The sequence below is a fragment of the Epinephelus fuscoguttatus genome, linkage group LG3, assembly GCF_011397635.1.
Source record: "Epinephelus fuscoguttatus linkage group LG3, E.fuscoguttatus.final_Chr_v1".
Taxonomy (NCBI): domain Eukaryota; kingdom Metazoa; phylum Chordata; class Actinopteri; order Perciformes; family Serranidae; genus Epinephelus; species Epinephelus fuscoguttatus.
The window spans coordinates 37,342,794-37,455,551 of NC_064754.1; the positions used below are offsets into that span (position 1 = coordinate 37,342,794).

At 41.9% G+C, this 112,758-nt stretch overlaps 3 protein-coding genes across 7 annotated transcripts; 1 reads left to right on the forward strand and 2 right to left on the reverse strand.

Annotated features, from left to right (window-relative positions):
* The first annotated feature begins 20,407 nt into the window (after positions 1-20,407).
* Positions 20,408-84,514, forward strand: tnrc6c2 (trinucleotide repeat containing adaptor 6C2). Of its 4 annotated transcripts, none has more exons than XM_049568457.1 (22): positions 20,408-21,202; positions 33,661-33,761; positions 34,110-34,131; positions 48,499-48,903; positions 58,869-61,352; positions 62,480-62,680; positions 63,384-63,550; positions 63,657-63,731; positions 64,465-64,522; positions 64,913-65,055; positions 65,423-65,569; positions 67,420-67,560; positions 68,025-68,144; positions 68,421-68,504; positions 69,174-69,456; positions 69,897-70,082; positions 72,007-72,198; positions 72,591-72,740; positions 73,961-74,176; positions 75,971-76,044; positions 76,422-76,561; positions 77,217-84,514. In XM_049568457.1, the coding sequence occupies exons 2-22, from the start codon at positions 33,699-33,701 to the stop codon at positions 77,566-77,568; spliced, it is 5,703 nt and encodes a 1,900-aa protein (XP_049424414.1). In that variant the 5' UTR covers positions 20,408-21,202; positions 33,661-33,698; the 3' UTR covers positions 77,569-84,514. The 4 variants fall into 4 exon arrangements, with proteins under 4 accessions (XP_049424414.1, XP_049424422.1, XP_049424430.1 ...); XM_049568465.1 differs by having other exon boundaries at positions 20,409-21,202; positions 69,897-70,061; XM_049568473.1 differs by lacking the exon at positions 48,499-48,903 and having other exon boundaries at positions 20,409-21,202.
* Positions 84,515-89,216: 4,702 nt separating this feature from the next.
* Positions 89,217-94,193, reverse strand: cd7al (cd7 antigen-like). Its single transcript, XM_049572468.1, has 5 exons — positions 94,011-94,193; positions 93,169-93,522; positions 91,631-92,005; positions 90,127-90,233; positions 89,217-89,692 (listed from the first exon to the last, which is right to left on the reverse strand). The coding sequence occupies exons 1-5, from the start codon at positions 94,069-94,071 to the stop codon at positions 89,495-89,497; spliced, it is 1,095 nt and encodes a 364-aa protein (XP_049428425.1). The 5' UTR covers positions 94,072-94,193; the 3' UTR covers positions 89,217-89,494.
* A 10,640-nt stretch (positions 94,194-104,833) lies between these two features.
* Positions 104,834-112,222, reverse strand: znf207b (zinc finger protein 207, b). Of its 2 annotated transcripts, XM_049571541.1 has the most exons (11): positions 112,060-112,222; positions 111,381-111,507; positions 111,109-111,247; positions 110,578-110,763; positions 109,275-109,350; positions 109,045-109,106; positions 108,761-108,900; positions 108,267-108,365; positions 107,120-107,374; positions 106,564-106,720; positions 104,834-105,635 (listed from the first exon to the last, which is right to left on the reverse strand). In XM_049571541.1, the coding sequence occupies exons 1-11, from the start codon at positions 112,098-112,100 to the stop codon at positions 105,484-105,486; spliced, it is 1,434 nt and encodes a 477-aa protein (XP_049427498.1). In that variant the 5' UTR covers positions 112,101-112,222; the 3' UTR covers positions 104,834-105,483. The 2 variants fall into 2 exon arrangements, with proteins under 2 accessions (XP_049427498.1, XP_049427499.1); XM_049571542.1 differs by lacking the exon at positions 108,267-108,365.
* Between the last annotated feature and the right edge of the window lie 536 nt (positions 112,223-112,758).

Consider the following 112,758-nt stretch of genomic DNA (forward strand, 5'->3'; position numbering starts at 1 on the left):
TTTATAGAGACAGAAGTGGGCTTTCGCTGGTGATGGGTGGTTTGCTGTGAAGTACAATGAGGGAGTCTGAAGGCTTTGGCTGTAACACCGGCAATTGGTATTCTGTGGCGTAACACACACACACACACACACACACACACACACACACACACACTGAAAATGTACAGACAGCTCCTGTAACACACAGGCTTCAGCGCGGATGCACGCAATTTAAATGCAGATGCACGCAGACAAGCATGCAGGCCCACAAAACTATACACACACTTCTCTCTCTGCCCAAACTCCTCTCACCCAGCTCATCTAAACGGAGGAGAAAATGAACCTGCCGCACTTCAGCGTTTCCTTTTTCCTCCCATTCTTCCTCCCAGTCCACTGTATGCATCCTAATCAGGGCCAGCAGAAAGCCGAGTGCTGTATGTCTGTCAGTTGTAACACCACACGCTGGCCGACTGGCTGGCATCAGGCCTGGAGGTGTGAAATGAGCCCACTGGGGGCTATAGTCTGGGCTTGAGCACTAGTCGAACAGCTCCGGACATCATGAGAGAGGGAGAGAGATGGGGTGGTGGGGGCGGCAAGTGAGTGCAGTGAGGTGGAGGTGAAAGAAAGAAACACATGATATGAAAGATTGTGAGTGAGAGGAGGAGGCAGAACAAAGGAGTGAGGGAGAGCGAAGGCCAACTCATCTGGAGAACGAGGAACAGAGGAAAAGAAGGGAGGAAGATGAATAGAGAGAGGGGATGAGGGATGGAGAGACATGGCTCATCTGCCGCTGCTTTCTGGCTGCCGCGAGATTGCAGGATTTCCTAGATCAGCCAACTGTGGAAGTGAATTTTTCCCCTGCTTGTCTCCTCTCACTCGCTCTCTTCCTTCACCTCTCTGGTGCACTTTCTCCCTCTCCCTCATCTTCTCTGCCCCTCACGTCTCTTCCCTGTCACTGAGCAATGGATTATATTCCTATTTCCTTTCCAATGGTGTTGTGATGTCAGATAATACTCTCTTATCCTCTGTCTGTGGTACCTGTCTGTCTTCTTATGTCTGCAATGCCTCTCCATTGTCACTATATTCCTTGCTTCTAAAGTTAAAGCCCTTTGGTATCCTATAAAGACAAGACAGATGCATGAAGGACAGAATTAAATCCAGATATGCTGTACCGTTGTAAAATATTTAAAGGCATACTTCACCCCTCCAAATAACTATTTGTGTATCAGTTACTCACCCTGTGTTACGCTAAATTCATGAGGAAGACTTTGCTTTTCTCTGCGTCCATAGTGAACAAAGAGTCCAAAAACATCCGTTTACAAACTCTCACACAACTTGTTCAGTATCAACCAAGTCTCATTTATCCAGTTATATGGTCAGTACTTCCCAAACAAATCTATTTTCGCTAAAATGTTACTATTGAAAACACGTCTGCATAAACAGTCACGCATGGACAAGTTGCGAGCCTGCACTGCTTATGCTTAAGTGTTCTGAATCGCAAGGATTTAATGAAAATACATGTTGGGAAGTACTGTACGAATTGTGTAAGATAAACAAACTACATCAAAACATCTGTAAACAGATGTTTTGATGTAGTTTTGCTGTTGTTTCACACGCTCCCCTCTACTCCAATTCATCAAAAGTTTTCTCTGTTTTTGGATTCTTCGTTCACAATGGAGGTGTGTGAGAAGTTTCCTTCCTGAATTCACAGGGTGGGTAACTGATATACAAATGATCATTTTGGGAGTGTATTCCTTTAAGGTGGAAAATCTATTGATCCATAACCTTTGCTCTGTGATCAATGAAATGTAAAGAGATGGGGCCTAAGGATGGTAATAGAGTGCTCCAGGAATGAGTTCTAAAACCCAATGAGTTAGCATTTACCACTCTCAGTTTCCTTGTCTTGAAGTCAATGGGTTTTTTGAATGGGTTTTTGGTTAGATGCCTAAAATAAGGTCTGTGATTAACACAAGCTTAAGAGACTTTTGAAACTTTAATGTGTCTTAAAAAGTGGCTAATTGAGACTATAGAAGACCATTGCGCTGAACATGGCTTGTTGTGGTAGAGATGTTAAGTCATGTGACCATGGTGTAGTTTGTTTATTGCTTACTGTAAGCTTTGTACTTCTGGCAGTTGCATTTAGACTTCAAAAATCATGAAAGTGATGTAAATGTTTGTTTGCCGCAGATCTTATTTTCTGCAATAATCCAAAATCCAGTGGAAAAAATTCAATTTTTTGACGAGGAACGAGGGCAACACTAATTTCTGCATCAGCCTACAGACAAACATCGTCCCTGGAACACTCTGTAATGGTCAGTTGGATAGTCAGTTCAGTGGTTAATGCATCTATCCACCCATACAACACTTTGGGACAGAACTATATATGTTGACAGTTAATGGCCAGAAGAAAATTAAAGTTGATTATTATAGGAAACAAACTTTGTTTACACACAGTTTTTTGTAAGTTTATTCCTTTGGCAAATACAGCCACAAATGTATTACTTTTTTACAAGTACTTGTTGCTGGTTTGATGTGTAGGAACATGTTGAATATCTTTAATAGGTTTTTTAGTAGAATGGAGTATTTCAGGTCTCACAAAATAGATTTATAAAACTGGACGTGCAAGTGGTCTGGAAAATACTGGAAATATAACAGGGCTCACTCTCAAATACTGAGAATTCAACATATTGTTTCTTCTTTCATGTTTCATCAAATGTTATTCGCACATACCATGCATGCAACTCTGACTTGAACTCTAATGAACCCTGGTTAATAAAGTCCCTCCAAAACTTTTTTCTCTGAGAGAGTGCTTCAGAGAGGAATGACAAAAACCAAGTATGTCTCTGAATATTGAAGTATCATGCAAGTTATGCTGTACCTTTGGAGAAAGTAGTTCTCTGCTTTTCACTCATTTGAATCTTGAAGCAGTAGGTCACAGCTCACAAGGGATGTAAGGTCACTGCTTTCAATCCTAACCCTTACAGGCTACAGCAGTAGTAGCTCTAATACCCAACAGGTTTGGAAACCAGAGTACCCCAAGGACACATATACCACATTTTCACTTATGCCACATGATACAACACAGCTTGACTCGATTGAAAGTGTTGGGTTCTCCATTGGCAAAATTCATGGCTATTACCTGGTCACTTGTACTTTTTTTGGTACCACCTCCGTTGAGGTTCCAAGCAAGCTGAGTTGATCCAAGAGGATGGAGTTAAAACACTGCACACCACTGACTGGTCAGAGAGAACCATCACTAGAATAATCACTTGTGCAAAACGAGACATCCTCCACAAATCCGCCATTTTTTTAACAGCCAATCAACTGTCAATAGCGACAGCAAATTTTTTTAATTCACTCAACCAGATTATAAGTAAATGGCAGTTAGCAAAACCACGCTGTGGTCAATTCACTAAGTGCAGACATTGCTCTGTTTGGCTGCCAATGAACAGATTCAATGAGGAAACACACTGTGTTTGTGTCACGTTGACAATGATGTCCCAGCAGTTTCACATGGTGTTGCTATGATGCCTTCACCTACATCAAGGCATTATAGACTGAATCACTGTGACGTCACTCTAATGACAAATATCACTTCAGGGTAGACAACTGACAATTGATTTCAATTGTGACAATGATCTGCTAACTAGTTTATTACTGTTGTTATTTTCAGCCGTTATTGTAACATTCAAAGATGGAGGCAGTACGCAACTCCACAACTAAAGGCCCAAATCGCATTTGATCCAAGGACCTTCTTGCTGTGAGGTGACAGTGCTCCCTCTCACCATCATACCACTCAGCCCAGTAGGGCCGTATATTGGTAATGACATAATAAACAATATTGCTTTAAATTTCGTAAAAAATGCTTATCTGTACTCATAAAAAATATAATGGGAAGTACCCCAAGAGCCTGCTGAGTAAAGCTGTAAGCTAGTGACAAGTGGTTAGCCTCAGCCATTTCATATCTGGCTAGCTGTCAGAAACCAAAGCCAGCTCCCCATCTAGATTACAGTTTGCCAGCCTGCCTCCATCCATCTCTCTCTTCCTCTGGACGGATGGACAGCAGATTAGGCCTGCTTCCACTGCGGTATGTTATACCCCATACTGCGCTAAGTGACCTATGATTAATTGCACATTATTAACTTAACTGAGATTGTTCTCCAGATACGTAGGCGTCGATAATGTCTGATTCCTCTTTAATAGGCCACTTCTGACAGTATTCATAATGTGCCATTTGCCCTGATCCCTCCCTAATGTATTCTCGCTTTGTGAAAATTTCACTAATTTAGGGGTGGGGGGAAATGGGCCAAAGGGAATGGCGGATCAGGAGTGGGATGATTCTTCCATCGGTTAGTTAGCCCACAGGCACAGGCTGATGCCTTTGGGGATGGAGGAAAAAAGCAAAGTTTGTTCATGTGTGAAATCCCCATCTTGGGTTTTTTCTTAGGGAGAAGATAGACAGTGTTCAGTTATCCTTTAGGTTTACAGGATACAGTCTCACCAGATATTTGAGGGGTTACACTGTGTATATATAGATCACTGCAGGTATTCCATTTCCCTATTGTGCACTGTTTATTTTTCTGAATGAGGGCTTTTATGCTGTTAATTACTTGGGGTGATATTCACACATTCAGTGAAGCAGAACAGGTAGGAACAGCAGCTCTACTTTAAATGGAACAAATCCAGCATATCACTCTTAATTAAAGTAAAATTTAAACTATTTCCCTTTTTCGTATCATGCATACTAATCACACAAGTTGATGAGCAGTTGCTGATGTGTGCGCTGTTACTGAAATCTACTTGTAAGTACTTGACAACTTTTCCACTGTCAGATTTTTCCTCACCTTCTGAGTGATCAATCTTCCCCTCTCCAACTTCTAATCTCAGCCCGACCACCTACACACTGTATCTCCAAACTGATGTGCTCACTGCTGTCAAACACACTCCAGTTGACCACTTTCTTCTCCACTTTTGTTAATCTGCCTCTCTCCAATCTGCTGCGGTCATAAACCCGTACACAGTGTATCTCCAAATGAGGTGTCCACACAAGACTGCGTTCATCTCATGTCTCATAGAACACCCAAGCCCCCGCATACACACACACACACACACATGCGCCTGCTTTCCCATCTGTCCACCAGCAGCTCTCTAATCCCCCTTCTCTCTCTGTCAGGTGTGTTTGAGTTTGTGTGCCTCTGCGTATCTGTCTGCGGGATTTTGTGCATACACGTGTATCTGTGTGTGATGTGAAAAGCAGCAGGGTTTATCTTCTGTCTCTGTGTGATGCGGCACAAACAAAGGCACCGTCCATGCGGCCCCAGCCTGTGCTGCAGCAGGACTGTAAACATGGTGCCACTACAAAGGGAAAACCCTCACCGCCTGCCTGCCTGTGTAAATCCCACTGCTTTCACCAATTAACACTAGGGAAGAAACTCATCGCTTGTATGCCGTCTGCTGGTGTTTACCAGTACAGAGAGACTGTCAGAGAGAGAGGGACAGAGAGGGAAAACATATTGCTTAGTCGTATAGCAACTGTGGTACAATATGCCGGAGCTGACGTTTATGACTGTTTAGATAGCCATAACCACAGCAGGCGGTGATGGTAATAATGCTGTGTTGACATTAGCCCAGGTGGGAATATGTCAGCATTTGCGTCGCCACCGCCAAATTGCCACTTCTATTGTTGAGTAATTAATGCTTAATTAGGAAGCTTGCTTCAATCAGCGGTGGGGTCGTTAAGAGAGGTGTCGCACGCACTATAAACAAATGTTACCTTTGCGAATGCAAATCGAGCTGTTATTTTTTTTTTCCCCATGCCCTCTTTTTGTCCTTGTGCCGCCAAGCATAAGGAGTAAGCGCACCAACGCATCCATCTTGAGCTGGATGTGGGTGCTAAAGGATTGAACGGGGACAAGGTTTCTCACATACTGCTGCTGAGTTGCTTATTTTGTCTTTTTGTCTGTCTTTTTTTCTTTCCAAGGCAGCTCCGATGTGGTTTATTATGTGCTCTGGGTTGTTATTTGGAGATGGATCCCCCCATGCCACTGTGCTGTCACACTCCAACCTATGGATGGAGGCTGGGAGGGGTGAGGAGGTATGGATGGGGTGGTGGGTGGGGGTTACAGTCGTTGAAGAAAGGGCTGTGTGTGTGTGTGTGTGTGTGTGTGTGTGTGTGTGTGTGTGTGTGTGTGTGTGTGTGTGTGTGTGTGCGCGCACATGTGTATGGGGGGGTGAAGCTTAGCTAGGGGAGGAGAGCCAGAGAGAAGAGGAGAGCATGCAGCGTGCAGCTGGAAGAGGCAGAGATGAGCGGAGGCGTGAAATTGGCACTGCACCGTCCACCACCCACAACCCCCCCTTCAATCTAAACCTAACGCCTGCTTGCCCCCTCCATTCCGTTCCACAGAGGAAGAGACCACGTCTGCACTGACTAAAGCACTTGTGTGTGTGTGTGTGTGTGTGTGTGTGTGTGTGTGTGTGTGTGTGTGCGTGTGCGTGTGTCTGTACCCCACTAAGCTACGTATGACACTTCTGTTTGCCATGCCCAAGTGATGCATTCTCTTGCTCCCTCCCCTTGTATATATCTCTTCGTTAACGCACACACCCGCCCACACACACACACACACACACACACACACACATACACATACACATACACATACATAAGCACACTTCACCCCACCTTCCCTGCCCCTTCTATGGAGTGGTCATAACTCACCTTAATTGTATTTCGTAGGTGGTGCTCAGACGTAGAGTGCATGGTGAAATGTAGCTAAGACCGTGAGAGAGCAGTAATGGGAGTGAGGGCAAGGTAGTGGAAGGAGGGAAACGACCGACCTATTGGCCCCTGAAAACACACATTATGCATTTAGGGTGGACACACACACACACGCGCACACACACTCACGTAAACATGCTCACCTTCAGCAAACATGAAAACACTCTACACTAATGCAGACGTGGGCATTTAAGGTAGCACGCATACAAAAACACTGTAGGGAAACGTGCACTCTTGCAAAGTCAAACACACATACATAGAGTAACTGCACAAATTATTAGTTCATGAATGCACATGTGCATGAAGGAGTTATTGCACCCCTTCTCCTTTGTTCACCCTTTTCCTGGACTGTTAGTGTATGCGAGGGGACCTTGAGATGTCTCAGTCTGGACTATGTAGATCTCTATGTGCTCAATAAAAGTGTTAAGAACATTCTGCTCCTCACATGCATTTCAGACATAGCCACAGTGATATGGAACAAAAACCAAGGAGGTCTTGCTGTTTGTAAAAAATGCAGACAACCAAGGAAAAAAATAAATAAATAGCCACAGTGATATCTTCAAACATGTCTGCACGTGCACTTCATTGTTAATCAGTGTCACAGTAAATTAGAGGCTTTGGGCGTGAGGTTGGGTGGCATAATAAGCTCATATGGTCAGTGAAAAGGTTCTCCCTGCTGCTGTGTTGACTGGTCTCAGGTAATTAAAGCAGCAGCTACAACTGTGCCGTCCTGTCCCCGCCGAGTCCTCCATTGTCACTCCATAAGCAACTAACCTGGACAACCTGCATTCAGGTTGACACACACCAAAGAAAGACAGTATGATGTTAATCAACTGCGCTGGGAGTCTATTGGGGGAACTATTATGTGGTATATAACTGAACATGTCCGAGGGAGAAAGATGAAAAGGGATGGCATACAACAGGGAGTTCATGATTCACCTTGATAAAGGTAGACTGATGCAAAGGACACAATACTTGAACTGTCCATCATCCCGTTTGTTGAAGTAAATGAATCAAGTGTCATATTATATGTCATAAGCATACTGTTGTTTGTTGAAGTATGAAGGCAGCAAGTGGGGAATTTATTGGTATTAATCAAATGTTTTTATATTACTATTGAATCAATATACTTAATGTGTATGAAGGAGGTTTCTCAAAGTGATCAATTATCACACAGCTCTGCCATGACATGGAGGTTTTTAGCCTCTTTTGCTCATTGTTTTGGTGTGATGTCCCACACATTTATTGTATGGTTGTGTCCAGAGTATGTATAAAATTATGGACGTAGCCAACGTGATGTCATCCATTGGTTTGTAGACTCCCACTGTTGCGGCATCTCCAAAAGCCACTTGAGATACCCTGTAGATATAGACATTTGCAGTGCATTATCTTTTAGGTAATTTAGCTTGCTTTACTCATGGTTATAATGACTTGTTTGGCTCATCGGGCTGGCTTGAGGTCCAATGGTTTGTGCAGTTAATCAGTACAAATCAATGTTGTTCCAACACATATCCAACAAAGAAAAATAGGCCTCACCAATAATAAAAACCAAATAAAGTCCAAGGAGGTAAACTCAATAAAATGATAAGAAACATTTGAGAACTGTCTTTCATCTGTGTCTTCCAGCTTCAAACTGTGCCTGTCTCTGTTAACTGGTTGGATTAGGAACTATAGTCCTATAATTTTTTATGTTGTACAGAGAACCACTAGGTGGCACTATGCTTTACTATTTACACAAACAGGCTCTCATATAATTTGAAGCCTCCAGTTTGGCATTTTGGCTCTAGCCATTTTGTTTTTTTTGGAGCCAGAAGTGACCATAGTTGGATGAGAGGGTTGAACTAACCCTAATGCTAGCTGCTAGCTTGGTTAGCACAGTGCATATACAGCTATGGTTAACTGATGCTAATGCTAATTTTCACAAATAGAAAACAAGCTTAAAACCATTAAAACAAAATCCTGAATATCTGACCGCAGAGAGAGTCAATCTAGCACAATCTATGGGGGCCTATGGTCTATGGGACTGTACGGACTGTTGTACGGATACCAATACCAGTATCGGAAATGCCTCCGATACTGCCTAAAATGCAGTATCGGGTATCGCCGAGTACAGCCTATGACCAATCCGATACCAGGTAATGCCTCATGTCATTACACATATGCATGCTACAGGCAAACGGAAACGGAGCGGAGTTTAAAAAGCATTCTGCTGTAGCCTTTAAAATGTCTTTTTTACCAAATTGTGTGGCTGCACTTTAACCTGTGTCTTGATCTGTGTCAACACTTGATAATAATAATAATAATAATAATAAAAAGTTTTATGGCATTCATTCTACTATTATGTATTTAATTCTTAATATTTTACATAGAGTTTTAGGAGTTGAGACATACAATTCATATCCCATCCATTTTTATTTTACGCGCTGGTATCGGATCAGTACTCGGTATCAGCAGATAGCCTACCTAAGGTTCAGGGATCGGAATTGGTATCGGGAAGGAAAAAGTGGTATCGGTACATCTCTAATTATTACGTTATTAGACATCATCAAATCAAGTCTTTAGCTACATTTTCATCCAACATTTCTGCAAATTTCAAGCAAATCCTCCTCCTTTTCTTCTCTTCATTGATTCCCTGACTTACCCTCAGTCAATTTTTTTTTTAAGTCAGAGATTTAAGTGGTTTCTGGCATTGTGTGTTCAGGTTTTCTTAAGTGCACATTCAGTGTGCTTATAAAAAGAGGTGGGTGGAAACATATCACACTGTCATCCAAAGTCACTAGACTCCAGTATTTCTCCCATTGTTAATTAGGGGGGTTGGACAAGGTGTTTAGCGTGCTTCCATCTGACAAGGTCCAATAATGAGAAGCAAATTGTCTTTCCACTGCAGCCTTCAGCAGCCAAGAAGAAAAGGAACAAACCTTTCCATTGTTATCTCTTCTTTCTCCTCTTTCATCCCTCCCTCAATGGTCAAAAGAAAGAAGGTAATTCCAGCCAGGTCCTACTTCACACCTTCAATTTGTCTTTTGCAGCTCCCACCCCCTCCCTCCCTCCTCCTCTTTTTCCACTGCCTCCCCCCTCCTTCCCTCTGCATGTCTCTCTCTCTCCATCTATCTTTCTGTCTCTCTCTGTCACTTGCCCTCTCTCTCTTCCTCTCTCTCTCTCTCTCTTTCCCTCTCTCCTAGTGCAAGGTGATGGAGGCGGGTGTGTGTGGGTCTCAGAGAGCACGCCTCAGGGATTATACAGCCCGCTCGCATGAAAGATTCATGATGCTCGGGAGTGTGTGTGTGTGTGTGTGTGTGTCCCTCACGCTCAGGCACTGACTGGAAAAAGGGAACAGGGAGAGACAGAGAGAAAAGAAAGGGGGGGTACAGAGTGTGAGACAAATTGGCGGTGCACAGCAGGGCTAACTCTCCAGGCTGCGATTATACTACTGGCTTTTTTGCACACACTTTCAGACGCCATCTTGGTCGGGCTGGCCTTACAGAAATGACCAGTTGCCAAAGTTTGGATCACAAATGTCTGAATTTTTCAGTACTTTTTTCAAATAAACTGTAGCCTTGACATTTTGGAGAAAAATGGTAAAGGTCATTTGGATCCAATCTGTTACTGACCTGTGAAAAATTTGGTTGGCAAGCATAAATCATTTTTCAAAAAAGAGAGACCCGATCCAAAGAAGACCCAAGGATAATTGGACCCGATCCATAATGCTATGGACCCAATCACACCCTAAGGCCTTGTTACCACCAAGCAGTCCGGTTCAGTTCTGTTCATTACACATAGAATGGTTATTTTTGCTTTTCCATTTTCAAAAGTTGTGGATGGCACCAATAGAACCGTTCAATTCCACCATGTTTTCTTCACCCCTTTGTTGAGTTACCTAACACACTAATCCAATACTAAGAGGTGAAGCTAAAAACACTGCAGTGGTCAATAGGGAATCGACACTCTTGCTTTACAAGGACTCGATGCACCAACCATTAAGCCACTATTTTTATATATCCCATTGATTACAACAGAGACTCTAAACATTCCAGCCTCTTCTTTTTTGTTCTGAAAATAATGTGCAACCCCATTCTGTTGACAATCAGCGACACGGCTATTACCATCTGGTAACATCCCCACCTACGTTTAAGAGTACTGTCCACAGTGGAAACGCAAAACAGATCTACAGTTTAGGTACATGTCCTTTTAGCTAACATACGGTTCTAAGGGTACTATACTGAAAGTGTTTGGTGGAAACTTAATAGAGAGAGAATGCCGACACTGCCAGCAGTATGATACATTATCAGTTAAAAAGCAGATGTGGTCAAAAAAGCTGGAATATAATAACAATGTCTTAAAAATGAATGTTATTAAAACTAGTTAAATTAGTGTGATAGTGCTATAGATACTGTCTGCAGAATACAATCATTTTCTAACCTGTAAAAGTGTCATTCAGTGGCATAAATCTTTCACACGGTCAATGATTTCCTAAAATATTTTCTCCCATGGTGATTATGACATGATCAGAGCTGATACTGAGTGAGCTCACATCCATTTAGATCCACTCAGGTATTAGACATAATGGCACATAAAACATTTTGGACCAAACAGTTCTGGGGACTGAGAACTGCCCACTGGGGAGCTCCCCTGAGTACTACAGTACTACAGTACATACCTTCAAGGGAATTTTGTCGGTATGCATTCGCACCGCCAATAGGAATGCTGTTATACTACTGTCACTTTGGCTTTGACGAGTCAAAATTGAGTTGTATTCCACCATTTCATATATGCTTAGTAAAGTCTTGACTTCATTGTTAGCCCATTTGTCTGTGTTTTCTTTCATTTATTTTTCATTATTAGCTGTTGTTTGTGTTTTCTGTTGTCTGTTGTTTACATAGCTAATGTTTTTTTTTTGTTTGTTTTTGTTTTTTTTTTAAAAAGCCATTGGCGATGCTGCATTGGCTGTGGTTGACCAGTCACCATACACTTCCATCACTTATGGTTCCTCTCGTGCTACAACAGTACCTACTCTATAATAGGAGCTAAAAAAGTGCCTCCATACGATATTTGAAGTACTAGAATCGTTCCTAGTTCTTAGGGTCCAGACACATCAAAAAGGGGGATTCTTAGAACTATGAAAAGGTTCCTCAAGTCTGACAATGCCAATAGACACAAGACACATGGCAGTTAAACAAGATCCTACCCAACCCATATATACTGATATAATTTGGACCCTGTCCAACTGGGATCTCTTGTCAAATCTCAGTGACGCAAGATCCCTCCAATACATATTTTTTTACAGGCCAGTGACAGTACAGCTGCCATTTAGTGCAAGTATACAAATAAACCAACTTGTGCAAATCCAAACTTGAGTTACTTTTCATAGAACTAAAAGGGCGTTCAGACTGAAAATAGGACTGGGATAAAAATCGCAAGAGGCTGTGTTGGTGTGGGCGTATCGCTCCAGGTACTCACAAGATGAGATACAGTTCAGAAGTTCACTTCAGTTTGAGTGATATACTTCCATGAGTTTTAACACTTATCATACACACGAACAGAAACACAGCGGTTAGTAATACTACAAAACAAGAACCAGGAAACACCTGCCAGAGCCCTGCGCATCAGCACCCCCACTGTGCCAACTCCCTGACACAACTGAGGAGACTGTGTTTTTCAATGCAGTAACGCTGGTCTGGACACAGCTTAACGAGTAGAGGTAAACACACAAATACACACGCTTTGTGTCTCTCTCGGTAAATAGATTTTTGTGCTGTCAATTACTGTTCACAAACCTATACTGTGTGGAGCGAGGCCAGCCACAGACAGACGCAAGTGTTTAACTATTTGCAGTGTGCAGGAGATAACTAAGTTCAATGTCAACGCAAAGCACAGTCAGTATGATGATATAGCAAAAATAATCATTTCTTAATAGTTTTGAAAATGGTTTGTAGTTAGAGAAAGTTGTAGATCCCCAATACACAATTCTAATAATGGATAGATTTAAGGAGTTTGGCACACGCCAAACTCTTCCAATGTCCTTATGTCCCCTCTCACACTCTCTGTATGTAACTCGCTTCTTGCCAGGTCCATGCCAGGAAAGACCGTCTGGCACAAGAATTTGCTACGAGCTTCTCAGCCAGAGGAAGTGTGCCATTGCCAAGTATCTATTGGTGTAGGACAACTCTATTCATGTGCCTTCACCTTGGCAGCCTGTTTGTGAAACAGAGGGAGGGGAGGAAGAGCGGTGGCGGTTGTGGTTGTGTGTAATGCGTATGTGTTTATCTAAACCTCACCGCGTGCTCTAATAGCCGCTCGCAGGCCTGTTCCCCCTTACTCTCTCCAGCATCTTCAAACACATTACATTATTGCCGCTTTTGATTGCATTTCAGATTAGAGAGCGCTGGTGGAGAAGAGAGCAGAAGAGTCAGACAGACAGGGTTGGAGAGAAAGAGGAATGATGGCTGAGAGAAAGAGATGGATGAGTGCGAGAGATATAGGGAGAGAGGAAGGGCAGATCAAGGGGAGGCATGAACAGACAGACAGACAGACCGGGCGGATGAGAGGGAGAGTTTAAATGAGAGACAGACGGAAAGTAAAGGGGAAACAGAAAAAACAGAGAGGAAGAGCCTCTGGGGGAGCGTATTATACGGCCGTTACCCCCCTCCGGAGCGGCAGCGAATGGGAGAGGCTGAGTACCCACTATTCCAGTGACCTTGGAGGTCAGTTGGAGGAAAGCAGCATTAATCAAACTGACGCCCAGGCTGAGGCGGATGATAGCAGGCAGCAATGCTCACAACAAACCCCCCCTCCCCAAACACTCACCCACCCATCAACACCAGCACCCCTCCAACCATCCACACATCTACCACATTTATTTGCATTCTTCCTCTGCTTTCTTATATTTCCTCTTTCTTTTTCTGTTGTCTTGCTTTTCACACATCACCCTCTGTCCTTTTTATTCTTTCTTTCCCCCTCTCCCCTCCTCCCTCCTCTTTGCATGCCCTAAACCCTCTCTGGATCTCCAGCTACAAACAGTGAATTAACCCATCTCCACCCTGTGTTAATGGACTTCTAAATATCAGCCCTTGCCTGTGGATACGCCACCAACATTTACATTGGATGTGGGATTGAGTTAGATGCCTTTTGGCCACTCGCAGACGTGCAGACATCGATTTGCTTGTTTCACTCTCTGCATATTTTGTAGAAACGGCTTGTGGGGGGTCAGATTGGGATGTTTGCTTGAAATGTATGTGTGCATGTAGTGAATGTGCAAAGGTTTGTGAAAAATGCAGTGCCAGACCTCTGATATCGGCCTATTCACATGGCCTTTATCATGCCCTTTTCTCTAATGTCAAACACACATGTAAATACAGAGGCAATCATTATTTGTACAACAGTGCAGTTTGACCTTAAAGTCAGGTGGAAGTATAAAAGATATTAATTTAGAAACTTTATTAAACAATTACTAAAATAATTTGCCATCGGCTCACTGGAAGACGAAGACGTACACATCCGCCTTTCCTGTTTCTACAGCTGGGGATCCATACAGATACTGTGGCAGCTGTTCACACCATGCGCACTGAGATTGAAAGTAGGCAAAGGCAGTGGAGACTGGGCTTTGAAGCCAATTTTATATAGTGGCCAAAAGTGGAATTGCACCTAATGGGTCCATCACGTGTTTGATCCATTCAGTCCGATAAGATTTAGAAAGTCTAGAAGAGCTGCACGATAAATCATTTTTTAAAAACAACAGCCAACAGCTAACAGTTGGCAAAAAAGGTTGTTGTACTATTGACTTTCACTAGGAGGCGTTAAACTTATCAGGTGGTGGCGGTAAAACATAGTCATGGTCAAGGTAAGGGGCAGTAGCTGCACCTGCCGAGGTGACATCCTTCCGAGACCCAGCCCTGACATCAACACCAAGTCATTCTTTGACCCTCTCATATGCCATCTGCCATTTTTGGCTAGTTGCTCCAGACACACCTCGACTGAACAAACCTCTTCTTAAGACTTCTTACACCCTTTGGAGTTGAGTAGATATCCTCCTCATAAAATGAAGACTGCAGACGTAAGTGCCCTCGTCTCTTCTGATTGCTGTAACTCAGCAAGTCCACAGTCCATCATCTGTTGGAAAGTTGTGGAAACTTCAATAAGGATGTCTTGGCTTGTTGTTGGAACAAGACGGGACAATATAGTGACTTTTGCACCTCAATTGTGCCATGGTTTAGGTCAATTTCTCAATGGTAGCGTTCAACAACTGGAAGTAAGTCTCCACTGCTTTTGCCTACTTTCTTTCTCAGAACGCACAGTGTGAAAATCCCAAGCCACCAGGAACCACACAGGGCCTTGATTTGGCATAGAAGCCAAATGGTGGCTTTATAACTTCTAGGTCCGTCACATAATGCCATTTGGCCCAATAATACTTTTTCCCATAGACTTACATTGTGAAAGAGAAGTTTGTCAATTACTAGATACATTTTTTTGAGCATCACAACCCCACGAAATGACCAATTTCACTGTCAAGATTTTATCCTTTTGGTCCGATAACATGTCAAAAATTTAAAAGAGCCCCACAATGCAATCATTTTGTCCCATTCCAGTTTGCAAAGGGCTAAACCGAAAGCCGCTCAGCTGGCGGAAGTCTCTACTGTGCTTGCTTTATGGGGGTTACAATGCAGAAGATCATGGTAATTTTATACCCGGGAAGTCAAACTTTTTTGGCTTCATGAGCTACTGAGCAACCTTCATAGGAATAAATGGGACCCCGCCTTCAACACTGTCTCAGCTCTCTTTTTATATTCATGGATAAGCCCCTATAGGGCTTCCCTGACCCAAATATACAGCTTAAATCCTCCACCCTCCCCAATATGCGCCAGCCAGCCAGACAGACAGAGAAAAATAAAGTCAACAAGCAAGTGTGTACATGTGGTGGTTCTGTGTGTCAGTCAATACAACCCAATCAATACACCCAGGGCCCTTACTGAATCAGGTGTGTGTGTAAAAGAAAGTGAGAGTGAGTGTGTGTTTGGGTTGGGGGTGGTTATAGGAGGCTGGGTTAATCTGCGACCGCTCGTCTGCGCTGATGATAGTATTGATCTGGTGAAGATCATCTGAAGGTCAGGATATGTTGTCTCAGTCTGTACCGCCTTGATCTTAATACACTGCCTGTCCTTTCACTGCCGGTATATAACAGCATATACCACTTCATTTCTAATAGAAACATCAAATATAACAGCAGAGGGCCCATAAGAGCAAAGCAGCGGACAGAAAAATAAATCTCTGGATTTAGGTTTTACAAGTATGAATTTGAAGATAAGCTGGACGATGTGTTTGCGTCAGTGTTTTGAGTGATAGTAAAGTAGAACTATTCATGCATGGCATTGTTATAATCAGCCTCTATAGTAAACAGGGGACCAGGAAGAAAAAGTGTATCCTGTGATGTTTGCATTTTTTGATTGACACTTCTACCACCTTCCCTCTCTGTGGGTCATTATCATCATTTCAGAATGATGAAACAGAAACTAGGCTTGTTAGCACTTAATTATTCATTTGAATCCATAAAGGCAATCAATTAAGCTTAAGTGTGCAATAAATCTGATTAACCAGTCAGTTCCCAAAACACCATAAAATCCACGCAGGTCTTATACCCTGGTAATGAGTTTGCAAGTAGGGAGGGGGAAGGGGCTAATAAGTGAGGGTGTTCACCCACAAACACACACACACACAAACCCCCGGTATACAAACCAGTATTGTGGTTGATGCTTTTTTTTTTTTTGCTGGGTGATAATTTGACGTATTAGCAATTGGGGATGAAAGATAAGCAGGGCTTAATGTATGCTAATATTAAGGTCTTGCAGCTTGTAACAAAATAAAGCAAGGTCATCAGGAAAAGGCGCACTTGTAATTAATAGATGAATTCATTACAAAAACAATGACTCAGTTCAAAAACACTCATTAACAAGATAAGGCATTTGAAATGAAAATAGAAACGTTAATGTGTTGACAACGAGAGAGCGACTACATTCAACCTTGAGATGCTGTTAATGCAGTGTGTCTGTGCATTTGATTGGGCGAATCTGCCCAGCCTCTTTTTTTTCCGCCACCGCTGTATCATTCCTCATTATTCTCTGACACACTCGCTCGCTGCCTCTCTGCCATCCTCCCTCCTCCTATCCCTCTCTCCCTCCCTCCCTCTCTCGCTGGCCTTTACCTGCTCGCTCGCCTCAGGGGAAATTACCACAGCTCAGAAACGCTGTCCTACTGCACTGCAACGCTCCGCTCCGCTCTGCCCTGCCTCCCTCCCTTTACCCATACAGCACACACATATGGACACACAAGCATGCATGCACACAAAAACACCCCCACATACACACAGAGGCTGCATAACCCCTTCCCCACCCCTTGCATTGCCCCTTTACCAGCCTGTTTCTTCTTACTATTGTCCCCCCCAATATATTATGTACTCTACAGAGGCACAGCAGTAGATGGAGGATTTGAAGCATTTGGTTGCCAAGGTCTGCGCTATATTTGTATGCAAGAGTGTAATAGTGCATCTGTGTGCGTCCCCATGTTTGTATGTACATGTATGCAAGTGTGTTTTAGTGCAGAGGAGTGAGTGTGTGTATATATTTCCCCACCTAATGGCTTTTATGTGTCGGACCTCTTCTGTTCAGGGTAATTCACTCTTTAGTCTTAATGAAAGTTAATGAAAAGAATCCCTCCTCCTCTCATGGACTTCCATGCCTTCAGCTACTTGCAGTCTGTCTTATCTCTCATTGCAACGCTGCAGACCTTGGAGATGAGCAATGAGCAACTCAGCAGGGTTTTACCACTCTTCACTATTATTTAATGGATAGGCACTTCAATCACATTGCTAATCAGAGTGATAAAAAAAACTCCCAATGAATGTTTCAGCCTCAATCGCACAGCTACCACTTGCAAATTTTGCCTTGAAGTAGCAGAACTGGGAGACTCGCTGCGCAACACTCTTCTTTTATGTGCAGTTAGGAGACGGTTTCATTTGGCACCGTCCTCCGTCAGAATTATCATCATGACGGTTTTGCATATGTCAAGTCATGCCTTTGGAAATGTCACTTTGAGCGAAGCAGCAGTAGCTCGCCGTCTGCATTTTGATTGCTCACATGCATAAAGTCCAGACTGTGGAGGAAGGGCTGAGTATTCATAATCAATACCAAAATACTGCCCCCCCCCGGACTCATCAGTCATTCAGCATCACACAACAAACTATGAATGTCTTCTTCTGGAAGGCAGCGTCTGGGGAATGACGATTTCAAACCCAAGATCTGCTTTTGGATTCAGTGCTGTCATGAAATGTTTGGCTACCCCTCAGATCATGTTTGTCTGGTTAATTCCACAAGATTAGATGTTAAGCATTTGGATACGGGCTTTGTATTTAAGAGTAAAGCAAAAAAATAGATTTTGAGTGCTGTGGAATTCATTTGATGATCCTATAAATTCAGCCAGTCTTTCATAAACTATGGAGTATATTTTGACTTCCAAAGCAGAAAAAACTGCCTGTTGGGATTCTTTTATGTAATTTGTCTGCTGATGCGTCTGTGTTTTATGAATGTGTGTGATTATTCATGTTTCTGGATGGAGTTACTTTCTCTCATGGGAAACATGTTTAAATGATAAAATGTAGCCACCGAGCACATGCATTAAATATGCATGTAGCCACGTAACACACAAGTATTTGTGATGTGAGAGTAAAGACAGTGTGTGTACGGTATGCATATGAATCTTTGGCTTGGTGTATGCACGTGCATTCTTGTGTGAATTTGTGCATGTGTGCGTGCGAGTCTGGCAGACTCCGGCGGCAGGCTTGAAATTAAAACCTTATGCGGAACGCGGCTCATGATTGGAATTAAAACAAAAGGCAGAAGAGCGCACTGAAAAATCGGAGAGAGGAGAGAAGGAGAACAGCGAGAGCAGGAGCAGGAGGAGGAGGAGGAGAAGTGTATTGTCTGAGAGGGGAAGGAGTGAGCGATTGCCTCTGCTGCAGTCCTACAGCTTGTGTCTGGGCTGTTTCCTATCAGAATGTCAGGCGGACCTTTCCCATTGGCTCGCTTCTGTCAGCAGTCTGCTTAAATGTGAAAGCAATTGGGGAAATTGGTAGAGTCAGAGAAACATCTCAGAATAGCTGGAGAGTGGATGTGCAGGAGGAAGGATGTGCACACACACATACATACAGTACATGCACACATCTGCACACACACACACACACACACACACACACACACACACACTCTCCCTGTCTTTTTTCTTCTCACACACACACCTGAGTAGCTCTTGCCTTTGATGGCTAAGATCGTGTCAAACCACTATCGTTTCAAGTCTCAGTTGTCCTTTGTGCTCTACAGATTTCCATCTCTCATCTTTGATAACTCATGTGAGTCTACATGAAGGACATTTACGTTACAAGTAATGCAGGCACTTTAGCTTGCCTGATGTAATAAATCACTGCATACATGCCTCGAGTAGGCACATTCGATAAACTCTGAGACAAAATGTTTACACGGAACACAATTTATTTAAGTGCCACGAATAAACAAATATCTACAGTTTAATAGTCTGTGATCCGCGGTGAACTACACATCCCTTCAGGCGTTTCTGTAGGCATTAGACCTCTGCTCTCACCTCTCTTAACCCTGTGTATGGAACATCTGCTTTCTCCATTCAGTTGGAGCTTGCTATTTTAATAGCTCTGGGCATCTTGCCTTGAAAAGGAGGGGAAAAAAAGTTTTGGACGGGGCCCCTGGCTTTCTCATTAGCAGTCTCTCCCAGTGATGTATAGGAGCCCAGAGCTTTGCTGAGAGAGTTCTCACTGGTCAGCCTTCCCCTTTGTGGACTGCAGCCTTGACCTGTTCCCACCTCACACTGTGTGTGTGTGTGTGTGTGTGTGTGTGTGTGTGTGTGAGTGTGAGTGAGTCCGTCTGTGTGTTTGTCTGGGCACGGAACGGTCATTTCCATGAGAAAGGAGCGCAGAGAATGGACAGGGGCCGCATTTTCTTTTCTCTGAGGCGGCTGCAGACGCGGTTCAGGGGGCACAAGGGCGACCTCATCCATCATGTTGTGAATAGCCTGGAATTATCGCCCCATGTTTCTGGACATCATGTGATCAAGAGATTCTTGACAAAAGGTCATCCTGGGTAGAGAGACCCGGGGTGGGCCCTTTAAGAGGCATTTGAGCCTGTTAAATAAAGTTCATGATGCAAGTTCCAAACTGCTTGTAGACTTTTACGACTCATCCATTTCTGTTTCTCTTATGCACTATTTTAGTCATGAGTCACATGAAGTATGGTGTCGTATTTCTGTACTATAAAGTATTATGTAACAGTGTCACTAGGAGCCAGTTGAATTTGTATAGGTACGTTCTATCTTTATAATATCATCCTCCCAAAATCTATAACAGCGTTGCATTTGTTGCTTTTTTAAGCACACAGCACTGACTGCATGCTTGAGCAATTACCTTGGAAATATGAGCTGCCTGCCTGTCCATCCTCTGTGGCCGCTTGGAGGTTTTGGTGAACAGGGGGGAGGGCGGGCCGGAGGGCGGCGGGCGGAGCTGGCGTCTGCAGCTTTGGTTGGTCGGGAGTGACGTATCTGGAGCCACTTCCTGGTCTGTCTGCTCTCTGGGAGGAGGAGAGCCAGACTGCAGTGTTGTTAGTTTGAACAAAATGGCTGCGAGACCACTGTCAACGAGAGCTCACTGAACGCCTACCATGACTGTCCGCTCCGCTGTCTGGATCCACACAGAATGTATTTCCCCGGAGTCGTTTCTCACTTTGCATTCGCGGTAGCCAGCCCGTCGCTAGTCGTCCAGCTGGCGACCTAAACTAAATAACAAACAAAAAAAACATTTCTTTTGCACTTTAAAACAAGTTGGCTGGCTGGCTGGCTGACGGCCGTCGGCTTGCTCTTATACGGCGAGAACTCAACGGCGATTTTTTAACGAAAACTGCCTAATTCGCAACGGTCGACGACGTACTACGCCAACCAGCTAGCGTTAGCTTGCATTATTTAGCTGCTTTTCAAAGTCATTTTATCTGTGTTGGTTTTTTTTGTTTTTGTTGTTAGTGGTGCTTCGTCCCCCTCCCCGCCCCCATTATATCGTGACGTTTTTCTAACAAACTGTTTTTCGGCTAGTGTAATTTCACGGCATATTTTGTTTTTTTTGGTTTTTTTGCTCAAAGCATAAATTACCGTACTTGCTGTGTGTATATCTTTGGCTGAGTAGCCGTTGTTTACCTCGGTATCTTGTCACCAAGCTGCTTCAGCAGCAGTCGGCTTATCTGCCAAGTCTGACTTTAATTGCGACTGAATCTCTGCTCCATCTCTTTTTACGGGTAACTTTAGAAAAGACATCGGAGAATGCTTTTCTTCATGTGTTTTTCTGCCATGCACCGACTCTTCACTGAAAGCTGCCAAAGCTGTGGTTAACGCAAGGTAAGTTTCTAATGAATGGCGTTTCTCTCATGAAATATTGATGAATGTTATTGCTGATCACTGTGTTTTAAAATCAAAATCTCAGCGGCTGGACAAAAGTGGACAGGAGCTCTAATAAATAATATCGCAGTGTTACTTTCAGAGCATTATTTCATAACTCCGTTCATCCTATTTACAACTGCGACGTTAACACTGGGCTATGGCAAGCAATGTGAAGTGCTACATAATAAATACAGCCATCAACAACTATCTCTGTTTATTTATGATGTAGTTTAACATTTTATTTACAATATTAATGTTGCATATCCCCAGAAACAAGACTGAGTTGTATGAATTTTAAACAGTCTTCCCTAGAGCACCCAAACACCCAAGGGATTTTTGAAGGGGGTCCCCTTCAAAAATTAGTAATAGCGCTTAATGTGATGTTGGATCGATTAGAAAACCCTCCAAAAACGACTGACAGATCAGAGATACTCTCCCATGTGCTGCTTTTGGATATTCATTAAGAGGTTACTGATTGAATTTAGTATGTGTGTTGAAATGTTGGGAACTTTTGTGTTATATCATAGGTCTTTCATGATTGGTTGAGTGGACTGGAACACACTCAGTACATGTGAGCATGTAATGTGATGGTTTCTTGAACTGACTGAGAGAATCGCCATGCCTTTATCAATGTTTCTGTAGTTATTAGAAGGTCATGGTGTGGTAGCAGGCTTTTTTTAGTCACACAGGACTATCTATAGGTTGATTGTTGACAGAATAGAGCTGTATTATGACAGCAGGATTGTCTTGTTTTGTGGCTGCACATGAAGCTGCAGTGTTTTCTCAGCGTGACACATCCTGACATTGTATGCCAATTGTTCCGTTGTCACTCCTCTTTAGCCTTTGGTTCATTCTGTATCACATCCTGTATCTTCCACACCATTGTACATTCCAATACACTAATTCCAATGACATTATTAAACATAGCTGTCCTGTCTCTCTTCCCTCCTTTCCTCCACCCCTCCCGGCATGGTGAGAAAGCCGGAGATACTGATTGAACTGTCGCCTTCCATTGCATCCCCCCTTCCTGCATCCTGTCCCCAGGCACTGGAGTATAGCTTTTAATATCTCCTCCGCGTGTCTTAATTGAAGTACATAATTTCCCGTTCAATTTCAAACCCCCTTTTCATTCCCCCCCTCTGACATCTCTGTCACAACTGTCTTATCTCTATCGTCACACACCAGTGAGGTGATGAAATGAAAAATGTGCGCAAGCAGCAGTGGCACACATACATGTGTACATTTGCAATCGGATGGGGAGACTGTAAGGGCGTTTGTTTGTATGTGAGGCACATACACATTTGCGTGTATGCCTTGGAGCCTGTTTATGTGCATATCTTTGCCATGTTTTGAAATGTAAGTGTGTTCAAGATTCAAGATTACTTTATTTCTCCCTAGGGAAATTTGTCCTGGACATAAAGGCTGCCACATAAAATATATACAGTTATAGTGCAATAACAGACATAAAGTGCATAGTGCAGACATAAAGTGCATTCAAATACGTGCATCACAGCCCCTCATTTTACACCCTCCTTATGTCCTGAGTTTAGGAGATTCGCTGGTAGAGGGATGAAGGAGGTTTTTAAACCAATCAAGGCATCCTCACTTGTGTTTTATTGGAACCCTATATCATCTACCTGATAGGAAAAGTTCATTTTTGTGCTGTCGCAGGTGTTGTATGTTTGTGTCTGCATCAGCCAGTGAATACACTCATGGAATGCCTGTCGTTTTTGCCATGGGAGTGTGTGACCGTTTAAGTCAAGCTCAAAGCCCCCGGCAGTTGGTTTATGCCCTGCAGTTGTTCAGGTTGTGAGCTGCCTCCTGCATGCCCCAGACACCCATCTGACTCACACACACACACACACACACACAGAGCCCTGTTCTTACCCAGGGTCAAGGGTCCTCCTCCCTTCCATGCGCACGCCCGTCTTTCCAAAAGGCCGAAGTGCACGCAGTAAGGGGGTGGCTGTGAAAAGATGTTGCAGGGGCCCCTCCTGTGTGTATGTAAAACGAATGAATAGGGAGAAAAGACAGACCTAAAGCCTGGTAAGAAGAAGAGGAGGGAGGCTGCTAGTTTTCTTAAATACCATACAGTTAGGCTTACCCTGCCCAGACATAACCGCTTAAGCACCATAGCTACCACGATAGCCACAGCGGGTGGCTCATCTGGAGGGCACTAGGGCCAGTAGGGAGTGTGTGTAGGCATTAGGTCACCAGCACTGCAGTTAACTTCAAGGCAAGACGTGTTGTGTTGTGATGAAGATGTCAACAGAGCTTCTGTTATTGAATCTTCGTACAGATGTTATGTCTATGGAATAGTATTAAAAGTTTGGCTTTGTTCCTTTTGATTCAAAGGGAATGCATCAGTTATCTGCTGGGAGAACATGGATTGCACCGATGGTCTATTGAGAGCATGGATAGTCTATCAATGCATGCCAACATCTGCAAATCCAGACACAGAAATTGTAGAACTCTAAATTATCACAATCTTGAGGTGTATAATTGGTTCTTTCCCAGTGCAACAAGACCCAAAATGAGAAATCCAGTCTCTCACTGGGGCCCAGACTCACTGAATTATATTACTACTTTTGCTGTTTTGGCAGCGCACTTGGAGGAAACCCATAACCCATGTTGGCTCCGGATCCAACCAGGCTGTAGGCTGTTGGCATCTAGACATTGTTTTGATTAGAGTGTATTATAACAAAGCCATGAGGACAAACCCTGGCAGTAAGTCCATCTGCCGCTCCTTATCACCGAGGAGACCAGGGACATTTGTTTAAACTCAAAGCTTGCTTCCCCTTGTCTGACCTTTTACTGACAAAACATGAACACTGGTCCAGTTTTCAGGTTGCAATCTGTAGCTTGATTCCCCTAAAGGGCCAAATGTATCTGGAATGGGCCAGCTTGTTCTATGTCACTGTTTTGGTTGTTCTGCTTTGATTTTTAATTTCTGTACAGAAGTTCGTCTTTTTGCCCGGGAGGCTGCACAAAAAGTTCTTTCTGTCCCTCAGTCAGACATTTTGTGTTTGCTCTAGTAAATCCCACTTAGTTGTGCTTTGGAAAAGTAGCTTGTGTTGTCTATCCCTTTTCCCCGTCATTGACCTTAGCCCAGGTCTGTCCGTGGTAGTTACTGAGCCAGTGATTATGAGGCTTTTCAAACAACTGGCACAGTCCTGATAGATAACGCGCTTAACACTGCCGCAGGGTGCTGCTGCAGTAGGGAGGCGTTGACAGTAGAATCAGCTGGATTCAATGGGAGGCTGCCAAAAGCCATTACCCTCTTCCTCTGCTCTATTTTGAAGTCGAGGGGGGCAGTATAAAGACTTGCCAGGCAGTTGTGCTTGGTGCGGCCATTGTACTAAATGAGGAGTGTTTGTGTATATGTTGTGGGAGCCAGCGAGGGGGGAGTGTATGTTGACTGTGGTGTTGGCAGTAGTAACGATAGGAAGCCAGGAATAGTTGTTGTATCCTCCTTTGGATGGACATAACCCTGAAAATAAATGGTATCAGTGGGTCCTTAACACTTCCAAGTGCCCAGACTGACATTTTCTGTGAGTGGTGTTTTATGTTTTGTTTTAGTAGGTCTGTCTGTCCATTTATGCAACACGGGTTTGCATGTTCTCAGACAGAGTTCACTTTAGGTCTGACACTAATCTGCTTTGGTGCGAGACAGTGATCTCATGTTATGATAGTCATGATCTTATCTTCGAGTACTCCCAACCCTAAATTCGCCTCTTCCTGATAACAAGTGTGTTAAAGTGTGAGCTGCATTCACTTCTTATATGGTAAAAGAATGCATTGTTTTTCAGAGGAAGGTTTAAAGAATAGTTTCAGTCCTGCCACCAGGTATGTTTTTGTGACCAGTTGTCCCACGTACAAAGACGAACATGGGTTGATCTCCTTTACACTATGTCATACATGTGGCTTTTGCATTAAAAACGTATAGGGTAGTTGTAACCAAAGAGTCCTATGGGTGTTGGGATGGTTTGGGTGTCTGTGTAACCCCCGCCTTCTTGTCCAACTTGTGCGCCAATGGAGGGGGCAGGGGATTAGGGGGCCCACCAGGGGTAAGCCAGGCTGGAATAGAAGCAGGGGGATGGGAGAAGCGAAGCTGAGACCGGCGAGCTGCTGCCTGTGAGTCTTGGCAGGGGTCCAGGGGAATGTTCAGTGTGTGGAGGTTCGGTGGGGGCCTCCATCCCTCCCTCTGTTCCATGTCGGCTAATTGGAGAGACGTGGAGAGAAGGAGAGGGCCATCACATGGTAGCTGACAGAGAATATGCAGGACATCCAGCCTACAGTGTTCCCCTTTTTCCTGCTCCAACCAGACATTAGACAGCCTCACTCAATATGTAAAAGGACTTAGTTCCTACAGAGCTTCCAAAGCTCTCAGTTACGGCTATGTAAATAGCACTAGCATGCTCTACTCTCCCCCTATGCTAAGACCGTGGCTTAATCTAGTAAGCTCAGGTCATTTGTTTGGTGTTTGGACTGTTTTATCGCCTTAATCAACTTGAGTACAATCAATGAAGTTCAAGTGTTTACTTTTACTTTGTGTATTTTGATTGTTGGAGCACATTTTAAGGACTTAGTGTGATTAAACAGAATTGTCGGAAGTTGAGACCCTGTTAAATCACAAAATAGAATTTCTTCTGGGCAGATTAAATTTTAACAACAGTTTGGCATAGCCTAATTCTTATTAATTAAGGCACTGGGGATCTGAGGATACTTTAGAATTTGGGCTAATAAACTGTTAGCCCAACACATCATATTGTACTTTCTTTACTAATGTTTGATACTGAGATTCCTGCAGTAATTTGTTGTATTTTCAGTGTTTTGTCAGGAGCTATAATGCATATATACCAGATATAACTAAAGATATTGAAAGTGCAGATCTCAGGATGCCCATTCTTAATAGTTTAATAAAACTAAGCTAGTTAATATTTACTCAAGATAGAAACACATCCATGCCACTGCTCTGCTTTCCCTGGTATTTCTACATCTCCACCGTCATCATGACAGCTTTACAGTGGGGTTTGTCACTTCCATCTCTTTCCCTGCTTTTTCTTGTCCTCATCTATGTCCTCCTTACATCAGAGCAGACTTTGTTCCCACAACTAAGCACAGCATGTATTTTCTGTCTGTGTTATTGCTTACACTGCTGACTGCCAGGGAATTCTACTGGCATTTTGTATGTGTGAATGTACAGAGGGGGTCAAAGTAACCTTGACGGGACCACAGCCCAACTGGATAGCTCATTTGTTTTAGCATGCATCATGTGTAGGTATGTGTCCTTTTTTTCTTCTGATTTTGATGGTGAAGACAGGCTGTGTAGTATTTGAAAAGATCATTCTTAGTCCTTATTTATATCCCAAACATTAAATAAGAGATGCATAAATGACAGCTTAAGGCCTGTCACAACAATTACATTCTCGACTTATCAAGGCCAGCAAAAATGACCGAGTTCATGTCCGTATATCGGACGATATTGTTCCTGTGTTTAAATTTGTGTTTGTTTACATACGTATGTCATCAACATTTTTTGCCAGCATGGTGCCAGAATAAACAGCAGGGTTAGCCATACCATTATGAGACTAAGCTAAATGAACAGAAAAAAGCTATGCTGAGATACATTTTACTGTCATCCCTGGTCGAATTAAAAATGAATTCCTCTTTGTAAGGGTGTGCTTGCATTATAATATTATTATATTATAATATTAGTGGCATAAAATTTTATTAAAATGACAATTTTATTGTTTATCCACATAATTTCTGGGGCAATATATCGTCCAACAAAAGAAGTTATCATGACAGTTCTAGACAGTAGTCACACTCAGTTGTGAGCCCTGTTTTGCCTGGTTCTTGAGCTCTCCTCACTGCAATGTCTTAGTAACATCTTGACGTCAACAGAACGCCATCAATGTGTTTTAAGAATGGGGAATCTAGATAGGTCAATTTAAGAATATATAGAAAATATGAGATTTGCTGTTTGATTGATCTAAATCGCAGATGAGGATCTGCATTGGTCTACTGCTAGTGTGCATTTTTTTTTTTTTTTTTTGCAGTTGTGTTGAATTGCAAACAGCCAGCCAGTGTTTTTGTGGCCATGGTAAAATGCTTAATTAATGAATGCCAGTGTAATTCTAGAGGTGCTCAGTTTTGGTCAGTGGTTAAAAAAAAGTTTGAGGAACTCCTGCTTAAGGTTAATCATGAGAGGTCAGGCATTTGTATTAATGTTAATAGCACCTCATAACTATCCAGACCTTTTAGACAGGGAGTCACCTCACAGGCTCTTAAACTGCCAGGCGGGCACACAGATTAAAACAAATGCACAAAATATGCAGGCGTATGCAAACCATGCACAACCACTTATTCTCATAAACACAAAGCAGTCATAAGTAAAGACAAATGCACACACGAACACACTCGACTTGACAGTTTCTTCTTGAATTCAATAAGCTTTAGCGGTGGTGCTGGCAGGGAGCAGGCCTGCTTGGTCTTGTGCATTGTGCTGTTTTCCTATTTAATGAGCTGCCATCGTGTTAAAGTTTCATATCGACTTGGCAGAGGAAGCAGCCAAGACACTGAGAGCTAATTTTCTGGAGGCAAACCTCAAAGCTGTTATTTATAACGCAGGTCTGCCTCTCTCACTATCCGTTTCTTTGACTTTCTTTCTCCATCTCGCGTCGCCCTTCATCGCCACTCTCCACCCACCTGCTCACCCTCAATCAGTCCCTCGTCTACAGATTCCAACAAACAAGAATATTTCCGCCACAGTTCATTGAGCAAGTCCAGTCTAGTAGCAATAAAGTGTGCTGTGTATCCTCACAAGCCACTCTCTCCACCTGCTGAAAGCAAAGCTGGTATACAGTGAATGCTTACAAACCAAGCAGCCAGTGAAACTCAGTGTGACTGAGGGATGGAAACACACACACCTTGTTATTGCTGCTTATCAACTGTGGAATTTACAGGCTTGTTTTCCTCAAGCCATTCAGGTCAAGTAAACAGAAATGCACACCCACACGCATTTGTGGAGAGAAGTCGAGGTCTATAACAGCAGTAGCAGGTTTTAAGGAATTATTTCCCAGGTAAGGGCTGTCCATGATAATGTTCCATGTAATAAGACTCAGGAGAGCCCTGTGGCTTCTTTAATGCCACAGGAATGGGTGGCTGGCCAAATGGTAATGTTGGTGGAGAGTGGATTTACCACATTCTGTAGCCACGACCTGACCATATTACTTTTTTGCTGAGAGAGGAAAGTCTCCACTTCTTCCTCCTCCCTTCTCTTCCCCTCCTTTGTGATTGGTGTTGTGTCTGCGGTCGATCTGACAGCGTTTCAGAACACGTGAAGCTGCATGTTTTCCTCGCAGCTCGTCCCCTTTTCAAGTTCTACCTCGCTGTCTCTCTTCCTTTGTCTCGCCCGGTCTTCACATGAGCGCGGCTCTTTTTACTCCCCTTTTATTCTCTTTTTCTATCACCCTTGCATGGTTTTCCCCCTCATTCTTCGCTTTCCTCCCTGCATCTCTAGATACTAGCGATCAAGGGGCATGGATATTTTGGTTCCTCTTTCTCCCCTCCTCCTCCTTGTCCCCCCAGTCTCTCCTTGTCTGTCAGCCTCAATAGTGCTCCGTTCAGATTTTTTTTTCCCAACTCCTCCATTTCTCCAGTGAGGATTCTTTCTGTCTTTTCCCTCTCCCAGCCTCGTCTCTCTTCTTTCTCTCTGTGCCCTGTCTGGTTCTCCGGCGGCTGTCGTTCTTAATTGGTGTTGCTCTGCGTCTGCTTTCATCCTCCGCCTGTTTTTTCCCTTCCTCTCACCCCCCCCCCCAATCCTCGGCTCTCCTTCTCCTCCTCCCACCTCTCTCTCCTCTGCATCCCTGCCGGAAAACGACAGGCATCAGACAGACTGCCTCCTGCCTGTGTACATCAAGCTTCCCTGTGTGAGCCTGTGTGTTTTTATGGGATTGGGTTTGTGTGTGTTTGTGTGTGTGTGTGTGTGTGTGTGTGTGTGTGTGTGTGTATTGTGAGTTTCTAGCCTGTTCATTCCTGTACAGTGTGTTCCTGTTGTCATGCCTCCTTCTCCATGGCTTAGCCCTATAGTCCCAGGATATGGAACTGTTTTGTGGGGCACAGGAAGAGAGGATACTGCCTCATTGTGCAATTTCTTCACAATTTCCCTGCGGCCCTAGTTTGCTTAGACTCAGGATGTTTTCCTACTTATTTCTGTATTCTTAAGGAAAGCCATGAAGTCAGTGTAGGATCACCGGTCAGGTCAGGGTTTCAGATAGAGGAGGGGGTAAAGATGGGGTCCTCATATGTTGTATTTGCTTACTTAAATGGTACTTAAATGTGAGGGAATGGTGGTAATTTTGTCTAAAACAGATCCTAACATGCCCATGTGCCTTTCCTAGCATCAGCTCCAATAGAGATTTGCATTTATATTGTATTACTGAGAGTTGGATGAGAATATAAATATCGTTTTTTACAATCTATGCATCCAATACAAAGGTAGCTTTATGCTTTGCCTAGCTTAGCTTGAACAGGTAGCTTAACCCCAGCAGAGGTCCATTCCAACAACTCAAAGTTACGTAAATGTTATGTTGTATCCAATACATGTAGAAACAGAAAAAGATGTTGGAGCTGTTTGTGCACTGTTTGTGCAGCAAGTTTTTTGACCAACAGACTTAATGCATCTGCCGGCTTTGCATACATTTGCAATTTTGGACAACACACAACTGCCTCTTGGACATATTGGTGAACAGCTTGCTAGCTGACATGATACAACATGTAAATAAAACAATTTTGCATTTTGTGGGAAGCATTATATTTTCTCTTCATTGAGGACTTTGGTTTTAGTATTTGTTCTGTTAGGCTAAACGAACCACAAAGCCATGTTTGTATTAATATTTTTCCTCTGATCTAACTTTTCATAAGGTGCCAAATGAGCAAATTCTCCAAAATGCACATTTCTTTTACCAGTTTATTTGATTATTTTTTAAATCAAGTTTTGTTTTTAAGAGCAAGAGTGAAATAATTATCATTGTAGTTACTGCCTATGTCATGTTGACTATGGTGATCTGAGCCCTTCTAATGTCAGAGACTACTGAATGACACTAATGTGGCCGTGTAGGTCAGTAACCTCAAAACAGGACATATTTTGCCTAATTGCAATGTCATACTGCCAGCGAGGGTAAACCTGATGCTGGAAGGCAGCACAGAGACACCTCAGGGTCATTGCTGAGGAGGTGCTGGTGTCAGCAGTACTGAGCGAGAGGGAGAGAGATGGGGAGAGGCAGGTAGGCAAACGAGGTCAAGAGGGAAGCTAACTTTGGCATCAACTACGTCAGCTCAAAAGACAACCGGCCGCTCTCACGTTTCACGTCACATGTTTTTTTTTTCTAACCAGACTGCCTCCAGCATAACAGTTCTAACCAAAAAACAATAAGCCTTTCGTAGTTCACTGATATATATGAATTTAAATACGTAATAAATATATCATTGTGGTGACAGCAGCAGTTGTAACCACATAGGGTAGGTCCACTATTATCTGGGGGGTGAAAGGTGAGACTACCAGGATGACATGGTCAGCTGTAGTGGAGAGGCCCTGTCACTAGCTGGTAAAAGAAAAATCTAGCACACAGTGTAATGGCAGAAGCCAGTTTCTTCCCACTTACATCCCCCACCCCTTTCTTTGCTGGCATGCTGTCTCCGCTCAGAGGAGACCGAGATAGACTACTGCACATATACTGCACATACTGCATATAATTATTTGAATGCTCCTAAACAACTATACATAATTTGAGCTCCTATTTATTACCTGAGGGCTGCCTTCCCCCCTAGCTGCTGATATAGCACAATGACACACACACACACACACACACACACACACTCACACACTCACAGACTCCTCAGTTTGAAAAAATAGGACTATGTGAATGTAAGAGGGAGAGAGAGCACTAGAGAGCAGTGAAACAGGGAATGAAGGAGAGAGAATCCAGATGGAGGTGGAAAAAAAGTAATGTAAGGATATCTCTTTTCTTTCATTTTACCCTGCTGCCATGGCCACTTGTCTGGCAGTCTTCCCCAGGGTTTGGCTCTAAAATCACTGTTGACAAGTGTTCAATGTCTCTCTTCCTCCATCTCTCCATCTCTCTGCCCATCTGTATGTCTGTCTAACCCTGTCTACTTTCTCTTCCTTACTGCCATAGAGACATTACCCCTCCATCAGACAGCCTCTGTGAGGCCTCTCCTGTGTTTTTGATTGACAGCTTCCTCCCCCTGCCAGTGGGCAGCACAGTGGGAGGCAGGCCTTTCATTAATCTCCTGTTATGAGTGTTATGATTCATTCATACAATCAGATTTTGATTCATTTCCAGGCCCCGTGTTGTTGGCAAGTTTGGTATTTTGTGTTTGTGTGCTTGTCATGGACTGTCTTCAACTAATGATTTACATTATCAGTTAATCTGTCAGGGTTTTTTTTTTCAGTTAATCAAATAAAAGTTTGTTCTTCAAGATGTCAGAAAGAGTGAAAAATAGCTTCTTTTGTCTGATGAACAGTCTAAAATCACAATAATATGTAACTTGATCTAGCAAATGTTTTGCTTGATAAATGACTTTTAATGATGAATTGTTAGGCTGCATTCAGATGTCATCTTGTAGCTATTACTTTAAACGCAGTACAAAGTTATTATGATGATCAAGTCAAAGGCTGCAACTAAAGATTAAAGATTTTTTTCTCAAATCGATTAGTTGTTTGGTCTATGAAATGTCAGAAAATTATGAAAAATGTCAAGTCAGCGTTTCCGAAAGTCCAAGGTGATGTCCTCAGATGTTTTGTCCACAACCCAAAGTTATTCAGTTTACTGTGATAGAGGAGTAAATAAACCAGAAAATATTCATATTTAAGGAAGCTGGAATTAGAGAATTTTGACTCTTTTTGCTTAAAAAGTTCTCAAGCCCATGAATCGATTATCACATTAGTTGGGGATTGATTTAATAGTTGACAACTAATCGATTAATCGCTGCGGCTCTAATCAAGTCACAGTTTCTTGAACTGATTCTCTGAATCAAGTTCTGTTGTCGGGAGTGTTACACGTGTTAGGAGCCAGAACACTGTGCATACAATCCAAAGACTTTGTCCATGTTGTTACAGACTCTAACACATAAATTAAGGGTTTTGAGTTCTCCAGTATTTGCTGGCGTATTGGTCCATTCCTCTGTGGCTTCAATACAAAAGGCAGACTGACTGAAAGTAGCTACTTTTTGCAGTATGACGTTGGTGATTATTTTTATGAAACTCTGTTCTCATGTTTGCAGCGAATCCAACATGTCTCTCGAGCAGCGGTACAGTCTGAAAGAAAGTTCTTCGAGTTCATGAGGATGAATCACAATAGCCCATTGTAGAAGGCAGGCGTGCGTGTGCATGTACACGTGCACTCTTATCAGGATGGCCAGCAAATAGGAATAGACCATAATTTTAGATTGACGTGAAGATGATCGATTGTATTTGCACATTTTTACAGAGCGGCGTCATTGATTTGATATGACATAGTGCTGTATAATAGATTAGTGTCCATTGCACTTAGTGAAGACTAAACACACACACATTTGATCCCTATGGCCCAGGTCATGCCTCTAATAGTTTCCAGGAGCTTCCACTAAAGCTGAGCCAAAGGAAATACAGGCTGAAAAGAAGCACTTAGTTTCCCTGGCCCTGGGGCAAGCTATCTAGCTGGTTTGACTCACGCCCACTGGAAACAGATCTTTGTTAAAAAAAAAAAAAAAAAAACGGCCTTGTGTCTTATTCTGTCAGTCTGTTGGCCTTTACGTTGTCTTCCTCTCAGTCCTTTTAATCCCTTGCCTTTTTATCTTCTTGCCATTTCCTGCCGTCTTCACTCCTACTGTTCTCTCTCTCTCTACTTCTCTGTATTTATCTCTCTCTTACTCACACGTGTGCCTTTTTTCCTTTTCCTTTTTATAACCCCTCCATTCCACCTTCTCCTTTTACAGTTTTTGACCATGAGGGAAAGTGTTTCTCAGAAGTGCCTGACATGATTTTCGTATGAGGTGATGATTGTAGATGGAAAAGTTTTTCCAGACACTGAGTGCACTTTGGCTCCAGCTTACACACAGATCAGAAGGAAAGGGGTTGAGAGTGTATTATTCACTCTGTGTGTGCGTGTGTGTGTGTGTGTGTGTGTGTGTGTGTGTGTGTGTGTGTGTGTGCATTTTTGTGTGGAATACTTCTTTGTGCAGACAATATAAATGTGCCTGAGTCTCAAGCAAGTGTAAAGTGTATGATGCACATGAGTCTACATAATTGTAATTGCAAAAAATTGATGGACACTTGGCATTTTGAGCTGAATCCCAGCTTTTCTCCTTCACGTGTTACTCATTGCCCTTTTCCTTTTCTTCTTGGACAGCTGAGAGAAGCTCGCAACAGGAGAAAGAGAACCATTTGATGGAAGAAAAGAAAAAGAAAAAACAAGACGAAAAGACCAAGACGGACGTTGCTCAGAAAAAGGTGAGGGTGAAAGTGATGCACACGTTCACAAAAACACACCCATCAAATTGCAAGTCTGCTAGCAAACAGAGGGATATGCAGAGTTCTATAAAACCTTCAGTCTTTTTTAATCAATGGCCTTTGATTAAATCAATAGCTTTGGCTGATTTGTAGGCAGCAAAAATCCAGTGAACCACCAACAACTGACTTCTTCTGTTTATTACCTGCTGCCATTCAACAGAAAAAGTTACTATCATCACTATATCATTAGAAAAGATTGGACGACTTTGCTAAGTAGCACAAGCCCATTTCCGGTTGAATAAAGTCTATGTTTTGTTCTTAAGTCCATTTCTCATTCTTTCTCTGCAGGCTGCTGATCAGAAACCCAAAGGTGAGTGTCATGATCAAGTAAACTGCACCCTCTCATCTACCTCATTTTCTAAACGTACACTCCAACCACTGATATTCTGATTAAAGGGGACCAATTATGCTTTTCCTTATTTTCTGTCAGATATACAATATTACAATGATAAATGTTATTATTTAACATGGCCAAAGTTTCATATAATGAGGTAAACATATCTAAAAAACCCTGTGGGGAAAAACCTCAGGCTTCAGACTGTTCTGAATGTTCTGTTTCCAAATGGGGTTTTTCTACTATCAAGACAATCTGACGTCAGCTTGATTTCTTTCTATGGTCATCTACTCCAGGCACGCTGCTGCCAGAGTTTACATCTAGCTACAAGCTAATTTCAGGGAAACATGTAATTTTGGTTCCAGATGTTGATTTCTCACTGACTTTGGATCATATTCCTGCTGGAACATGTTAAATTGTGTTTAGAAACTTTGATGGTTGATTTTTCAACAGGCTAAAGTGTCAATATAAATAGTTGTTCCTTTGCAGCAAGTACACTGCTGGCGTACGTGGGGCTAAATGCTAACATCAGGGAAATGTAAACCAGGCTGGAAGTGTTGTCATTTCTCCCTGATTTCAGACAGGGTTTCTTCAGGAACATGTCTGGTTGTGTTTAGAGGCTGCAGTGAAGGTGCAGAGACCCCAAGATGGGGAATTCCTGGGGAGAGCTGACCATTCAGAGCACACTTTTTTGGGAGGGGGCCTAAAAGAGACAGGCACTAAAATGGAGCATTTCAGACAGTGGGTATATATAGCACAGACAGTATGAGGGAACTTCATTTTTTTTTTTTTTTACCATTTAAGCAGGTAAATACATTCTAGTAGAAACCCAAAGTACAAGTATGAACCTGAAAATGAGCATAATAGGTCCCCTTTAATCAGCTCTGATTAACACACACTGACCCGTTAAGGTACACACACACACACATTATTCACGCATAACACACATATAGCATTTAGCATTCTAATACACAGATGGACACACACATTTTGCACATGCATGCACAATTGTGCTGTTTGAATCTCAAACACACACACGCACACAGCAGAGCAAATACAGTGGAGTCTAATGCAGAGTGATGCAGAATGACACCCAGTACGCCCGCAGCACCAGGCAGTGAAGCGTGAGGGCACCCAGACAGCACACTGAGTGTGGTGTAGGCAGAGGGATGGGGGTAGGGGATGGGTAAGAGAGGGAGACAGAGGAAGAGTGGAATAAAAGAAGGGCATGGAGTCCAGCTGACATGCATAGAGAGTGGGACTGAAAGAACAGTGTCCTCACATGCCCCTGGTGTCCTCTTAAGATGCTAAAATAGATCCTAAGAGGACATTGCTGTGAAAATGTTCTTTTGAAATGTGTTCAAAGTACTAGGAGTTGCCTCTGAGATTCTTCAGAATACAGAAAAGGTTGTACCCATGATCCTTCTGAGGAAATATATAATAATACATTGTAATAAATGAATGACTGTGTGAGAGAGTGAGCCAGGTCCTAAGTAGAAGATTTATGAGCCCCTGTCTCCTCCATCTTTGGCCCTTTCCTCATCCTGTTGTCTTGCATTATGTTGTCTGCTTTTACATCGGGATATCCATGCGTCTTGGCCAGTACTAATTGTGATGCATAGTATTCTGCTTTTTGTCTTTTTACCTAACACCACTCTGAGGTTATTCTTGCATTTACAGTTGGATATGATGTAATTAATGCCAAATGCTTGAAATAGGTTTTGTTAGTGCATGATTGGGTTTGGGCGAAGGCGGAACAGAATTGTAAATCCTCCTCAATGTGTCTGTTAGCGCCCATGCCTATCCTCCCACAGTTTGAGCAGCAGCTTGGCCATCTGGGTGTAACTGTTGGGCTTTAACAAAGGTCAGCGCAGCTTGCCTTGGACTGTGACCTCTCTATTTAATTGCCCTCCCTGTGTTTCACTGCCCTGACTGTGAGCTTGGCCTATTATCCAAGTTTTAAAGCCTCCACACAAAGCTAGCTGCCTCTAATTTGAATACGCATTTAATGCTACTTGTTCTTGAGTGATTGAGATGGAAATACTTTCAGCAGAGAAAAAAATTCAGACCTCTCCAAGCATTATTATATATCTGTATCCATCTACATACATATACACTATAGTACCCTGCTCTAATAGTATTTATAGAACAACAGAGAACTCATACTTTATAGTGTGCAGTGCCTGTTTTTTTTACCACTATTCACACTGAGCACAAATGCTCCTTTTCAGGAACAACCTGCTTCACACTCACATAGTTTACATTCACACCTGGAAGCTGTCTTTTATAACCACAGTCTATCTTTTGGCCGCTAAACAGCTTTACTTGAACAGTTGCGGTTTAAATGCCCTGCTCAGAGGAATGGAAATGGTGGTGATGAGGAAGGCTCGAGTGCTGCTTTTTATTGGTCTACCTAGAATGTTGACCGAGTAATGGCTGGTGAGGTTTTTTGTGGAGAGGAGAGGTTCCTGGTTGTTAGATGGTGGCATTCCACATGCCCCAAAGGATTATGTGGGCAACAATAAATGTCACACACTCTGAGTTTGGACCTCTGCTTGCACTACTGTGTCTGTTTCTGTGTACTGTACGTTTCTGTCTGCTTGTCCTCACATACCTTTGAAAGTTCAGTTGTATTACAACAGTTTTTTTTCTTTGTCTTGGCTCTGTACTGCAGCTCGTTAGATTTAAATTGAAACTACCTTGAGTTTAAAGTGAGCCAACACTTGGTTTCTTTCCTGGTGGTGCTCTGACAGGCCTGTGTTGCAGCTGTATTGCACTGTATTGCTAAATGGCTTTTATTTGGATGGAGGTCAGGTTATAACCTCATCCGTTGTTGTATTTGTTGATGATCTATGTGCCTCTGCATTGTAACTCATATTCATTATTTCATTTCAAATCCAATGTGCCAGATTAGAGCCAAAACAATGAAAGCAAATCTCAGCCTTAATACTTTATGACTACAGTGTAAGAGCTGTGTATTTGGGTGTTACTGACAGGAAATGCAGAGTCAGAGAGGAAATATTGAAAACTCTGCCTGTGTAAGAGGCCTATGGACAGGGGCAAGAGAAGCTAAGATCGAGAAGGAGGGAGGAGGAAAGGAGAGTAAGAAAGAGGAAGTGTAACAGGGCGTTCTGGGGCCAGATAAAAGCGAAAAAATCAGGAAGGAAAGGGAGGAAAGAAAGTAATGAAGCAGTGAGCACTTTAGACGAGTGCCAAAAATGACCGTCGGGAGTCAATGACGGTGCTAATAGAGAAGAGGACTAATGACATGGACATTTGTTTTATGGTATGTTTAATGAGAGATAGAGAGAAAGGGACGTGGAATGAGAAGCTGATTGTGTGTATGTAGTGGGTGCTCATGCAGACAGAAAGATAAAGAAAGTACGGGAAAGAGGGCCTGTTTGAAGACTAATTGTTCAGTGAGCCATCAGGACCTCTGAGTTTGCTCATAACCTCCCATCTGCAATATGTCTTAAAAGGAAGGTGGCATCAACTGGAATGAGTTGAGTTTTCATGCGTGACTCTAAATAATGGAGGTGTGTGTATATGCAGGCGGGGAGAAAATCAGTATGCGGTAGTGATTTGTGTCTTTCCATCCATATCAGTGAATTCTGCCTTCCTTATGCACTCTCAGAAATTCATAGACACATACACATGCACGCCACCTCCCCCATCCACGATGCCTTTTTCTGCTTTCCTCTCTGCAGGCCTCCTTGGTCCCAGGCATTTCAATTTGTTTGCGGTAATCGATCTCGGCCCGGCGCGTTCATATGTATGAAAATGAGATAAAGCTTCGGCGCAGTGGAATTAACTTCTCTGCCCCCCATTAGGCATGGAGCTTCACCGAACGCAGGGTTCCAGGAGGTAGCGTCCCACTGCCCCAACCCACCTCCCCCAACCCACACAGGCTGGACCTCTGAGGCCGGACCCCTCCCTAAACCACCCTTCCTCCTGGTCCCCATTACCTCAGAGGGATGCTGATTATTCACCCCCAGCACACACGCAGCTTCATCACAATCTCTGCCACCGCTGCAATCACAATCACTCAGTTTGACTGCTGCACATACTTGACAAAAACATGCACATGCCAAGACACACACATAGAGGACTGCGTGACAAGTATCTGAAAAGAGAGTATCTGTCAACCTGCAGATTTGTGTTCCTAGATGCCCATAGTCATATTAAAAGACATGCACATCCCTCCCTGCAGTGACTTCGCGCCTTTCAATCTCTGTGACTGAAGCAAGTGCTTACATTGTGGAATTGCAAAGCAGCAAAGGAAGTAATATACTAGCCATGGTGGCTTTTAGTATACACACACACGCGCACAAATGTTATTGAAGTTAGCAGGAAGTTACACAAATGCAATTCATGAAACAGGTGGCTAGACGCAGGCACAGAAAGCCACAGTAATACCACACTGTGTCTGACGCTTTACCACACCCAGATAATCAGAAAATCTGCAATCTCCATTTTTGCTGCTCGTGCACTTTTCACTGCCGAAAGGTTACAGAACAAATGTGATGCCTGTTGCTGCCTCGTCCCTCACTTCCCTCCATACACACGCTGTTTCCTCCGCCTGTTTCATTTCACCCACGATATGCTCGACCACATCTGAGGAGAAACATATTTACACGGTGTCACCACGGTGATAACAGCATTATGTTTTTCAAAGTGTCAAGAGGCGCACATAAACACAAGTGCGTCGTATAATTCTGCATTGCATTAATTTGCAATTTCACATGCTATTAATTGCGTCAACACTTTCGAAAGGGAATTTCATGAATCGCAATCTAATTAGAGGCTAATTTACTTTAGCATTCGGGCTGCTTTTCTCTTCTGTTAACCACATTTATAAACACTCAATGAATTAATAGCGAATAGCTTGTGAATTACATCCTGTGGATTTATGACTGCCAAGCATAATTGTTTTTCCTCTACCCCCCGTGTGCTCGCCCTGCATGCATGTCAAGTGCTAGAGGAGAGTGAGGGAGAGAGAGACAGGGGGCAGAGAGGAAACGAGGGCTGCACAAACGCAAACAATGCTCTCCTCTCTGTATATTCATATTGTATGATCACTCACAAACTGCTGACAAGAGAGCCCTTTGGGTGCATCTTGCCCCTCCCCCATCACCTCCTCCCTCTCCCAACAGCGAGCTGCTTTATGTCAGATATCAGGCAGATTAATGGGATGTAGCTCAGCTGATATGAATGACAGTTCAAACTGTGCTTTGAGGCAAAGGTGTTCACATTTGTACAATACATAGCGCAAAAACCCACTAACATTTGGCTTTTGGTGGGAAAGGTTAGAATTGGGATTCATTCCCTGGGACAAATGACTTTGCAGTAGTCATGAGTAATAATCAGCTCCAGTCATCGGTGATGGAAACATGACACCTGGGCAGAAGTGCAAATTTTTGTCTCTTTTCTGGTGGGATGCAATAATGCACCGCCACAGATTCCATCCACCTCCCTCCAGCAGCGCTCAAATATATACAGATAGTCAGAACAAAGTTTGAAGCTGAGATTGAATAAGTAACAGATATAATAAAGTAAAAGCCATATTCATCTCCTTCAGAGCTGCATACACAGCTCTGGTCTGCTGACTGCGGTCTGTGGCATATTTTAGTGGGTTTCCCCGTTTTTAAAAAAGCCGCTCGTGTGCTAATTTTGGTGGTGAGGGGCTATATGTGTCCAAAAGGTTTAAAGACTGCCAGTATGCCTGCATAAGTGGCTCCTTTCGTCCTTCCCTTCAGCCATTGTCAAACAGCAGTTAGAAAAGAAAATGTCCAGACCTCATATTATTTTACCAGGTGAATTTGACTTGGTGAGATTGTTTCTGTTAATTGAATATATTGCATGGTTATAATGCCTTGAAATATGTCATATTATAAGACATGTATGAACAGCTCACATTGAGACTGCAGAAGGGCGCTGCTCCATTTACCTGCTGCGTTCCCTATGCTTTACTAACCCTGGGGCTCTGACTGTTGGAGGCCACCATCCTTGATTTGGATGTCAGCCTTAAAATGTTGAAGATGCTATGCATCATGCTTCATATCAATGAAATCCAAAACACACCTGTCCTCAGGCAGTTGTTGGCCTCAGGCACTGACCGCGGATACAGGTGTAGCATGATCCTGTTAAAGCTCTTAACCCAGACAGCGAGTTTGCTACTATTAGGGCTAAAAGGCATAAAGGGATTTCTTTGGGCATCTTGTTCATAATCTGAACAGGTCAGAGAGGAACAGCTGAGATGAACAACCAAGACTTGAGAGAGAGGAAGGAGCTTGGCATTGAGAGTAGGGGGCGGGGGCACTAATTAGAGAGAAAGGGTAGAAGGGGCGTAGTATGGGAAGGGGTCACAGGAGGCACAGGAGGTCACAAGAGGCAAATGGAGGTGCGTTAGGCAACTGTCAGTCTCTATAGCAACAGCCCGTTATAGGAAGGGTGAGGGGTGAGAAATTTTGCCTTTTATTTTGTATGTGAGTGAGGGTGTTTCTCTCCACTAATACTGACAGATGGGACCTCATAGAGACACACCCACTTGACCCTCCCTTATGTGCATAAACATAGGCACATACATTTGCTTTCTGCAGTGAAAAGGTCCTCTTGGTAACTGCATCAAATCAACCAAGTGTTGTTGTAAAAGAGGATGTAGACACATTTGTGGATTGTAAACCCAAAGTATTGAGAAGGGAAATGACTAACTAGTTCCATAGCAGCGGAGGCAGTCATATTGCTGTTGAAATATAACAAGTGTAAGATGGTTTGCAGAAGGAAATGAGAGGTGCGATATAGAGGAGGTCATGAACTTAGTCCAAACTCAAATTGCTTTCAGTGTGCGCACTTCGTGCACTCTGCAAACTCCTCTATTTGTGCCTCTGCCTCCATATTGTTTTGAGACAGTTTCTTGAACCAAACTGATTTGTCGCAAAGGCACGCTTCTTTTCATTAGCTTGTTTTGATGAGCGAAAAGAAAACATTGACTGTACACAGATATAAAACCACTTGGACAAAAGCAGCATGTGTACAATTGTTATACAGAGATGTAAAACCACTTAAAAACATCCTGCATTTTCCTTCTCTTCCCTCCGTCTGAGCTCTTATTGGATTAAGAAACGCACCATTGTGCATGGCATATAGGCCTGTGTGTTGTGATCAGCCCTCCCCCTTCTATAAACATGGCTGCATAATAAAGTGGCTGTGCAGACAATAGGCAGAAGAGATGTGGGAACCTGCGCTGCCTGGCACTAGGCTCAGGGAACCAACCACAATTGCTCTTTACAATAACAGATCCCCTACCTTCTTGCCCATTATGCCTTGTTCATGGATTTTCAACTCCATATCTGATTCCTTTATGCATTTCCTTCCGCCTTTTATGCCTATTTTACCCCCTTCATCTATGCTCACTTGTTCTCTGTTCCTATGCACTTTCTCTTTCTCTCGCTCTCTCTCATTGTGTGTAATTAACCATTTAGTGTGAAGAAGGGCTGTAATTAAAAGTTTGACGTAAGGTTGCAGAGAGCGCCTCAGCTAGAGGGTTTAATGGAATTTACAGTGCACTTGATACAAATGCTAATTTAATTGGCTCTCCTTTTCTACTTCAATTAGAGGTACTGAGGCCACCACCACATTAAAGTCTATATTTGGTTTCCACAACACACCCCTGTAACCTAAATATTTCTGTATATACCTCTCTGTCTCTGCAGCATGCATTGGTTTTTTATTAAGATGATATCTAAAAGTTATCATTATCCACTGTTAATCAAACAGCTCACAGTCTGTCTGTTCATCACTTTTGTGGTCAGAAGATGATCACTGATGATCAATGTTGTGCACATTAAGAATTCACAAGAGCTCAAAACTCATTTCACTCAGATTAAAGTGAAGTAATTAACATTCATAGTTCACAATCTGAATTTTGAAAAAAGTTCACAGTCCCAAAAAATGAACTAGTTTACATTCAAGCCTTCCATTTTTGTTTGTTTGTTTTTTAAATAAGATCTTGTGATCATTATTCACGCACAGATATTTCTGAAGACTGGTCGGATGCTTTAACTCGATGTGTTGTTGAAAATTTGTTGGAGATGTGGCTGACGTACAAACTTGTTTTTTAGATCTGGCAGGCACACTTGGAATAAAAATGTGAGATTTTTTCCCGTTAGGATCTGTACTGATTTGTTCATAAAACACCTTCAATGATTCATGTGAGCTGGCTTCAGCAGTAACATCACTGTTGCGTTGTCTGAATTGGCATTTGTACTAGCAATGCAGGTGTTGGCTAGTGTGTCAAGCAGTGTTTTCCCCTTGTTGAAATTCGTAGCCCTAGCCCTCTGTGGATAAGTGAAGGAAAAGGTTTAGTTCAGATTTTCTTAGGGGAAACACATGTCGATGGGGAAACAATCTTTGACAGAGCACCGGCATGCTGGGTGCTTAATCCTCAGGTGTAAAACATGAGAGAGCAACGCTTGCATTAACGTGCATTAGTTGCAAACAGAGACGTTCAGTTCACAGTTCACCAGAAAACAGCGGCATGTTCAATGAGTGCACTCCTCAAGTGTGTTAATGCGAAACACTGATTACTGATCTTGTAAGAAAGTCCCTGACCATCTTTAAGTCAAAATGTCTGGTGTCAAAGGTCATCTAGGAGCACAGTAAAAATGTCCGGTTGTAGATGTCCTGAAAAGCTTACTGTTAATCGATATTTCAAAATTATGTTTTTGCCATTAGAAGCTGTCAGTCAGTAGTTATAGAAGGAAACTTCACCTACATTTAAGACTTACTAAGCTGAGAAACCCAGTTTCTGCAAAGCTGTTAGTCATCCAGTTGAGTTCAATTGCAATACGCTTGTAACGCCACTAATTTCATGTGTGGATTTCATTGCTTTTCACTGGAAGTGAGTGTCACCATCATACCCTTCACTTTCCTCATTTAGTCTTTCACAGACACTCATCTGACGGCTTTCCCCAGTTTTTTTTATTAGTGTTTTTCTATAGCCCCTAACTCTCCAAAAGCACTTAACCCATCAATCATGGATTAAGAAAAGATCTCTCCTCCTCAAAGTGGAAGATGTGTCTCAGTAGATGTATTTATGTTCATTCAGGGCAGAGAGGAGCTGTGTCTGACACAGACTATTCTTCTCACCTCTAACACATTCAGACTGCCGTTTTTACCGTCTCATTTGTGTGTGTATGTCTGCATACGTACACACACTCGGGAGAACATTAATTCTCACTGATACACTTGTTAAATACAGATTACACCATAGATGGCTACACATTACCTAGCGGGATGGTGTTATAGCAGCACTTTTCTTGAAAAATTTGTCTTTTTTTTTTAATCTGTTTTTTTTTTTTTTCCTTTTTCTTGCGAGCATAGAATAATGTAATTGAACAGGTTTGTGACTATGTATACTGTATCATGACTATTTTAGAGGAGAAATACGTCACTGCTTGTGCAGGAGATGTGGTCATCTGCAACACAAGGGAGCTGCAGCATGGATACGCCCTTGTTGCTACAACAACACAAACACAGACTGTGTGAAGCAGGGTGTGTGCGAGGCACGCTGGAGCTGGGACTTGTGTGTCTATCTTCTTAGTTTGCCTGCTTCCTGTATCAGACTGGCAACAGACAAACAGTAAGCTGACTGAGTAACATCCTTATGTGTCTTTCTGACCAAATTGTTGAGGAAACTTAAGACTAACTCTTTGGAGCTCTGGCAGTTTCTTTAGAGTGTTTAATCCATGTATGAATTGCATAGATTTGGCAAATTAGATAACAGATTAAAAAGGAAATCCGTCACTGAGAAAGCAAACTGTTGCGTGACTATGCTGTCAGTAAGGAGATGTGCACAGGTGGAGACTGAGATCAAACGAGGCAGATAGCCAGAACTCCTATTTTTGAAGTAGGTCACCTGCTGAATGTTTTAGTGGCTCATTTTTCTGCTCATATTCATAATCACACAAAAAAAATGTAAATACAGTCAACTTTCTATTTTGTTTCTTGCTTGTCAACTATTTGGGACTTAGTTACAATAATTGTCATTTAAATTTAATGTACATTAAGTGAAATTTTGTACTGCTGTGAAAACCAACAAATTTCTACTTCAGTCAACCTTATTTGTTCGTAGTTTCTCGACAAAAACCAAATTTTACAAGATTACAAAGGAACACATCAAGCGAACACTATAATATACCTCAGCCCAATAATCATTTTTACTAAACAGAGCTTGAATGCATCATAATGTAACTCGTGTTGTTCTGGCTGCTAACTGCTAACATTAAATAGCTCTCCTTCTGCCAATGTCAACACAAATTTGTTTTTCCCAATGTAGCATTATCAGGGAAAAGACAAGGTGCATCCCCTGATGCCTCAATTGTCTGTTAACTGTTTCCTTTTGTCCCAAAGGTGTCGTGGGAAAGATTCGTCCCTAACAGGTTTTCTGTTGTACCAGGGATGACAGGACGCTGTTAGTTTAGAGCCCTGCTTTTAGCCTGTGCAAAACTGATGTGGCATAATAGAAAAACATCGGCCACTGCCATCGCTGAAGGTTGTCTTATTTGCCGATAGGTCGATGGCAATCAACCAGGTGAATGTAGGCCAGTACTGATGTTCGACTGATAAATTAGTGCATTCCTAGTTGCCAGGCTTCTGTTTGAGCAGTGAGCAACACCCATTAGTGCAGACTGCATCCTGGTAGTTCCTGGATCGTAGAAGAGTACAGCCTGGAACCAAAACTAGAACTAAGTTTAAACTTCCTGAGGTCTTTAACAGGTTACTGGGTTTGTTAAAAAGTTCTGTCACAACCTTCAAGTAACACCTCACAGCAAGGGAAAAAGAAAGAGATGTCAGGACAGGGGCTGGGGGCACAAAATGTGCACTAGGTAGAAAAATTGGTTGGAGTTGGAGGAGATGAAAGAAATGGAAAAGAAAGCAGAGAGAGGTCGGGAGGAGGGGAGACATTTGGAGTGCGGAGATGGAGGACTAGAAACAGGGAAATGGCAAGGTAAGGAGACAGAAACAAGACAGGGTAGAAAAGAGACAGGAGCACAAGAGATGAGGGATCAAGATGGATAAAGGCCCAGAGGGAGAATAACATAGTGAGCAGAGAACACCAGGCTGAGAGACAGGTAGACACAGGGGGGAAAAAGGGAGATGGAGACGGAGAGAGAGAGCAGTGGTGTTATGGAGCAACCCGCTGATGGAAAGACAGAGAAGGGAGGGGAGGTGATTGGAAACGGAGTGGGGAGGACAGCAAGGAAAGGGGGCAGGGCAGCGTGTGTTCACTGTCCTGCTGTCTGATTGGTCGAGGCAGTGTCAGGCGGGCCGGGATGAATTTAATCAGAGATGTGCGTCACCAGCTGCAGTTCCAAGCCAACAGCAAGCCAGCCAGATACTGCTGGAGGGGGGCAGGCTCTCTCCCTCTCTGTCTCCCTCCCCCTCTCTGCATGCGCATTTGACTAAAATCTCATCGGTGGAAGGGGCTGAAAACAACTGTGAAAGTCTCTTTTTAAGTGTATGTGTGATACGTTGGTATATTTTCAAGAAACATGTAGAAGCGTTTGTGCCTGTCGACGTGCGTGTGTAAAGGGCATCAATAGAAGAAAGACGACGACAACAATGTTTTGCCTACAAATACCTCACCATATATGCACAGTAGTTCTCTTCCTGTGGAGGAGTTGTGTTTTGGATGTGTCTGTGTAACTGCAAATTCAAGTTCCTTGCATATCCGTGCTGTTTCTGCGTGTCAGCAGGTAGGCAGCCATTTGGATTAGTGTTGCGCTCACTGAGAGGGCCTCTGTTTTTAGCTTTTAGACAAGCTCTTGGCAGGCACAGTGAATACCTCTGCTCTCTGAATTTACTTTAACCTCCACTGTGGCAGCTTTGGCCCGTGTGTGTGTGTGTGTGTGTGTGTGTGTGTGTGTGCGTGTGCGTGTGCGTGCGTGCGAGTGTGTGCATGTGTGTGCGTGTCACTGTGTGGTTAATTGCCTGCAGGAGTAGTTCTCACACTAGACAGAGTGAAGCTTTAATTGACAAATTATTTCTATGCCATCAATTTCCCACTATTTCATGGTTTAAAAAAAACCATCCCCTTCCCTCCACACACACTCGCACAACCTTTGTCTTTGTCGTTACTCTCTCTCCTCCCTTGAGTGAAGGCAGACTCAGCTGTTGTTTAGAACAGCCATATCTATCTTGGGACTATAGAAGACAACATCATCAACTCTATTCATCATGCATTTACCCACGGACCAAGAAACTGTAATTCACAGCAGCTCTTAGGTCACTAGCAATTGGCAGTCATTATGAAGGCAGCTGTTTGTGAGTGGCAGGGAGCTCTCAGGTAAAGTAGTGCCATACCAGATCTAGTTGAGTTTCCTCATAGGTGCATACAGCCACAGACTCGCACCAACATCCTCCACAGCTTCCTCAGTAAGAATTATTCAGTGTATAGGTCAGGCAGTCTTTTTCTCCTCAGCCTTGCAGCACCCCAGAGAGGAAACTTTAGCCAGGCCAATCTGTTTGGTTGGTAGCTGTCCAGGCTCTACTAATAATAACACCTTTCAGGCTAACGCTCAATTAGATGGCTGGCTGGTCACTGCAACCAGCAGGGAAAGGGTCAGGCCGAGGCCAAAGCAGCAGGGAAAGGTGTGTGTGAGTGTTTGTGTGTGTGGGGAGGGGGCAAGTGAACAGAGTGTAATGAAGAGGAAAGGATGTGTCTCCGTGTGTTCGTGTGTATGTGTATTTGTGTGTGTGTGTGTGTGTGTGTCGGTGTTCAGTCAGCAGAAAAAATATGACCTTTTCATAGAGTGCGTCTGGGCCAGTAACATATGTTCGACAAAAGGCTGCATGAGGCAGTTAACTTAAAGGGACATGCCACACCAACATACAGTGCAGACAAACACACTCAATTATCAACACCTGCTGTGTACTACACATAAGATTCAATAGACGAAATTAACTTTTCAGAGACTGCATGATCAGGTGTTGAAAATAAAACATGTCTGTTGTACATTCTTTAAAGATTTTCCCCATAAATGGGACCGCTCCATCACATACTGCTTGAATATAACATCATTAGACGGCTTTTTTCTGTTTTATCTCCACATGTACAGTTCATACACACCGTAGCCCATTTTCGCCAGCGTGATGAAAAAAGGATCATGCTAAGTAATTATAATGAGAAACTATCTGAAAATGACTTAGTGCCCCAAGATGACTAAGTATCCAAAAATAAGGAGGTGGTATCTCAAAATAAAGACCAAGTATCCCAAAATAAGGAGTTAGTATCTCAAAAGAATGACCAAGTATCCCCTAAATGATGAGTTTGCATCTTAAAATATTGACCATGTATCCCAAAATAAGGAGTTAGTAATTCAAAATAAAGACCAAGTATCCCAAAATAAGGAGTTAGTATCTCAAAAGAATGACCAAGTATCCCCTAAATGAGTTTGCATCTTAAAATATTGACTATGTATCCCAAAATAAGGAGTTAGTAACTCAAAATAAAGACCAAGTATTCCAGAATAAGGGGTTAGTATGTCAAAAGAAAGACCAAGTTTCCCAAAATAAGTAGTTAGTATCTCAAAATAAACACTAAGTGTCCCAAAATAATGAGTTAGCATCTTAAAATATTGACTATGTATTCCAAAATAATGAGTCAGCATCCCAAAATAAGGAGTTAGGATATCAAAATAAACACTAAGTATCTCAAAATAAGGAGTTAGTATCTCAAAATAATGACTTAGTATCCCAAAATAAGGAGTTAGTATCTCAAAATATTGACTATGTATCCCAAAATTATAAGTTAGTATCCCAAAAATAATTAGTTAATTAAAATGATAATGATAATTAAGATAGAATAATGATGTAGTATCCCAACATAATTAGTTAAAATCACAAAATAGTGACTTAGTATCTCAAGATAATGAGAAGCTTTCTTAAAGTATTGACTTAATATCTGAACTTAGTGAGAAACTATGTTAAGTCTTTATTTTGAGAAAGTTTATTCTTATAATGACCTAGCAGGATCTTTTTTATGACACTGGCAGAAATGGACTTCCATACATATAGATATTGTAACATTAAGGAAGGGCTTAAACTGGACTAATGCTCAGAAAATTTCAGCCATCCTTTTTTGGGTCACCAGCTGTCAAATGTCAGCACCACACAGCCAGATATCATTTCTGTTATTTAAGGGACTAATAGTGAGTTAACCCAGACGTTAATACCTTGCTACCTGCATGTGTCTTTCTGTGTGTGTGTGTGTGTGTGTGTGTGTGTGTGTGTGTGTGTGTGTGTGTGTGCGTGCCTGTGTGCCTGTGTATTGTATCCATCCAGTGCCAGAGCCTGCTCCCACTAAGCCCAGTCCCGGCCCACCCCACCACCTCCACCCCGCCAGCCCTACGCTGCCCCTCTCCTCCTCCTCTTCTTCTGGCAATGGCAAGCGCGCCTCCTCCAGTAGCCAACTCCCGACTCAGACTCCCCCTCAGCAGCAGTGCCAGTTGTCCTCTGCCAGTGCTCGCTACCCGCCCAGAGAGGTGCCCCCACGCTTCCGCCAGCAGGAGCACAAGCAGCTACTGAAGAGAGGCCAGCCACTGCCTGCAGGAGCCCTCAGCGCTCTCACCCTCTCCTCCTCCTCTTCCTCCTCCTCTTCGCCCTCATCATCTTACTCTTCTTGTTCTACGACTACCAGCAGCACTTCCCCAAACTCTGCCACGTCCACTGCGAGCAAACGTCACCCAGGTTTGTGTCAATACAGTCAACAAAATTGCCCCGGAATAGATTTATTTATTTATTTATTTATTTCATTTCAATGCTTTTGTGGTGGCTGTGTGCAATTTTTTTTCACTCTTTAAACTTCATTCAGTCTGAGATTGTTTTTAATTTTTGTGCATGTCGGCTGTATTTTGGCTGCATATTTAGTGACATTTCACTCAGTGAGCTTTAAATCTAACATTCTGCTTCGACCTTTGTTTCTCTCACTTTGATTTTCCCACATTTTGTGAGACAAATGTAACATGCTGGGAATTATAAATAGTTTTTTAGTATCCTACATTACGCTTCATTTCAGAGTTTGTATTCAGTTTGCCTTGGCGCAGACACAGCAGTTTGCAAAGCAGCATTGACAGATTTACTGCGTTCTAGGTATAATAAATTATGCCGATTATAATTGTAGTTTAACGACACACCTTCACGTTCTGTCAGAGTAAAATAATGACGACATACAGCTCCTATATTACGTGGGTAGGCAGACGAATTTAAAGCCAAATTAAAATTTAAGACTTCAGCCTAAGCTGTTTTCAGTTGAAAGGATTCTGATAGGTTTGTGCTATTAGAGTGTGCAAGTCTGGATCCTGGTGCAGATATCACTGGCAGTAATTACGCCAACTTCTTTCAGAGCCTTGAAAAATCTTGTTTAGACATTTTAGTGTTAGTCAGAAGAACACGGTTTAGTTGTTTAAGCCTCTGCATGCTCTTTTGCTCGACTCACAGGACCACACACTCGTACACACACACTCGCACTCTCAGACCTCTGTAGCCAGCGGTAATCTTTTAATGAACTCACCGGTGGCCTCTAAGATCACTAATACTGAACCTGCCTTAAGGTGCTCATTGTGCGGCAGCTTGTGTGTATTCGTATGCAAGTAATGTGTTGATAAAGGATGGTCATGATTTATTTATAGCATTGTTACAGCTATTTTTCTCTCCATTTATGGATATCACGGTATTTCTTTTTCACATGCACACTCAAGATTTTCTCAGTTTTTTCAATCATTATTTCTGCTTATTGTGTGTGCATTCTTCTGAAAGGCTTTTTCTGTGTGAAGCAATCACAACCATCTGCTAATGTACACAGACACACCTCACATCTTCTAATGCAGCACACACGGACATAGATGCAAGGATATCTCTGTAGCACGCCACGCAGTGTTTTCATGTTCAAGTTAGCTAGAGCTTTCTTGAGTATCTGCTCACATCTTCGTTGAGTTTCTCTTCTCTCAGTCTCTTTTTCCCCTCTTTCTTTCTTTCTTTCTTTCTTTCTTTCTCTCTTTCTTTTCATCAGTGCTCCTTTGCTGCTCTGTGCTGCCTTTCATTACTGACTCAACATTTGCTGGGACAACACCAGGCACTCAGTAAACAAATCTGCAGCAGCTGTGTGGTGCAAGGCTAGCTAGTGAGCAAACTACAGCCCTCTGCATCACAGAGGCAACTGGTACTTGAATGCCCTGTTTAGTCGCCGTTGTTTTTGTACTTGGGCCTATGCCACTGATAACAGCTTTAAACAAAAGCTTAAAGTTTGTGTAGCCAGTCAGTTGATGTCTGTTTTTTGCAAGCTGTGCCTTATTTAATAGTTCATTTAAAGAGTAAGTTTAGTATTTCAACCTGGACTTAAATATCTCACATTTTTTGTGTCAGATTGTTATTCATTTTAGTGTCTGGCAACTTATAGAAAGCATCCCTACAGAGCTCAGTCTTTTTGTTAGGATAAGATCTTTTTTTTAAAAAAAAATCAGAAAAAGCCCCGAAAATCGCCAACGCCAATTCCACCAGAATCCATTTAAATAAACAGTAATTAGGGTGTACAGAGCCAGCATATTTTCACATCTAGCTGGGTGAATTGAGGGTTTATTTTAACCAAACCAGAGTTGGTGTGTTTCAGTGAAGTGTGCTGTACGGTGATAAAATTACTGTTTATTTAAATGGAGTCTGGTGGGTTTGGCGATAGCAATTTCAGGGCTGTTTCTGGTTAAACAAAAAGGATCTTGAGGTTTGTCTCTGTAGGGATACTTTCCATAAGTTGTCAGACACTTGAAATAATAATACCAGTATGTCCATAGCAAAAGCACTTTTAGTGGATGTAAATTGACGGTGCATAATTGCCCCAAGTGGTTACATTGCAGCCTGTTTTGCTGTTGCCATCTGCAGCCCTCTTGCTCAGTAGAGGACAGTTTCAAAGATTTTTGTTCCCATTAGTCATCTAGACATAAAACATGGAAAAATAGGGTCCAGCTTGAAAAATACAGAATTTATCCATAAATGAAAATGTTATAAATCAATCTGCTTTTTTTCAGGATTTTACAAACAATATTTAAATATTGATAGTTGTATTTTTTCTCTATTTATTATCAGTTCAGAGGCTAAGACTTTCTATTATGATATTTATTTTCTGTGCTCAGCTGTTTAGTGCAGGGTTTCCTCAGCTGTGGGCCAGGATCTAAATTTGGCTGCAGGCTTAACTCACTCAAGAGAAGCAGCACCTCTAAGCCTTTAGATTTAAAAGAATATATTTCTTCTTTTGGCTTCAGACAAGTTAAGCTCCCCTGGTTCAGTGTATTAACCTATAATGTCCTTAATATTGTCCTAGTCCAGCGGTTGTTGTCCTTTTTGGCCTTTACCTCGCCCCGGTTTTCCCAGGGGTCCCTCAGTACAACACAGCCTGTGGCATAGTAGCCACTGGCTCTGCTTCCACCCCGTTTCCCTCTCGTTCCTGTCCCAAGGGCTTCCCCTTCACAGCCTGTTCTGTCCTGTCCTGTCTGCTCAGCTAATAGCCTTGAGCTAGTGGCCCTGTTGTTGCAATGATTCTGGCATACATAATTTAGAGAGTGGACGTTGTAGTTAAACTTACTACCCTGCACTTGAAGATTTAAGTCCAAGCCTCTGCTTTCTTCACCCAAAACATCACTACTTTTGAAGTGGAGTTTGAGAAACAACATAAATTTGCACAAAAAGTACTGTATCAGGTTCTGCTCTTGTAGTCCCAGCTGCAGTGGTTGTGTTTGCAGCAATATGAAGAATCTGAAATGGAGTTCCAACAGATTATTTTATTTATGCATGACTTCTATTTTTGCAAGACAACACATTTGCAATGCTGTGTTTTGAATTTACCCAACCGTGTAAACAAAGTACATGGATTAATTCAATAAGTTAACCATCAAGTCACCAATCATGTACATCATTATCATAGGTAAGAGAATCATTTGTAGCTTTTTCTAAATCTGAATTTGTACAGCTTTTATCAAAATGACAGTATCATGTCAGGTTCATGCAATATTTTATGTACCCGGTCTACATGCACAGACACTAAGTTTTCTTCGTCAGTGTAACTGTAAGGAACGGATGAACTCTGTTTTGAGGACATGTTTTTCTGACCTCACTGGTGAGGTTACTGTCGCCCAAAGGGATGTGATGATGTTCCTCCACACACTTTTTCACTTGTGTGCACATGCAAACACAAACACATGTGCATAGATGTAGTGTCTGTGCAGCAGTAAAAAACACACTAGTGACCTAGTTGTGTCCTCTCAGATCTGTGTCTGCCTTGCAGGCCAGCTGGCTCAGAGTTTAAAGGGGTACACACATACACACACACACACACACACACACACACACACACACACACACATACATGCACGCACAACCACACATGCGTGTTGGTTTATAAGCCAGCAAAACTGCAGTATTATTGAGTAGATATCCTAAGGTGGTTAAATGCATTCCTTTTGACCTACTTTTGTTTACTTTCCTCACATTTGGTTCAGAAAAATCAACCTGATTTCATTTAGATGCTATACTAAGTTTAAGTACATGTGATTTGTAACATTCCAGCAGGCTACCCACACACACCGCCCCATCCTTAAAGTCTGAAAGGCAACCCCCTCTAAAGTCAAGGGCATTCACACCACTCCCACGTAACCTCCGCTCTCTGAAACCCATTTAATTGTCCCAAACACCAGACAGAGACCCCCTGTCCCCTCTCCCTCCCTCCCGTCACCCCATCCCCGTCTCTCCAGCTGACTGGGGACCATTAAGTAGTCCTGAGCAGCCAGCAGCCGTCCAGACAGGCTCCCCAGTAGCAGGTGCTGGAGTGGGGGGGGGGTCTCTTAAGACTGTGGGAACTGCAGCCCAACAGCTGTTTGCTGGTCACCCAGTTAGAGTATGTAGCCAGAAGGCACTCTGCTGGGTGCTGTTAAAACACTCAGCCCTTTCATTTGTGCCCTTTTAATTTTCAGGTGAAGCAGTTGGGCTTGTGAACATATCTTGTATATGTTAAATGCATATTGTGTACGTGGAACAGAGTGGGGTTTTCTTTTAAAAATGCTTAAAGGGGTTCTATGCAAAATTCAAAGTGAGTGAGTTGTCTGGACACAGTTCCCAACATGGAGGTGGCTGATCCAGTGGCTAGCTCCATAAACAGTGCTGACAGAGCCAACGGTTTTAACCTGGAAGGTGGGCGCTACGCTTGCGCGACAGAAGTCCAGATATCAGCAGTAACTGGAGTATGAGCGCTGTGCAGTGCAGCGATGAGGTAGCCAGTGGGATACACATATGCACTAATATGCACATGCAGCCAGACCAGTTTACCATAACAAACCACATAGAAGCTCAGACTACATCAGAGGTAGCGTGACTTTATTCTCTGCTAAGGATGCCATTATTCCTTCATATCTTTAAACAGCAAAGAGTGGTTTGCTGCTATTTTTATACTCTGAATGTCTCGTATAGAACCTTTAACAATTTTCTTTTTTAAAACATGTTCCTCAAGTACCTTCTCATGGTACCCTCTCATGTTAATGTGAGTGTGCTTCTTCAAACATGGTACCATTTAGATATAAAAATAACTACCACTTAGATCTTGTATGTTTTAAAACCATAATCACAAGACTACTTGGCCCTAATGAAGCCAGGGAGGTATAGATCGCCCCATGTGCTCAGGCTGTGACACGTACACACACACACACACACACACACACACACACACATACGCACACAAGTGATGGAACCCCCTAGTGGCTTCATTAATCCAGCCTCTGTCAGGGAAACCAGAGAAGTCACCATGGTCTCGCACTCCTATTTTTTCTCTTTTCTCAGCAGAGGTAAACAGACATGAATAATGAGCTTTTTAAACCCTCCTGTGACCATTTCCTCAGTCTTTCTTTCCCTCCCTGCTTCCGGAAAAACAAGTACATGCCGTCTTTGATCCTAGTAGGCGTAAAAGCACTCCTCAAAGAGAGATGGAGAGGGTCTATTTGAGGACAAAAGACTACTAAACGTCCCCTCCTGCTCTGGTTCTGGTGTTATGTCACCCCACGGTTTGCTCTGAGAAAACCAAGCGTAGTGTTCAGCACACAGTTAAACTAAGGATTTCATTTATTGTCACACCATCTCTCTGAGTCTGTTCATGCTTTCTCTCTCACCGTCTCCCTTTCTTTTCCCTTGCCACTGCAAGTGCCAACCCCTCCCCCCAGACTTTCCTCCATCTCTCCCTACCACCCTCTCCCTCTCTCTTTCTGTCACCCTGCCTTTCATTTCATTCAAAGGGGAGGGGAGGCATTTAATTCTTGGCTACCTGCCCATTTCTATGATGGCAGCTAGTCTCATTATCAGAAGCTCATCTCTCGCTTATTTCTGCCTCAACTCTGGCAAGCTGGCATCACAGCTTTAATGTGTTGTCGCTGTTGTTTAATGTCACTTTTTCAGCACAAGCACTCCTGGTGTGCTCATCATCAGGAATTGTTTTGTTGTTATTTAGCTCCAGTCCAGGTTCTTTGCAGAGAGCAGGCATGCATCTACATGCATGGACTTGTACATACATGCGCACAAAAAGGCAGCTATGCCTCCTGTTGGAAGCATGAGGAGCCATAAAGGGCCCCTGGCTTTTTATTTTTGACCCTTTTCATTCACAGAGCGTAATAAGAGTCTGCCCTCCTAATTGCAACCAGAATGAAAGCAGCACCACATTACTGACACATGATTGCAAATGGTGGATGGAAATAATTGTCCCCTTTTCTTTGTTTTTCATGTTCAGCTTGCTTTCGACTCTCCCCCCCTGCCAAATCACAGCTTTGCCAAGAACCAGCAAGATCTTTCTATTGGAATGTCTGGGGAGGGAGTCGAAAGGGGAACAACAGGGGCATGTTGAGGTGAAAGAGAAGAGACTTCGTTAAGCATTAGTCCACACATGTATGCATGTATCTACAGAGGTAGACAGAGTAGTATTAGCACCTATACAGTATATTGTAATCCAATCCAGTAGTCCAGCAATAAATACTCCTAATGCAGAGCTCCTAATGTTCCATTTTGGTTCCCACATTTGCCATTTATGTTGTACATAATGCCTGTGCATTCTGCACATACTATTGGTCCAAAATATAACTCACACCCAGTAGCAGCAGTGCATTGCTGGTATCCATATTGTTTTTGAGCAGGTAGCTTGCCACAGACATACTGAGAGGATGTCTGCTGTTTCCCCATCCTTGCACAGATCTGTGTAAGCACTCTGAGAGTGGCGCTGGTGCACCTCTCCTCAGGTATTTTTCCACTCTCTCTCGCTCTCTCCCCTCGACTGACCCCTTTTTTCCACCGCAGGCAACACACAGTCCTTTTTCTTTCCTTTTTTGTTTTATGTGGATTTTTTTGTTTGAAATTTGGTTCGTTCACAGTGTCTGTGACAGAAGTGATAAAAAAGACGGCTGCTTTCCAGGCTTTGATTAACTTATCATGTAACCTTTTTTTTATACTCTTCAGGAAACAAAATGTGCAAATGAGACCGAGACAAAGAGAGAGAGAAAGAGACACCGGGTGGGTGAGGGGTCGACTGAACCAAATTTTCCCGAGGCTGCAGCCTCTGAGCTTTTTGGCTATGTTTCAGGTCTGATAAAACGACGCTTCTCTTTTTGCTCGCAAAACTAGCATTGGCAGAGCACGGACAAAACAGAAAGAGAGTAACATCAGTGACCTTTAATGATGCTGTCATATTTCTTTCTCTGCGTTTAGAAAACAAAATCGCTACAAGCCACTGAGAGCTTGCAGTGGTAACTGAAAGGACCAGCTGTTTGGCTTTTGTTCTTTTCTTTACAAATTGACTGGGTGGCAAGCAGGCATGCGCCAAACCAATAGATCTGACATTGTGCCAAACAAGCCTCTTATGAAACAGAGACACTTTACACACAATTTTGGGGAAACTCTAACCTCATGAAAACCTACACTTAGGTGCATTAAACATGTTTTATTCTAACTAAGATAAATGTAGTTTGCTCATTTGCTAGACAAACATATCTCAGTATTCAATATGTGTCAATACCAAGTCCCAAAAAATGTTTCTTAATGCTCTTATTAGTTTGCTGTCTTATGAGCACCAGACAATTTCTATCTTACTGTTTTTTGAGTCCACTTTTTAAGAATGAAAGTTTGACTGGACAGGTTTGTGTGCAGGCATTGCTTTTGTGGTCTGTATTACTTTAGACATCTATAATGTCAAGACCAAGGTATTATGAGATGGCTGAGAAAATAAAATGTATAACTGTAACATTTGTTCCCTGGACACCATATGTGTTTTACTGAGTGAATCGACTAAAAGGGAACTCATAAAAAGTCCAATTAAAGGTTTTCTAATTGAAAGCTCACATCTGGCTTGTTTTTAAGTTTGAACAAACTCCCTTCAAAACAATTGGCACTGTCACAGCAGCTGTGAGGGATCACTTTTGATGTGATGTTTAAGTAGTTTTATTTCTATGATCAACTGATTGCAAACTGCAGACTAGTTTGTGTTTGTACGTGCGTGTCATCAGTCTGACGACCCCGTGCGATAAAGCTGCCTGGGGAGTGGAGATAAGTGTGTTCAGGCAAAAATTGTATTCACAACCACTCTGTGGCGTGTTGCGCAGTATCTTAAAGCCACATAACTGCCAGCGTTTGTGTGTCCACACACAACTCAAACAAATGGACTTTTCCCTCATCTCAGCGGATTGTTTTGACCACTGGGTCTTTATCTCATGATGGATAACTTATAGCTATTATGGAAATCACTGCAACCATCTGATGGAAACTAATGGCAGAGTAATGGAAGGTAAAACAGCTTAATTACCGAACGAGGCAAATATTTTACAAACACAGCCTGGGTCTTATAATTAAGGGTTAGTGAGCCACGCTTACTGCAGCTGCTCAGGAGGGTAGCCAGAAATATATTATTGTCTAGTGGGCTTCTAATGCTTGTTGAAAAGGACTGCTTCTGTTACATATGGTTTGGTATCACAATTTGTTCATGTTTAATGCATTGCAGCCATCTGAAGAAAAAAAACGTATTAAGCATGTGTAATAGTCACAAGGCATGTAATGTTTGCATAAGAATACCATTTTTACATGCAGTACTGACGGTTCACGGAAACATTGACATTTGCTGAATGTTGGAAAACACCCAAACTCTAAAATAGATAAATCTAGTTTATATATCTAGTTTTCATCTACACATTTTGATTGTTTTATAATACACATTCATTTTCCTCTCTCCTCGTAAGAGTGAATGGATGAATTTCTCCCTTCGTATCCCTGGTTGGCATGTGTGCTTTTGAGATTCCTTGCAGTTCTCATTGGTTTTTAGCCCATTACATGAGGCCGGCCTAGTGGTTAGGATGTTTGCATGCTGGATCGATAGCCTCCCTGCTCTCACCCACTAGCATTAATAACATTATTGATTAGCTGCCTCCCACTGATTGATTACCCCTTTACAGCATCGAATCAGTCTATTATTAGTCCCCCCTCTGATGGGATGCTTTTGAGCCTAATGAAATTGGTTGTGTGCGATACCATGTTGGTAAGAGAATCATTAAAAATGCTGTTTTTTGGTAGAGTGGTACTGAATTTGTGAAGTAAGTAGTAGGACACGATTTACATGCAGTCCTTAGCTCCTGGATCGTGATACACGCATGCACATGCAGTATTATGTACATGTAGGTAGTGAGAAGCCACCAGAGACACGCATATATTCACACAAGCTTGGAGGAAGTGTTTTGTGGTTTCTTAGTGCAGTGCAGTCGGAGGAGGAGTAGGCCCGGCGGAGCGTAGGGAGTGATGGATGAGAAGCCGTCCTGGTTTCATTCCAATAAATGAGCGGCGTTCCACTTGGGCTTCCCTTCACAGCCCCAGCCAGTGAAGCCACGATGGAGACGGATGGGCCTCTCACTGCTGGGTCTTAGAGGAGAGCAGAGGGGAGAGAGGGAGGAATTAAAGGCTGTAGGAAGAGACGGGGGCAAAAAGTGAGAGAGGAGACATGGACAGAGAGAGAAAAGGGGGAGGAGGGGGCTTGTAATAGATAAGGGAAGCTTGATAGCAAGAAGTAAGTAAGGGGCAAAATAAAACTGCTAGGAAACAGGAAACGAGTCAGAAAGGAAAGTGGAAGAGGACGTTAAGTGAAAAGTGAAGAGAAACAAAGGAAAGAATGGTGGATTAAAAAAAACAAAGAAAGCGGGGTTCCATCTCCCTCTTTGTGTTTAGCCAACTGCACCAGGCCAAGGATGTATGGATATGCCGTAGCTGATATGACATGTAGCACGCTTGGCTGTGCATTCTGATTATGTGTTGGATTGTGAAACGTGCAAGTGTGACCATCTCCTGCCAAGAAGTCTGATAGCTAGTATTAACCAGCCAAGAAGATAAAATTGGTCCAGGGGACATACAGGGTGCTGCATTACATGATGCTCTGTAGTCTAAACTAATGTATCCTCCCAGTTTTGTTTTCTCTTTTTCTTTGTTTGTCTCTACTCCTGTTACTCTAAATCTTCTTTATTTCTTGCATCTCTGCATCTTCTGTCATTTAAATCTTATTTTGTTTCCTTCTGGCTGACTCATCATCTCCACCTATTTCCTGTGTTGGATTCCTCTGTTACGCTTTGTCTTAACCTCTCTTTCCTCTCTCCCTCTTTTCTCGACAGACATATCTCTCCAGAGTGGCTCCATTGCCCAGTATGAGACCTCTCATTGGGGAGCCTCTTTGCCAGTTGACAGCTCCTCCAGTGCCAGCAGCTGGGACAAAGTGATTATTGACGGAAGTGACACAGAAGCTTGGCCCTCCATCAGCCGCAGCAGTGACCCCAGCCACCCTGCAGCACCAGAATGCCCCTTGGGCTCAGCTAGCTCTAACGCAGACACCAGTGCTGTCACTACCACCAGTAGTAGTAGTTTTCTGAGTATGGCCACAGGTGCCGCAGGCCAGCAGGCCCACTACCCCTCTCTCAAAGCTAACAATAACATGATGACGGGACCTGGGTCAGCCAGCACATGCGGTAATAGAGGCTGGGGCTCCGATGGGAAACAGGATGGTATGAATGGCGGCCGAGTAGGGGCACCCAATAACTGGGGCTCTCCCAATTTTAACTTGAACCTCAATCCCAATGCCAACCCATCAGCCTGGCCTGTTCTGGGCCATGAGGGTGGTGGAGGTTGTGGTATTGGCGCCAATGGCGTGTCAAACTCCCCATCCCTCCCACCAGGTATTAATGGCAATGGAAACATGGGAAATGGGAGCCTTGGAGGAGCAGATAATGGTGGGGGAGGTTGGGTTGGCATGATAAGTGCTAACGAAAATGATCAACAGCACTCTTCAGCCACCACAAGCTTGTCTTTTAAAATGGAACCTTCTAACCTTAACACTGACGGACCAAACCACACTAAGCAGCAGCAGCAAGCTCAGGAGCCTATGAGTCCTATCCATGGGATAACTGGCTGGGGAGGCCAGTCACCCACTGAATCATCCCAGCTCAATGGGGACACAACAGGCAGCTCTGTATGGGGTAGTGGAGAAACCAAGGCAGCTGACTCTCCCAAGGACTCAGGCTGGGACTCAACTCCCTCTGGAAACCTTTCTGCCTGGGGCCGCCAAGGCAGTGGTGGAGGAAGTAGTGGAAGTGGTGGCTGGGGGGACTGGGGAAAATCCTCTGGTGGTGGAGAAACATCTAAAGGTTGGGACTCTGTAGATGCTGGTAGTACTGGATCAGGCCAAGAGCAGCAACTTGGCTCATGGGGACAGCAGCCTAGAACAGCCCCAGCAAGTGAGGGTAGTGGGGATAGCAGTGAAAGTCAATCTGGCCACAGAGACAGGTCCTCCAGCACGGATTTTACCCCCATGTTACCCCGGCAGGACCTGGACCCTAGGGTGCTGAGTAACACTGGCTGGGGACAAACCCCCATCCGGCAGCACACTGTATGGGAGATGGAAGAAGCAAACTCTGATGATGGGAAGAGCAAAAGCAGCTCAGACACCATGGGAGGCTCCAGCTCTAATGGTGGACCCTCATCCATCAATGGAGGTACCATCAACCCGAAAATTGGCCCCAGTCAGAGGCCTGGGTCTGGAGAAAAAAGTGACAGTGAAGGATCATCATCCTCTGGCTGGGGAGCCCCTCCACCTCAGCCTATCCAGACTGGATCAGGATGGGGAGACCCCCCACAGTCACACAGCAAAGCGCCAAATGGCACTACCAGTGGCTGGGGTGACCCTTTACCTACCAGTGGTCCTAGAAATGGAGGCACACCATCCTGGGGCTCTGAGGACAAGTCAACCAGTTGGGACGATGGCCTGACGAAAAGTCAGCCTACTAGCTGGGGAGAGGGTCCCAAAAGCTCCCATGGATGGGGCAACAGTAATGGGGGCTCTAATGGTTCCAGCACAGGGGATTGGGGAGAGGCGGAGGTCAAGAACAATGGATCCTCCAGCAGCATGTGGGAAGGAGAAGGAGGGAATGGAGAAGGTGGTGGATGGAAGGACAGCCCAAGGGGAGGAAATAGAGGAGGAGGCTGGGGTAAACCCGCTCCTACTGTGAGTAACAGCAGCTGGGGGGAGACCTCACGTGCCAATGGCCCAGTGCAGGGAGGCTGGGGCTCTTCCAAGCCTCAGGAAAGCAGCAACAGCAGCACTGGCAGCGGAGGAGGTGGCGGCATGGGTTCATGGGGTGGTCCCGGTACTGTTAAGCAGAACACATCTAGCTGGGGCAATGGCAGCAAACAGGACCAGGGCATGGAGCCCACTGGCTGGGAAGAGCCCTCCCCTCCCTCCATCCGCAGGAAGATGGAGATTGACGACGGAACGTCCACCTGGGGCGATCCTGGCACCTACAACAAGACTGTCAACATGTGGGATCGCAACAATCCCAATAATAACCCAGGCAACAGCGGCCCACCTCCCACTAAGAATGGTGGAGTGATTATCCCCAACAATAACAACAACAATCACTCTGTCGGCCCTGGCAACAACAATCACCATCACACTCACCACATGCACCACCATCCCCATCCCCATCCCCATCATGGCCAGCCCCCAACTCACCTGCAACACCATGGTAACAACAATGGGTCACCCAGCAATGGCACCCCACATCCAGGCGCGGGCCCCCAGGGTAGACCCCCCCTCGCCAACCCAGGTAACACACTGTGGCTAATTTTTATATTACTTAAAATTTAAGTTTGAAAATGTTTAAAAAGTTCATAATCTCTTTAAAACTAATACAAAAGACACAGGAATGTAAAAATAGTGTGCGTGTATCAAGCAGATTTGATAAAAACAAAACAAAAGGAGAAAAAAAGGGTTTCAAAGTTTTTATCTGACAGCATAAATGTCTGTCTAGAGAGTTGGTCTTGATAATAAACTAAAGTATGGGACAACGCCTAAATACAGAGTTGTTTTCAGTCAAAGTGACTTAATTACCAATAAGCAAACTTAATTACCAAAGCAGTGTTGGCAATAATAGATATTCCCCTTAAATATTATTCCTTTAAAGGATTCTCTCACAGTTATTATTAAGCAGATAGTCTTAGAGGTATTGAAGGCCTCTTAATGGTCATGCATACATAATTAAGACTTTGTACAGCAAGCTTAAGTTAGCTCTGCAGCCAGTTCAAATAAGTCTTTGTGAAGACAAAGGCCGTGCATATATAGACATGGCACAGCTTTAATGCACAACATTCTCCTCTCCTTTTGATTGTGAATGAGACCATTGCCCCCTGCTGTTTACCAGTCGCACTGCAGCTACCACAGAGCATCCTGGCCACCATAAGAAACACTTGTGCTGATCACACTTATACCTCATTACCCACCTCTGCTGTAGCCAGTACAGATAGAGCAAAGATGCTGCCGCTTTCATCCGTCTCCTCCTCCTACACATTCATAGACACACACCACCTGACGAGACAGACTGAGCTGGTCAAGGGCCTGCTGCTGTCGGGGGGAGGCTGACTGAAAGGCCTCTATATATAGACAGCGTGGCACTATCTCAACAGACAATCTTACTGCCAGTCTCTCTTATTAAGATGCCTCTACAGTACTGTGGCTTTCAGTTGCTTTGATTATCATGATATAGTTTTTGGTAAAAGAGTGAAAGACCTGACTTGTGTATGACTGTAATGCAGATTTCAAGGCCTTATATACCGTCTTAAAATCAAACTCTTACTACTTAGGAATTATGTGTAACTGCAAGTAAATGTTGCTAGTGGATGAAGATTTCATTGCAGTGAAACTCATTTTTTGTTCTAATTCACCCCTTTCTTCCAGGTTGGGGAGAGCTTCCCAATGTTCAACCCAAGTCGGAGCCTGCTTGGGGAGAGCCAGCAGTTCCAACATCAGTGGACAATGGTACCTCTGCCTGGGGCAAGCCCCCAGGTGGAGTTGGAGGATGGGGAGACGGTGGCCACGAGCCCTCTGGACCCTATGGCAGGGCCAACGGACCCACAGGTTCTGCACCCTGCAAGCCAGGTAATACCTACATATTTATTATATTTACATAGATGCGTTATGTCAAAGCTGGGGAATCAGCATGTACCAGGATGCAAGACTATGGTGCCATCTGTTATTAATAACCTTACACACCCCTTTTGGCTGCTATACAACCGTAGAAAACTAACAGAGAACAGATTATACAGTATGTGTCTCATGTGCTGATGTACGACAAATTCACACACTAGACAATACCACACATTGTCACCTTTACAATTACGGCATTTGAGATTTGGGTTGTGTCCAGTGGTACTACACCTTTTGTGAAAGACTGATTGATGGTAACTCCCAGTATGTGTGTACCACCACGCTTCAGTTAAGAGAACAAAAACAGGAAGTTTCTTCAGATCTGTACCATTTGTGCCAATTCTGAAGGTGTTTGTTAGTGCTACTGGAGTGTTGCTGGGATTAAAGCAATTCCATGCTTCAGTAGGTCTTGGTTATTTGTACTGTTGGTTTGAAATGTTGGAGATGGTAGAGAGAGGTGTAGGGAGAAAAATGCAGCATGTCAAATGGCAACAGTGACACCAAGTGGTCAGGTTGAAAATTACCTGCTTCTCACCCTCTGAACAGACTTGTGTATTATTCTCAGTGCGAGTGTAGGATATGTCACAGATATAAAAACACTGTAACAGATTACTAACTAAATGTTTATTGTCATGTTATTTCATTGCTTTCTCAGGCCCCAAACCTATGCAAGATGGCTGGGGAAATGGAGGAGAGGAGATGGGCATGTCTACCGGCCAGTGGGACGCTGAGGATGGGGACATGTGGAACAGCCCCACCTCCCAGGAGAGCAGCTCCTCCTGCAACTCCTGGGGCAATGGACCCAAGAAGGGCCCGAGCAAGGTCAGAGAACACTCAACACTCATATATGTTATAAATATACTGGCAGATATTAATGGTGGGAATTATTGTCATTCAAATTTTAATTTCATATTTTTATACCTATCAGGGGAAGATGGGCAAGCCAGATGAGGCTTGGATCATGAACCGTCTCATCAAACAGCTCACTGACATGGGCTTTCCGGTAAGTTCTCACTCTGACACACAGCACTGACATGCTTTCTTTTTTTTCTTCTTCTTCTTTTTTTTTTTTTTTTTTTTTAACTCATCAAGGCCAACCCACCTGTACCATGTTCTTTTAAAAACTTGATCAAATGAAGGGTGTCTGAACTCTAAGTAAACTGTTAAAACTGTTAAAAAGGGAAAATCCAACCTTTTTTGCAATTAAAGTAGAAGACGTCAGCTTTTCAACTTCTCCCCTCTAGTGGTATTAGTGTTGGCGCTGCTGTCGCAAAGACAACTGGATTGCTTTCGGTTTTCCTCAGAGCCTAGCAACTGGGCTCTTTTTCTTCTGGCGGATAGAGTTTCCACAGTTACTTCGGTTGTTCCACTGTCCACTATTTCTGTTAGTAGGGATAGCAACTGTAAAGAACTTACACTGATACTCTTTGGTAAATGGGGGTCGCTGCTGACAACTACCAGGAAGATACACGGGCTATCCTATTCCTGTTTTGGTTGCGCAGTGGACGCCTTTCTTTTGTGCCATAAATTGAGCCTCCATTCTCTTGGAAGATCATACATGATGGCAGACAGAATTAATATAGGGAATGTGAGGCCACAGGGAACCAGTTTGAATGCAGATAGTATCATTATTCTATAGCCACTGTATTGTTATATTGTAATGTTATATTAAAGCAAAACTTTTCTATTTCCTCTTTAAACCATGCTCACTGACAGGCTTATATTGTGTTTTACAGAGAGATCCTGCTGAGGAGGCTTTGAAGAGCAACAACATGAACCTTGACCAGGCCATGAGTAAGTTTACAACAGAAGTGTTCTTGTGTGTGTATTGCAGATGTTAACATGAGATGTGTTTACTTAATGCTACAACACAGATATGCAGTTGTCTTACTTTTAAGGAATTGAGATCAAAATTCGTTCTTTTGCCAAAATTCTACTTCAGTTAAACGGAATAATACCAAGCCACACTGTCTTCATTAGTGTAGTATTTAATCTCAGTGAATGCAAGATTTTGTTTACTGTAAAATACCAACATACCCAAAGTGTATATAGTAAGTAATACAGGAAAAAAAAGCAATTCAAATTACATCACTCAGATCAAATGCATAAAAACATTATGTGTTAAATAGCATGTTTCATTGTCAAGACTTAAAATAAATTTACCTTTCTCCTTTCTGCTCCCAGGCGCTCTGTTGGAGAAGAAGACAGACCTGGACAAGCGGGGCATGGGCATGTCTGATTATAACAACGGCATGAACAAGCCCATGGTGTGTCGGCCCTCTGCACTCTCCAAAGACCCCTCCGACCGCACCTCCTTTCTTGACAAGGTCAGACATTAAGCAGCTGAACAGCCATCAGGCCTTTTCCAATCATCTGTTGGACATGATTAGTGTAGTAGAAACATGAAGGCACAGTGCTTTTACTCAGACCTTGATCTGTACTTTGTTTTGGCACTTTTTTTTTTTATCTTTTTCCTTTTTTTAGTTTGAAATTGTCACTATTTTGATGTGCTACAGAGAAAGGTCAAAGGATTGTTATGACTTTCATTATCTGATCATTGCTGTTGTCACTATAAATCTAAATCTAATCCTCACTCAGTCATTCTTGCTGTAATGTGAGATGATAAATGTTTTGTTTTTGTTTTTTTTTTAATCTGTTTGTTCCTCCATTAACCATTTTTTTAATCTGTTCCAGGATGGTGTTCTGTCAGATGATGCCCCCCCATCACCGTTTCTGCCTTCCCCCAGCCTGAAGCTCCCCCTGGCCAACAGTAGCCTTCCTGGGCAGGGTCTGGGACAGGGCAACCCGGGGCTGGCCATGCAAAACTTGAACAATAGACAGGTAACACATCGAGCACACACATATACACTACACACTTAGGCAAAAACAAAACAGAAGAAACTGACACTACTACACAGTCCAGATAATAGACCTGCAGTAAAAACTGTCTGTGGGAAGCCTGTGCGTATTACATCGTTGACATTTTGGGAATTTTGTGATAATATATAGGACAGCAGTATTTTGTGAAGTGGTTATCTTCCCCTCTTTTAATTTATAGCGAAAAACAGAGTTTATTATTTCAAAATTAATAGCAGATAGGCAAAAAGAAATGGAGATTAACACACCATTTGTGGTCCAAAATTTATATTAGTATTTGAGGACTTGAGTACATTAGCGCAAAACAGTCTGATCAACAGTCTGTGTATCACACTACAAATGCATAAGCATCATTTTAAAATTTAATGTCTTGTGCAAGATTTAAGTTCATATTACGCAGTTATGGAGATAGCTGATAGACAGAATTTGTTTTACACACACCTCTCTACTGACATGCTCTCCCAAATCTCCGCTTTTCTGTTGCTCACTTGTGTGTGTATGACCTTGCCTGAAGTGCCCATTGAAATCAGATAGTTATGCTCTATCAAATATCACCCCCAGAGGCAGCCATGGCCCAGAAAAACTACAGTGTGTCCTTGAAGCCCAAACAAAGGCACTGTAAGCGGGCCTTTTTTTGCACAGATTAGAAAGACCTCTCTAAAAACATGGGATCGGGAATGGAGATGAAGATGCCTTTTATAGGCTAGTTTTTTGGCCGATTTGACATATTGATGAATTGACATTTAATGAGGGTGCTACAAGTAAGATTTTTTCATCAGTCGCTGGAAGCAGTATCGTCTAATACCGATCACAGGGTTTATTTCAGGGGTCTCCAATCTTTTCTGAATGAGGGGCAGAGTAGATAATGTGAAAATACCTGAGGGCCAGCTGCTTCTAGTATCATATGAATTATTTAAAAAAAAACCTCACATACAAATGAGACAAACACAACTGTTTCATCTTTCGACACAAGAGCATTCAAAATTCCACTGCTACTGAAAGCAGCAGTCCTGGCTGTCAATTTGACACTTTACTTGCTGTGGCCATGTCTGTTACCTAGAAGGAAATGTCTGCTGTCAGGTTACAGTTTGTTTGCTTGTTTAATGTCTGTTTATGATAACACATTAGCTCCGCCTGTGTTGTTCCTACTTTGTGCATGTCTACAAACTGTATGACATTCCTACCATCGTGAGGTGAACAGCAAAATACAAAGTGATTTTGTTTGACTGACCGGGCGGACTGCATATAGTATAATTTGTAAGACAAACTGCATCCTGTTATGTCAAATTTTAGTTGACTGATAGTTTGGTCATTTTAGTTTTAACTTGGTCAAAGAAAACCTTAACTTTTTTAGTATAGTTTGAGTCAGTGAAAACTGCTGACAGCCTTTAGTAGTCATCAGATTATATTGAACATTTCGGTCAGTCTAGTTTAGCCAAAACCAATAATTTAGGAGTTTTGGTCAAACTTATTTCACATAAGATTTTAACTTATCATGCTACAGTTTCACATCGACATCTCCCTGCATGTAACCAACGCTTGTGACACCGACCAACACAGCGCCTACACACACACACAATTGTATTTGGCCACCGGACTATGATACTTTGTCTGCATTTTAGTGGCGCATAGAGAAAATGTTTTGCATCATTTGATCGACTCTCCTTATCAGCCTTCATAGAGACCACCGATCAAACTATGTAGAACGAATATCAGCCAAAATAAACGGGGCAAACTTTATATTTATCAAATTGAATAAGCATGGAGGTTTTGAAGAATTTGACTCATTGAACGTTCGTCACCTCTGTTTCTAGATACCCAGTGGAATGTTTGGCAGTAGTGGAGCAGCACAAACCCGGGCCATGCAGCAGCAGCCTCCTCAGCCACCAGTGCCACCTCTCAGCTCCTCCCAGCCTAGTCTACGTGCTCAAGTGCCTCAGTTTCTCTCCCCTCAGGTAGATACACACACATAATCATGAACATATTTGATGTGTAAAATAGAGCTATATCGGGTCATAAAATACAGAAGCAGGTAAAGGTTAGCTGGCAGATTGTGCTGGATGACCCATAACCAGGGAACACAGTTAGACTGACACACTTATGAGTGATATGCTCGACAAGAAGACGAAACTGGTAGTATCATTTCATCATATGCCTTGAAAATTCAAAATTTTTGAAGTTAACCTGCAGAAACATTGCAAAGACTTGAAAAAAACATCACAAGTTATTTTCTGCGAATCATACTAATGCCTGTTACAACTCCTCTGCCAGACCCTTTCTCCTCTCTCCTCCTTGCACGCATGTAGTTGTGACTAGTTTCACCTTGCCAGAAGCTGCTTCTCTACAGTTGTTGTGATTTGCAGTGACTAACTTGTCATCTCTCCTCTCTGTTGTCCCATTCTTCCCTTCCTGCCCCCAGGTCCAAGCACAGCTCTTGCAGTTTGCAGCAAAAAACATTGGTCTGAACCCTGCACTTTTAACCTCACCAATAAACCCTCAACAAATGACCCTCTTGTACCAACTTCAGCAACTGCAAATGGTGAGTCTGAGTCCCGCTTTCCATCCGTAAGTGCTGTGCAGCGTGTACTTAAAGGTCTGAGTGAGGGAATGTGTCTCATAGGCTTTTATTTGTATTATCTAAATGGAAAGGAGAGTAACAAACATCCAATGAAATGTTAAGAATGTGTCCGTTTGAAAACGCATAACACAAACAGATTTTTAAGATGGAGACAGTTGACCCTCTCTTCTGCTTTGTTGTATTTTCACCTCAATTTCTATATTTTGTAATCATTATGCTTTTGTTCCCCTCATTCAGGCGTACCAGCGTTTACAAATCCAGCAGCAGATGATGCAGGCGCAACGCAATGTTTCCGGCCCCATTAGACAACAAGAGCAGCAAGTGAGTCAACAAGTGCATGATTACACCCACAGGATAAAAAAAAAAAAAAAACGAAGATCGTGGTCATTCATTTTATGTGCCTAACCCCATGTGAGTGCTGACTCAATACACAGCTACAGCTTCATATCTTTCTCAACAAATATTGTGGTTCTCACATGATAACCATAATAAAGAACAATGAGGGAAGCGTCATGCATTGTTGCAACAGACATTGCTCAAACTTTAAGATATCAGCATGAGAACAGGTTACTTCTCGTTGAGCATGAGCCAAGAAATCTTTCTTGAGAAAGGAGGAAGAGTTTGTTCTCCTTTTTGAAATTTTGGGGCTTCTCTTAGAAAGATAACAGCAGCATGCTGCAAGATAGGGCCTGTTGAAAGAGGGGATGCTTGTGAACAAGTTGCTGTTTCCCCCACTGTTGTTCCTCCACTTTCCATACTACCTCTCCTTTGACTTTGCCCAACAGTCTTTCATCCATATCCTTGTCCTTCTTATCTCCACCGCTCTGCCTCCTCCTCCTCCTCCTTCCTCTTTTCTCTGTCTTTCTTAATATGTCCATCGATTTTGCTTTTGCCACCAGATAATTCGATTTAATCTCCTTTTCTTCCCCCTCATTGCCCAAAGTGCTTTTTGTGATATATTGTTTTGACACTTCTTCTCCTCTCCCCCAGGTTGCACGTACAATCACCAACATGCAGCAGCAGATCCAGCAGCACCAGCGTCAGCTGTACCAAGCGCTGCTGATGAAGCAGCAGCAACTTCCCTCTCATTCCTCCTCTTCTTCCTCCTCCTCCGCTGGTCTGCATCCCCCCGGTGGCCCCGCCGGAGGCCATGGTTCCGGCAAATCAACCCTGGACCCCTTCACAGGCCCACACCAGGCTCCGGGCCTCGCCGACACACTGCACACCAAAGAGCCGCCGTCTTCGCCCAACGCCTACAGCACCTACCCTCTCTGTGAGTCTGGGATGGGGACAACACAAAGTTGAAAATATTTCTTTTGGCTGTCACTTTGGCTCAAATAATGTGAATCTGACTAAATGTAGCTTGTCTGTTGAGGGTAGCAATTTTCATCTGCAGCCCTTGAGGTACCAGTCTTGTCATACACACATCTGTACTCATTGCATACTGTGTGGCCACCCACAAATCATTCAGTGAATTCACCCAAATAAGAACAGTAGGTCCTTAGCCATTTTTCTTTGAGACAAACGTGCAGATTCACATTCCTCCATCTGACATCTTTCAATGTATTAATACCTACATCAGTATACAGTTAAAATGCAGGCTTTTCCTGTTTTGTTTTGAGCAGTTTTACTACAATTTAAAAAAAATCTTTGACCACTGACTTACGTATTCTGAACAAATTTAAGATTCTTTTTTTGTGTGTTTGTGTGCAGCTGGACTGAATCCAAACATGAATGTAAACTGCATGGAGGTTGGGGGTTTGTCCGTGAAGGAGCCCCTTCAGCCCCAATCCCGCCTGTCCCAGTGGACACACTCCAACTCCATGGACAGCCTCTCTGGCAACTCCTCAAACATGGAGAACAACCTCAATAAGCACGGTACGTGCAAGAGAAACACAGGTAGGCACAGATGCACATATACATAGTGTTTAAGAAAAAATACAAATGAAACGACCTTTACTATGTCCTGTGGCATTATTTATCATATAGAAAAATTCCCATGCCATCTTCAATAAATGTACACATTATTCTGTACAGGCCCTCTGCACACATGTTGCATTGTGAAGTACCACCAGACAGCTAATATGTTGAACAATAGCCACTATAATTCAACAGGGATTTTAATTTTGAGAATAATGTCATTCCTTTTAGTGGATGCAATAGTTCTCTTCTGTACGGCAGAGATCAATGGACTTTTGGGATTGTTAGAGATACTTGAAAATTTGCTTGTGCAGTGGTGCTATGATTCATAGCCAAGACTTATATTTAAAACAGCGTTTGTGGTAAAAGGTGGGTAACTTGATAATAACTGAGACTATCTCAAATGCTGTTAAACATGATCATAATTGATTCTGACAGCAGCCCGCCCTTACACATTTGAGCCTGATGAGAAACTCAAAAGCTGACACCTTTCATCACAGCACTTGAGGTGTCAGCAGCCTTTTGTTTTTCACACATTCTGACTGCAAGCTCATTTTCAGCTAAGACAGAAGCTCTGCACGCTTTTTTCGGTTGGTCGTTCACGTACGGCTCAGGTGCACAGCTTGTTAAACCTCTCCTCACCTTAAACGGAGCCCTGACACCACTTTTTTTTAGACTGGGAACAAGGAAATGTTAGGTCCTCTTGAGTATAACATAAGATAGATATTATTCTTATATTTGAGCTAGTATAACACCACTAAGGTACACATTCAGACACACAGAACACACATGAATAATGTTAACCACCTGCCAAAACACACTTGGCTTGTATATTGTTTGGAGATGAGAAACTAGCTAACACTGACACCAACTTGTTGACTCCTACGCTTTCCATTTTCACATTTGAGATATCATCAGCTTCTGCTCTGGGCATTTTTGTTCCCACACATTCTGCCACTGATACCAAGATGAGAATCTATCACACTTTTTTTTAAAAGTGTTATTCATTTGTTCTGTCCATCTTCTGTGGAAAGATGTATTTACGTCCTTAAAAGACACTCAAGCCTGGTCAACATGGACACAGGTGCCTTTCAAAAACAGGGTTTTCCCCCTCCTTCGTTCACCAAAAAAAGTTCTGTTCACACAAGCTCTGTTAAAAACAATTGAAGCACTGTCAAGAGCCACACCAACAGGTGGCGATATAACTGTAACCTTAAAGCCATGCAAAGTACAAGAGGAGTAAGATGTTGGCCAATCAGAAGCCTGAGATAAAGCTGTTACGGGAAAGCTACCTGGAGCAGTGACCTCCGTAGCACATTCTGACATCTCTGTTTCTCAATATATAGTGGAAGAGTAGTTCTACATGTATGTGTTCACATGTAAAGAGTCCTGTTAGCAAGGTTAGAAGCAGCACTATTTTGGTCACGTTCACCATGGCATGAAATATCATTTCTGATTTCTGATCATTTCTCATTTGTGATACCTCATGAAGAAGATAACGATGCAAACTCTGATGTCAAATGCTAAAAACTGAGTATTCTCAGTCTTCTACACATCAACACTGAAAACAGAGTTTCTGAATGTCTTTACCCTGAACAGAGCTTTCAGTGAACTAAAAGAAGTTTGTTTGTGGACGAAAGGTCAAACCACATTGAAAAGCCACATTTTCAAGTATACCTGCATGTATACCTGTGTGGCGAGGCCTCAGAGCATCAGAACACAAATAGATAAACTCACTGCAAACATCACACTAATGACATATCATTCTGACAATGCTTTGAATGTCTATCTGTGGTATTGATGTTGAAGCTGATTTTATGAAGAGTATTTTCATAAATCATGTCCTCATTATAAAGTAAAACTAGATTCAGTTTAATCTCTTGTTTTTCTTTGCATGTACTAGGTGCCATATCTGCTGCCTCTACCCTGGGCCCCCCTGGGAAGCCCCCCCAGATGGAGGACTCATACAGCCCTTACAATCTAATGTCCAGCTCTGAGTCCCCCACCAGCCCCCTGGTGCCCCCAGACAGCTGGGGTCAGGGCAAGAGCCCTAATGAAAAGATCTCCAATGGGACCAACATTAACTGGCCCCCAGGTGAAGACTAGATGCAAATACATAACCATTAAAGCCCCTGCACATCCATGGTCAGCCCAGACAGATGTTTGCACTTATGTTTCCTGATTAGATCTTCTCTCACAACTCACTCTCTTGTTAGTTTTGTTGCTAAGACGATATCTAGTCTAATATCACACTATCGACATAATATACTGCCCAACCCTACTGTAATGTAGCAAAGGGGACTTACTGTCTAGTTTAAGATTTTCTGCAGCAGGTACATCATTCTAAGAATCAGTCTTAAGAAAGCAGTGGCTTTGAGGCTTGTGTGAATTGGTTAAACTGTGAGGAAGTCATGAGATGGCGTAAATTTCCTCGAGATCCTGTTGCTTTCAAAACCCTTGATTAAGCTCTTTATTTTGCTCTGTTAGAGTTCTGCCCAGGTGTGCCATGGAAGGGCCTTCAGAACATCGACCCTGAGAATGACCCCAACATGACCCCTGGCAGCGTCCCCAGCGGTCCCACCATCAATACCAACATCCACGACGTCAATCGATACCTGCTACGGGACAGGAATGGAGGTATGATGGCCACTAACGTTTTAAGACAACCAGAAGTCCCAAACCAATGACATGCTGTGGAAAGCCAATCAGATGTAGATTAAAAGTCGACCCATGTTAGTATCTCTACTTCACCACTGGCACCGATATCATGTCCTTGTGCTGATGCATACATGAAGTTACTTGTTTTTTTCTCTCTCTCTGTCTCTGGTCACAACACTGTACGACTGTATAGCCACTTCCCCAGCTCCACCACTTCAGAATGGCTCTCTGCCTCCAACCAGCAGTGACTGGCCAGTCAGTGGTTATTCTAGCTCTTTCAGTCTGTCGTCCTCTGATGGAGACAGCTCAGGTACACATCCAGAGTATCCTCCCTCCTCCTCTGTGTGGACCTGCCAGACCTCCCCTCATCCAAATGAGAGCCCTGACACAATGCTGTCTTAGGCTCCCTACTTATCCTAAACCTTACCTAACCTCTGACCCGTTGTTTATGACCCTTTTCCTACTCCAAGCCACGCCTAAACTTGTGCCCCTGGTGCCTTTAGACAACACCTTTACCACTACTAAGACAGCAACCTCGCCTAAATGTGACCTTCAACCATCTGTGCCTCTGTGACCCAGCCCACAAAAAAAACAAGCCTCACCCCTGCTGCTCATGACATCAGTACACACCCTGTGTTTGAGTGTTTGTGTGTGTGCTTTATGATGAAAAGAAAAAAAAATATCAGAGATAAATCAGCTCTGTACTTTGTGACTGTGTGTCATCTGGGACATGATTCTGTCCAAAAGCTGTTGTAGACAGACTTTTTTTTCTTTTCTTTTTTTTTTGCATTTACAAAAATGCAGAAGGAAGGCAGAGATTCCACATAAGTCCAGAAAAGCAGTACTTGAAACTGAAATTAACCGTGAAAATATTAATGTTAGTTAGTCACATAGTTCCTACTTTCAGTTTAGCATGCATTTATGTCTGCTTTAATATTATGATAAAGTTCTCTTTTACAGCACAAAGATTCAGTGATTCATTTCCCTTCTTTTGCATGTTGTGCTGTAAAAACTTTGGTGAATTTAATTACATTAAGTAAATATTAAGACCCACTGAAGCTATCAGGGCATTAGCTGAACGAGTTAGTGGTGCAGGAAAATAAATGCCTTGTTGGGAGCCTGTAATCAACTTAGTTGTAACACTAAATCTTCGTCTGTAACTGATTGTCTTGATCTTCACGTCCTCTCTCCATCTAAAGGGAAACTGTCTGACATGAAGTCCACCTGGTCCCCAGGGCCCATCTCCCAGAGCCAAGCCTCTCTGTCCCATGAGCTGTGGAAAGTCCCTCAGGGGCCACGCAGTAATGCAGCCCCCTCCCGGCCCCCACCAGGCCTCACCAACAACAAGCCCTCTTCTACCTGGGGCGGCAACTCACTGGGCCTGGCCCAAGGCTGGAGCGGCTCCTACTCCTCTGGTGAGCACTCTCATCTGAGCTGCAGTGCACTTATTTAATTTCTATTAGCAGCAGCGTTGGGTGTCATTTACATTTGAAACAGTACTGGAACCCAACGATACCTTTTAGAGTATTTTGTCAGAATATTTTACACACCACCATACCTCCCTCCCCCCTTCCAAACCCATCCCGACAACCTCCAGCCTGTCAGTCTGTCAGCAGGGCATAGTGTGAGAACGCTGTCTTGTGTGTCTCAGGGGAAGCAAAGTTTAATATAGTAATAGTAGTAGTAATGTTTTCTGGAGCATTATTTTTGCATTTGCACATGTATTGTCAGCAAAATAGCTTTGAAGCGTAAATAAATGCATCAGGTCGCAATTACGCCTCTGAGACGCAGGCAAGACACGAGCCTAAGCATCTGTTGCATGAGACCTGCGTGTGAAAAAACGTGTCGGACACACCTGTGGTCTACACACGGGACGTTTTGTCCTAGCCAGCTTTGCATTTCACATTACAGATACTACTGTGGGCATTATCTGCGTCCAGTTTTGAAATGGTTACCACACTTATGACAGCTTTCTGCTCGTCACTCTCTCACCTGATTTATCGTGAAACAGTGCTTGACAGTGCCGATCAGTCAGTCGGTCAGTACCCTCAAAAGTCCTGTGTTTGGTACCTAATCTTAATTATTGTTTGGTACCTAATCTTAATTATTGGAACCAACTAGAATGGATCTCAGTCACAAACCCATGCACTGTTCCTCCAGAGTTTATAACCAACTTGCATTTGAACTGCATTTCAAAGCATAATATTGAATGACAGAAAGATTTGATAAAGAAACAAAAACATCTTTCTATGTTGGTTGGCCACATAAATTCTATACATGGGAAACGCTGCTAAATTTATTAACACTTCTGAGTCTCAGGTTTCACTTTGACATGTTCCTTACCAGGACTAGATCTCTTCAATATATCAGCATCATTACAATCTCTAGTCCATTCACATATGAAGAAACAAACATGTTGCTGCTGAGACTGTTTCTGAGATTGCAGAACTAAGGGTCATTTACAAAATCTGTGATTTACAGTAAGAGTAATTGAAGAAGTCTCAATACAGCCTGAAATTGGAGACAGCTTTCATCAAAGTGAAATCAACACATATCAATCTTTATGATGTATTTCACACCCAGCAAAACACAGACATGACTGAAGATGTGTAGGTGTGCCGAAGTTCACAGCTGCGACCCTGCGCTGACAGCACTCGCTGTGTAAAGGCTGGGTGAACACGCCCTGCTAAACTGACATCTTGAGGTTTACCAGCTCTGCAAGAAGCCTCATTTAAACAACATACACGTGACCTTGTTTTGACACGACAAGTATAAGTTCATGTAGATTGAAGAGAAAAGAGGACTTGTAGTAGTGTAGGCAAGAATCATGTGTGTGGAAATAGCTAACAGTCAGTGGAAAGTGTGTCTGAAAAGTTTGACCTAGAGCCCAGAGCGCCAGGGCACTCTTAAAAAGAAGTATTCTAGTGGCTAAAAAAAAAACAAAAAAACACACACAAATTGACACAAATTATTTCACAGGAAATTACATGTGAACCGTTTCCCTTCTAGAGCTCTATTATAAGAGTACTGACACTTAAATGTATTTGTCACATACTTCATGCTCACACCTTGCCTATATGGGTGTAATGTGAAAGGAACAAGGACAAATGCACTGATATTTTATCATGACAAACTCTGCAGCTATACTACTTCCCTCTGTTTTTCTTACACCTAATACTAAAACATTATATTTGACATGTCTGTTACAGAGGGAACCACCTGGAGTACTGACAGCTCCAACAGGACCAGCAGCTGGCTCGTGCTGAGGAATCTCACCCCACAAGTACGTACACTGCTGCTAATTCTTGCTTAATTGAAGCCACAGTGTTTTATTAGTAAAGCTAGCATGTAAATGTTAGGAATCATTACAATGTCTCAACTCAAATGATGGCTTTGGGGGAGGATACTCAAAATGTATTCTGCGCTCCCAGCAAGTTTGATACAAAACAGTTGCATTGTATTAATTTATTTGCAATCTAAAGAAAAATAAAAAAATATATATACAAAAAGAACATTCTTGGGCAGATGAAATATCAGCTCAATTGTACTAAAACAATAAATGGAAAAAGAGATCAATAGTGACTGAACATACAGTGTAAAATTCATGAATCAGCTCAGATATTAGCTGTAACTGTAACTTTGCTTTCTGTCGTGCTCCAGATTGATGGTTCGACTCTGCGGACCCTGTGCATGCAGCACGGCCCCCTGATCACATTCCACCTCAACCTGACGCAGGGGAATGCTGTGGTGCGCTACAGCTCCAAGGACGAGGCCGCAAAGGCCCAGAAGTCTCTGCACATGTAAGCCTCTGCAAAGTCTCTTGCATCAGAAATTAAGGAAACGTTTTCTTTCTCAACTTCTGCTGCCTTTTTGTGTTCAAGTGAAGCAGCAATTACGGAGGAAGAAAATGGGGAACACTTGGGGTAAACCAAATGTTTCTGGCGTCTTAATGGTGTTTTCCCATGCTGGGAACAGTTCAGCTTTTTGGATGAGTACAGACGATGATATTTTTGTATCTGGACAGTCACATGGAAGAGGAGGCAGAGAGTCATGCTGCATTGTCAGTCAGCTGTATTGTAATGTTACAGCGGTTACTGTAATAACCAAAGTGAACAGGAAACACCGGTGAGGCCCATTCCGGGGCCAGATTAGCTGGTTTTTTTTTAATCTCTCTTTTTTTCAGGTTTGTCCCTAATTTTGCTTTGCCAAGAGTGGCAGCCACTGTAGCTGGTTGTCATGGAAACATGTGTGACCTATTTCTTTACTGTCAGCAGCAGGAAATGTGGTTATTGCAGGGCAGAAAAAAGCATAGTAGCATGGTAAAAAACAGTATGAAAACAGCAACATTTGGTTGAAAAGTATCTCAGCCATGTGTTGTCCCATTTTAACTTGTAAAGCACATTTAACATGAAACATTAAACTGCTAGTTCCTCATTGCTAGTTCTTCTCTTTAAGGTGTGTGCTTGGAAACACCACCATCCTGGCGGAGTTTGCCGGCGAGGAGGAGGTGAACCGCTTCTTTGCACAAGGCCAGTCGCTGGGGGCTAACACCACTAGCTGGCAGGCCAACCCGGGAACCAATCAAAACCGGATGGGCGGGGCAGCACAGTCCCACTCTATGGGCCAGTGGAGCAGCAGCGGCGGCGGTGGAGGCAAGGCCAGCGGAGGCGACCTGCTGTGGGGTGGTGTGCCCCAGTACTCCAGCCTGTGGGGACCGCCGAGCGGAGAGGATGCCCGCGTGATTGGGAGCCCCACTCCCATTAACACCCTGCTGCCTGGAGATCTGCTGAGTGGGGAGTCCATGTAGGATGATGCCACGACACACTAACCGACCAACCCACCACCACCATGTCATGTAAGCCATCGGTGGAGGGTGGGGTGGGAAAAAAAAATACAAAACAAACAAAAAAAAAATTCAATATGAACAGGAGCAAAACCCAAGCAAATCATGTGGCGATAATCAGTATCAATTTGAACTGTTTGAACTGTGAATTGTGAATCAGAAGGCCGGGGTCCCAACCACACAGACTGCAGACTCCAGTCCTTCTGTTTTACTTTTGTCCTTTTTCGTTTGGTTTACCTTTTTGGGGGGAAAGAAAAGCAAGTTTTTTTTCCCCCCCTTTCGGTATTTTTTGAAATGCATCGTATAAACAAACTGAAACAAGACACAACACAAAGAACCTTTTAAGTGTTTTTTTTTTTTTTTTAAGTTTTTCCATGAGTATACATGACATTCTGTGTGAAGTGTTTATAGGAGAAGCAATCAAAGCTGCCATCTAAGACTTTCCTTTTCCCTCCAAAAGAAAAAAAAATCATCCCAAAATAAGACTTAAAACGACCATTCCCAGCATGTCCATGGCCAATGATGTGGTTCAAAGATCTTTACTAGTTATGTTCATGTTTGTTTCTCAGCACTAATATTAGCCTTAAGTGCTCTCTGGCCCAGGTCCTTCCCAAGCCGCCTTTTTTTAGTTTGTTTTGTAACTGAAGAAATAGCTGAAATCTTGCACAGTTTCACCTCTGAGCCAGCAAGTGGTACAGGACATGACTGGTGACCAACTCTGTCACTGGGCAGTAAGAAGGCCTGGCCACATGACTGGCCCTACCAATCATCAGCTTGATTATTTTTGATTCAAAGGGATTGACACAGCTGTTAAATGTTCCTCTTTTTTTGACCCAAGCGCATTTTTTAAAAAATATCTATCACAACATATAAGCTGAGAGAAGATTATTTGTCAACCTCGCTGCGTGTCTCCATTTACGTACATGTCTACGTATGTCCGGCGGCACCTAATCATTGACGTCTGCAAGCCCAGATCCTTCTGGTCACCTTCAACCCAGTCGCTTACTGGTGTTTTGTCGTATTTTCTATTGTCTGATTTGTTATGAAGCCCAGCGGTCTGTATGGTCAGCCAGTTTTCGGAGGAAAAAAAGAACACAATTTCACCTTCATGTGACAGTTACATTGTGCAATATACACCATAGACCTTTCTTCCGTCCATACTCTGTGTCCACCGGAGCTGGTTTCTCTTTTTTGTTTTTTGTTTTCATTGTTGCTGATTGCAGCAAAAGACTTTGGAACTTCACAAACCTTACCCCCCTTTTCAAAACTTGGATTCCCTCCAGGCCGCCAATCCCCCTGAAAACTGTTGGGAAAACTCTGCAAAGAGGAAGAAGCAGCTGTTGAACTGTGCATGCAGCAAACTGTACTAAAGAGTGACACTGAGTACACAATAATGCACACTTCCTCTCTGCGTGCCACAGCCACACCCAACAGAGACTGAATCCACAGCGGGATTGGATGGTTCTGGGTATCTGGCACAATACCAAATAAGAGGGGTTTCTCCTAATGCAGTAGACCTACGAGTGTTCCTTGCGTTTGGTACTGTACAAACAGAAGAGACTAAGACTTTTATAAATTCAAAGGGTTTTATCATAGCACTTATGAAGAGCAAATCGCTTCAACTGCAATCCAATAAATCAAAAAAAGAGCAGCATAAACATAGAAAACAACAACAAAAAAATCCTGCTCTTTTATGTACTATATCTATTCCTTGGAAATGTGTCTGGCGTTGTTCCTCTGGTAGCAGGATGAAGGGAAACAAAACTGAAATGTACCATTGGACTTTGGGGGGGAAAAACTGCAGTCTGATTTTTTTCCTTCTTTGAAAAATATCAAAGTGAATATCACTGTTACTCCAAATGTTTAGCCTTGTTCTGTTTGGAGGCACTAGACTTGCAACGTCAGCTATCTCTGACGCCCACCGGCCGGTCAGTCGGCAGGCGAGTCGGAGCGGGGTGGGTGAGGGGGAGTGTCCACTGAGTGCCTCTCTGCTGTGGTCCTCTGGGTGTCAAGCGGCAGCCCCACAGCGCAGCACTTCCTCCCGGGCTCCACTTGACCCTCCCTCAGTCTGGCAACGGAAAGCGGCTCCTCCAAGACCGGCCAATCACGGCTCTCCGCCGCACACGGCATCTCCAATGGGGGGGCCCGCCACCACTCGACCCTGCTGTCGTCCCGCTCTCTCCCCCCATCTCTCAGTTCTTTGACACAAAGATCACTTTAGCTGGAAGATGTAATAGTCATATTTCTGGAATTTTTGCCAGTGTACTTTTTAATTTTTTTTTCTTGGAAAAGATCATTTTGACTTTTTTTTTTTTTTTTTTTTTTCAATGTGTTATATTGTTATTTTTGTCTACATGCAGTGGTCTACAAAAATACTGGCTGCTGAACTAGCCCTTCACTGTTCATATGCAGAAACACTTTGGTCAGAGGTGCCTCTGTATGTTCATCCTGTGTATTGAATGCAAAACGAGGATCAATACTACAGAGCGTTATTGATTGTCTATTTGTTTTTAACTGATCATGCTTTTGTGTTCGACAGTATTCTGTAGTACTTCCAGGTAGTATCTTGAGATGTGTAAAACTAGGGTGTCTCAGACAGGGGGGTGCAGGTGTTTGTCGCTCCAGCTGCTCCGCCTGCCCGCAGGCTGTCCCCCCTTGCCCTTTGCCTAGCTGCTACGCTATGACCTCCTCTCCTCCCTCACCTCAACCAGACCCAGTAGCCCTCCCCTGACCAGGCACCAACAGGCCCTCCTATCTGTTTCTATGCAAAAGACTAGAGGCTGGGGCCCTTTACAGCACGCCAAACCTGACTCGGGAATGAGCACTCCTCCCAGAGCTTGGCGAACCCTAACACTCGTCCCCCCCGTGCGCTTCTGTCAGCACTTCAGAATGGCCGCCGTTTCTGTAAAGTCAGGCTAAAGCCACCAGAACACTGTCATATACTAAAGTCCGCTTTATCAAAGGTCAGCCTTTCTCTCTGCGCTGAAGACACTTCTGTCCAGCTTGATCTCAGGGTAGGGGAGTAGATGATACCAAGTATGAGATGCAGCTCTCCGTATCTGTCCTTTCTACTGTGAGAGCAAAGTCTTAAATTTAAAGGCCATCTGCGCAACAATATGTACGGACCTCATGCCTCGAACTTAATCCTAATTGGAAGGGGAAAGGCTGGTATTGTATCCTTTTCTCAAAAGGTGGCCTATCGTACTGTTTCGGGGCCCATTATTGCGCGTAAAAGTTGCCAACGTAATGTGCCAATATAAATTTGCTGTGTCATACTGTATCTTTATAGAGAGCACTTCTGTTCCCTGTTTGGAGGAGCTTTGATAAACTTTGCAGAGGGTGCAGTGGGGGACAGGAGGGATCAAACAAATGGGCGGCAGCATCACACCCTGAAACGACTGAGATTTTTTTTTTTTTTTTTTTTTTTTCTTTTTTTTCTATGCTTTTGTGGGGAATGCCCCACGCTAAGGAGAAAATCTTTACTCAGTTGGGGGTTCCAGTTTGCTACAGTGCACAGTTGATGATGGGTAATCCCGGGTACATATTTTTTTAAAACCAAAAATGAAATCGCATTTTAACGTCATTTTTATGAAGTTTGACATAAAAATCTTAAAAATGCTAAAAAATCTAAGTGAAAAAAAAAATCTATAATATGTTAAAGCTCTGCACTTCTAGCTGAAACGTCTCCGGTCATCAGCCTCTACTACCACCATCTAAAGGAGTAGACTGGCGGCCGGGGTGCCTTTTTGTGGATGCTGTATTTATCTCGTTTTTATGTTTGTGTCCTGCTCAAAGCGGGCCCACTGAACTGTACATTTCCACAGACCCAGATGGCTTGGGCCCACTGTATCAGCCTCACTCTCCTCACTCTGCATCAGCAGGAGGGGAGGGGCACATTTCAAGAGGTACAAAGTCTTAAAAACATTTTAGAAAAAAGTCAAAAAAAAAAAAAATCTAAAAAAATTAATAAATAAACAAGAAAACGGGAAAAGGCTACCTTTCAGGACTTGCAGTCCTGCAGCACACAAGCAAAAATCACTATTGCCTGTTTCTGTAACTGCCTTGATCCAAGCTCAGACAGACCCAATAGCCGAGGACCTCCCAGCATCCTGTACTAACTGGAGAACCCTGACAGTGAAGGGGGTTTCCCATGCTGCACCAGCATCGAGAGGTTCTCCTCTCTACAGCTCTGTTCAAGATAACAGTATATATGTATACTACACTACATATATATATATATATATATATATATATATATATATATATATATATATATATATATATATATACTGTGAGTTCGGTGTGTGGTATCACCTCTTCAGACTTCTTGGATCGTAACCTCTGAAACTTTTCATTTTTTTTTGAAAGGTCTTGGTTTAATACAACTGAAAAATGAGCAATATGTATTTTCCCCGCAAATAAGTGATACGAAGGAAAGAATTCGGGTCGGGTGTAAACTGATACTTGATTGATTGAAAGCTGCGTCTTTCGTATATATGGAGTTGGATATGCACGTTTCTGGTTTATGATGACATATTACAGTACTTTGAAGTGCTTGTACTGTATATATGTGTATTTGTTTGTTAATTAGCCTGTCTAAAAGCCCAACCCAACCAGTTGATTAAAAAAAAAAAAAAAAATCACAAACATATCAAAACAAGACAAAATATTGAACACAAATACTTGAATCATGGAGCGCCAATAATGTAATGTGAAGTCAGTAATTTTTTTTTGTTCTCTCCATCTGACAGGTACACTTAGGGGCTTTTAGAGAATATTAAAAATGTATTGCATTAAGTTACAAATACGAAATCTTTTGAAAAAAATGCAAAAGTCATCTTAGATGTGTGCTTGAACGTCAGATGTTTGTATGAATGTGTGCGCAAGAAACTGTGTGTGTACCAGGCACATGGCCTGCTGTTATGTTCCACTCAGTATGTTATATTTTGTGTCTGTTTTTTTATCTTTTTTTTTTTTTGTTGTTGTTATTGTTGTTGTTCTGTCAAAAACTATTCTGATAGACATTGTTATTATCTTCTAACGTTGCACTGAGTGTCTTCTACCCCTCACTCAGCTAATCGTAGATAAACGAGTCTAAGTACGGAGGGGAGATGGTGACAATTCATGTGTACATGTTTACTCAAGGACTTAATGGATTTTTTTCATTCTATCTGTAAAAAGTTTATCTACCTTATAGTGGCTTTTATTGTGGAATAATCCAATACAAGGATTATCATTGAGTATTGCACCATTTTGTTCCAATTATACAAAAAAAAAAGGAGAAAAAAAAGACAAAAAATATAAAAAAAAGTACAAAAAAACTACAAAACAAAAAAGGGGAAAAAAAACAAAGAATTGTGGCCATAGATAGCTGTAGAAGGACTAGTAATCCCTATGTTAACTTCATGGAGAAATGGAAAGGGATAAAGTGTGGGAGGTGAGTTTGTTACAAGACTCATTTCAGAGGTGCCTATCTTTTCTGTTTGTTTTTTTGCAAAAGCCACCTGTCGTTTACAAGCATTTCATTTGTCTGAAGTTCAAGGAAATAGGAATTTATAACAGGAATGTTGTTTAAAAAAAAAGACAAATTTCATCTTCCATCAAATATGGACATGAAAATCTTGCAAAATGAAGATTTATGCTACTTTAAGAACTCTGGGATTGATCAGTGTTGTGTCATATTTCAATTTTTAAGTTCTCTTTCAGTGTCGACAGACTATCTCTGTATGTATTGAGTTGTGATTTTTATGTTACCTGTAAGCGACGCAGTTTGCTCACTATCTTGCACACTCATAAAAAGATGTGGATTTTGTCTCAGGAAGGCCAGGGTTCCAGATACCAACTCCATCATTTCTAGGTTTAATGTTCGTGTGGAAAAACAAAAAAAGCAACTGAAAACAATTAAACTCCGAGCAAGCACTGAAGGTCATGAGTTTAACAGAATATAGAAGAGTGCCATTGTTTCTTTAAAGCAACAACAAAAACGTTCGTAGCAAGTTATATATTTACCAAATAAGACTGAGAATCAACTTTGAAAAAAGTGGAGTGCTTTACATGTGAAATCTAAGTAGAATTGCTTTACATTTAAACTGATCAATGGTTTGATTGTCAAAATGACAGTGACAGAAAAATGCATTTGTATGTTTTGACTTTAAAGTTTCCATCCTGTAGTCCAGGAGCGTTGTGCAAGAAGTTTTTATGTTGTTTGTTTTTAATCATCTCTCCTGTCTGTTAACATGTCTGTTCCTGTGACAGGTATTTCAATAGTTGAGAGATTTCTTAACATGTAACAGATGGTTTTCAGAGGCAGGTTTGAAGTGGAGGAATAAAGCTGGTTTTTAAAGGATCATGATCTATGCACAAGTGGGAGGGAAGAGTCCAAACCCAGCTGCTGTACTGCGGGCGTTTGTCGACTCAGACTCTGGGGTTCAGGGTTTGATGTAGGGTTGTTCTTGTTTTGTCTCTTGCTCAAATTTCCTCCACTCAACGTCCCCCTACCCTCCTCCTCCTTATCATCATCATCATCTAATGTTTTAGCAAAACTTTACATTGCGTCACCATGCTGTGTAATCCTTAACCAATGAGCGCTTATCCTTCTGCTGAAGCACTGTGGGTTGTACTGAAAAAAAAAAAGCCCATGACTTTTAAGGCTGTCAGTTTTTTAAAGGGGAGGAGGGTGGGTGGGGGAATGAGGGTACTTTGCCTTTGCCTTTCTCTTTACTTTGAAAAAAAAAAAAAACATTAAGGAAAAATGTCTGTAACTGAAATACAAAGTTGTGGCTTTTAATGTTGTTCTTTTTATCCTCATAGAATGTGATTGTTAAGGACATGCACCGGAAAAAAATGTTTCCATGGATTATGGAGCTTATTTCGGACTATATTAATAAATTACAAATTTTCTTGGCTGTTACTGGCTGTCGTGTCACTTTCTTTAAAAATGGTTTCCTGGTTTCACTTCAGATGTAGAGTGATCTGAAGTAATTTTATTATTTCACTGCATACTGAATTGCTGTAGAGAGGGAAAAGTCAATATTAAACAGTTTATTACAGTTTGGCAATATGACTGTACTTAAGTGAAATGACAGATTGCCAAAAACAACTCTGGATAGTATGTCAGAAAAATGTCAAAATAGAATGCAATGAAATAATCAATTTGTAACTCGCAACAAATATTGTATAAAGATGTCATAAAAATGTCCTACATAAAGTCTTAGTATAGTGTGTCATAACAGTGTCAGTACAGTAGTATGTAGTACAGATGTCAGTTTTGTATGTGATGAAAAAAATGTACCCCCAAAAATGTCATAGCAGGATATGTCATAAATATAATTGTTTCATTAAAAAAAAAAAAAAAAAAAGTTATAAAAAGTCATTAAAAAAAAGTCACAATAAGTTGTTTTAGTGTCATACTATAGTATACTGTACAATGAAAAAGTTAGTATGTTAGTATGCCATAAAAATGTCATGGTATAGTATGTCCTAGTATAGTGTCATACTATAGTATGTCATGAGAAGTTCTAGTATGCTATTAAAATGTCTTGAAAAAATGTCAGTATGTCAAAAAAAGTCATAGTTTACTATGTCCTAGTAAAGTGTCATACCTAAGTATGTCAAAAAATGTTATAGTATGGTATGTCATAATACAGCATATAGGTTAATAAGTCATGAAAAATGTTGTGGTATAGTATGCCATAAAAAGTTTTAAAAAGTTTAGTATGTCCTAGTAAAGTGTCATAAAGTTTTAGTGTGCTATGAAAATGTCATGACAAACGTCAGTATAGTGTCATTTAGTATAGTGTGCAATAAAGAATGCCATAGTATAGTGTCATACTATAGCATGTCAAAAAGTTATAGTATGCAATTAAAATGTAATGAAAAATGTCATAGTGTAGTGTGTCAAAAACATGTAGTACAGTTTGCCATAAAAATTGCCATAAAAAGTCATAGTTTAGTGTGTCATAGTAAAGTGTCATACCAAAATATGACATAAAAAGTTATAGTATATTATGTCCTGATATAGTGTCTTACTATAGTATATAACGGAAAAAGTTAAAGTATGTCCTTAAAATGTAGTATGTCAAAAAGATATATAATATAGTATGCCATGAAAAATGTCAAAGTTTAGTGTCTTTAAAAAAAGCCATAAAAGTTCTACTACAGCATATCATAAAAAGTTACAGAATGCAATTAAAGTCTCATGAAAAATGTCATGCTATAGTATGTCAAAAACATGTAGTATAGTGTGTCATTAAAAGTCACAGTATAGTATGTCCTGGTATAGTGTCACAGTACAGTGTGTCATTAAAAGTCACAGTATAGCATGTCCTGGTATAGTGTCACAGTATAGTGTGTCATTAAAAGTCACAGTATAGTATGTCCTGGTATAGTGTCACAGTATAGTGTGTCATTAAAAGTCACAGTATAGTATGTCCTGGTATAGTGTCACAGTATAGTGTGCAATTAAAAGTCACAGTATAGCATGTCCTGGTATAGTGTCACAGTATAGTGTGTCATTAAAAGTCACAGTATAGCATGTCCTGGTATAGTGTCACAGTATAGTGTGTCATTAAAAGTCACAGTATAGTATGTCCTGGTATAGTGTCACAGTATAGTGTGTCATTAAAAGTCACAGTATAGCATGTCCTGGTATAGTGTCACAGTATAGTGTGTCATTATAGTGTCACAGTATAGCATGTCCTGGTATAGTGTCACAGTATAGTGTGTCATTAAAAGTCACAGTATAGTATGTCCTGGTATAGTGTCACAGTATAGTATGTCCTGGTATAGTGTCACAGTATAGCATGTCCTGGTATAGTGTCACAGTATAGTATGTCCTGGTATAGTGTCACAGTATAGTATGTCCTGGTATAGTGTCACAGTATAGTGTGTCCTGGTATAGTGTCACAGTATAGCATGTCCTGGTATAGTGTCACAGTATAGTATGTCCTGGTATAGTGTCACAGTATAGTATGTCCTGGTATAGTGTCACAGTATAGTATGTCCTGGTATAGTGTCACAGTATAGTGTGTCATTAAAAGTCACAGTATAGTATGTCCTGGTATAGTGTCACAGTATAGTATGTCCTGGTATAGTGTCACAGTATAGTATGTCATTAAAAGTCACAGTATAGTATGTCCTGGTATAGTGTCACAGTATAGTGTGTCATTAAAAGTCACAGTATAGTATGTCCTGGTATAGTGTCACAGTATAGTATGTCCTGGTATAGTGTCACAGTATAGTATGTCATTAAAAGTCACAGTATAGTATGTCCTGGTATAGTGTCACAGTATAGTATGTCATTAAAAGTCACAGTATAGTATGTCCTGGTATAGTGTCACAGTATAGTATGTCCTGGTATAGTGTCACAGTATAGTGTGTCATTAAAAGTCACAGTATAGCATGTCTTGGTATAGTGTCACAGTATAGTGTGTCCTGGTATAGTGTCACAGTATAGTGTGTCATTAAAAGTCACAGTATAGCATGTCTTGGTATAGTGTCACAGTATAGTATGTCCTGGTATAGTGTCACAGTATAGTGTGTCATTAAAAGTCACAGTATAGCATGTCTTGGTATAGTGTCACAGTATAGTATGTCATTAAAAGTCACAGTATAGTATGTCCTGGTATAGTGTCACAGTATAGTATGTCCTGGTATAGTGTCACAGTATAGTATGTCCTGGTATAGTGTCACAGTATAGTGTGTCATTAAAAGTCACAGTATAGTATGTCCTGGTATAGTGTCACAGTATAGTGTGTCATTAAAAGTCACAGTATAGTATGTCCTGGTATAGTGTCACAGTATAGTGTGTCATTAAAAGTCACAGTATAGTATGTCCTGGTATAGTGTCACAGTATAGTATGTCCTGGTATAGTGTCACAGTATAGTGTGTCATTAAAAGTCACAGTATAGTATGTCCTGGTATAGTGTCACAGTATAGTGTGTCATTAAAAGTCACAGTATAGTATGTCCTGGTATAGTGTCACAGTATAGTATGTCCTGGTATAGTGTCACAGTATAGTATGTCCTGGTATAGTGTCACAGTATAGTGTGTCATTAAAAGTCACAGTATAGCATGTCTTGGTATAGTGTCACAGTATAGTATGTCATTAAAAGTCACAGTATAGTATGTCCTGGTATAGTGTCACAGTATAGTATGTCCTGGTATAGTGTCACAGTATAGTATGTCCTGGTATAGTGTCACAGTATAGTGTGTCATTAAAAGTCACAGTATAGTATGTCCTGGTATAGTGTCACAGTATAGTGTGTCATTAAAAGTCACAGTATAGTATGTCCTGGTATAGTGTCACAGTATAGTATGTCCTGGTATAGTGTCACAGTATAGTATGTCCTGGTATAGTGTCACAGTATAGTGTGTCATTAAAAGTCACAGTATAGCATGTCCTGGTATAGTGTCACAGTATAGTGTGTCATTAAAAGTCACAGTATAGCATGTCCTGGTATAGTGTCACAGTATAGTGTGTCATTAAAAGTCACAGTATAGCATGTCCTGGTATAGTGTCACAGTATAGTGTGTCATTAAAAGTCACAGTATAGTATGTCCTGGTATAGTGTCACAGTATAGTGTGTCATTAAAAGTCACAGTATAGCATGTCCTGGTATAGTGTCACAGTATAGTGTGTCATTAAAAGTCACAGTATAGCATGTCTTGGTATAGTGTCACAGTATAGTATGTCCTGGTATAGTGTCACAGTATAGTGTGTCATTAAAAGTCACAGTATAGCATGTCCTGGTATAGTGTCACAGTATAGTGTGTCATTAAAAGTCACAGTATAGCATGTCTTGGTATAGTGTCACAGTATAGTGTGTCATAAAAAGTTACAATATGCCATTAAAATGTCCCACTGTAGTATGTCAAAAAGATATAGTATAGTATGCCATAAAAAGTCACAAGTTAGTATGTCCTCGTAAAGTGTCATACTTAGGTATGTTATAAAATATTAGCTTGACATTAGAATTTCATGCAAAATGTCATGCTGTAGTATGTCAGCAACATTTAGTGTAGTATGCAAAAAATGGTTTCATATGAAAGTGCATCATGAAAAAGTTTTAGTATGCAGGAAAAAAAATGTCATCGTGTAGGATGTCAAAAAATGTGGTAGCGTGCCATACAAATGCCAGAAAAGTCATATTAAAGTATGTCCTAGTGTAGTGCCATACTATCGTATGTCATAAAAGTTATAGATTATTGTAAATATGTATGGCTTCAAAATGTCATCGTAAAGTGTCACAAAAAATGCCATAAAAGGTTAGTTTAGTGTGTCCCAGTAAAGTTTCATCCTACAGTATGTCGTAAAAATTAAAATATCATAAAAAAAGTCATAGTATAGTATCTCATAAAAATGTCAACACTGTGTGTCATGAAACATTTCAGAGAAAGATTTAATTAAAAATTGTCACTGTATAGTATGTTATTAAAATGGCGTGAAAAATGTCAGTATAGTGCATGATAAAAAAGAAATCTCAGAAAAATCATTTCAAAAGTCATCCTGCAGTATAGAGTTCAAATGTTTGTTAACATCAGGATTGCAAATGCTTCTTCAGGATGAGATGTTATCAGTGTGTTTGTTAGACCTCAAAGACCACAAAAGTCCTTACAAAACGCCACAGGGTACCTTTATTTGCTCAAACACAAACACACAAACATGGGCAGTCAACATTTACAAAGGTCCTTGAGAAAATGTCAAATACAAACACTCGTTCAAACTATCCTCAGTCCAATATACATGAGATATAACAGTCCGACAGAATCTAAGCTGTTTGAATGTGTTGGAGAAACTAAGTAAAGTAATTTAAAGTAATTTAATAGAGTAAATTTGAGTGCAGTAAGTTTCAGGCAGCTGAGTTGATAAGTTGGTCTAATATTTCATTTCTAAAATTCACTCCTGGGTTTGGGGCTTTCGTAATGGTTTTCAGGACAGGATTTCTTCACAGGGCAGTTTCTGTACTCAGAAGACTCCATTTCCTCCAGATGGTGGGGGGCCAGTTTTCGACAGACAGGCTTCACCCCAGTCATCTCCTCGTAGATGGGGGCCTGAGGGTGTGACTTGACACTGCGGCGTGCTTTGCCCTGATAGTCATAGAAACAGGGGGAAAATAAATCAGTGAAGTGAACAGAGCGAACACACTCTCGATTTCCTGTTAAAATCAGAGTTTTTCATTTTCTTCTTTTTACTGTGATAGGAAGTCCTAACCAAATCCAGTCCTCACTATACCTTTTTTCTGTAACTTAAAAAAAGAGGAACACTGTAGTTCACAGTTCGTAGAAAAATGTCTTCCATATGAACTAAAAAAGAGAATTAAGTTTGCTACCAGAATTGTAAGAAAAACATGCTGAGTGACAGCAGCAAGTTGTGAAACTCGTGTGGTTTTGTGGTGAGCTGCAGAGGAACTCTCTGGCACGATCTTAACAGGCAGGTGCTGTTCGCGGTGATCTGTTCTGTTTTTCTCCTTTTAGCTTGTGTAGTGTCAGAGCAGCGCATTATAAGCCACAAGTCCACTCACTTTATAAATCACCACAAATCCGAAGAGGAGGAGGAAGAGGAGGACAGCCACAGCCGCGGACAAAGCATACAGCAGGGTGGAGTAGTTGGAGCAGCCGCACTGACCTCCTGTGAAGAAGCAGAGAGAGATGATGAAGATATGAGGGTTGACCTCACTGCTGCAGGACACAAACACAGAGGGCCTTGACATCCCCTGAAGCCACACTGACAACACTCAGCGTCCTCGCTGCACTGCTGCTTCTGACACTTACAAGTGCAGTTATAAAATATTTTAAGATAAACAGCAAAAGCAGCACGTTAGTACAACAGTGAGTGGGTCAAAGGCAGCTCAACTGTGACATGTTCAATGGAATTTCAAAAACCACAGAGCCAGACTTCCTTCCTAGTTGCAGGCTGCCGTTTGAGTATGTTCCTATTAGTCATATTAAATTCACCGTGGGATGGCCAGGTTTATTTATTACATGAAGATAAGCAGCAAAAACTTCAGAAACAGGGAGACAAACATCTGTTATCATGGCCAACAGGAGCTCTGATTGGGCTGATATTATCAGGAGGTGATCGCAGTTTGGTTTGCTCAGTAGGGTTTGAGGACAACATCTCAAACACAAAACTCTCAGTAGAATTTCAATAAAAAATTTTTGAATTAAACGTGAATAATCTATAGTCACAAATTGTGAAAATCTATCATTTTTTCAAAAAGGCTAATTGACTCGCTCACACCTGTCAATTAAAAATAAGTCAATCTCCACAGTGTGGAGAGGAATACACTATATCAGGTTTTGGCCACACAGAGAACACTCGATAGGAGGATTTATCCACTGGTGGTTCTGATCATTTCGTGGGAAAATGCATATAAAACGGCACCAAAATAATTTTCTACATCTGTGCATGAACGGTTCATGCCCCTGCCCAGTGTTGGGTAACAAGTCAGTTATACTGGGACAGCACCATGTTAGATATCACCAGATTGACTGACAGATTAACAACTGGCTGTTCATACTTGACGCACACATAAACTCTAAGTGTGGAAAAATGTGAATGTCATCTGTTAGTGATGTCTGATATTGTCAAGTGTTATCAGTGGTGAACACATCCATGGACGCACAAGTGAACAAATATAATGAACAATTGTTAGTGCTTGTGAAACTGACAGAGGAAATAGAGAGGTCTTTTGCACAGGTTTCAGAACATGTCAGTGTCACCACAACACCCGAATCTATTTAATTAAAATCATTATTTGAAAAGAAACAAACAACACTTCAAGACAGCTGGCAAATATGAACTTCAGTAGTTGTAGCTGCAGTTATGTTAGTAGACGGCTGACATCCTGAGACGTCAGAGCGGGACCGAAAGACACTGAAACAACAGCACAACAGAGAGGGAGGAGAGAACTGGGTGCAACAACAGAACAACAGTTAGTACAAGAAAAAGTCATTTTCAGAAGCCTGAAAAAAAAAATGCAGTTAGTATAAGTAACCTTGCGATCGAGTCCCCCTGTGACCCACCTTGCACAGACACAAAGAACACTTGTCTGCCCAGACTGGTGGTGGAGTCGGGCCCACCGCGCAGGAGCAGCTGGCAGCTGTACAGGGCGCTGTCGTCTGGCTGCAGCTGCTTCAGGGTCAGGTTGTAGGTGATGCCCCTAGGACCGGGAGCAGAGGACAGTTGGACCCTCTCGACAGGGAACTGGGAGGAGGAAGAGCCGTCGCCATGGTGGCGCTTTGAGTGGTACAACACCTCCACAGGCTTCTGGCCCCTCTGCCGCATCAGACTCACCCCCTCCACGGCCAAGGCCTCCCCGTGTTGGGGGAAGCAGGGGAGCACGGCCGAGGCCCCAGAACACGTCTCTACCAAACCTATGTTCACCGTCCCAGGGGCATCTCCGGAGGGGAAAGGGAATAAAACTTAGAATATGACCTAAAATCCCATTTCCTCTAATTAATCAAATTAGTTGTGTGGGTTAGCAGCTGTAAGGATATCAGGGCGAGTTCTTGGTGATTATAGTAGCCAGATAGGACAAACTGAGTGCAGCCTTTATAACCAATCAACATGTGCAGTCAACAGGAACAGTAAAAGTAACGATGGTAAATCATCTACCCTTGAAAGCATCGTCAGGGTGCTGTAGTAAAATGTATTTTTGGGGTACAATCTAAGGTGTATATCAGTATTTATTGAATATTGTTGCAACCAGGAAAAGAACGGTCATCTCTTGTCTTGTCAAACTGGATCAGTATCTGCTGTTTTTCAACTTGTAGAGAGGATGAGAGGAGCTGATATGAATTACATAAGCTCACTCCATCTCCACAGTGTTGTGCGCAATATTACTCTACATTCTGATATTAATAAACCTTCAGTTTTCACAGGTTTTTGATGCTGGTGATGGGTTTGTAGTTTCAGATGTGGAAGCAAAACTGCGTAATCATAGGAGGTATTTCACACCCTGGTTACTCTTACAGTTAGCAAATCTTAAATACAAAAACACAGAGTGAGTCATCGTGGGCAAAATGCTGAATACCGAAAAACAAGCAGGTTAGATTTCAGGGAGCTGTGTTGAACTTTAACTGTGTTGCAGGAACCGCTGAGGGTCCATGATGGGCATGTTAGTGGTTTGTTTTGTCAAAAACAGTAACACCACAAAGAAAATAACACGTCATGGTGCCAGTTTTAACAAGGCATCATTTATAAAGGGTTTATAAGACTTAACGCTTGATGTGTCAGTAAAGCACCACTGATAAGAGGAACTTTTGCATGGTCAGGGTGTTTATCATGCTCCAGTTTATGTGTTTAGCTGGCTCTTTAATTCCTTCTGCCTGGTGTAAACCTCATTAATTAACAGCCATTATCATTTACAACCCCTTATAAAGCATGCCTTATTAGACAGTGGTTCTAAGTGGGTTCAAACAACATCACCAAACACACTTTCCAAATGCCAACCCCCCTGTATTTGACCTTCAAGTTTTCTGTTAGTTTTGGAAAGTGTAACCTCCAGTGGGCGACAGATGAAAAGTGAGTGGGATGAAAAAAAAAAAAAAAAGAAGCTCACCAGCATTAACAAGGAGGACGAATTCTGTCTTCCCACGTATTCGATCGTCTTCAGAGGAAGGGTTGGCCACGAGGAACTCACAGTAATAGCGGTCTGTGTCACCGGCATTTAGCTGAGAGATGGTCACGTTCAGGGAGTGCCTGCTCGGGTCGCCGGTGACACTGATGCGGTTCTTGTCATCATTATCGTTCAGCTTGAAGTTGCTGTCGGTGTACTTGAACAGCACTTCCTTGGGACGCAGCCAGTCACGCTTCAGGTAGACGCCGTAGGGCGAGGGGTTTTTGGGGTCAATCACACAGAGAAGTACCACAGATTCCCCCTGATTCCTCTCCATGAACTGAATGTCACTGCACACTTGATAAAAACAAAAATAATAATATATATCAGCAATTTTTAGTTATATTCTATACACTTAAAGATGTGTTTCAAAATAATAGTCACAATTTTAGAAGCATTTTGCAGCTTATTTTTGTGATCTATATTATCTTACATAAGGGCATTGTGCACAAAAAAATAAATGAAAAAAAAAAACAAACAACTGAATTCTGTTTTGAAATCTTACAATCAACCATTCCATATGAGTGAGCTGGACAAAACTACAGCAACACCTCAGAGTATAATCCAAAATGATACCACTACAACCTGCGGCCCAGAAAATGACCAATGGTAAATTAATGAATCACTTTTTTTATAGTGGTGCATTACATTGTGAAGTATTCCTATTATTTTGTCCACCCCTTGAATAAGAAACAGACTCCCGCTGACTTCCCTTAGACTTACTTTTCAGCTCCAATCATAATTCAAACTACAAAAAAAAAAGGTAACGACAGAACTGAACTCACCAAATCCAGTTTGTGTCAAGAACAGCGTCCACAGACAAGCCAGGTACTGGATCCTAGTCATCTTTAACCACACTGTCAGAAGACACTAACATAGATCCTGAGGGAAGTCAGTGATGTAAACCATGACAGCACACGTACAAGCTCTCAGAACTGGATGTTAAAAAGGTTTGGTTAACTGTAAATGAAACCAAGAGGAACTCCATGAAGCTCCACCTTCAAAACCTCAAGACGAACACAAGAGGAAGCACACACTAACCAACACGACGTATGACAGATCAGCTCCTTCTAAGGCCAAATGGCAATTAATCAAAAAGGTAACAATACAGCAGAGCTGAGGCTGAACATATTAAGAAAGAATAATCAGCAGCACAGTCAGGACCAACATGTGCATGGAGGTGCCTTCAGATGTTTTGTTACAGGCAGTTTGACCCGACTCTAGAGTTCATCTGTGTCATTCAGTGTTGTTTTTTCCTTTAATTTGCATTCTTTGTCTTTGACACACTTGAGAAAAACCTTCCACAGACAAAATTGTTTTTGCATATCCCTGGGGAAATGATTCTGACAGCATGTGACAACAGGATGAGTCTGCCTTTTTGATAACTTGCACCAGTGAACAGAGCACATACTGTGAAAAACTTTAATCGGGCTAAACTGACAAAAATGTGGACTTGAGGTTTGACTGGTTAAAGACTTGACGGAAAAAAACATTCAAGTCTCAAGTGCAGCTTCAATATTTGACGATTAGGTCTAAGCATAGAAAAAAATGGCCTCAAAAAAATCTTGAACTTTTCACAAACTATATGGACACGAGGAATAATTACAGCAACATATAACTTTTTCAGTGTACATACAGGCATATGAGTAATGTTTTGAGCTGGACTTGATGTTTAAATGTCTTGTCATATGGTCACCAATAGCAATTTTAAGACTTCCTATTTGTTCTGCAAGACTTGTGACTTAAGACTTGAGACCTATTTGAGAGACTTCTTAAGACTTGCAGCAAGTCTGGTTACTGGATATCTTGAAGTAGTAAGTCAAAGGCTGCTGGACTTTTACCGGCAAGCGGTTCACACTCGCTCTTGTTCACACACTGAACTGCAGTTAGCACATAAACAAATGACGCAGTAAATTATAGACCATGGAAGGGCTGTAACATAATTTGAATGCAACCTACAAAATGGCGACAAGCAAATGGCCTAAATTTAGGCCGCACATGTGGAAACGTGGAGAAGCCTGAACAATGCAAGTCCATTATTCATCTCCAAACACACCAGAAGAAACGAGGCTTGTTTTTGCTCGCTTAAAGTTAGAATCTAAAAGTGATAGGCAGTATTTACATCTATGCAGGCGGTTTGCTCTGTGGTTCACTTATCTTGCATCAGTGCAAAAGATCAGCCCTGATGAAGAGTTGTTGTCTTGTTCTGCTCGTCCAGCAGGAAACCACAATTAAAAGGTCTTGTTGTTTAACAGGTGGCTTTTAGTGACTGTTTACTGGCTGCTATTGTTTAATAAGGCTGCTGCAGTTCGTGAGGCTGCAACTCGAGGGGCCTCATTTAATCATTTATTGATCTGCTAAACTTTTGTTTGCCTGTGAATGCATTCAATTTTTTTTGAAGGAGAATGTTTATGAGGTCTGAAACTACTTATGCAACTTATGTAGAGCATTTTTGGCCTCACTGATGCGTCTAACCACCAAGTCAGGTTAAAAAAAAAGCATGACTAACTCCTGGAAACGGAAACAAATAGTCCACCAGAGGAAGGCAGAAATCATAATCATAAGGTCCTGAATGTTTCCATTAGATGACCTTTTCCATCAACAGAACCTATGCATCTAATGGCTGCAGTGCCTAGATATTATAATAGGTGATAATTTCAATTCAATACATATATAGCACTGAAGTGATGTTTTGAAAAATAGCCAATATTAAATAAAAATCAAACTCAACATAAGGGTAAAATTAAATGAATACAGAAAAGAAAATCATCTAATGGAACAAAATAAATTGTTAAAATAGTTTCAAATAGCATTTAGAGAAAATTATTTCACAAAATTAATATTTATTTTATCTCCAAAGTCTATCAATAATGTCATGGTCACATAAAAGTGAGCGCTGAATGAGTTACAACAAATATTCTCATCTTAAATGCTGGACTGTTCCTTTTAGTTTCCCCCATTTGTAAGTTATCTGACCTGTCACTGCTTTAATCAGGCTCCACACTACATATTATTGACAATTATCTCATATACTGTACACAAGTAATTTATCAGTGTCTAACAAGACAGATCTTCTCAGGATTTTTTTTTTTTTTTATCTTTGGGCAGCAGTGGGTCTAATGTGGATGTTTGAGGACTCAATATTAGCCCCTGTATGCCACTAGGTGGTGCACTGGTCCTTATATGAACACACTGAGCAACTGCAGGTGTTGCATGGGTGCTGGTGTGAAAACAACATTTTACTGACCTTCTTTTAGTGATGTCTAGGTTCTGCAGTGACACCAATGGGTGCTGAAGGCATGAAGTCACCTTGGGGGGGCGGGTCTGGGGGCATATCATCCCTGGCAAAGGCACCAATTTATGCATGAAAAATAAAACATAAAAAATGTACCTTCAGAGAAATCAGGATGGGTAACGGCAGGATTTTATTTATAATGCTACTCTTATGGATATTACTTACCGGTTTGGTTCTTTGTCAACACTCTCATCCATCATTTTTCATTACTAAATAATTGCTTTTTCAAAAATATATTGTTCGGCTGATGAGCAGGGTGCCAGGTGCTGGCAGCCCGGAGGGAGACTAATGTTAATGCTAATGTTAATGTTACCTTGTGTAAAACAGTTTTATATCGTATATTATATTATTGGGTTAGCATTGATAATGATTCATCAACATGTAAGATCTATTTAAATATTGTAAGCTGTCAAGGTGAAACCAGTTATCAACTTTATATATTGTAGGGTAGAAATGCAGCATATTTTATAAACATATCTTAAATAAGCTGCATAAAATGTTTAACTGCAAAGTAAATAGGAACTATAGCTGTTATATAGATAAGTAAAATGTAAAGTATTTTCCTCTGAAATGTAGTAAAGTAGAAGTACAGGAACGTAAAAACCTCATAATTGTGGGAACTTTTCTTCCAGACACACCGTGATGTCATGCTTTTCTCAGTAATAGACTCTTATTGTGTAGGTGTGTGTTTACTTGTGCTGATATTTCCAATTTAGCAATTATTATTATTATTAGTAGTAGTAGTAGTAGTAGTAGTAGTTGTCATAATAGTCATAATCACTCTCAGCCAGCTGATTGGGGACATTTAAGTCTGTGATTCTCAAAACTGGTGTCAGGAAATGATCAGTTATAAATAACACTATCGAGAAAATGTGTTTACACCATGTTTCTTAGAAAGCCCAAAAAATGTGCTCTTTTAACGTCATAGAAAAATGTTCACACACACTCTGAGGTGATGTGTTAAAAATGGCACGTGCTGAATTTCAACACATGTACAGAGTGTGCTCAGAGACAACACATGTTCATTTCAACACAGCTGATGTGTAAACTGCTCTTACACACCAGCTGTGTTACATGGCTCAACACATAAATGTGTGAGTTTTCCAAATTGTCTTTAGTTTGTTGCACAATATATGCATAGAAATGCTCGTCAAAGTACTGAACTCTAAATACCGTAATAAGAAAGAGGAATGTCTCACCCTGGGGTGTAACATCAACTATCTCCCCAAACAAGTGCTCCCCGTGGTGCTGTGTGACAAATAAACATTGAAATATTTGGCTAAAAGTAACAAACTGTTGAAACTGTAAGGTCAACTGCCTGACTGGCCAATGCCTACAGTGGACCCTGATGAAAGCATGAGGGAAAGTGGAAATGTTGCTGAGGGAAAACTGAGAATGGATAAATCATTAAATGTTCAACACATTGCACTTTACAAATTTATTTTCAACAGCAGTCACTTCAGGTGGGCTTTGCTTTGCTGGTTTTACTTAAACCACATTTATAATGCAACTAGTGTTACAGTATCTTTCTATACCAAAACTGAGCTCCTCTCTCTTCCACGCCATCTCATGTTGAATCCATCTGTATTTATTCATGTCCCATTAACTTTGCCTCTTCCCCCGAGTCTTTGTGCTTTCTCCCCTTGCAGGTTTCTTGGGATTGTGGGAGCACCTGGTGCAGGGCTGCAGGCTGGAATCGACCTCAGCTGCTACAGCAAGGACAGGGCCTTTGTACATGGGGTGCCTCCTCTACCCACTGAGCCACCGGGCGCCCCATTATGATACTTATTAGTTATTACTGATGTTGCTGTGCCTGTCTCTCTGTCTATCCCTCTCTGTCCCAACCCAACCGGCAGAGACAGATGGCCACCCACCATAGAGTTGTGGTTCTGCTCGAGGCTTCTTCCCATTAAAGGGAAGTTTTTCCTCACCCCCGTCGCACAACAGGGGAAAAACAGGTGCTTGCTCTTGGTGGGAATTCATTTGAATTGTTGGGTCTGTGTAAATTAAGAGTATGGTCTTGATCTGATCTTTATGAAAATTGTCCTGAGATCAATTTTATGATTTTGAGCTATATAAATAAAAATGTCTCAAAAGAGGAACACTTTTTGATGATCACTACTTTGGGAGATAATTTTTTGTGGCAGTGAGTAAAATAAGCAAACTAAATTTTGGTTTATCCCTTACACATACAAAAACAAAGTGTGACACACCATATGTCTTCCAGCCACTGAACAGTTTATTTTCTTTGAACATGGAATATTATTGCTGTTTACCTCATTGATAAACATTTTCCACAGTCCTATGACAGTCATGAATACACAACAACGCAGCGTACTGAAAACAGAACTAAGTCCCTCTTTTATAACAAGAGCAAGTCACATCCCACAGGGACTAAACAGTTCTGTCTACAGTTTAAAGGAAAGAAAAACACATTTTACCCAACTTCACTCCCCTAAAAATCAGTTGTGGTATAAAGATCAGCTTCTGCCATCACAGGTGGAGCACTGGCATTCACAACAAAGACAGTGATTTAATAGAAATGTTTATGTTTCCTTGCCTTGACAAATATGACTTTACACTGGCAGGCGTCACAGTTGATCATTTTTATGAACATCTCCCCGTAGTGTTCAGGATGCACTTTGTTCCATACGTAGTGGTCCCCAAACCTGGAGATATCACACATGTACTGCATTTACCATACATGTTGTTTCATCTCTAAATACTTACCTTTACAGCCTATACTGTGAACAAGGGCGAACACACTCATCTTAAACATGTAGAGTGTAAACACTTGTGCAGAAACAATCACACATCCACTCAAGGACAGTAGCTATATATTCTTAATGTAATGTTTGTTTTTATAAATCAGCTTCTTTATTTATGTGCACAGAGGGAAATGCAAACAAGGCAAAATTGGTCACATCAGTATAATCTGCACAGTAATTTGTTGTAGTATGTAGATATGAAGCACTTAATTATCATGCAATGGAAAGTTACAGACTGATCACCAAGGCAACACGAGACCAGACAGAAATTAGATGTTTATTCAAAACACGCTCTCTCCTGCTCACTTTGCCGAAAATTGAAGTTCCTGGAATCGCAGTGACATGCTGGTAAACACAATAAACAGTTGAAATAGCATTAGTAAGCTAAAAGTGATAAATCTCTGACCTCTATTTTGACTAAATTAAAGACATTTGCACCATAAACTGGTGCATAAAATGTACCAGAACACAGGAAAATAAATGTGATGCTCAAAATTGGTGTCAGGAAATGATCAGTTATAAACACCACTATAGAGAAAATGTGTTTACACCATGTTTCTCACAAAGCCCAAAAGATGTGCTCTTTTAATGAGAAAAATGTTCATACACTCTGAGGTGATGTGTTAAAAATGACACATGTTGAATTCCAACACATGTACAGTGTGCTCAGAGACAACACGTTCATTTCAACACAGCTGGTGTGTAAACTGCTCATAACACATAAATGTTTGTTAAAAACAGTGTGTAAATCATGTGTAACCCAGATAATCATATAAAAGTGTTACTTTTACACAGTGTGTAAATCATATTGTATGAAAGTACCAGGTGACTGTTTTCTGTCAATAAAAATGAGAAGCAAAAATACTTTCATTAGCCATTTATTCAACATTTCATTGCAAATATTCAACTAACGGGCATTACATTAATGGGTAATACAAAATTTAATATTTTTAAATGTAATTCATGAACATGACATCATTAAACCATCAGTACAAACACACCTACATAATCTTACAGCTCAGATTGAGACAGAGCTCATCAGGGCTAAAATCTGACATAATGTCAAGAGGTCTAACATCTGCAACATCTGCTAAATTTATCATGTCGGAATTTTTAGTTTGTTGTGCAACATATACTGAACTTTAAATACTGTACTAAGAAAGAGGAATGTCTCACCCTGGGGTGTAACATGAACTACCTCACCAAACGAGTGCTCCCCGTGATGCTGTGTTTTTATTGGCAGCACAGATCCAGTCCTATACAACAGTGGCTTCATGGAACAGACTGTACGTTCTCCCTATCTATCATACAAAACTAGTAAAACCTGTCTGCAGAAAATCTTTCCACATGGCTGCACAGTGACTGTATTGCCAAATAATCTGCAGTCAAAATGTAAAGCGTTCCACACAGCTTCTGAGTTGATCCCAATTACCATGACGTGCTTTGAAAGGCTGGTAATGACACACATGAAAAGGACAGCTAACATGACAGTAGACCTTCGCAAATACACTTACAGGAAGAACCACTCCACTGCTGACGCCATCTCATCTGTGGTTCATCAGGCCCTCACTCACTTGGAAAACAACTCCTATGTGAGACTGCTCTTCCTGGACTTTAGCTCAGGTTCATCACTATCATCCCATAAACACTGGTTGGGAACTAAGAACTGTGGATTTCACCTCAAGTTTAAATCTAATTCAAGGAAAACAAGTGGCAGCAGCTTGATGTAATAGTTTTATTAAAAAATAAACAAACAAACATGACTCTGACATTGTGATGTGTAACATTTTCATCCAAACATCCATCTACTTTCTGGACAATTGTTCTTTATATGACAGTTTATGTTCCTTTAACTACAAATAGCTGAGGCCTGTACTATGAAGTTAGCTAGTTAAGTTCAGGGTTCACTCTGGTGTTTCTGTACTACAAAGCTGGTTCACTTTTAACCAGGATAAATCACCATGGTAACATATGATGAACAGCTAACCTGCTCCGCAGCAGTATAACTTCAGAGGATTGGATTCACAACCTGTCAACACCCCGACCACTGACCAATCAGATACCTGGAAAAAAAGTATTGAGACATGGACAACAGTCCAGAGTGACAGACAAAAGAAGAGTAGTACTAAATATTTTTTATGACCCTAAACACATGACGATGATTTTAACTGCATTTTAACTTTAGTTTAGTTTACTTTATCCCAGGAGTAATAGCTGACATTGTGAGTATTTAATCTGATTCAATCACTGAAGTTCAAAATAACATGAGACACCAGTGTGATGAGAACTGGGAAAAAAACAAACCAAAAACAATGAAAGATCCGCCTATATTTTATTCAAAAACTAATCCACACACTGTTAAATGTCTCCTGTTATTTTAAATGCAACATTTTGGTCAGATAGACCTCATCAAGTTATTATCTAGACTACTGTTCCACCCTTAACGTCAATAGCAGCAGTCTAGCATTACTTTAAAGTGTTCTTACGTAGTTTCTTTATTTCAATTTTTCAACTCAATAGCATTTACATATTTGGAAATTATTTCTAGTGTTTCTACATCTTCCCATCCTGTTGTGGGATTGTGGACTTTAATTTTCATTACACTCCGTACATGACTTTTTGCTGTCAGATAACAGAATATTCCTGCGCCCCAGACTAACGTCCAAGAACACAAAATTGAATCCACAAAGTATCTCCATACTGCTCATCCGTAGCGATCCAAGCGTGCTGCAGCCGCGACATAAAAAGTTGTTTCGAAAAACGTCACATGAACTCTGTTTTTAGCCTCACTGTAGCCTGTAGCTCTGACTGCTTCTCTGTGCTCCGCGCTCACGTGCGCGCGCTCAGGGTGATCGGTGATCTCTGAAGAGCAGCAGTCTTGTCAGTACTGATGTCCAGATTCTCAAGTGCAGGCATCGCCAATTCCCAGTCTGAGCAGCAAACACTTTCCTCATCCGTTGGCATTGCTTTGCATTTGAAACAACTACACCACCAGGTTTCCAGTGCTCGACTCTGGTATTCTGCGGCTGGCTGAGGATTAGGCTCATGAGCTGCGGCGGCTGCTTCGTCCAGTAGCCTGAGTTCAGTGCATATACTCGGGCTCAAACAAATACGGCTCAACAAAGAAATGCTGTTCCTCCTCAGTTTCAAAGTCTTCAGACATGTTGGGCTGTCCTTCGCTAGAGGTGAGGTTAAAAACAGAGTTCATATGACGTTTTTCGAAACAACTTTTTATGTTGCGGCTGCAGCACACTTGGATCACTATGGATGAGCAGTATAGAGATACTTTGTGGATTCATGGATGAGCAGTATGGAGATACTTTGTGGATTCAATTTTGTGTTCTTGGACGTTAGTCTGGGGCGCCATCTACCATTAGGTGTGCTAGCCGCTCCACCCACCGATCTCCGCAAGGGATGTGAGGACTCTAAAACTTCACCAGGGCCTCCATCGGTATATGGGTGAGTAGAGGCTGAATTTTCATTTTTGGGTGCACTATTCCTTTAAAGTGGGGGTGTCAAGTGTGAAACACATGGGTGTTCACCTAGCTGCAGGGTCTAATGAAAAGTTAAGATGCATTGTGGGAAGTGTAAGATTCCCTGTTTGCAGACTCCCAGATTTATGGAAGTTGAATGCCTCTTTTCAGAGGTAAAAAACCAAAAAGGTTGGGAACCGCAGTGCTAGATACCACTTGAGAAAAGCGATCATTTTCTTCGTTGTTAAGGTGAGCTGAGCCTTTAACATGACACTCACATTGCTGACTATGTCAATTTCTAACCAGACAGAACAAAACCATAAAAATTTGACATTTACATTTCAATACCCAAATCTTTATCTTTTAAATAACTAAAATAGAACTGTTATTTAAGGCATAATCTTCTTCTCTTCTCTTTAACACTTATGGAAGTGTGAATTATCTTATACATTTTAACAACACACTTTAACATTACATCATGTAACACAGGCCAAGCATCCAGTTGTACAGGAAAGACCCACACTATAATAAACATCAGGTACTTACTGGGTTTAACTGACCTTTCATGCCAGCTGAGTGGGTTTTAAGGCTGTTATGGATGGGCTACAGACAAAAACAAATACAAAGCAGTAAGTGATATGCAGAGGAAACACTCAATACCTACAGTAACTTCTTGCCACCATGGCTTTTGATCCTTGTATGAACTAAAAACTCAAATTTGGGCACCTGCTGGCTACATCTTTATTCTCTTTTTTTTGTGATCAATTTTTTATTCACATTTATTATCTTAGAGATTGCTCTCTGTGCAGCAATCTCCAACACAAGATCACTGCAGATGACACTGGCTGATGATTATGTCAAACGTTTAAACAGAAGCATGGACAAAACACGAAACCACTCAGCAATACAAACTAGCGCTGCAGTAAATACCAATCAAGTAAAGCAGTTTTTCTTGAGCCATCTCAGGTGTTTATGTATTGTTACGCTGTCATTTCAAATTCTGTTTATACATATATGGTTAGGTATGTTAGTACTAGAGAGGGTCTCATTGTGACCACTGGTCCTGTTTGCTGATGCAAGTTTTCTTCCATTTGGATTTTGTCTTTTAATTTTAACTTTCAGTTTCTACATTATTTCACAGGAATGCACCAACAATTCAGGACTTGCTGCTGTAAATCACAACTACAGATGCAAACTAAGTTTCCATTTAGCAGTTTGTGCCACCATCTGAGATCTTCAAGCATAAGGAAATGAATGTAGTTGGGAGAAGAGGGAATTCTAGGTTAAGATTAGAAACAAGGTCATGGTTTGGGTTAAAATGAATAGATGTCTATCAGAAGGGGCTCTCTGAGAAAGCCAAGAAGGAAAACTTCTCCCATGTACAATTTAAACAAGGGCAAACCAATTAACATAACCACTGAATTGCCGATCAGTTACAATCACTATGAAAAAAAGGTTACCAAAGTATTAAAGCATTGATCAGCTTTTTAATTTATAAAAAAAATGACAACTGAGCTTCATAAAATTGGAATTTAGCGCAGAGCTACTGTACTGCTGGGTTTGTTGTTTTGCTTGCCCCTTGTGGTGCATTACGGGGACACAACTGTGAGATGTGACAAACACTAACATTATAGCATCCATGCATGTTTGAGTACTGGTATGTATGTACAGACAGAAAGGTTAATGATTCCAAAAAAGTTTCTCTCTTACTGTGTCAGTGCACTCCATCTTCAAGTGTCATTATTTAATCTGCAGTTATTTCCATCATTATCATGACGTTAACATGCAGTATTTGGAACCACAAGTTGGCCAACATCTTAGTTTGGGGGTGGTGGTGCACCAGATTTCAGCACATTCATTTTTTTTTATTGTTTCTGAACTAATGGAAATGCATTTTCTTCTGTATTTCAATATCCCGTCTTTTATCAGACAACATAAGGTGGAGTCCGCAAAAATTAGATGATGGCAAACTTGGTTTTTAAATACCTGATGAGATCCTGTTGTTAAACAGCTGTAAAATGTCAGTACAAACCTTCATCACTCACCTCCACGCACGTCAGGAAAAACCAGCATTGGATTTCAAGATGAATTTTATTACAACAGATTCATAAAACATTACAAAGAATGCATACAGGTACCCTCTTGACCAGGAAAGATTAAAAACAAACCTGAAATAAGGATAAAGCTAGAGACTGATGTGTTGTGAATGTGTAACACTACTTAGCTGGAATCATCGTCATCACTGAGACCCTCACCAACCAAAGTTGGGGACGCAAGTCCAACAGCACCTAAACGTGCTGTGAGGGCCTCAATCAATATATACCAAAGAAAAAGAATAAACAAAATAAAAATAATCAAATGTTTACAAGAGAAACTTGCCTTTGTAAGGGGTTGGTACGTTCATGTAACTCCAGCAGCTTCAAAAGAAATATGAATCATTTAAACACACTTCACTTCTATAAACCTGAGTGAAACCTATGGGGGGGGAAAAATATATCCTCACATGTAATCATGACAACAAAATAGCATTCAGGAACTTGTGTGGTGTTTGGCTGTTTTCCAATAAAGATGTTACATTTAATGTCCATGTGTCCTAACAAATAATGTTTGTCTTCACCACCACTGGTCTTAACTGCTCTTTGCTTGCAGCTAGGTTTGAAAAAGCACAAGGATGAGAGAAAGGTGTTAACCTCAAACCTAATGTGGTGGCTGCTTTGCTGCTTCAGTAGCGTCCAGCCGGGGACATGACGGGTGGCCTCATGCCCATGGGAGGGCCTCCTTGGTAAGGGGGCACCATAGGAGGACCCTGCCCATATGGAGGCATCCCTCCAGGCATGTAGCTTGGCATGCCCTGAGGAGGAGCACCATACTGACCTGCAGAGAGAACACAGGGAGAGCAGAATATGGTCATGCTGAAATTCTTACAGATTCAACAGCTGCCAATTAAGTTGCAGCTTACATAAATGAACTGAGCACTTCTGTATTTAGATCAAGTTGGGATGTCCTGATCAAGTTTTTTTTTTTTTTTGCCCTCAATCCATATCCCAGGGATTTAACAGAATATCTGCTGATTCCAAGTCCAGTTCAGATACTTGTATTTTCCTTAATAATACAGCTGCACAGTGCACACTTGAAGTACTTAAAAGTTATTGAAATCAACCCAATGTATATGTTTGACAAATAAATAGCGCTGCAATGCATTAAGGAAAAAAGTCCCTGCACCCAAGTTGTTTCTTAATATTTTTTAAATGTATTTTTCTGTTTCATGTATAATATAGCAAGGCCTCTTTAATCTCTTTGTCCTTGAGGGAATTTCTATCCCTTTAAGATCATCCTCCACTATTTGTTGCTTTGGTGCAGCTTTGCTCGATCAGATCGGGCTCTAGATTAGCGATCCCAATCATTAAAAAAAATGCCTTGATAGGCCCGGATAACGATCATGAAACGATAATTCATTAATCGAGTAACTAAAACCCAGCTTTAGCTTGACCATGGCATCTTCACATATCCATAGAATGCATTCAAATGTATACTACAAGCTACTTCACCTAATGTGCCATAAAAAAACATATATGGAGAAGTGCAAATGTTTAAAAATGTCTGGGAACCAATGATCTAGAGGAAAAATTACTGTAAAAATGCTGAATGTGCAGTAATAACTGCAAACTAACACAGACAGTGATAATAAAGTGACTAAACATAATTGTCAAACTGAGAAAGTGTTGTAGTGATAAAGTTTGAAATGTAAACAAATCTGATGGGTATTTCACACCGACTGATTTCTGAACAAGCATTTTCCTACCATGCATGGGATGCCTCATGCCAGGCTGCTGTGGTGGCATTCCTTGCTGTGGGGGCATTATGCTGCCTACAGCTGCCACTGGGGGAGCAGCCGCATGGGCCTGACCCGGCCTGGGTGTAAGACGCTGGTAACGAGGCAACTGAGCCTTCATCTCTTCCTGTTAGCAGGGACAACACACAAAGCAAATATTCAGACTAAAGAAACTCTGTTATGCCCCTTACAGTACACAAAGATAAACACTCACAAAAATGACGGGGGATTGGGTACCTATGTAGGCGTGCCCTGATTTCACACTGAGGATACTCAAGTTCAGAATCATCCTTCAACATAACCACAAAAGAGAAACTACTAAGTAAAGATAAACAATCTAAATGCTTGGCGGATGTCCCAGAAATATCTAACTTTGTACCAAACTTTTTAATTGTGATACTAATATATTCAGGACCAGACTGATGGTCAAATATGGCACTGACCCATTCTTTAATAAATGTACTATTATATGTATCAGTCATTACTTACTGTGAAAAGGGCAAAATAGAAAGCTCAAGCAACTTACCAGTGAGATATCCTCATCAGGATGGATCAACTTACTAGTTGCACTCGTGGTGGTGAGGATAGCAGGCTTGGTGGCCACTGTGGCCGGGGGTTTGGCCACAGTGCTGCTAGAGGGGTTAGAAGAAGAAGAGGAAGTGGAAGAGGAAGAGGAGACAGAGGGCTGGGTGTAGGCAGGGAATGTTGCTTTGGGAGGGTCGGAGGAGGCGGCTGTGCTGTGTGAGTTTGAGGCTGCAGCTCCTGAGGTGCTCTGCTGGGCCTGTACAAAGACACAACACAGGTAACTGACTGGTAGTCCCAACTGCTGCTTCCTTATTTTTCAAAGAGCAAGAGAGACAGAAAAAAACTTTTAAGTCACAAAAGTCCTCAGTGAATTCTTCATTGCGACAATCATTATGTAACAAAATATTTTAGGTATTTGAGAAACCCCAAACATTCCATTTAGAGTTTGTCTTTTTTATACACGCAAAATCATGTTTTCATCTCTGATTTGGTCCTTCTGATTTTTGTTTAGTATTTCGATTCCACTTGAGATATGTAAATTATCATCATCATGACTTGTGAATTCCCCAAAAAAATCAGTTAAGTCTTTTTGATTTGAGGAACAAGACAATTGTCCTTTAAATGTACACCATTTACTTTCAACTGGAGTGCAGATTTTCCATGAAATGAGTCAAACCCTTCGTATCCACAAAAGTCAATAAATCATCAGATGAAAGACAAATCCTGAAATAAAGCAATAACCAGCCAACAGACATTTAGAATTCAGATTGTGAGGAAAAACCTGACAGTGTGTTATGCACTACTGCAGCGTAAGAGAATGATGAGTTATTGCAGAATTCATGCTCCAGTGGTTAGGAGGGGTGAATAATGCAAAGTAAGATCCATGTAAATCCATTGCTACACCTCATTCTGCGTTAATCAAAGCACATGCAAAGTAATAAAGCTCACAGACAAACATTATGTCAGTTGTTGTCAGGGATAATCATCCTCCGACACCAACATTATAGCCGACGTGCTCAGTTTGATGCACAAGGCAAATACTGTTAGTAATCAGCCTTGTTTACAACTTGAGAATTTACAGGCAGAGTTAATAGATAAGCAACATGCAGCTGCCACAGCCCAAGTCAAAGTCCTGTCTGTGAGCCTACTTGTGGCGTGTTAGGAAAGGGAGGCTGGGAGGAGGCAGACTGAAGGTCTGCGGATGGAGAGGAAACGGCTGCTGTGCTGCTGTGAACACCAGCGCCCATCTGCAGCATGGTGGAAAGGAGATCACAGTATTGGCAGGTAACATGTCCACATAATCTATCCAAATTCAATAATGAGAACAAAGTATGCTATACAACAGTGACACTGATTTTTTATTGGGAAAAAAAAAAAAAAAAAAAGTAATGGTGGTGAGGAAGACAAAAGGAGGAACAGCTGACCACAGAAAATGAGGAATAAGGACGTGAGAAAATAAGAAGTACTGGGAAGTAGGTCAAAAACATCCCTCAGTACTGTGTTCATAAGAAACCATAGAGGAGGTTTAATATCATAACACGTCAACAACTATCTACCTTGAATGACAGGCTTACATAAACCTCTAAACGCTCCGAAAAGCCTATGCGAGTGTGTGCTGTTTGGGCGATTGCATGGGGCTCACCTGTGCTGCACTGGGGAAAAGAGGTTTGGTGACGGCGGGCTGAGCCACTGGTACTGCCGGTCGACTGGGTATCGCTCCTGCCGCGGGGGCTGGGGCCATATGGGGCATCCCTGGCCGTGGGGCCATGTGAGGAGGCATTCCTAAACAATCACCCAAACACAGTCAGTTAACCCTTCTTGCACTATTACACTGACAACACAAAAGGAGCAAAAGTGCTCAGATGGAGCTAGAACTGACTTTAAATGTTTCTTGTTACTCTAATCGAAAATACAACGACAACTCACCGTGGGGTATTCCGGGCATCCCAGGCATCATGGGAGGCATCATTCCACCCATTGGCATCATGCTGCAAAAGGCAATAAGACCAGTAAGACAATGATACATGATGTTGAGTTCACTGCAGTAAAATCAGAAATAATTCTACCCCACAACAAATAAGTTGTTAAGAAAAATCAAAAGGAAAAAAAGCATCAAACCTAAAATAGTGAACACACGCCATTAAGAGATCTCTTACCCTGGTGGCATTCCATGCATGGCAGGGGGCATACCATGCATCATGGGAGGAACGCCCGGCATCATGGGAGGCATTCCTGTAACAATGAGCAAGAGGAAATGTTCTGTTTACCAATAACTCAACATTACATCACTTCAAACAAGCAGTAGCATGTCAAGATAACTGAACACACAACAACAAAAAACATATTGTGCTATCAGCAATCCCACAACCATGCCAACATTTCCCTGCTCTATCTGTACAGTTTCTTGAACTCGGTTTTGCTACATTTTGCATGTTGCAAGCCTGCAGCACTCTGAATGCTTAACAATTATTAAATGCAGAGAAGACAACACAAGTCATGTAGGGTGTTGGTGGGAGAGGCTTACACTTGACACTGTACAATACATATATATTCATTAGGGATGTGACGATTACCGATATTACGGTAAATGTCGGTTAATTTTTACACGGCAAGAATTACCGTTTATGTTTAAATTAATTATTGCGGTGGATTATCGGGATATGTAATAACAGCCTCATTCAAGTCTCGTGATGCAGGCGCTGCGTGAATGCGTACCATGTGTAAACACAAAGAATGAAAACATGGTGAAAGGTGGTGATAGCGCACTCAGGACACCCCCCCCCCCCCCCCCCCAACTAAACGCACAAAGTCTGAGGTCTGGGCATACTTTGGGTTTGTGAAGAATGCCGTGGGACAGCTGGTGGAGGACAACTATCCTGTGTGCAGAACATGCAGAAAGAAAGTTGCTGCGAAGGGTAGCAGCACTACAAATCTGCTGGCTCATCTCCGTGACCATCATCCACAGCTGTACAGCCAATGCAAGTTATGCTATGCAAACGTCAGTTATTGTGTAATTGTGTAGCGCTTAAAAAAATATCGCAATATTATCTTTTACCATGATAATTTGGTCACTATAATCAAGATATCAAAATTTCCATATCATTACATCCCTAATATTCACGCTCAAAAAGAAAAAGGAGATCCATTTCCCACAATTGCATTTGTAAAAGGTTACGAATGCAATTCAACCTACAGTAACTCATTCATCTGTGGTCCGTAGTCCTGTTATACAGGTTTACATGAAAGCTCTCTGGTAGTGCCTGGTAGAGGCCGCTAACATTCATCAGCTTTGAGCTTAGAAGGAGTATCTACTCTTTAAAGTGACACACAGTCTGTGTAAAGTCATCAGTCACTGGAGTCTAACTCAGAATTAACTTATGAGTGTTTGTTTAAATTCTATTTTATCAAGATGAGTCAGTGCTAACGTCCAACTTCCGCTTTTTACTAAGAGGTCCTTGCCTTGATAACCTCCAGGATGCATCCCAGGTGTCCCAGCCACAGGAGGCATCCCAAGCTGTGCCATTGGGGCAGCGTAGCCTGCCTGGGGCTGGACAGCAGGAACCTGCTGAGCTGATGGTCCGGCTTCATCATCATCGTCGTCATCTTCATCAGAGTCGTCCTGATTTGACTTCTTTTTTTGACTCTCTGAAAACAGAGAGGTAATGCATACATCAGGTAATGTGAGGCTTACACATAATACAACATAAATCAACCCAAGCTTCTGCAAAAAAAACTTTGATTTTGATGTAAGCACACCGCATTAAGAAACAAAGTAGAGACAGAACATAAAATTAACCAAGATGGGATACCCCTGGATTTATGCTCCCCTAACTCTCATGGCTCTGATAATGCTACACATTACCAAGAATCTCCCTTAGCTTTAAATCATTCCAAATACACAAGACCATTGTGAACTCTAAGGTAACATGTTGCAGAGACATCTAGGCTTCTACTCAATTTGGAAAGAAAAGTACATTAAGATGTACAAACCTTGTGATTTCTGTTCTAACGTTCGTCTTCTTTCCTGCATGTCTTTCTCTGGAATCCCCTCCATACCATAGATCTCCAGCTCGATGTCTGTTCTTCCAGGAATTGCATTTGGTACACTATCAATTGTCTCTTTATGTACCTGAAACGCATGCACAATGAATCAGTGTGTGCTGTCATAATAAACAAAGTTAATCTGTTATGCACTTCATGAGAGAATACACCAAACTAAGTTAAGCTAAACTACGATAAATAACACACAAAAAAGCACCCACCTGCATGCAGTGGATAGCCAAGCCTGGACCTGTGTACAACTTCTTGTGGCATATGTGACATTTAAAATGTTTTGCCTTCTGATGTTGAATGAGGATCTTCTCATCATCAAAGTCTCGATTACAGTACCTTGGGTGTGGAGTTAAGGATTATGTCGAAGTATAACGTCAAAAACACATCATGTAAATGTTACCTAAAATAAAATTCCATGCTCTGGTGTGTAATCTTCATCCCCATTTATGAGCAACGACCGGGAAGTGAAAGTTGTAGGGTTTCAAAATAAACTCAAATATAAGGTCTTTAGACTTACCACCTTTGAGGCGTGAATGAAAGCGTTAGCTGTTTCCCTGAATCATCAGTGTATGACTAACAGGTGAGCTCGCCAACATCGCAGCGGAGATAGCTAGCATTACTTCCCTTTTAGCAATACCAGGAACTCATCGCAATCTACAGTTACTACTGCGTAAATGAACTCGACGCCAAATACTTTACAGATGTAAACTGAGTAAAAACAATCCCCGAAACGCTTTTCTAGCGCCCAGTGACCAAATAATTAAGCTAACGCTAGCTCGCAAGCCGATAAACCCTCTTAACGGTTAGCTTAGGCCTTCCTTTTGTCAAGCTAACGCTTAGCATCTGACATTTCTGAGTTGGTATTGCGTCGACCGGTTAAAAGGATACCAGCACCATGGCTTCATCTGCTTCTTCTTTTTCCGTCCCATTTTTAATGAATACTGAAAAAAAGTCTGACAACGTTGAATACTAGTCTTATTATCTGTTTGACAACAGCATGCTGTAGTCCCGTAACAACGCCGAAAATGGCGCTTTGCTGGAGGAAGTTGTAGAGGAGACAGCAGTCTCGCGAGCACAGAAAACAGACGTCATGTCATAGACACGCCCCTAGTTTTAGAGACAGGTAATAGCATATCAAAAATATTATTATATTATTATCATAATATATGGTCTACAATCAGCCTGACTAGATCTTTTCAGTGATTTTCTATAATGTTAATTTGATTTAAAGGGTTTTCTTACAGGCTTTAGGCTGTATTATTAACGTTATGTAAGACCCGCTTCAGCACAGGTCCAAATGTCTCAAACACTTCATAACAAATGATTTACGACTTTTACAGTGAGTTTATGGGTGCAGCAAAACCTGAAAAATAAACATAAGTAGGTTATATATTTATAGGCTATGACTTGACTCAGCTGAGTACTAGGAGTGACTGGGGTTGGTTGGCACACTTTTCACTCTTTGCCATATTTTTCTGGCACACATGAAAGGTTAAGGTGTCAGTTATAAATACATATATTTTAATGTGCACAAATGTTTTGTAAAATTAAGTGATTTCTGATTAAATTCATGTTTGCATCTATGCC

Coding starts and splice junctions, on each gene's coding strand:
- cd7al (XM_049572468.1), bottom strand. CDS start 94,071: ATGACTAGGATCCAGTACCTGGCTTGTCTGTGGACGCTGTTCTTGACA. Junction 90,234..91,630: donor GTTCTTTGTGTCTGTGCAAG/GTGGGTCACAGG, acceptor GCTTCTTCACAG/GAGGTCAGTGCGGCTGCTCC. Junction 89,693..90,126: donor GATTTGTGGTGATTTATAAA/GTGAGTGGACTT, acceptor TATGACTATCAG/GGCAAAGCACGCCGCAGTGT.
- tnrc6c2 (XM_049568457.1), top strand. CDS start 33,699: ATGGAAGAAAAGAAAAAGAAAAAACAAGACGAAAAGACCAAGACGGAC. Junction 65,570..67,419: donor AAAACTTGAACAATAGACAG/GTAACACATCGA, acceptor CTCTGTTTCTAG/ATACCCAGTGGAATGTTTGG. Junction 72,741..73,960: donor GCTACGGGACAGGAATGGAG/GTATGATGGCCA, acceptor CTCCATCTAAAG/GGAAACTGTCTGACATGAAG.
- znf207b (XM_049571541.1), bottom strand. CDS start 112,100: ATGGGACGGAAAAAGAAGAAGCAGATGAAGCCATGGTGCTG. Junction 111,508..112,059: donor CAGATGAAGCCATGGTGCTG/GTATCCTTTTAA, acceptor TCCACACCCAAG/GTACTGTAATCGAGACTTTG. Junction 109,351..110,577: donor GCATCCTGGAGGTTATCAAG/GCAAGGACCTCT, acceptor TCATTGTTACAG/GAATGCCTCCCATGATGCCG.